The sequence below is a fragment of the Petromyzon marinus genome, unplaced genomic scaffold, assembly GCF_048934315.1.
Source record: "Petromyzon marinus isolate PM22_M1 ecotype Great Lakes invasive population unplaced genomic scaffold, UKy_Petmar_22M1.pri1.0 PM_Scaffold_19, whole genome shotgun sequence".
In the NCBI taxonomy this organism is placed as follows: domain Eukaryota; kingdom Metazoa; phylum Chordata; class Hyperoartia; order Petromyzontiformes; family Petromyzontidae; genus Petromyzon; species Petromyzon marinus.
Window position 1 is genome coordinate 1,261,230 of NW_027423157.1, and position 139,597 is coordinate 1,400,826.

At 45.0% G+C, this 139,597-nt stretch overlaps 1 protein-coding gene and 1 pseudogene across 1 annotated transcript; both read left to right on the plus strand.

Moving 5' to 3' along the window:
- The first annotated feature begins 12,567 nt into the window (after nucleotides 1-12,567).
- Nucleotides 12,568-86,691, plus strand: LOC142922867 (exosome complex exonuclease RRP44-like; annotated as a pseudogene).
- Nucleotides 86,692-90,784: 4,093 nt separating this feature from the next.
- Nucleotides 90,785-95,062, plus strand: LOC142922868 (exosome complex exonuclease RRP44-like). The gene is made up of 6 exons (XM_076063810.1): nucleotides 90,785-90,858; nucleotides 91,528-91,592; nucleotides 92,245-92,329; nucleotides 93,180-93,307; nucleotides 94,373-94,459; nucleotides 94,864-95,062. Exons 2-6 carry the CDS (start codon nucleotides 91,537-91,539, stop codon nucleotides 95,060-95,062), a joined length of 555 nt encoding a protein of 184 aa, XP_075919925.1. The 5' UTR covers nucleotides 90,785-90,858; nucleotides 91,528-91,536.
- The last annotated feature ends 44,535 nt before the right edge of the window (nucleotides 95,063-139,597 follow it).

The window sequence follows — 139,597 nt, forward strand, 5'->3', positions numbered from 1 at the left end:
ATTTTAATTTTATTTTTTACAAAAAGGTTGGCAGGTAATTCTCTCAGTGACAGCCTCAGATTGGTTCTTAGGGTGCTGATCCCCCTTCATTGTCCATATGAAGGGAGAGACAAGAAGACAAATAGGGGATGTGGATATTTCAAGCTTATTACACAAATAAATTATTGGGCTTGTTAACACATCAACTAACGTTTGTTAAAAAAATTGTCATCAACTTTAATTGACTGAATTTATGAAGTAATTGGGCTTATTAACAAATGAAAACGGTGTGTATATTTTTAACTCACCTGTAATGGGAATAATGTTACGCTCAGTGGGAGCAGTGATGCTGCGCTTTGGTCTGAAGGATAGCTGGCAGGTCAGGAGTAAGTTTGGTGGTTGAGATGCGAAGGACGTCACGTAGATGGCTGTCGGTCGTTCTGGTTCTCAGCCTGCTTTTGTTCAGCGTTAACAGAGAGAATGTCTGCTCACATATGTATGTTGAGCCGAACAGACTCATCATTCGTTTTGCATGGCGTCTCGTCAGAGGAAACTTGGCCTTTTCCAAACTCCGGTAGAAGTCAGGTAGGGAGAGAAGCTGATGCTGATTCTTCAGAGAATCATCACACTGAATTTCGATCAGTTCTAATTGCAGACTCTCCTCCACTTCTTTTGCATCCATTGAAAACGGAGCCGCAAACAGTGTGATTTCCTTCTCAATGACAGAAAAATCTTGGAAGCGCTGACTGAATTCTGTCATGAGAGATGTGATCACAGACACATATTCTCCCATTTTTGCAGAGAGCTTGGCATTTGGAAATGCGCATTGATTTCGGTCAGCGTGGGGAAGTGCGCTACATTGAAGTTGCGCAGTTGTGACTCGAAGAGACGGAGCTTCGCACGGAATGCTTTCATGTTCACATACAGCTGTGGTACCAGCTGCTCTTTGCCTTGTAGTCTCTTGTTCGGGGTGTTGAGATGATCAGTGAGATCAACTAAAAAATCCAGGCCTGCCAACCATAAAGGGTCACTGATCTCATGGAGAGGTCTGCCCTTTTCTTTCAAAAACTTGTCGATATTTGATCTCAGGGAATAAAACCACTGCAGCACGGAGCCGCGACTGAGCCAGCGCACTTGAGAATGGTAAAGTAGGTCCCCGTATTCAGCATCGACATCAGAGAGGAACGCTTGCAATTCTCTGGTAAAGCCCTCGTGCCCGAATTATGTTGACAGTTTTCACAACTGTGTTCATCACATCGTCAAGCTGGATTATCTTGGCACAGAGGGCTTCTTGGTAGATGATACAGTGCATTTTAACAGTCTCACCTCCGCTCTCCTGCACCTTGGCACTCACCATAGAAGCCATTCCTTTGCGCTCGCCTGTCATTGCTGGAGCCCCATCCGTTGTAATTCCACACAGCTTGTCCCATTTAAGAACAGCCTGGTTAATTGAATCTGACACAGCTTCAAAACATATCCTTCCCAGTTGTTGCCCCCTTTAGACTCCGAAGATCAAGCAGTTCCTCCGTAATGCAAAAATTCTCATCAACTCCCCGCAAAAAAATTAACAGCCGTGCAGTGTCCGTGGCATCTGTGCTCTCATCACATGCAATCGAGTAAAAATCGAAAGCACAAGCTTTATCTGACACTTGCTGTTTTAAGTTAGCCGACAAGTCTTCAATTCGCCGCACAACCTTATTTCTGGACATACTAACATCGTTAAAATCCTGCATTTTCTCCAGGCACATTCCCACGACTTTAGTGAGGCACTGTTTGAAGGAAGTCACCGTCTGAGAAAGGTTTCCCATGTTGGGCAATGAGTTGAGCTACTTCATTGCTGGCTATTGTTGCATTTTCTTGAGCTTTGTTAGCACGGAAAAAAAACCCTGCTGCTGCGTTAGCAGGCTAGCTTGCCATTTGCTTTACCTTCTCTCTCCGCTCGGCGCCCGTGTAGGACGTGAAGGTCTGATGTTTCGTTTCATAATGCCGTCGTACATTGTACTCTTTCATCACGGCAACACTCATTACAAATCAAACAAACACACTTCCCCTTGGTTTCTATGAAAAAAAAATCATTTTTCCACCGAGTCTGAAATTTTCTGCACTCGCTTGCAATCTTGCGTCTCTTCGGTTCCGGCATTTCTGGTGACCCTGAGCAAATGTTTTCTTCGATTGCTTGCTTTGTGGAGACGCTGCCTTGTTCAAGACAATAGCGCCATCTAGTGCTTAAATTAAGAAATGCAATACAGTGGGCCATAGTCCATTATATTTTTAAACTTTGATACGGGCCAATTAAAAATGGATGGCGGGCCGCAGTTGGCCCGCGGGCCGTAGTTTGGACACCCCTGGTTTATAGCATGTTATATAATAATAAATAGTATAACATTGCAATGTTTAACATAATTCATAAGGCAATATATAGTATTGTAATTTTATAGTGAATATACAGCTGTGTGGTATACAGTAGGGTTGGTAGAATAATACATAGTGTAATATTACAAGTCTAATATTTTACAGTCTAAAGTATAGGGTAGTCTAAAGTAACGCATTGTATAATTCAAGGGTGGGTTTGTCTATGGTAGTGTATATTACGGTGTATAGTTGTGTAATGTAGGAAAAAGTTTAGTTGGAGACATATCAATATACTGCATAATGTTCGAGCTTACATTGGGCTGTGTATACGATATTATACAATGTAGTTTAGATTGGAAGGTATAACATTACAATGTATAGTAGTGTAGTTTATGGCATGGTTGTAACGCAACACAGGACAGAGCAGCGCATCGTGGCAGTTTCTCCCCCCTCCTCCGTCCCGAGCATGGATGGACTCGTCCGTCTGAACGAGGCTCGTCGCTCTCCGTGGTGCTAACGTTGGAAAGAAGGAAAAAACCGCCACCCATTTTTTTCACCATATGGCATTGTAATGTATAACGACTTATTGTTAGTAGCTCAGCTGATGGAGAGTATATAGAGTTTATTGATAACATTGATGTAGTTTGTATTTTAGTTTTTTTATTAGTTTACTATATGGTATTCATTAGATAGTGTAGTGTATACCCAGTTACTTTATGTTTATAGCTCAATTTATTGAAGAATATATTGAGTACATTTATTATATTGATGAAGTTTCTACTTAGTTTTTTTTTTCACATCGGTTTATTGTATGATAGTTGGGTAGTTGCAGTCCTTTAGCGTCCATATACTAAATGCCTCTGTTGAGATGGAAACTTTGACTTTAACATAGCTATTTCCGTGACCAGTCACATGCTAATCCCTCACATTAACATCATGCTAATCTCCCAGTTACATGCTAATTTCTGACTTTAACACCCTGCTGATCCAACACTTTAACGCAGCTATTTCAATGCTAAATTATCCTGTTTGATATGTAAACTCCTTTGTCAAGGCGCTTTACCTCTCCCACCTAGTTTAAACGACACTGCGAATCTTAGCAGCAGTCATTGAAGTGCTGTCGTCCCGACAGTTCTGTTCCTTCACCTGAAGAAGGCTACTTGTGTTGTGGCCGAAACGTCGTGAAAATTTTATTTTTTATTACGTTTTTTTTTATTATTTTATATCCATTCTACGTTACTTTACCAAAAGAACCAAGAAGATGAATCCCTGCAGTCACGAAAGCTTTAAATCTGAACTTTACGCAATTAAAAATCATAGTGTAAGATAAGACTACAATCGTTGTCTGCTGTGAGGATCTTCTGTACTCAGGGCCCCGAATGTTTGTGGCAAGTGAAAGTTTGTCTCAGCAAAATATAAGATTTCTCACAGTAGCATACCGTATGACCACACGTCGCTCTGCACCTTGTAGAGCCCATGGAACATGCTTTCTGAAGACATCCACTTTACAGGCAGAGGCACCTAATGGACATGACCGCATGGCCACAAGCACAACAACAATACGTTCAGTAAATTCAGTTCAGGCCGATGCATCGCGATTCGTCATACGTTTTTTGCGTCAGGCCATATTCATCTGGCCAAATTAGCGTCATCTAGCCCTCCACTACCCTGAAGGGTTAAATGTGTAGTGACATCACGGGATGTCACTGTGTAGTACCGGCCCTAGAGAGGCACGGCGTGCGGTGTATTGACATCGCGGATACCACTCTGGTGTGGGTGTAGTACCGGCCCTAGAGGGGCTCGGTCAGCGCTGATTGATCCCGCTGGATGGCATCACGCTTGGCGTGCAGTGCCAACCCAACAGGATAGGGTGTGGGAGTGCCGGCCATAGGAAACGGGTTACTAAATGCTATGGCACTCTGGTTGACCCGAGAGGACACGTGACCGGTTAAGTCTACAAAGGGGCCCCAAGTGGGGTCTAGGGGTGGTCACGTGGTCGGGGTCCAGATCCTGCTGCTCGATGATTCTTGAAGGTGGTCGTGGCCAAGGGCGGAGCCAGCCACGCCACAGAGAATATAAGCTGGGTCCCCCAGAGGGACCGGCGTTGTTGTTCATCTTGAAGAACCTTTGTCTACGTCTACGTTCTACCGAGTCTCCAACACATGGACTGGGACCCGAGCTGTGGTCCCGTTCTGTCGTAGCTAGTCATGTTGTAATTAGTGTAGTTAGCCTGGTGGTCACCACCACAGGTTCTTATTCTGGGCCAGTTACCCCGTGTACCACATGGGGTGGGGAGGAGGAAGGGGATTTGTGAAATTGCCCCATATTTTGAACTGTCGGCAGAGCAGGGAGATTGAATCCAATTGCCGACCTCTGGATTGCAAGTCCAGGGTGGGAGAGCCATTGCACCACCGTGTGTGGCAGCACCCCCGCTCTTTTTTTCTTAGGGGCTGTGCAAAATAAAATAAAAACATTGAGTACAATGAAAGTGATGGGCCTTCCATTCCGATGATGGTGATGACATTGGCAATACTGATAATGATGCTGATGATGCTAAGTAAGGTGAAGGACTCACTTTGCCCTTCACCACGTAGTTGGGGTCAGTCTGGACGTTCCGTGCCAGCCTAAAGTCGCAAATCTTGGCGATGTGTCCATGCGTTACCAGCAAATTCCTCGCAGCCAGGTCGCGGTGGATGCACTAAAAAAAAGAAAAAAATTCCCTGTGTGGCCTTCAACAAACTTGGGGCAACTTCTGTGAAGGTCGGCCACGGTACACGACGGGGTGGGTGCCCAGCACCACGCCCGGCTGCCTTTGTCTCCCCAGTGTAGATGTTTATACACCGCACCAGGTACTCATTTGAGACTGAGTCCATCTGGGGAGGCCCATGACCGGTTCAGATAATTGTCACTGGTGTTGGCCGTGAGCGGGAATCGAACTCTGGCCATTGGGTTCGTAGTGCAGTGAACTAACCACTGAGCGACCACTCGCCACCCAGACAGACATATTAAGGGCAACAAAGACGTGCACCACAGACACAGTCACATACAAAGACACAGTTAAACACGCACAGTCACAGAGATACAGTTAAACATACTCTTTGGTTCTTTCGGTAAAGTAACATAGGTATAAAATAAAACAAATCACGACGTTTCGGGCGCAACACAAGTGTCCCTCATCAGGTGGGAAAGCATGATCTGCTGCTGAGGCAGACTGTTTTAAAAGGTTTGAAATAGGTGTAGCCTAAGGGTCATAAAGAAGTGGGCGGGGCTAGTGATGTTAATGTGAGAAATTAGCATGTAAATGTAAGATCGGAGAGCGGCCTCCTCGACGAGGGCTTCAAATCAAGACAGTTAAACACGCGCAGTCACACATGGTCAAATTGAAACACAGAGGTGAATTTCCGGAGGTTCTTAAAGATGGTCATGGCCCTGTAGGGATAGAGACAGACAGGCACGGAGATACATACAGAGAGACACAGAGACAGGTTAAAATCATCACGTATTTTCATCATTATGTTCCACCACTCTTTTAACCGAGGAGAGAGGCTCACTGCTGATTCACTCCTCTCGCGACTCACGTTCTTGTGAGCGAGGAAGGCCATACCGCTCGCGACCTGCTCCGAGAAGCTCGGGAGGTTGTCCACCCCGGATGGAGTAGAGTCGCTCACGATCGCTTCTCTCTCCGACGACGACGCGTCCCAGCCTGCGGCGCACAAGGAAGCCCGGACGATTCAGAAATGCCCTAACTATAGAGTATCTATAGTAGATCATCGATTATTCGGCGGCTACGGGGGGGAAGGGGACGCCAAATTTTTTAACAACGCCGGATATTCACTACATAATAATTTTAAAAAGCTAATTTTTTGCACATTCTTGCATAGCATTGTTTTTAAATGTTGTGAATGTTTTGTTGTCTTTTAAATTAGTTTACTATATGAAATTGGTGTGAATAAACATACAAATACACAGAAATAAATATCCTACTGTAAAATGTAACCTATTTACTGTACCGTACTTACCAATCCAATCTCGAAGACTCTGAATGGAGTGATGTATATACGTGCAGTATTGTCATTTTTTAAAGTTGTATTTAGTGTATAATGTACCGTCCGTAATATTTAACACTGAAATGAAGTCGGTGGCTGCTCTGGTTAATAAAGCGGTCTACTTCGCAGTAGACACAGTTAGAGCGAACACGTACATGATTAGAAAAAGAGAGTCGGCCAAGTGTTGTGTGGTGTAATTACCCAAATTTGAGAAATTTACTCGCAAATTATTCCATCGGGGAAGCTGCCTAATAACATCACAAACCCACTTGGCAGGGTAAAGCCCGCTTGCAAGGCTGTGGCTGCACAGGGGCAGCTGCCCCCAGTCCATGGAAACTGGTACTGATGTAGTTTACGAATCGCCATGGGCGGCATGGTGGCACATTGGTAAGTAACCCTTGCGCCTTGCAGCAAGAAAGCTGGGTTTGATTCCCGACTCGGGCGCGTTTCGGCGTGGAGTTGTCATCTTCTCTCCCCCTGTTCGTCAGAGTGTGTAAGTGCAATGAAGTGTTTGAGTGAGTGTGTGAGCGAGTGAGTTAGCGTGAATGTGTGAGTGTGTGAAGATTGTATGTTCTCCCCCTCTTCTGGGTCTCCTCCGTGTTCTCGAGTTTCCTCCCATAGTAAAAAAAATACCCAATACAACGAGTCTGGCATTGGGCAAAACATCCCAATACTGAAAAATCACCTGCAAATTACTCAATTGGGACTACACAGTGACAGCAAAAACTTCGCAGGACCCTCATGAAGAAGTCTTGAGTTTTTGCACAGTAAACAAATGTAATAATAAATCTTGACTTAAAGCTTTTGTAACTGCAGGAAGACATTCTTTGGGTCTTTCGGTAACGTCACGTAAATAGGTTCAAATGAAATAACCAAAAATAACAAAAAACTACGACGTTTCGATCACAACACAAGCTTTTGTCATCAGGAAGAAAAAAAGAGAGGGGGACAGCTGCTGAGGCAGACAGTCTGCCTTATCTCAACCGGTGTTGTCCCTATCCTAGGTAAACTCTGTCTTAAATGAGTACCTGGTGCAGTGTGTAGACATGAGCACTGGGGAGACAGAGGTGGCTGCATGCACGTAGTGCTGGCCACCCACCTCCTCGTGGGCCACGCCGCCTAACAGCAGCACAGTCTGTTAAGGCTTATTTGGGTGATCTTCATCTTTGTTGTACGCTTGTGCCATCTTGTGTGTCCGCTGTCACAGATTCCAGGCTACAACCCTCCGGAGTCCACCCCATGGGGCTCCCCTTCTCCCCGGCCCAAAAAACCCAGACAGTACTCGTGCATCATGCATGCGGTGTCAGCAAGAGGTAAGAGGTGCATGAGTGGGCACACACTCTGGGTTTTACATCTGCAGAGTTAGTTAAGTGTACAGTGTGCTCGCAAGCAGAGGTGAACAATAAAAAAAAATCAGTGGCGGTTATGAGAAACGCTACCCTGAAGTAACGGGCGGTTTGCACTCTGAACTTGCAATCCAGAAGTTACTGGTTCGTTTTCCCATCGCAGCGTTTGAAACAGTGGCGCAATTTTCTTAAATTTACAATTTTTACCTTGCCAACCAGTACGAACAGCCAGGTGAGGTGTATAAGCGTCACTATATATGAAAAGTTTAGGACATCTTATGCTCACAAACTCACCCGTTCACGCACTCAACCACCAACTCAATCTCACTCAAATCACCAACTCACTCTCACTCAAACCACCAACTCACTCAAACCACCATCTCACTCAAACCACCAACTCACTCAAACCACCAACTCACTCAAACCACCATCTCACTCAAACCACAAACTCACTCAAACCACCAACTCACTCAAACCACCAACTCACTCAAACCACCACCATCTCACTCAAACCACCATCTCACTCAAACCACCAACTCACTCAAACCACCAAACTCACTCAAACCACCATCTCACTCAAACCACCATCTCACTCAAACCACCATCTCACTCTAAAAGGTTGAAGGTTAAGGTGCAGGCAGCCCTGAAAATATATTGGCTCGCGCCACTGCAAGCTCCCTTCTGGAGGATATGTTGTTGAGCCAGACGTTTGGAAGAGGTGGGAGTAACCCACATGTTACCCACACACGATCTGCCGATGGACTACCCATTGGCAGTGCTGAGTGGACAACGGCAGGGCCAGTGAGGGGGGATTTAAGAAACGGTTCAATCACCTGCCGCGCTTGGAGGACGAACCGGCGGCATTTGGGTTGCCAAGCCTAGTGTGATAACCGTCACATTATGGCAGCATCATAATCTGAATATTTTTCCTGGATCAATCCGATGAGCTATAAAGCTCTTTTTCACAGGTGTCCAGCACCACTTCATCATTTGGATGAGGGGTTCCTGAATCAGGTGAGAGACAGATTTGTCCTCCTCTACCAGGTGAGGTCGGGCAATTTTACTTCTCACTTCACCTTCCTCACCTCAACTGGTAAGGTAGGAAAATCATTGCTCCTGAACTAGGTGAGAGCCCAATCAGGTGTGACCTGTGGTGCATAAGGGGACCACACCAATGATAAAAAAAATACTAAACTCTTTTTTATTTTCTTGGTTCTTTCGGTAAAGTCTCGTCGAAGGGAAATAATAAAAAATATAAAACAATACAATTCTCACGACGTTTCGACTGCAACACAAGCAATCATCATCGCTTCTACGTGACTTTACCGAAAGAACCAAGAATATGAATCCCTGCAGTCACGAAAGATTAAAATCAAAATGTATTTTTTATTTATTTACCAAGGTCACATCTATAACAGCAGCCACTATACCTGACCAGTGTTACTCATTTCTACTTTTACCTATTATTATGATTAGTGTGTGGACCCACCACAATGCGTTATACCCCTGCTACAACTTTATCACCTTAGTTCTCATATGATCTCTGATGCTAAGCAAACTTAAGCCTGGGCTTGCCCTGAGCTACAGACGTGTGACTGTCAGGTGACCAGGGGATGGCAGTGCTGAGTGTTTTCTTCAGCTGCAAGCCGAATGTGGGGAGTTGTGTCGACTGACAGGCAAAGCTGTACCAGCTCAGCGCTCAGACCTCTTGAGACACACACCCACATTACGATCATATGATATAATAATGTTTAGTTTTAGTTGGAGCGCCGTTCATGCAAATTGCATGAACAATGTCACTGCAGCCAAGCGGTGAGCCAGCACCAACAATTGCCCAAGCTCTATATACCAATATATTCCAGCCAATGTATGCGTGTTTATTCACGTAGGGGGGCAACACTTTATCCCATACAGAAGGGACAGATAATATTAGTCCACATTTTGCTCTGCTGCCTTTTGGCATATCCAGGGTATGGCACTTCCTGCATGCTCACGGGAAAGAAGTTTCGCAACATTTGCGTGATCCATGAATCCTCGCCTCAGCGGTGTTGGATTACAGGCGTGCACCACCGCCGCCCGGCTAATGAATGCTCCCCTCGTGTGTACGTTTGCGTGTGTGCTTGCTTCTCAGATTGACCTGCTGGAGGACCCGTGCCTGCTTAACGTGGTGATTCTGCAGACGGTGTTGCAGGAGATCCGCCATCGCTCCGCTCCTGTCTACAAGAGACTTCGTGACATCATCTCCACTCCGCAGAAACACTTCTACGCCTTCACCAATGAGCATCATCGCTAGGCGCAGCTCTCCAACCGGTCCTAGTCATCTCGCCAATCCAGTGTGCACGGCACACGAATTGACGCCTCTTTACTTCTGAACTGTGGCACACGGTGGCGGTTGGTGGCGCAAAGTCTCATTGGGACTGTTTCCCAGTGCCATGAGGGCCAGCAGAGTTGGTGGTGTAGTGGCGTTGTGCATAAGGCTGCCCCTGTCCAGATGGCCAAGGATTGGTAGCTGATTTTTTCGCCAGGGCTGAAATTAATTGCACTCCTTTTATTGGATTTTGGCACTCCGTGGGGTGGGGTTTGAATTGTATGTATGTTGAACTTCCTTCACACAGTACTTAGCCAACTGTGCTACGTACAGTTGAGATAATAAACTGTGCATCTGATTCGGCTCGTGGGACTGAACGCCCCCGTGGCTTGAGTTACCGAGCAGAAAGGCGTTTTATAAATGTAATTCATGATTATTAAATACATTTCTTGTCATTAAAACTGGATTCCTGAAGGCGTTTCCAGCACTCGGAGGGAAACCTCTGACATGCCTAACAACTCACGGAACTACATGATTTACACTTCTCGCAGAGCTGTGCTCATTTTACTGCCCCAGAAGAGGTACACATTTCCTAGTCGACCTCTTAAGCACCATTTCAACTCCACAACTTTGTTACTGTGACTCGCGTGGAAGTGATTACACAGCAACGCCTAGTGTGATTGTCTAACAGCGCCGTAACTTGATTGTCGTGTGTCTCAGAGACACGTACGTGGAGCAGGAGAAGGGAGAGCCTTCCAATGACCGTAACGACCGAGCCATCCGATATTCTGTGTTGACTATTCCACCTGAAGACGGAAGCTTGTGTTGCCTCCGAAACGTCGTGATTCAATTGTTTTCTTTTATTTTGTTTTATTTTATCTACGTGACTTTACAGAATAAAACCAAAGAGTATGAATCCTTGCAGTCACGAAAGCTTCAGATCTTGTCACACTGCTTTTCACATGTAACAGCCCTCTTTTTCAATCCACTGCTGGGTGTGGGCCTCGTTCTGTGCGAGGTTGTGCAAGGTTGTTTGACCGTACGGTAGATCCCCGTTGAATGCGCGTTCACACTACGCGTTTTGGCTTTAACACGGTTTTACCTTTTTATGGAAAGTGTTTAGATTTTAACGCTCAACCGCGCTCGCTACATTGCAAGTATAGCGCGTGGTCACGGACTACTTTTCTGAGCGGCGTCGGTGTTAGCAGTGTTGTTGGATGATGCTAGAAGCTGTAGTACTGATGTATGCTGTGATACCCAGCGTACCTTCCTCTTCCTCGGTCTTTGTTCCAGCAGGATCTTTGTGCGCGGAGCGTCATCTCGCTCCATTATATTTTTCACTCACCATATCTCTCACTTGAGATTTAATTAAAGGAGTGTCATACTTAGCATATTGATAGAGATACTATATAAACACAACACATTTTAAAATAAACATGTAAAACAGTGTACTGTGCTATCAAAAATATATATTGGTAAATAAAGTCATGGTTTGTCAGTAGAGCAGAACACAACAAGATCTATTTATATCTGCCAACCGTACACTCGTTGAGCACACGTTTGGCTGATTTATACACCATGTCTCTTCATTGCAATTTAACTAAATCACCGAGGCGATACAAAATTTAGATAACAGCATATGAGGATTTGTGCACTTGATGTTGGCCATTAAAGTGAATTGTTCTCGTCTTTAAATTATCAATGAGTGTCAGCCTCCGATCAGTAGAACTACAGGTAGGCATCACCTCAACTGAGCACATCAACAAGATTATGGAGGAGTGTGATATCACCTGGCTATGGGGTCAGCCTATAGCTGCGTGCCAGCTCATCTGGCTGGACATCCACGTTTATATGGGGCATTGTTCCCGAGCATGTCCAGTCACATTATAATGGAGCTGAATTTGTTTCACCACAATGCCAAATGACACGTGTGTACGACACCATCTGGCCAGCCACAAATCTCTTACATGCTCTTCGTTGTGGTCATGAGGTCATGGGTGTTTGCAAAGAGATAGCCCTCACCCTAATAGAGAGCGGGGATCACAACACCTTCACGTGGCCTTATCAAATGCACAGTCCTTCATTCTAGGACTGTATATCGTTTCCTTGGCGATTACAAGCAGCGATTTTGCTAAACCCTGTTTGTTTGGTATGCTTCTCTCTCTGTGGCCCCTGTTGTATCTGTGTTAGTTCCCCCCTACTTGAGTGTCTGTATATACATCTGGGGTTATGTTTCTTATCTCTCGTAAATTTAGCTCTTCTGTACCTGATGATGGCTGCTTGTGTTGCAACCGAAACGTCGTACGCTATTATGTTATTTCATTATTTCTTATTTATGCGTGACTTTACCGAAAAAACCAAAGAGTAATTCCTGCAGTCACGAAAGCTTTGAATCAAGTCTGTAGTGCCTCTTGTTAAACAGTGCTTCAGTTAAACAGGAAAATTAATAAATCCAGCAGGCATGACTTGAAAAGTAACAAAATTACATTTTGGGTGCCACTCTAAATCGTCCGGTAAATCGTGTCGCCAATTATAATTTCTGCGTTTATCTGCGCGTGTCTGTGTACCCCCAGTGGAGGAATACGTGCGCAGCTTGCTGGACAACCCTGAGTTGATTGACCGTCTGGCACTGGCCTCGGAGCAGGTGAGACTCCGTATGCGTGCATCAGCTCTGCCCCCCCCCCCTCATATTTATGGTGCGGGCCTGTACCCTTGTCCGACCCCTCACTTCCGCGTTGCATCCAGCTGCCTCACTGAAGAAAGGGACACTTGCCTTGCGCTGAGTACGACGTCTCGCTGGTTGTAATCGCTAGGGAAACGATATACTCGATTTGTAAGTGTTGTGGGTTTACTCTCCAATACACTGGCGTGCTGCAGTAGTAACTAATTGACACGTTTTGTTTTACGTAACAAACCTTACTAATTGGCTGTACCGGGTTAACTACACACATTTACGCGCTCTTACCCAATAAACCTTTATTATGTATAATATTGGTCGCATAAGAATACGTGTTAAACAGCTCCCTTTTAGAACGTCTCATCCTCACGAGCAATGGTCAATCAATCAAATAAATCCTAGATTAATGACGTGGCATATTTAGCAAAAAGCAGAGACGGAAGGGTGAAACTCTAGAGGTAGCTCTATGATATCCGCTTTTGTAGAACGTTCTCTTTACACGGATGGCCGTACTGATCTGAGATAAATCAGACTGGATCCTTCGTCTCGTTACGTGATAGCGGTTGCAAAATTGTTGTTGACGCGTGCATGTGCCGTGCGTGTGCTGTGTACGTGTGCAGGATGTTGTGGAGTCCCGGGTAATCTTCCCCGAACATCTCCCGCTGTCCCAGCTGCAGCAAGGTGTGCGTTCCGGCCGGTTTGTCCAGGGAACCTTCCTTGTGAGTCGTGAGAATTACCTGGAGGGGACTCTGAGGGTGCGAGGGGACGGTGACAGTGATAAAGAGGTACACGTTTCACAAGCCTGCGTCTGGAAGGAACAATGCTGTCCGATCGTATCTGTGTGAGTTTTAAAAACAAATTTATAATGAAGCAGTGGCATAGCGTTCTTGGCATGAGCAGTAGCTCTTAACCTTTACTGCAAGGCTGCAGTAAAGGTTAAGAGCTACTGGGCTAAAATATTTGTATTTTGAACGTCTTTTGCACCCTACGTAGGTGTCATAGCCTGGCTCCTGCCCCCCCGGCCTGTGAGTCTTGGTGCAGTTGCACTGCCTGCACACTCGATAGCTACGCCACCACAACTACAGTATATACGTTAATTGTGACTACTTTAATAATAGGGTTTTTCCCTTTTTTTTCTGGCAACAAAACTGAAACCTTTTACAAGGAATCATGTGTGCATTAACCACAATACTTGTGGTCAAAATGCAAACAAAAAACACACTATGATAATATATGCATTGTCCTTGAGACTGATTGGTTCACACCAGGGACGGCTTTCTTTTGAGCCTCGACCCAATTGGTGCGAGACCAGAGGACGCCAAAAGGCGTACGCATATATTGCAAATATTATCAGTGTGTTTTTGTTTGCATTTTGACCACAAGTATTGTGGTTAATGCACACCTGATTCCTTGTAAGAGGTTTCAGTTTTGTTGCCAGAAAAAAGGGGAAAAACCCTATTATATTTTGGTACTGGCAAAGGAGGTCTAATGATGGTTGTGACTACTTTGTTAACAAAATGAATGGTCTATTTCCACCTCCAAAATGTAACGTTAAATAACAATTAGGTACATTGGCCCTTTGTTGGAAAAAAAAACCCAGTCTAGAAATTGCCCTACTTGAACATATGTTACTGAAAAACATTGGTTTCAGAAGATTCATGGGCTCATAGTCCTACATTTTAAATTGTTTATTCGTGGTATTAAAACTCTTGTACAGTAAAACCTTGGATTGCGAGCATAATTCGTTCCGGAAACGTGTTTGTAATCCAAAGCACTCGTATATCAAAGCACTCGTATATCAGTTGTGATCACGTGACGCTCGGCAGTACAAAGCTGCTCGTATTGCAAGACCCTCGCTCGTTTATCAAATTAATATTTATTAAAAATTTTGCTTGTCTTGTAAAACACTCGCAGACCAAGTTACTCGCAATCCAAGGTTTTACTGTATATGCTGCTCTCTAACAGCACTTGGCCCAGCGGTCTGTTAAGACTATACGGGGGATCTTTTTTGTCTGCGTGCAGGTGTTGATCCAGGGGCTGCAGCATTTAAACCGCGCGATGCACGACGACATCGTGTGCGTGGAGATGTTCCCCGAGGAGCGCTGGGTTGCCCCCTCCTCGCTGGTCCTGCACGATGAGGGCGTCGCAGGGGACGTTGCAGAAGAGAATGAAGAGGATGTGGTGAGTGGAGCGTCAACACTGCCGAACCAAAATCAAACCCAGACACCTGCAGTGTGCGTGTCTCTCTCCCCGTGGTCGCATGGATTTTTCTCCAGGTCCTCCGGCTTTTCCCTCCACAGTTACAATCTGACATGCACTTAGAGTATGTGGCTGCTATCAATTTCAAATGTGATAAGATACTTCACTGAACGATCATTTGTGGCCAGGTCACTTAAAAAGAGCTATAGAGCTCTCAGGGTCCTTACCTGGTAAAGTTATTTAGTTTATAGTTTTTAAATAGTTTTAATATAAATTTTGATTTAAAGCTTTCGTGACTGCAGTAATTCATATTCTTAGTTTTTTTTCGGTAAAGTCACGTTGAAGGGAAACAACAAAATAATAAAATATATAAAACAATAAAAAAATTCTCACGACGTTTCGACGATAACTCAAACGGTCGTCTTCAGGTGTGTTGGTTTGCATAATTTTTTTTAAACGGCGCATTTATTTATTTATAAAAACGTTAGCGCCACGCGCAACGATTTGGCAGTTTATTTAGGACTAGCCCATCTATATTCTGAAAAGAGGAGGGGGGAGACGAATTTTTTTTATAATGTATGATGTCTGAAAGCCACTGTAAGCGTGAACAATCAATTAAGACCTGAAATGGTTTATCAAGTCTTTCCAATGATTGCTAAGATAGAATCCATCTTCTCGGTTGAAATTGTCTCTGTGCTTGTATATGTGGATAGCCTCATGAACGAATCTCTCATGGAATCCAGATGGCTTACAAAGAACCTCTGTCTTGGAAAAGTCAATGGCATGTGAGCCTACTGAATTAGAACAATGATCTGCCACGGCCGAGGTGTTGGTCCTACCGTGTTTAAGGTCTGCTTTGTGTTCACGAATGCGGTCCGAGACATGGCGTTTGGTTTCTCCAATGTAACTACTACCACAGAGGCAACTTAGTTTGTAGACACCAGGGTATTGTATGTCCGGAATCACATCTTTTACAGACGGAACCAGATCACGGATTTTATGTAATGTGTTGAAACGGACCTGGATCTTGTGTTTATTCAGGATTTTGGAGATCTTTTTTGTGACCCCCGCAATGTAGGGTAAAGTGATGGTTTTGAAAGGCTCCTCAAGAGGGTTCTTCATGGTTTGAGTGATAGCTTTGCGGATTGTATAGTCGGAGTAACCATTAGCCCTAAGAGCTTGGTGTACGTGCTTGAGTTCACTGCTTATGTGTTCCTGGTCGGATATGCATTGGGCTCTATGATACAGAGTCTTGATGAGAGAATTCTTCTGTGATGGATGGTGGTGGGAATCCGGTTTCAGATAAGCATCCGTATGGGTAGCTTTCCTGTAGACAGAGTGGCTCATTGAACCATCAGGTCTCTTTTTAATTAGGACATCCAAAAAAGGTATCTTGCCATCTATTTCGACTTCCATGGTAAATCTGATGGCTGGGTGTATGGAATTGATGTGGTCGAAGAATTGGTCTAGAGCAAGCCGGCCATGTGGCCAGATGACAAAAGTGTCATCCACGTACCTCTTCCATAAGGTTGGGCACAGAGTGGCAGTCTGGATGGCGTCAGTCTCAAATTTCTCCATGAAAATGTTAGCTATAACTGGAGAAAGGGGGGAGCCCATTGGGGTGCCCTCAGTTTGTTTGTAGAAAGTTCCATTCCAAGTGAAGTATGTATTGGTTAAACAGTGTCTCACCAGGGGGGGTACCTCAGTGTTTAGTCCTTGATGAACCAAGTCTTCAATGATTGCAATGGTGTCAGGTACAGGAACCTTGGTGAATAAGGAAACTACATCAAAACTGATAAGCAGGTCGTCTGGGGACAGGGAAATACCCTTGATTGTCGATACCAGGTGAGTCGAATTTTGTACCACAGAGGTGGTCTTTCCAGTGAAAGGACGCAGGATTTCAGACAAAAAACGAGCTAGTTTGTAGGTGGGGGAGCCGATAGTAGAGACTATGGGACGAAGGGGTGTATCTACTTTATGTATTTTTGGTAATCCGTATAATCTTGGTGGCCTGGCAGCAGAAAGTTTCAACGAAAACTGTTTAGATTGATCAATTAATGCGGTTGAATCAGAAATTATTTTGTTGGTTTGTGTGACGAGGCTGTTGGTGGGATCTCTTTTTATTTTTGTATAACTACCATCGTCGAGTAATTCTTTAATGTTGTTGTTGTATTCTATTTTATCCATGATGACAGTAGCATTGCCTTTGTCAGCTGAGAGGACTACAATATCATTCCTCTTTTTTAATTTATATAATTCAAAACGCTCATCTTTGCTGAGGTTGCTAGCTGGCATCTTAGCGTTTTTGAGGGTTGCAGCGATTTCAGATCTTGCTACGTCTGCAGCGATGTGACCCAGGCCCCTGAGAGCAACGTCTACTTGGGCAATTATATCATTAACTGGTATGTGTTTAGGTGTGACTGCAAAGTTTAGACCTTTAGCTAAAACGGATTTCAGACTATCGGAAATAGAACTGTTACTGCGATTAATTACGACTTTGTTAACGTCTAACTATAAATGCACCGTTTAAAAATAAATTTATGCAAACCAACACACCTGAAGACGACCGTTTGAGTTATGTTCGAAACGTCGTGAGAATTTTTTATTGTTATATATATTTTATTATTTTGTTGTTTCCCTTCAACGTGACTTTACCGAAAAAAAAACTAAGATTATAGTTTTAATATAGTTTAAACAAAGAATAACAACAAAAACTCAACCACTTCAAGAGAGACCTTAAACATAATGAACACCGTGTGACCAGACAACAATCCACATTAGAGATGCTGTTAGCTTGATTTTGCGTTTATTAAATGACTTTACATTACATTACTTCAAAATCAAGTCAGGAGTGCTAATCATTTGATACTATTTTTGTATGTACGTAGGGGTTATTTGACCATACTTCGATGCGGGTTGGTGAACGGGGGGGGGGCATAGATCAGGAGCATAGAAGGACAGGACAACAGTTCATTTTGCTGTACTGCGCTCTGCTGCCTGCCATTTTGGCGCAGAGCCTATACCACCTGTTATGCATATCCAGGCTCAACACGGTGGCGCTTCCACGGTCTGAGCTCCTTTTTAATGTTTATTTTAATTAACTTAATTAGAACTCAAGAGATCAGGACACGTATCATTTGCGAGAGTGACCTGGGTCACAGGGTGGCCTCTATATTGAAAACTAATTTCTTTAGAACTGCTTTTTGTATTTAGATTGTTGTCCTTTCCGCGCACCTCCGATTAGCATGGTTGGCTGTGGACGGTGCGAAATAAGTTCTACATGCATACATACCACAGTGACAAAATGCAAAACATAATAAAGTACAGCAATGAAGTTAATTGAAATTGGCACGAAAACAACTGTGGTTTATGAAAAGTCGACAATATTGCACAAACATAAACAAGTGTTAGATATTAAATCGCATGTAGTGCAAGTTGGCTTGGGCAGATTATTTATAGGCTGATCATTGCACAGTTATACTTATTAAAACGTTACGTAAACATTAAACACATATAGGGTGACTGATGTGCTAAGCAGGTAAGAGAAAATGTCAATCAGTGAAATCATAAAGAATCGAGAGATTAAGCATCAAATTGTGAATTAGATGGGAGGGTAACCTTTGTTGTAGATAATATTGGTCGCAAAAGCTTACGCGTTTTTTTTTAAACGTGTGGTATCTGATGGGCGTGTTTTAACTTATAAATATTTACGGAGGACTCCTCACTGTGATCTTTTGTCATTTTAACAAAGCGTCAGTCTCATTATTGACATTGATGAGACACAGCATGAAACCACATCCGCAGGTTAAGCGCTATTGTTTTGGATTGCTCCTTCCCCTTCAAGCCAAATTGTATTGTGTTATGCAGTGAGTTTGTTAAAAAAATAGTTATTTCATTATTTCAGTGTGTGAGAGAGACGCTACTGTGGTGAGTGCTCATTTGAGTTTGCGTTGTCATCTCCCGGTGCTATCCCAGCTGCTACTGCTGTCGTCGCTCTTGCTTAGATTACGCAACACGATGTTTGTCCATTGTTTTGGTCTCCAGCTGAAAGCCGAAAGTAGGAAGATGCGTCGGGCCACTGGCAAAGTGGTCGGCATCATCAAGCGGAACTCGAGGCCGCTGTGCGGCATGCTCATGCCCAGCCCAATCAAGGAGGTGGGCTGATCTGCATGTGTGTGTGTACGTGTGGGGAGCGGTAATGTAGCGGTTAGCGCGCTGCGCTACGAATCCTGGGACCCGAGTTGGATTATATTTATCGCTCATAACCAATAAACAGCGCCAAATGTCTGAACCTGTCTTGGGCCCTTCCCTAGGTCGACTCGGCCATAAATGAGTCTCTGATGTGGCATGTAAACATCAGCGCTGTGGAGACAAAGGCGGTCGGGCATGGTGCTGGCCGTACCCACCCCGTCGTTTGCCGTACCAGCTTGAATAGGTGTGTACTGACGGCACTTGCCCAAACAGTTTGTTGAATGCCTTACTGGGGGCTCTTTGGGCGTGTTGCAGGCCACCCGCCACCTGTTCACGCCCGCGGACCGCCGCATGCCACGAGTGCGGGTGGAGACAAGACAAGCAGCGTCCCTGCAGGCCCACCGCATCGTGGTGGCCATCGGTGGCTGGCTGCGACACTCCCGCTACCCGAACGTACGACTGCACCGTGACGCCCCGGACGCCGTGACATCTCACCCGTCTGTCCCGTGGTCGGCATCGTCGGGCTCATCCTTCTGTCACTTGACGCGCGGCCACGCGGCTCTGTATGCAATACAGCCGTCGAACCCAAAACACGAACGGTGACACGGTGAATTGGAAGTCAGGGTGGATGAAGTGGCACCACTGTGATATTTTTTTGTTTGAAAGCATGGCAAACTCACCTGTGATTCAACCTAGGTTATTAAGGTGTTGTAAGTTGATAGTCTCAGCCCAGTCACCAATAACTGCACCAAAAACGATATTAAATTTGGTCCTGCACTTCGATTGTTTGATTTCCATCTCTGAGAAAACTACTGCGTTTGACTGCCATGTGATGAACATTACTTTGATTGGCAGAGTGGTTGGAAAAGCACTGCCCCCCTACAATTTGGACTGCATTTCACTTCAATGGATCTTAGAAGTAGCTCTGTTATGTCTGCTCCTGTGGGTCGTCCTTGACCACGAAGGGTTTGTATAGATTGCATGTCTTTTGCGATACCATTAACACAATGAGAAACAAAATTGGTGAAAAGTTAAATATATTGTTAAGATGTATTCTTTGGGTTGTATCTTTGTTTAAACAGATGTCGGTTAATATTCTACATAATGTACGTTAGGTACAAGGTTGGCATTGTGGTTGTGCTTTTCATACCTATTTGCCACTGCACAACCGAGCGACACCATGGCTGGCACGGTTTAGTAGGCTGCAGGTTGTTTATCCACTGCAAAAGCGGATCCATGCCATGGACGGTCAATGCTTTGAACAAGGCTAGGCACGTGCAGATGACGCTGTGGTGCCACGTCCCCGCGGTGTACTGACTGCCGTCACACAATTAACGTGTCGCTAGCCCCGCCCCTGGCCCTGCTCGGCCCCCGGATATATTTGGATGCCTTGTGGGGCCAGCATACTACGGTTTGGTTCTGGTTCGACACGGCAAAAAGCCAGTGGGTGACCACAGACACTTCGAGAGATCTGCACTGTCTGGGTTCCAATGTACCAGTGGAAAAGGGATACCGGTTACGATTGGCCACGTATGTGCATATGCATGTTGAACTTCTTCCATACCATACGTAAACAACCGTGCTAATCGTCGGTGTGCTTGTGCAGGGCCATTTTGTGCGCTCTCTGGGCGAATGTGGGGATAAGGAGACGAAGACGGAGGTGCTGCTGCTGGAGCACGACGTGCCACACCAGCCCTTCAGCCAGGCCGTACTTGCATGCCTGCCCCCTCCCACGTTCAGCATCACAGCAGAGGTACGCATGAGACGTGTGACGATATGTCAATTCATCGATTGAGTTCAATTCTTACGCCTGCGGTGTGTTGGTGTGTTCGGTCGTGCATGTGAGAATCCTTTACTTCAATGTTCTTTATTACAAGGCCCACGGGCCACTGGTGGCCCCTGGGTGGCCTTTGGTGTGGCCCATGACGTGTGGCCCCCGACGTATAGGCCCCCGACAATAGACAAATGCGAAAACACCCCCCATCATCATCATCGTGCTGTCAAACCGCAATAGTTTCAAGATGTTTGGCCTGCGTAGAATACCTTCTAGAGGACCTCTCTGGAGCTCTCCCTCCAGTCGAGGTCCTTCCGTTGCACTGTCATGAACGAGAAGCCACGGGGCTCTACGCCTTTACCGCAGATTGTATATAGAAAAGCCGTCGACCTGAAAGAAAGTCGATGGCTCGGACACATCATCGTAAGAAGAGAGGAAATTCACATCGGAGGAATGAAGGCGATGGACTTATGGAAGCACCAGGGCGGAGACCCGAGAGGCAGGCCTCGAGAGATGCGGATCAAAGTGGTGAGCCAGGATATGGAGGACTTTGCAGTAGCCGTGGAGATGGTCCAGTACATAAATGAATGGAGCAAGGGGACTACAGACTTTTTTCCTATAACGCTGTACTTGCGTTCCTGAAGAACACCGAATTGTGGAAAAATCGCATAATAAATAATATAGGGTAAAGCACAGTCCGCGATAACACGTGAGATGCGTACGCAGGCTTAACAAAGACTTCCAGTACGTGAGTAGCATCTAGAAGCATCCAGAAACATCCCGCCTTGTGTGATGCTACACCGAGGCAACCGTACAACCGCTTATTCTGCCTCGCACAACGCAGTTCTGTTCACTCGATCACCTTTTATCCAATTCGCATCCATGTTATGAAAAAATGTGTTCCCTAATGCATTCATCGCATTATATCTAATTCACGATATGAAAACACGCAGAGTTATAGGAGAACGGACTGTACTTTCAGAATATTCAGTCGCCTATTGAGAAGATAGAACGCCATTAGAATGAAGTTGGTTTACCCATGTATGGCTCACCCTGTGTTTTGTTTGTTGTAAGGCAGCGTTTTGTTGAACCTGGTGCTGTGTGTGTCCTGTACAAGGACCAGGCTGGCAGGGAGGACCTTCGTGCGTTGTCCATCTGCAGTGTGGATCCTCCAGGCTGCACAGACATCGACGATGCCCTACACTGCAAACCGCTCGACAATGGGAACACCGAGGTATTCATTTGGTGGTAGTAATCGTGGTCACGGTCGCGGTAATTCGTGCCTATTACTTTCATGGTTTTGTCAATGCTAGCGGAGGTTACAAGGGGAGTTTAAGTGGCACAATGATAAGTGCACTGCACATTCATCCTGTCAAGCTGGTTTAGTTCCAGTCATGGCTAACACCGGTACAGAGTGATATCTAAAAAAAACTGCCCAAGTTCTCCCCTTCACCACCTGCATTGACCATCGTAACAAAGCAAGGTCAAATGACAATCGCAACCCATTACGGCATGGAGAAGCCCTCATCCTGCAGTGGATTGACAAAGGGGTGGACAATATTCCTGTTATTAAGTTTCCAAACATTGTTGCCTTAGTGCCCGTATTCTTGGTCTCTGCTCGGCTCAGGACTGACTTCAACATGGCTTGGTTCTGGCTTGATCTGCTCCGTTGCCTCCAAAGAAGTATGAGTGGCTCAGCTGTGCCTTGGCTCAGGCTCAGCTCACGGAAATTCTGAGCGTGGCTGGGAGCATGCAGAGATATACGTGGAGGCACAAGGGCCACGGAGGCTCAGGGCTGGAACCATGCTTAGAGGCAGCTTGGGTTTTAAGCGTTGCTTTGATGTGGCTTATTGAGAATTAGAATCAGAATATTTATACTGGAGGAATCCAATGAGCTATAAAGCTATTTTTCACATGTCCAGTAGAGGCGGGTAAGAACGTTACAACAGCAAACAGTACAAAAACATAATAGTAGTGCAAAGTACAAGAAAGATCAACAAATAACCCAAACACAAACAAATACAACTAAACCATCCCCATCTTGCCAGGAAAAGCCCACTGAGGTATTGATTTATTTTTTATTAGTGACCTGGCCACAACTGAATAGCTCAACAAAGTGGCCCATCATTTGGACATTTATAGCAGCCAAAATAATAGAAATAATCTCAATGCATGTTGCGCGAGAGCCAAGCCTGAGCCAAGCCATGGCTAAGACCCCACTGGCCTAAGTGTCCACGTCACTGGCCGAATGCCTGGTTCACAATGAATGCACCAGGTAGTAATGGGTGTGCATTTCATTTCACATTATTGTGCTTTGGTTGGAGTGGCTATGGTGGAGGTTATGCATGCATGTGGAGTGAGCGACTTCCGCCAGACGTCTAGTAGAAGGCGTCTTATTTATTAAAAGCACACAGGGCGATACACTTCGTAACGCGGCTACACCTAGGCTGTACAAACACGCAGCCCATTTGCGTCCTGCGTAGCTACGCTGGCTGGTTGACGAGCGTAGCGGCGGAGACAGAGCTGTTCTTGCAGAAGAACCAGCCACGTGGTCGGAGACGAAGAGATGACGACCGTAGCGACGCAACCAGGACCCAGACCCCACGCTAACAGCCCCGAAGTTCTGATTCGGTGCTCTTTATATCTGCCTGGAGTGGCCAAGCTCCACCTCTGGCCACGCCCCCTTTCTAGAACCTTCTAGGCCCTTCGGGATGGTTCCCGGAGCTTCTCGACTGACTCCGCCGTTGACCTTTACCCCAGATACACCCCTTCATAATAAGGCATTATGTAATGCAGCTATAACCTTAATTACCCTTACAGGCCGGCAGGTATCACCCTGTCATTACACATCCATGCATGTGAGGGTGGTGACGGTGTGTTAATGTGTGTTCTAGGTTGGGGTACACATCGCCAATGTGAGCTATTTTATCCGGCCGGGGAATGCCTTGGATGAGGAGGCATCTCTGCGTGGTACCACAGTTTACCTGTGTGAGAAGGTGAGATGTGGATTTCTTCTTGCCACAATATCAAGTGTTTTACGACCCGCCGATTTCATCCTTTCATTCTTAACTTTACGACATGATGTAAAATATTACGATGTAACGATCATCGCGGTACCAGTTTCCCCACAACTTTGTAATTGTATTTGACATTTTCACCACATTTTTTTGCGTGCTTTTCAGTACTTCCCGTATGAATAACGATAACTTAAAAATTAATTAGAATTTAAAAAATGTGCAACAACAATGCTAAATATCTCTCATGATGTTTTAAACGAGGTGATTTTTGTGGATTTCTTATCATATGATGTACCGTGACATCATGAGCGGCAGGCTATCGGCGCAGTGGTAACACTCGTGCCTTGCAGCAAGGAGACGCTGGGTTTGATTACTCAACTCTTGTGCCTTTTTGCTTGCAGCTTTGTTTGTTCTCCCCCTGTTAGTGAATGGGTTTCCTCTGGATTCATCAGATTTCCTCTAAATAAAACCCATACAATCTTAACTGGCATTCGCGAAAACATCCCCTTGCTGAACAGTTACCTGCAGGTGACTTAATCATGTGTGGGTTTGCTTGCAAAACACTCGTTGAGTTGGTGCATATGTATTTGCCAGATTGTGTTTATTGACAGAGAAGTTGTTGCATTTATGTGTTTGTGCGCCTGCAGAGGATTGATATGGTGCCAGAGTTATTGAGCTCAAACCTGTGTTCCTTGAGATCCAACGTCGACCGGTGAGATGCACCAACAACTGTGAACTCGCGAGTGTGCACATTGCAACCCATACTCAGCAGCTAACGTGCGTTGTTGCCAGGTGCACATATAATCCCATGATGCGTGGCACTGTTTAAGTGTCATTGTACAGATCCACACAAGCATGTGTACATACATAAGCAGCCAAACCAGGATGGCACAATGGTAACACATGTCTCACAGCAAGAATGGCCTAAGATTGATGCCCGACTTGGTTGCCTTTCCATGTAGATTTTGTATGTTCTCCCCCTATTTAGCATGGGTTGACTCCAGGTTATCAGGTTTCCTCTCATCGCTAACATGAACGTGTTATTACTACTATGATCCTTAACCATGGAAAGCCTCACTGAATCTCATAACTTCGGGAGGGTACTGCAAAGCTTTTGCAGTCGAACAATGGTTGCTACATATATATTCCAGTTGAGTAATTTGTAACAACCCAAACCGGTATTTGGCCAAACATCCCGCTGCTGAAAGAATGACTCGACTACCAAAAACTTGGCAAGGCCCTCCTGAAAAAGAGTCTCGAGACTTTGCGAGGCTTTCCTGAGTGAACACCCTGCAACACTCCAATGTCGACGACTCTGCCACTCGACGGTGAATGGCGACGGTGCATGTGCTGTGTGCGTGCAGGCTGGCGTTCTCGTGCATATGGGAGATGACTCCAAAGGCTGAGATTGTGAGCACACGTTTTACCAAGAGCATCATCAATTCCAAGGTGATTCCCCCCCCCCCCCCCCACAGACGTTCAGTTTTTGTAAAACTCTCGTTTGCTTTCACGTGTATTGTATCGGTGCCTTGCTATGTTAGTGCAGTTGAGGTTTCCGGATGGCTGAGAGGTCAGAGCGTTGAGCTTGCACCTCTGAGTTCACAAGTGTAGCGAGATGAAACGGGTTCACAAGTGGTAGTATGTATGTTGAACTTCTTTTGCACCGTACGTAGCCAACTGTGCTAATCGGAGGTGCGAGGTAGGACATGAAAGTAGTGAGTTGATGGTCTCTGTCCAGTCAACAATCACTGCACAAAACACAGGTTTGTTTTTTTAGGTTAGATCGTGTAAATATGTAAATGTGTCATTAAACCCACCCCCACCCGACACAGCCAACTAATAAGGGTTGTCACGTAAACAGAACATGCCAATTCGTCACGAGTACAGCACACCGGTGTGTTGTACCAGTGACGAATTGGCCACGTTCTGTTTATGTGACAACCCTTACTAGTCGGCTGTGTCGGGTGGTGGCGGGTTTAACGACACATTTATGTATTTACACAATCTAACCCAAACAACCTGTATTATGGATGATATTGGTCACGAAAGCCTACGTGTTAAACTCACTGCACGAAAGACCACCAAATTACATTGCACTAAATTTGGTTAAATTCCAGCTTTGAGAATTAAAAAAATATATCAATTTTACTTTCTTTGGGTGAGCGTAACCCTCAGTGGTCATCGGGAGCCACGTAGACATCTGTTGCGTTCTGGCTTGGGCTTGGATCAGGCGTGGGCATTGTGTAATTGCGAGGACCCCATGGTTCACCCGTGGTGTGTTCATCGTATCCCCGCAGGCGTCTCTGACGTACGCAGAGGCTCAGCTAATGATGGACGACGCTGGGAGGAAGGATCCGGTCACCAGCAGCTTGCGTGGCCTCAACTCCCTGGCCAAGATCCTCAAGCAGAGGCGCATTCAAAACGGGTAACTCATTGTCAAGATCCTCATCCCCTCCACCGCCACTGGAGCGATGAGCCGTATTAATGTGTGCACCGCATTTAGTCGATCGGCAGGTCGCCTGTGGCGCGGTAAAGTGTGGTTACTCCCGTGTCTTCTAAGACATCCGGCCAGCGTGGAAGAGTAGGCTAAAATACATTTAGAGGGACTGTAAAAGGGTGTATCCCTAGAGGGGCCGCCTCTTATGGGAGCCCCCTTCTTCCAGCAGTGGCTTGAGCAAGCAATTGCAAGGCTGCACCTGTTGCTTTTTTGACCCCATGATGCATGAGGCTTGGGTGAATATCATGCACAAACAAGTGTTACAGGATTCATACTCTTTGTTTTTTTTCAGTAAAGTCACGTATGTAAAACTATAAAATAAAATAACAACTAAATTAAATCACGACGTTTCGGGCGCAACACAAGCGTCCTTCTTCAGATGGGACAACCACAGCCAGAAACAATTGCTGAAGTGGGCAAAAAAGGGCTGTTGTAACAAGAGGCTATATAGGTAAGAGAGTGGGGGGGAGCAAGGGGGGAGAGATAGAGATGGGGGGTGTGGGGTAGGGGAAGTGGGGTGCTGCTAGAGGGATTAAAGGGGCGAGCACGGCAAAATGCCGGGGGGGGGGGGGAAGTGAGTGGGGCTGGGAGTGGGAGGCTGAAGAAGCTGGAGATGCGGAAATGAAGGCAACAATAAAGAAGTTAAGGTTTTACCTGGTTAATAACATCCTTCTAGATTGGAGTGTTACAGGCTGCTGCGGGGCTACATTGTGGGCAATAGAGGACAATGCAGTGACATAAATTGTTTTACTCTTCTTAATGCTCCCATGTCTGTGCTCCCCCACCTTTGCCAACGCGTACTGACCACCACGGTTAAGTACGGTAAAACCACCCCACGACCCGTATGACATGGGGCGGCCCTCATCCAGCAGTGGATTGACTTAACGAGCTGTGCATGTTCAACTCAAATATCTGAGTTTGTGAAGTGTCTTATATTAAGATTCTGTGTTGTTTTGGCTGGACATGATAATCGCTCATGTCCCTTCTCCACCCGTAGGGCATTGACTCTGGCATCCCCTGAGGTCCGATTCCACATGGACAGCGAAACCCACGACCCGATCGACCTGCAGACCAAGGAACTCAAGTGAGTCTCGTCAACAAGACACCTCCCATGACTGCGATCCGACTGTTGTGCAGATCTCTCTATCAGAATCAAAATATATATTTCTACTGGAAGAATCCGATGAGCTATAAAGCTCTTTTTTCACAGATGTCCAGTTGGGGCAGGTCACAACGTTACAACAACAAACAATACAAGCACACGTTAGGATTGCAAAGTATTGGAAAGGTAAACAAATAACTTAAACAAATATACAAATAAAACTAAACTATTTTTATCTTACCAAGTAAAACCCTGACCACAAATGATAGCTGAACAAAGTGGCTTATCACGTGGGAAATTTATTATCAGCAAAATAATCTAAGATAAAGAATCTTGACCCTTGTGGTTGATGTGTTGTGGTGGCGGAAACTGGTGCGTGTACACAGGGAGACCAACTCGATGGTGGAGGAGTTCATGTTGCTCGCCAACATCTCCGTGGCGGAGCGCATCGTAGGCGAATTCCCCGAGTGTGCGCTGCTCCGACGCCACCCGGCGCCTCCGCCTTCCAACTACGACATCTTGGTGAAGGCGGCGAAATCAAAGGTAGAGTTAGAACCCCTTTTAACGACCACCCTTGTTAACTAATCGCTTAACAACGGGCCTCCATAGAGCTCAATGTGTAGGCTTAACCGACCATTTCCCTGTTAACGACGGGCTCTTGTAGGTACAGTAAATATGAATTAATGCCACGTAGAAGGAAAACAATAAAATAAATATAAAACAATAAAATTATCACAACGTTTCGACTGCAACACAAGCAATCATCATCAGGTGTGAAAACCACAACAAGAAAATTTGAAAAAAGTGGCAGTTATTTTTAACGTTAGCACCACGGAGAGAGATTTGACAGTTTGTTCAGATGGACGAGTCCATCTATGTTCGGAAAAGAGGAGGGGGGAGACAAAAAATAATGGATGCGTTCTGACAGCCACCTTAAGCGTGATCAATCAATTAAGACCCGAAATGGCTTATCAAATCTCTCTCCGTGGTGCTAACGTTAAAATAACCGCCACTTTTTTCCAATTTTCTTGTTGTGGTTTTCACACCTGATGATGATTGCTTGTGTTGCAGTCGAAACGTCGTGAGAATTTTATTGTTGTATATTTTTATTATTTTATTGTTTCCCTTCTACGTGAATTTACCGAAAGAACCAAGAATATGAATCCCTGCAGTCACGAAAGTTTTAAATCAAAATGAATTCATGCATTTATTAACAGTGTTTATTTTAATATGATGTGTTTATAATGTTAGTATCTTTATGTATTAATATCCATTGTTTAAATATTATAAAGTACGTTTTTTGGGTGAACAAGGGAAACTTTCGATGCTATCGGAACAAATTAAGCTTTTAACACGTATTTCCTATACTCGCTTAATGACCAAATCCTTTAATGCTCGTGTTCGTGGAACCAATTACCGTCTTTAAGAGGGGTTCTACTGTCTCTAGATTGCTGTTAACCTTCCTTCAATATCATCCTCCTCGCAAGGAATTCAGAGGTCGTCGGGTGGCTCAAATTTTTGTTTGAGGTCTTTTGGTTTAACCGGGTGAGAACTCAAGAGAACATAATAGTCTCATTTGCAAGGGTCACCTGGGTCACCCTATGACCCAGAGATTACAGCTGGGACCCTGGCTTCAAAATCCAGCAGCCACATTGAACATACTGTGTTATCAAGTGTAGGGAGTTGAAGGACTCGGCTCGTTTCCCAGCTACTCCACAGAAATAAGCAACAAAAAACCATCACGATAAATGTAGTACTGTATTTAATTTTAGATAAATTCCAGCACTGAAATGTTGAAATATCAGGTCGACTTATTGTGATGAACATTATGCTCAAAATGGGTGGGAATGTGCTACCCCCTACTGTGAAGCAGAGATGTCTTGAAACGATGTCAGTATTGGCCTGAGCGAGCAATTGCAGGGCTGCACCTTTTACCTTTATCTTGAGATGTAGCCGTATAGTTTCCACTCGCCCTTAGAGGCAGAACAACTCAAAAGGTGTGACGAACCACAGACAACGCTGGAAGGCAGCCAGGCACTGTGCCAGATGTAGATTAATCCACTTGCTGTACTGCCTTCTCCTGGCAAGCCAGGTTATGGAAACCTGAATGCCTACAGGAAGTGCGCTGAATAACGTTTTCTTTCCAATACACCACAACCCTTGCTGCCCCAGCACTGAACTACAAGCCACGTGCGGGATAGTCACCTCACAAACGCCGGTGTGCCCGATTTTTTTGCGCAGAACATCGAGATCCAGGTGGACTCTGCAAGGCGTTGGCCGAGTCCCAGGACCGGACGGCGGTGCCGGGAGCGCCACCATACCTCAACACTCTGCTGCGCATCCTGGCCACGCGCTGCATGATGCAGGCCATCTACTTCTGCTCCGGCATGGAGCCCGACACCCACCACTACGGGCTCGCCACCGCCATCTACACCCACTTCACGTCGCCCATTCGACGGTGACGTGCTCTGGCGTCAGGCACACGCATGAAATCGACCTTCGCGATTATTGAGGGGACTATGTTGTTGTCTTGGTGTGGTCTGGGACTGTGCTGCCTTTCCCAAGTTTAGGAATTTATTTATTAATTGATGTACTTATGCAATGTTAACTTGTGATTACGGCACACCTCCAATTAGCACGGTTGGCTACGTACGGTGCGAATTAAGTTTAACATACAACTTGTATATCTTTTTTCTATTATTTACTTTTACTGATTTGTTTACCTTTTCTCTTCTTAGCACTCCTATAATATACCTACTGGACATCTGTCAAAACGAGCTTTTATCGCGAATCGGATTTCTCCAGGATAAAGATTCAGATTTTGAGTTATTTTTCCAAAAGGTCCTATAAACGGGAAGTTTGGCCAATTCCTTAAATGGTTGTTTGGCTTGTGTTGGGGAAAAACTAGAGGATCCGGAGAACACCAACGCCTACAAGGAGGGTGACAGTGTTCCACGTGCAGAATCAGCAGATGGTGCTAGAACGTGGTATGGCCAGAGTACAGTATTCTATCACAGCGTTAAATCCATCTGAGTCATTGTTTGCGTAGCTTTCTGGTGGATCGTCAAACCCGCTGAGATCCACCAGAATGAATCGCGGTGCTTGGTGGATTAATACCGCTGCTCCGTTGGCATCTCGTGGCCATACCGCAGCCTGTATCTACTGTAAATTTAATCTTCATATTAAATAGAGGCTACAACAAATGTGAATATTGTTGTTGTTGTCTCCCTGTACCGTTACAGATACTCGGATGTGATTGTGCACCGGCTGCTGGCCGTGTGCGTGGGCGCCGACCCCACGTACCCGGCGCTCACCGACAAGCAGAAGCAGCAGCAGCTCTGCAACAACCTCAACTACCGCCACAAGATGGCGCAGTACGCCCAACGCTCGTCTGTAGCTTTCCACACGCAGGTGGGAGGCGGAAGTGTGGGCCACGTGGAGCTTGCACGGCGTGTGCTTAGGCACCTGATAATGCGTCCATTCGTCTCTTGAAAACCATTTTTAAGGTCACGAAAGCAGCCATCGTATTGTGCGTGTAGTAAGAATCAATTGTTTTCTATTCGCACGCTTACGTGTGGTGGTGCCGTGGCTGTACTGGTTGGCTACACTTGACATTGCTTTTCAGCATTCTTCTGTGTTTGCTGAAAAACCTGGTTACTTGGCACATTTGCCCATGATGTGACAACTTTATTTGATTGGCTCTGTCAGGTAATGGAGGATTATAGTCAATACAATTGACATTGTACCTTCACGATTGAACTCAAAATAATCCCCATGACATGATGCCAATAGCACAACTGGAATTAATTAGCGGGGGGATGCAGAAAAATACCTTAAATTTTGTTAAATAATTGTGGGCCTGGTAAGTGATGCGCGTGTGTCTGCTCTTGGCAACGTAGCGGTGATTAACGGCTGCTGTTGTTGTGGTCTTAGTTGTTCTTCAAGAGCAAGGGAGTGGTGAGCGAAGAGGGCTTCGTGCTGTTTGTGCGCAAGAACGCCGTGGTGGTGCTCATTCCCAAGTACGGCTTGGAGGGGACGGTTTTCTTTGACTCCAAAGATCTCAAGCTCAACGTTACCTTCGACGAGGAGGTAGGGCATGTGTTCACTTAACCGGGAGGCATTGGCATTTCCCAAACGGCTGAATTCTGCATTTAAACCCAGGACTGGCTTAATGCACTGGGACCCAAGCCCCCTGACCATCTCTCTACGATTAGGTTTCTATCAGACACACAGACACTTGGTTTAAGGTGGAAGAACGCAGTGAGATACGAAGCTCCGTTTTTTTGCCATTTGGCAGTGTGGACTATTACAGAGGAAGTTACACCGGTGGATACATTAGAGCCGGATGGCTCACAGGGCTATACCAAAATAAACTGAAACTGAATTTAATGATGTAAATGCGTTTCAATTATAAAACGGTCACAATTAAATATGCTTTGGAAATAACTGCCATGACGGAGCCCGTATTGTCACGGAGAGGACATCAGATTAAAAATACAGTAAAATCCCTCAGATCCGGAAGAATTATAGACAAAATCTAATGCTTTCTGTAAACAATGAGAAACTCAAAGGGCAGAAAAGTACTTGTAGAATAAAAACAAATGAGGGAAATAGTAGTTGATGCAAAAAGTGATCTCTAGATGGCAAAAAGCACATGTGTGACCAGTGGATCCGGTCCTTTCCAGCATGCCTTGCATGCCGCATTACATTGTCACTCTGCGTGGATAATGCACACAGCCTAATTTGGACCAGAAGCTCAAAAGGGCTTCTCATGCCTGGTTTTCAGCTCGCGCTGAGGTGGCCCAAGCGGCATTGCATTCGCTGTGTGTTGTGGAGGTTTGCGTTTCAAACTCGGTGGCCACTCCGGTTAATACTGTGGTGTGTATTAAGCGTAAAATATTTACAGGCTATCCGCTTTAACAGTGTACGTTAAAAGATCCTGTAACGTTATTCGTGTGCCAGCATCATGGTCCAAGGTTGGCAAATTACATGCAAATTACTTATTTGGGGAGCACATATCAATCGTTCGCCTCCTTTTACAAAGACGTAGCAGTGACCTTGAATGCAAACGTTTTGAGAATCAGTGAGGCTTTTCTGAGTGACCCATGTAATAGTATGAATAATAACGTTGGGTTTACGTCAATCCGTGCTTGTGTGCAGGGCACTTGGCAGAGAGCAGTCAGCGGTAGTGTAGTGGTTAGCGCTCTGCGCTACGATCCCGGCGACTTGGGTTCAATTCCTTCGCACGGTCAACACCAGTGATGATTATCTAAACCGGTCCTGGGCCTCCCCTAGGTTGACTCGGAACTCAATTGAATGCCTGGTGCGGTGTGTAAACATCGCCACTGGGAAGACAAAGGCGGCCGGGCATGGCGCTGGCGACCCACCTGTTGTATATGAGCCTTTTCCAAAATTGATATTAACAATAATATTTGCCGTTATATATCATATTTTTTTTCAACAAACGAAAATAATAATTAATAAAACCCGTAAGCCAGGCACACGAAAAACCAGGTGTCGGTCATAAACAGGCCATTAATAAATAAAGAAATAATAAAACTCTCGAAGGGAGGATGTTAGCAGCTATCTGCGAAGATCTCCAGATGAACGAGAGTTTGATGTGCCCTAAGGGAGGTCACGCAGAGGGAAGCCCTCCGCAAGCCAGAAATGAGGACGCCCACGGGTTAAACTATTTTTTTTAAACAACGGTTCAAATTTAAAATGCAATAACAAGAATAAGCTAAAGTTAGCGGTCCTCGTGCTCACTCCAATCAAGACCAGGCCACCAGATACATCAGTGAATTATTATCCAATAATTAATTCGCTATCAAATGATTTTCACCTTTAATACTTTTACTGTTAAAACAAAGCTTGGAGACAAAATACCGAGTCACATCAAAGGTTATCGAGAAGGAATGAGGCGAACGGGCAAACTTACGAAAGAGTTTAAACAATATCCCAAGCAACCCCGACCACCTTTGTCTCTCTCACAGCGCGGAGAGGCAGGAATTACACCTTATCACAAGGGGCCATCTGGAAAAGCCAGCCGGGTTTGATGAGGAGACACACCCACCCCACACACGGCAACCAGGCAAACAAGTTTTAAAGAAATTGCAATACAACATTAATAATAACAACGTGTTCACCTTACACGACATTCCATTATAGAACCTTACAGAATCAAGGGATATGGATTCCAACAATCTGGAAACGGACCTCTTAAACTCAGGATGAAAATTATTTTTCTTTTTAATAATTCCATCATAACAATTCGAACCTCGGTAAACCGAGAGGTGTCGGGAGGACGTAGTTACAAACACGAGTCTTGGCGAGCATGGGACCAAATGGTATTTGAGAAATATAAGTCAAAGTATAAAGAGATAGGTGCTCCCGACCACCTTTGTCTCTCCCAAAGAGCGCGAGAGAGGAATTTCACGCCAGGGCAAACAGATCGTTATCGCAGGAGCCATCTGTACACACACACACATGAACTCACACACACAGACCCCGCCCCCCCCTTTTCCACTGCGCAGAGAGAATTGTCTTTGAATATAACGGTCAGCCGCATTTTTCAAAAGTCAGTGAAGTTAAGTCAAGAGTCAAGACAGATCAGCGAGTCAAGACGTCCACAGGACGAGCAGTCGCATGGAGCGGCTGGCTCCGAGCCTCGCTGAGTAGCGAGGATCGCTGAGTCGCGATGTATCAACGAAAGTGAGTCATACAGCAGTGGAGAGAAACTGCTATCAGCGAATCAGCGCTGAGAGCGCTCGAGGATCTCCACAAAGAAAGCACGTGCAACGTGGCTCAACCAGCAGCGGAAAAGCTTGGGCAGCCACCAACAACTTCAGCAAGCCAGTGACCAAGCGCGTGCGACTTGAGTCATACAGCAGTGGAGGAAACCTGCTGTCAGAGAGCCGCCAACAACCTCAACAAAGAGAGCGCGTGCGACTCGGCTCACTCAGCAGAAGAAAAACTTGACCTGTCGCTCGCGAGCGCAGCGTCAGATACTACAGCAGCGGAAAGAGCGCGCGCCGGCATAGCTCATCCAGCAGTGGAGGAAACTGCTGTCAGCGAACCAGCACGGGCGCTTTCGCGCATCTTCAAGGAGAAAGAGCGCGGCCAGCAACGCCAAGCAAGAGCGTGCAGCAGCTCAGCCAGCAGTGGAGAGAAACTGCTATCAGCGAACCAGCACGGGCGCGTTCGCGCATCTTCAAGGAGAGGGAGCGCGCGCCACCAGCGTGCCATCAGCACCAGCATCAGCACCAGCGCGTGCCAACAGCGCGCCACCAGCGTGCCACCAGCACCAGCGCGTGCCAACAGCGTGCCACCAGCGTGCTACAGCGCGCAACTTCGCGTCACCAAGGCTGAGAGGGAAGCGGCCCCGCACTCAACGCCCATCGGCGCGACGACGGCGAGCGTCGTGCTGACTCATCCAACCAGCAGTGGACAGAAACTGGCAGCCGTTCGTATGCCCCAACCCCTCCCCCACACTCTTCCCCTCACTCCCCCACCGCGCCGCAACACACAGGAAACACATTTTGGACACACGAGATGCTAACCTCGGCGTCTGCTTTACGCAAAGAATTGAACCAGTGATAACGAAGACACGATACGCAGATCGGGATAATCAAGAAGGGTTGCCACTCCAAGGTGCGGCATTAAAAATCAATTCATAACGAAAAATACTGCTGTCATTGAGTTGCATAATAACCAATCGTCCTACTGTTAAAAACGTGATAAGAATTGACTTGAAGGTCTATGAATGGATGTGGTACTGTGTGGGCAATGTTTAAATACGAATTTACATTATAAGGTTAAGGTTTTGATAGAATAGTTTGCTTGTTTTTAATCTCTCTCTCAACAACCGATCGATTGCGTTACGCGTCGGGAATTAACCACAGGTGCCGCTATCGAGGTGAAACAACGCAATCGTGATGGTATCATGTTAACGCTGTGTTGGAATTCCAAAATCCTGAGATTGAGTTTTTATATTATCCAAAAATTAAAGTTAGCTAGAAATAACATTGATTAAAGCAGAAGGTTTGTGTGTGATTCTTCCTGAAATTCTGCATAATATTGTTCTGCGTATGAGATCTGAATCCTGGGGACCTATCATAAGCACACTATCACCACACATAATCCATCACACACATAATCCATAATGTTCAATCGAGAGTAATCGTATCCTTATCGATAATACGGAATTAAAGAGCAGAGTCGAATCGTCTCTCTCTCATTCACGCTCACAACGCCTGCGTCACTGCATACGATTAATTGCGTCATTCCAATTCATAACACAATCCTCGTCACCGAGGCTCGACCTGATAATCCATAACGACCTGCATTATCATAACCACGCCCACTCGCATAAATTAAAACAATTATCTCTCGAATCAGCATAATTTATGCACATGATTACACTGATTAACATAATTTCGGATAAATTATGCAAATCTCAAATTTCATTTAATTTTCATTATTTTCATCAATTTTCATAACACCTATATATACAACATATTGGGCGCGTCGTCCGGGATCTCTCGCAGACCGTTTATGCTTGAATTAAGGAACAAATCACTGTTGTATTAACCAAGGTTTTATGATCTAACGTTGCCCTGTGACTGTAACGGGTGTAAAGCAAACAAAAAAAACGCACTCTGAAGGGAAATTCCAGAGTAGCAGGGTATAACAAAGACAATTGAAGTAAGATTATTTGCTCGAGTCAAACTGACCACATCCTGTGATACAAGTGTTTTTATACGTGCTCTGAAGGGAATACCAGAGTCACATGAGTCGAACTGATGCATTCTGGATACAACTGTTTTGATATGCACTCTGAAGTGAAATTCCAGAGATGCTCGTATTAAGAGTAATTTTTGAGTGGATTGCGGGATATTGGGAACTTGTACCAAAACGGTCAGGCCGATCTACTACAGAGCAAACAAATCAGGGAGACACATGGAAAGGCAGCTGTATTGATGACATTGGGACACTGCTTAAGAACTGGATAAAATGGGACAAAAGCGAACACGATGTAAAAACTTCAGAAATAGCTACGCTGAACTCAGACCCTCTCGCACAGACAGACAAACAGAGATTATGGAATGAGGAAAAATTCGGAAAAGAAACGGGTGGGGCTGATTACCCCGAAGTCAGAGTCAGACAGAATATTAAAACTAAATCACCAGGAGATTCTGTACTGATAACGCGAGAAAGGACGGAGCCGAATCTCCGAGGCGAACACAACAGAGGCAACTCCCCAGGAAAACGCACACCACGCACAGACGGCCGACACAAATATCGCGACAGGCACGACGCACCAGACAAATATAAATCAAACACCCCACAAAAACCACATAAGTATGAGCCATGGGACAAACATGAGTCACCGAGCAAAGTTGACCCACGTTACAGGCGCAAAATACACTACAAAAATCATGTTAAGCAACGCCACCGTGATGTTAATGACTCATCCGAATCTGACTCGGATGACGATGATCAACTTTCCGAATACTCGTTCAGTAGTAACACTCTGAAATTGATGGACAAAGCTCTCGTCAGAATTCCCTATTTTGATCCACACAATAAGAACAGGGACATTCACACTCACATCGCAACGGTAGAAGCAGAAGCAATGATCAGGGGTCTGAGGAAAACTGATGAAAAAGCGAGTTTGCTGAAACGCAGCTTGCATGGACAGTCCATATCATGGGTAAAGTCGCTACCATACGAGGTTCGGAACGATTTTAAAAAGCTGAGCCTGGCAGTGATTTGGAAGTTTGGAGAATATCTAACACTGTCGGAGGGATTTAACGCTGCAAAATCTATGACCCAGTGTGCAGACGAGGATCCTCGGGATTATCTCATGCGATTTAAAAGAGCGTACTATGCGGGCGATGTGGATCAGTATCACGAAGGTGACAAAAGGTTCAAAATTATGTTTTTTGGATCTTTGAGTCCAGAGATTACAGAAATTGTGGGAATGGTCTTGAATCCAGAGACAGCCTCCTTAGACCACATAGTGGATCGGGCACACATGGCTTGGCTGTACCGGGCTAAAAACAATGATTTCAGAGCACACAGTGAACGGGACAAGGCAACCAGCCTATCAGAGGAAAATAAAAAACATGTGAGGCATTTGATGCACGCAGGCCCACAGTGCAGAAAACAAAAAGCACCCACGGATTACCAACATAATTACATGCACGGGTGGTCAGATAACAATTACACGAGACAATGGCACACAGACCGGGAGCGATCGCAGCATGCAGGGACGCGTATTTGCGAGAATCGCAACGCGTGGAGACCACGAGCAAAGTCAGACCAGTTCCCAATTCCACGGCACACAGGCCAGGAGCGTTCGCAGCGTGCAGAGACGCGTATTTGCGACAATCGCCACGGGTGGAAGCAAAGAGCAGGACCATATCTTCACCCAATGCAGCGGCACACAGCCGGCCAAAATTACCCACACAGATGGCGAGATAACAATTACGGTCGACAGTGGCACATAGAGAATGGGCGGCCACGACACACAAAGACACATAATCGCGAGAATCACGGCGTGTATAGGCCAAGAGCAGAATCACGCCGATTCCCCATTCCACGATACACAAGGGGCACACATGGCTTGGCTGTAACAAAGAGGGTGACATGGGCACGTGATAAATCGCTCACACCAGTTGAGAGGAAAATGACAGGGAAAGAGGTGTCCGCTGATCTGAAAAAAAAATCACAGCCCTTGGAAAAAATCAAGCAGGCTGGAGGTTACAAACAGAACCAGGAGGGGAACCATGATTGTGGAAAACTAAATGCGCCATGCACACGCTTTGATGTGGTAGGGAACGCGAGAGTCGCTCCCGTGGTGAACCCACCTATTGAACAAGGAAAATTAACCATGAAGCGTGATCTAACAGGAAATGATAACCAACAGGATCGGGAGGAGAAACATGCTTGTTTGGTAAATGGAAACGTGATCAATTGTGTCGCAAAATTGCGTGAGAGTACAGTAAAAGTGCCAGGGAAACGCGTTACGGAGACAAAAATCCATGATGGATTGGGGAATGTGTGGAAATCCAGCACACGCAAAAAACATGGAATCGAATCGAGGCACGGAATCGGATCGTGGTACGGAGTCAGCAAATCTGCACATGGCTGCGGAGAAGGCAAATTACCCCAACAGTCGAGCACGGAAACTCGTGTTGTGTACTAATCCTGGTGGCGTACGACATGGCTTCACGCCACATAAACCCACAGGGAAGGCGAGGGATAAAAAAAATTACCGATACGAACCAAGGAATCGTGCTCATTTGGCTAAAGCCATACCGACGATGAACCAAAACGACGATGTGATGATGTTGCATGGAAAGGTCACAGGTTACTCTAAAATACCTGGTCATGAGAAAAATTATTCTGCACTCTTGACCAAAGGTGGCAGTAAGGTTGCCAATAACTTGGTAAACATTAAACAAAGAGATGCCAGGAGGGAAACGGTGTACCACCGGGCTCGAAACCGCTATCCAGTGTTTCCCAGGAACTGAAACAAAAATCAAAGTAGCAATAATTGATAACAACCGATGTAACATGTTGCCTTTATTTTTTTCTTTTTCCTGTTCTTTTATTTTCTTATTTCAAATGTAATCATGCTGTGACACGTACGCGCACGTTGTAAGGAAAAATCAGTCAACTCGAGGAATGTCGATGGTTCGAGATGGAAAAGGCATTTTTCTTTTATTTTTAAAAATAATCCGTGGCAGACCACCGATCATTTTTAAAAGGGTGGTGTGTTGTATATGAGCCTTTTCCAAAATTGATATTAACAATAATATTTGCCGTTATATATCTTATTTTTTTTCAACAAACGAAAAAAAATAATTAATAAAACCCGTAAGCCAGGCACACGAAAAACCAGGTGTCGGTCATAAACAGGCCATTAATAAATAAAGAAATAATAAAACTCTCGAGGCGAGGATGTTAGCAGCTATCTGCGAAGATCTCCAGATGAACAAGAGTTTGATGTGCCCTAAGGGAGGTCACGCAGAGGGAAGCCCTCCGCAAGCCAGAAATGAGGACGCCCACGGGTTAAACTATTTTTTTTAAACAACGGTTCAAATTTAAAATGCAATAACAAGAATAAGCTAAAGTTAGCGGTCCTCGCGCTCACTCCAATCAAGACCAGGCCACCAGATACATCAGTGAATTATTATCCAATAATTAATTCGCTATCAAATGATTTTCACCTTTAATACTTTTACTGTTAAAACAAAGCTTGGAGACAAAATACCGAGTCACATCAAAGGTTATCGAGAAGGAATGAGGCGAACGGGCAAACTTACGAAAGAGTTTAAACAATATCCCAAGCAACCCCGACCACCTTTGTCTCTCTCACAGCGCGGAGAAGCAGGAATTACACCTTATCACAAGGGGCCATCTGGAAAAGCCAGCCGGGTTTGATGAGGAGACACACCCACCCCACACACGGCAACCAGGCAAACAAGTTTTAAAGAAATTGCAATACAACATTAATAATAACAACGTGTTCACCTTACACGACATTCCATTATAGAACCTTACAGAACCAAGGGATATGGATTCCAACAATCTGGAAACGGACCTCTTAAACTCAGGATGAAAATTATTTTTCTTTTTAATAATTCCATCATAACAATTCGAACCTCGGTAAACCGAGAGGTGTCGGGAGGACGTAGTTACAAACACGAGTCTTGGCGAGCATGGGACCAAATGGTATTTGAGAAATATAAGTCAAAGTATAAAGAGATAGGTGCTCCCGACCACCTTTGTCTCTCCCAAAGAGCGCGAGAGAGGAATTTCACGCCAGGGCAAACAGATCGTTATCGCAGGAGCCATCTGTACACACACACACATGAACTCACACACACAGACCCCGCCCCCCCCTTTTCCACTGCGCAGAGAGAATTGTCTTTGAATATAACGGTCAGCCGCATTTTTCAAAAGTCAGTGAAGTTAAGTCAAGAGTCAAGACAGATCAGCGAGTCAAGACGTCCACAGGACGAGCAGTCGCATGGAGCGGCTGGCTCCGAGCTTCGCTGAGTAGCGAGGATCGCTGAGTCGCGATGTATCAACGAAAGTGAGTCATACAGCAGTGGAGAGAAACTGCTATCAGCGAATCAGCGCTGAGAGCGCTCGAGGATCTCCACAAAGAAAGCACGTGCAACGTGGCTCAACCAGCAGCGGAAAAGCTTGGGCAGCCACCAACAACTTCAGCAAGCCAGTGACCAAGCGCGTGCGACTTGAGTCATACAGCAGTGGAGGAAACCTGCTGTCAGAGAGCCGCCAACAACCTCAACAAAGAGAGCGCGTGCGACTCGGCTCACTCAGCAGAAGAAAAACTTGACCTGTCGCTCGCGAGCGCAGCGTCAGATACTACAGCAGCGGAAAGAGCGCGCGCCGGCGTAGCTCATCCAGCAGTGGAGGAAACTGCTGTCAGCGAACCAGCACGGGCGCTTTCGCGCATCTTCAAGGAGAAAGAGCGCGGCCAGCAACGCCAAGCAAGAGCGTGCAGCAGCTCAGCCAGCAGTGGAGAGAAACTGCTATCAGCGAACCAGCACGGGCGCGTTCGCGCATCTTCAAGGAGAGGGAGCGCGCGCCACCAGCGTGCCATCAGCACCAGCATCAGCACCAGCGCGTGCCAACAGCGCGCCACCAGCGTGCCACCAACACCAGCGCGTGCCAACAGCGTGCCACCAGCGTGCTACAGCGCGCAACTTCGCGTCACCAGGGCTGAGAGGGAAGCGGCCCCGCACTCAACGCCCATCGGCGCGACGACGGCGAGCGTCGTGCTGACTCATCCAACCAGCAGTGGACAGAAACTGGCAGCCGTTCGTATGCCTCAACCCCTCCCCCACACTCTTCCCCTCACTCCCCCACCGCGCTGCAACACACAGGAAACACATTTTGGACACACGAGATGCTAACCTCGGCGTCTGCTTTATGCAAAGAATTGAACCAGTGATAACGAAGACACGATACGCAGATCGGGATAATCAAGAAGGGTTGCCACTCCAAGGTGCGGCATTAAAAATCAATTCATAACGAAAAATACTGCTGTCATTGAGTTGCATAATAACCAATCGTCCTACTGTTAAAAACGTGATAAGAATTGACTTGAAGGTCTATGAATGGATGTGGTACTGTGTGGGCAATGTTTAAATACGAATTTACATTATAAGGTTAAGGTTTTGATAGAATAGTTTGCTTGTTTTTAATCTCTCTCTCAACAACCGATCGATTGCGTTACGCGTCGGGAATTAACCACAGGTGCCGCTATCGAGGTGAAACAACGCAATCGTGATGGTATCATGTTAACGCTGTGTTGGAATTCCAAAATCCTGAGATTGAGTTTTTATATTATCCAAAAATTAAAGTTAGCTAGAAATAACATTGATTAAAGCAGAAGGTTTGTGTGTGATTCTTCCTGAAATTCTGCATAATATTGTTCTGCGTATGAGATCTGAATCCTGGGGACCTATCATAAGCACACTATCACCACACATAATCCATCACACACATAATCCATAATGTTCAATCGAGAGTAATCGTATCCTTATCGATAATACGGAATTAAAGAGCAGAGTCGAATCGTCTCTCTCTCATTCACGCTCACAACGCCTGCGTCACTGCATACGATTAATTGCGTCATTCCAATTCATAACACAATCCTCGTCACCGAGGCTCGACCTGATAATCCATAACGACCTGCATTATCATAACCACGCCCACTCGCATAAATTAATACAATTATCTCTCGAATCAGCATAATTTATGCGCATGATTACACTGATTAACATAATTTCGGATAAATTATGCAAATCTCAAATTTCATTTAATTTTCATTATTTTCATCAATTTTCATAACACCTATATATACAACACACCCCCTTGTGTGCCGTGCCGGCCTTCATCTGTCCTCCTCGCCAACAGCACTTGCCCCAACAGTCTGTTAAGGCTACATTGGAGATATGTCTTTGTGTTTTGTGTAGGGCCCCACGCTGTGCGTGGAGGGCATCGCGCTGAACATGTTCGACCGCGTGTGCGTGCGCGTGTCGCTGGATTCGTCCAACCTGCAGCACCAGCGGATCCGCATGCACCTCGTCCGCCCGGAGGTACTCACCGTGCGGCGCGACGCGCAACCTCGGAATACCACCGATTTGTATTGTGACCATGCTGCTGTTGCTGCTTGCTGCGCCAGCAGTAGTGCACAAAAAACAAACGCTCGCCGCATCGGAACGTCAGCGGGCCGAAAATTAATGGCACAAGCCACAGCATAGCGCTTGTTGCCATGCAACCCAAACTGTGGGACCGTATCGTAAACCCATAGAGACACAGAGATACATAGGAGATACAGAGAGACCCATTATGATTCCTCGAGATTCATAGAGACTCATACAGATACATATCAGTGCATTAAAAACAAGCTACTGTACGATTGTGGCCATGCAACCCAAACTATGGACCACATTTTACACCACTGTAGTCTGCGCTCCTTCAATGGAGGGGGTGGCAAGATGACACAAACTCTCTCCTGAGGCTCTCCCGTGGCTATCAGACCCATACATTGGCATTTAGCCCCTGAACGTAATATATGTTTGAGCTGCAGTCTGTTGTCCTATACCTCCTGTAACTGGCAAATTGGATATAACGCGATGATGAATGTATGAAGGAACGCATTTTTTGTATAACGCGGATCCTAACTGGATTTAACTCGGTTGAATGAATGGAACTACGTCGCGCGAGTAGGAATAAGCGGTCGTAACGGCTGCCTCGGCGTAGCATCACACAAAGCGGGATGCTGCTGGATGCTTCTAGATGCTACCCACGTTCCTTAGTCTTTGTTCAGCCTGTGTTACGCATCTCACGCGTTATTGCGGACTGCGCTTTACCCCATATAATATATATTATTTATTATAACACGATTTTTCCAAAACGTGGTGTTCTTGAGGTACGCAACTACCGTATTATAGAACAGACTGTATATCCAAAGACTATGGGATACTATCCCTACCTATATCAGTTGTGACTGTCCGTGTGTTTAAATCCAGCTTGAAAACGTCGTTATTAATTGGCTTTTCCTGGATTCTGATTGGTTATTACTGTGAGGGGAATCATTATAATTAGCTTTTATTGCATTTTGCATGCTGTGTAAAGTGTCAGTATCACTATCATTGTTATTATCGGCTTTTACTTTATTTGTATTGGCTTGTATCTATACTTGAGTAGTTTTTTAATGTCCAGTGCTTTTTTGAGATGTTTCCATATGCAAGGTGCTGTATAAAATAGATTTTTATTATGGCCCTAGTTCATTGCACAAGAAGGGCCATTATCTGAAACGTGACCTATTTAAATGATCGTTTGGGGCTGCTGTTGATGAATGCGAGTTCTCAAGATACCAAGCTAAGTCAGGGTGTGGGAGCCTTGGTAGATATCAGATTTCTTAACAAAACTCCATGAGTCTGTTCTGCATGGGTTTCCTCCGGGTTCTCTGGTTTCCTCCCATATCTAAAAATAAGCATGCGTTGAAACTGGTATTAAGGTAGTTTACGTATCGCCATGGGCGGCAGGGTGGCACATTGGTAAACCCTTGCGTCTTGCAGCAAGAAAACTGGGTTTGATTCCCAACTAGAGTGTTACTGTGTGGAGTTGTTAAGTTTTTCAGTGTTAATAAGTGTAATAATAACGTATCACTTGTGTTGGAAATACCCGCATGTGTGTGTGTGAGAGCATTGGTGTAGTGGTTAGCACGCTGCGCTATGAACCCGGCAACCCAATTCCCACTCACCGCCAACACCAGTGAGGATTATCTGAACTGCTGTTTTGCCTACCCAAGGTCAACTCTTTCTTAAATGAGTACCTGGTGCAGTGTGTAAACATCAGCACTGGGGAGAGGTGTTGGCCACTTACCCCCTCGTGGGCCATGCCGTCTAACAGCAGCACAGTCTGTTAAAGGCTTATTTGGGTGACTATCTTCGTTGTACGTTTGTGCCATTTGTGTGTCCGCTGTCACAGGTTCCAGGCTACAACCCTGCGGAGTCTACCCCATGGGGCTCGCCTTCTCCCCGGCCTAAGAAACCCAGACAGCACTAGTGTATCGTGGATGCGGTGTCAACAAGATGTCGGAGCAGGTGCATGAGTGGGCACACACTCTGGGTTTTACATCTGCAGAGTTAATTAAGTGTACATTGTGCTCGCAAGCAGAGGTGAACAATTGAAAAAAGCAGTGGCGGTTATGAGAATTGCTACCCTGAAGTAACAGACGGTTTGAACTCTGAACTTGCAATCCAGAGGTCACCGGTTCTTTGTTCTCCTGTCGCAGCGGTTCAAACGGTAGCGCAATTTTTTTTTACTTAGAATTTTTACCTTGCCAACCAGTACAATCAGCCAATTAAGGTGTATACGCATCAAGATGTATGAAAGGTTTAGGATATATTCTTAGCTCTTTCGGTAAAGTCGCGTTGAAGGGAAACAATAAAATAATATATATTTTATTATTATTACGTTGAAGGGAAACAATAACATAATAAAATATATATTTTATTATTATTTTATTGTTTCCCTTCAACGTGACTTTACCGAAAGAACTAAGAATATGAATTACTGCAGTCACGAAAGCTTTAAATCAAAGGTTTAGGATATCTTATGCCCAACTTCTTTGCCAGCCAAGACACTGACCCCCTTGTGATGAAGGTGATTTCACAAAAATATTGGTTACTGAATCGGTGGTGTTTATTGACTAACGCAGCAGCGTCCAACCCACAAAGCACTGTGATCCATTCTGGTATATCTCAACATGTTCCGTGATCTACCAGCAATATATGACCAGCAGTTACCCGGATGGATTTAACCGACTAATAGAACACTGTAGACATGCCAAGTGCTAGTGCAATCTATTGGTTTAAAATATATATTATTAATCCATGAATTCTTAGTCGGGGATTTTGTTTTGCCATCTGCTATAACAAGAAATGCTTTATATTAGAGGTGTTTATTCCTATTTGTCCCGAGATCCACAATCAAAATCTTTTGCGATCATCCACCCATGGATCGCGATTCACATATCGGCTACCACTGATCTAACAGTTGAAAACCAGTTTAACATGTAGGCTTTCGCGACCAATATCCATAACACGGGTTTTTTGGGTTAGATCGCGTAATAAATATTTAAATGTGTCGGTAAACCCGCCACCACCCGACACAGCCAATTCGAAAGGTTTGTCACATTAACAGAACGTGCCAATTCGGTACTAGTAACATCACACCGGTGTCTTGGAGAGCAAAGCCACAACATTTACAATCTGAGTACAATGTTTCACCAGTATTTACAACCAGCTTCATCAGGCGACAGCCAGATTCGTGGAGAATCCTCGTCCCTTAATGCGCATGCATAATGTGTGTTGATTAACATATAAATAACCCAATCGGCAATGGATACCCATAGTCAATGCATTCATTGATTCCCCTCCCAATTCGCGAAAGAAGTGCTCACAAGTGATGGCTGTCGCCTGATGAAGCTAGTTAGTGCTGGCGAAATGTTGTACTTAGATTGTAAATGGTGTGGCTTTGCTCTCCAACACACTGGTGGACTGTACTAGTAACGAATTGACATGTTCTGTTTACGTGACAAACCTTACTAATTGGCTGTCGGGTGGTGGTGGGTGTAACAACACATTTATATATTTAAACGATCTAACCCATAAAATGTGTATTATAGTTGAAAACCTACAATTGTGCCAGGTTTGGCCTGTCGGAGTGGGCCATTAGGGTGGCCACTCGGAGGGCAAAGCTCTGGGGAATCCGAGCAAGAGCTTCGAAGTATGATTGTGCACGGTGATACCCGCAGGGGTCTCGTGATGGATGGCAAATTGAAGATTTTTTATCGCGAGAGGATTCCCTGCAAGGGATGTTAGGTTACTTATTCTTGTGAGGATGCCATTTACTGTATGAAGGGGCAGCGGTCAGCTGCATAGAACATAGTATAAAATTCCCCGAGCTGTTGCTGTTTAAATCGTCGGTTTAACGGAGAATTTCACCTCAGGTTTTTTTACACAGCTGCCCCACCCCTCATCGGACTCTGTGCAATCACACAAGGAATGTTTTTTGGAAAAAATGTCGGTGTCAGAAAATTTTAAGGTTTAATCGTTTACAAATGTGCATTTCGTTACAGCTTCTCTTGTCCTTTAGACGTGCAAAGATAATTTCTGACAAAATATTGACACGTTTTCAAATTGTTTCGTAAATGGTCATAACTTTGCTCACGTATATACAGTACTTGGGCAATAATTCTGAGCTCCTGGAGTACTGGTAAAGATTTAAGCGAGTTGATGTCTTTGCGACTTTGTGTAAATGTGTTTAACATTTTTTAGCTGAATCGTATATTTACAAGCATGTACACACGAGTTATACGCGTTTATATACAAAATTAAACCGATTTATTTTCCATGCATCTTGTTATTTTGGTTACTTTAAGTTACGTTTTCCACTGCTGGATGAACATCTCGCCACGTGATGTTGGTTGCCAGCTTTAGTTTGACCATACTTCACCATGCTGGTCACTGTTGGATGATAATAATGTCCACTTGCAATGCACCACCGCGCAGTATTCACTCGCCTTCGAATCGAGTCCTGCACCGCCGTTTCACATGCAAATTTGATTCTCAATCCCTGGGCCAACTTGCTCCTGATTAGCATGCGATTTGCCACATTTCGATCTCGGAGGTGATTAAATGCGCCGGCTTCCAGGCTTGTTGAGCCGCTCGGAGCCCAATTAACGAAAATTGTTGCCAAAGCAAAAGCGTGAGCTCGAATGTTTGTCCGTGTTCTTTTCAAACCACCAGTCGAACGCCGGCCTCTGCCCACTCCGACCGTGTGCAGGCCCTGGCCGTCGGGGAGGCCCTCATGGTGCCTCACGGCAAACGTGGGGCCCGGGTGGGCGCGTCGACGGTTGATCGCGTACAGGCGGTGCAACTCCCACAAATGAAACATCACACCTTGCTGATCTCGTGTCCAGGAGCATAAACGATCATCACGCAAACTCCGGTCATCCTCGCAGCAGCAGCAGCTCTTGGCCATCGAACAAAGACGATCACCGCTTCCTTCCGATATTAGAAGCCACGAGCTATGAACGACTCGGAGGTTCGAGCAACCACAGCCGAGTGGGAAGGCAGCAGCAGCCCAGGCGGTGAGCCAGCTCCAAAATCCCCCAAGCACTGAAGTTCTCGATTTAGTACATTGAAAAACACGACAGTAAGTGAAACAACGTAAATCGAAACCAATTTTGCCATTCACTTGACGAGCCGTCCATAAATGACGTCACGCAATTTTTGACCTCGTCACTCGGCGTCACAAAAAGTCAGACCCCCCCCCCTCAAATATGGCGTCACAAAGCTCTGCCCCCCCCCAAAACCATATTTCCATTTTGAAAATAAAACATGCTTCAACTATTGCCATTGTAGTGCGTGGCGCTGCACTGATGTAGGAGTGTTATAACAATTAGTGTTATAACAATTCTATACTTAAAGTTGCGCATTTTGATGTGACGTCACATTTCCCAAACCCCCCCCCCCTCCCCCACGTCACACATCGTCACAAATGTCTGACCCCTGACCCCCCCCCCCCCCCCCGAGGTGCATGACCGCGTTACCGTGTTCATTCTGTGGTGAAGGGATGAAGAAAAGGAAGAGGGAAAAGCATCCAGCGTCGCCGCACGCAGGCAACGTGTATATCACAGTGGTAAAAATATAAAAATACACATATGTAGTGGGTTCCACGGAGACTGGAGACGTCTTTAGAGGCAACACGGTTTATTTGTAACTATGAACAGAACTCCCCTTAACTCCCACTATCTAGGGAGGTACAGCCTCCGGGCTAGCGTGCCCTCGCACTGATCAAACCTGGCTCTCAGCCCTCTGGCTATCTGTGCCCTAGGGGAGGCTAACTGACCCGACCCAGCCAAGGTACGGGTCCTGACCACTGGTCCGAGCTCGGCGCGGCCCTTACAAGGACGTTGGGCTCGAGGTCCCAGGGTCCTAGCTAGGGAGGCTACTCTGACCCGACCCAGCCAAGGTGCGGGTCCTGACCACTGGTTCGCGCTCGGCCCCGACCCTTATAAGGATGTCGGGTCCCAGGGTCCTAGCTAGGATGGTCTTCTGTTCTTCGTCTTCGGAGCACTGCCCCGAGCTGTCCCAGAGGTGCCCCTTTAATACACCTCTCGGGGGCTCTCCGCCCCCGGTGCCGCCCCCTCTCTAGAACCTTCCAGGGGGCTCTGGAAGAACCCCCCAACCCCTCACCTGGGGCCTGGCTCTCTCTGTCCTTCCCCAGCTCAGGGTGGCACCCCCTATGGGCTTGTGCCCGCAACTGCAGGTAAGTATACCGACGGTATAGGATGTGCATTTATTACGCTACATCTATGCGAGAGAGGTTGTGGACAAGAGTCTGCTCTGCGGGAAGCAAGCATTGCCATACGAATGAGATGAGCTCGCGTTCGATGCGGGCAGTCTTGAGGACGACCGTCGACAGGCACGCGTGGAGGCACGCCGTGGTCACAGCGCAGCGCCGACTAGTGTAGGTGGTGATGGCCCAGTTGTAGAGAGGAATGCCGGAGCTTCGAGCAGATGTAGCCGAATGTAGGATAGAGCATCTTGAGGAGCGTTGCCCTCGACCCCCTCCGGGAGGCCGTATGGTTTACTTGGCACTCCCGTCCCTTAGAGTCCAGTCTGATGTAAGCCTCCTCAGGTTCCAGCAGCCTGGCTTCGTAGGTCTTCATTGCACCGCTCTGCTCGTCTAGCATAGTCTGAAGGGTCATATGTGGCTGCCTCCTGAATCTTCACCCTCCTGCAAACCTTACTCGACATCTCGTTGAGGACCCGAAGAAGGGCAGTATTCTCTTTGTTTTTTTTTTTACAAAAGGGCTTGTAAGAGCTCTCGTTCCTCCCACCGGGATCTCTGGTGTCAACTTGAACGGGGTGGGTGGGGGGGAGACAAAGCTATGGCTTTTTTCCCAGGGGATCTGTCTTCCATGGAGCACAAAGATACAGGCGGAAGGTCCCCTTGGCCTAGCCATGAGGTCAGGCTCGAGTTGCTTACTGAGGACCCTACACCTAAGGAGGCTGTGGATCGCCCTAGGAAGCTCCAAAGTAAAAAAAAACAGCTTTCCAAGGCCCCCTATAAAGTGCCTGAGGCCAGGTAGAAAAATAAGAAAACTATCAAACAGGAAAGCGAGTGGTTATGTTGGGTCGAAAAAGGTAATGTTCTAATGTAGGGGTTGGAGCGGTCATTGCTGCTTACTCGACCATGACGTCACTGCAACTCGTTTGATTAACACTTTTAAAAGAAAAAATCACAACGCGCACTGAACATATTATTCCGAATCGGTTTTACCACCACTACCACCATGACACAGTGGCAAGGCTGGCACATCGCAGTGCAGCTGCTAGGCTGAATCATATGAATACATATAATCAAATCTAGAAATATCCTGTATGTACCCAGGAGAGCCACATTGAGTCTCGAGACTCATTATTAGCTCCGTGCTGCATTAAGATGTTTGGACAATTTCAAGCATCAGGGTTCGGCACGTAGGAGGAAACCGGAGAAACGCGCAGATGTTGTGAAGCTGGCTTGGTGGTAGAAGTCAGTCCAGAACATTTGGCCCCACACCTATCACTGTAACGAATCAGTGTTCTACGGGAGCATTCTAAGCGAGGACTGATTGTATTAAAATCTACTTTGATCTACGAATCGTAATGTATCAATAATGTTAACGTGTAACATGCCCCATGGTTTTTCTTAATTTGGAAGGAGGGAACAACGGATGATCTGTGTGCTGATGATGTTGGTGATGATCTCGTAATGGCTGTTCACTTCAAGGAGTGGGAGAGTCTGATGGTGAACCTGGATCGTGCCAATAAGAGGTAGGGCCTTACCATTCGCCCTACCAAACAAATCAAAGCAGTACCTGCCTTGATATTTTGTATGTCTTCAAGGACTCCACCCCCTCAACTCCGCATGATAGGTAGTTGTGGAAAGAGTGGAGGTATTCCCATATCTGGGCAGTTGTTTATGACCAGCTCCGATTTCAGAGCGGAGGTCTTACTCTGAATTAGTTCAGTGGCATATCCTTTTTTTCAGCTGCTTAGTGCTGTATAAAAGTTACATGGCCTATCACTTCATACAAAGCTCTGGTTCTTTTCTGCCACACTTGTCCTCTCCCTCCCAGCTATAACCTCCCGAAAGCAACATTTGACCTTTGTTTTGGCGTGACAAACACCAGTGAAAGCAAAACACCGAAAGTGTAATGACTACACGTAATGCAAGAATCTCAGTTGTATTTCTCAACGGGTATTGAATATGAAGTCCCAGGAGTGGTGAAGGTGCATCAACCTGCAGACCCACAGGTGGCAGCGGTGGATTGGCCTGCAGACGTTGGGGTGGTGGTGGATTGGCCTGCAGACCTTGGAGTGGTGGTGGATTGGCCTGCAGACGCTGGGGTGGCGGCGGTAGATCGGCCTGCAGATGTAGGGGTAGCGGCGGTGGATCTTCCAGCAGTAGCCGACCAGTGAAGTTCTCGAATAAATTTACGCAATTTGCCGAACCTGGTGGCTTTGGCACAGGCGGTGGTGGATCTCCCAGCAAAAGCTGGGGAGGCAGTGGTGCATCTGCCAGCATGAGCTGGGTTGGGATGACAACGTTGGATCTCCCGGCAGCAGCCGGGGCGGTGGTGGCGGTGTTGGAGATGCCAGCAGCAGCCGGGGTGGCAGCGCTGAATCTGCCAACATCAAGCGCCATGGCGGTGGGGGTGAATAATATGCCAGAAGCAGTCGGGGTGGGGGTGTCGATGCATCTCCCAACAGCATCCCTGGTGGTGGCGGCGGAACTGCATGTGGCTGCCAGGATGGCGTTGGAGGCAGTGGTGGTGTTGGTGGAGACCGTGGCCGTGGCTTTCTCCAGCTCCTTGAGCTATCAACGCATCATTTCCAACTGCAGATGGCGCTCCACATTTTCCCGTTTGTATACTTGAGTGCAGGGAAACATTCGACAGTTTGATCAACATTAGCCCCTACACGAGCCTTCTAATCATTGCAACTCTTCAAACTATATCGCTTATATAATGTACATCATTTCAGTCACAACAAAAATTACATAAACACATCGGGGCTGTGAAAATTACGGCTTCGTATTACCAATATCTTGCCTGTCCAGAGAAGCCCATGAACTAACGTTGTACATACAAACTCATAGACTCAGAGGCCCATAGACTGAGTCACAAATAGCAGTGGATAGGGCCCGGAATGGTGTGGTGTTAGTGAAAATATGAACCCAACTGCGTCCTTTTCAATGGAACCAGGGACCCAAGTGTCATCATAGGCTTTCCCTCGCAATCGAGGATTGCCTTCCAGAGAAAATTTGGATTTTCTGTGGGTCCAAAGATGGCTGAAGAGACCAATCTGGGATCGACAGATTCTGCCGCAACTCTGGCACATGTGTCCAGAAATAGTGGTGGGTGGAACTGCATTAGTCGGGCTGCAGGCTGTTGTTTCCGCCATTCCCACTTTTTCTGTTTCTGCTATTAAGTTTTAAAATGTTTGGCTTCTTGAAATAGACTGTCTCCATCTGAGGTGATCCTGGGAAAGATACTCCCTTGAGTTAGTGTCGATGGAGCACTTCTTCATGTTGGACTTGAGGACATCCTTGAAGCACTTTCTCTGACGAACTACATTCTCCCACTTTTGGTTAATCAAGTTTGACAGTTTTTCATTGAGGCATTGGTGGAAGAGGTCTTGCTTAATGGAGTCCTATAAAGCTTCAATGTTAATCTTCTGTAGACATCTCTTCTGATGAAGCCGTCACTTGCGAGCCAGTTTTATGAGCATGGTTGAGCAGATGAGTCAATGATCAGTCCAGCCACCAGCAGCTACTAGAACAGCCTGGATGATGCAGACATCTTTGGGATCCTGTTCATGGACAATGACGTAATCGATCAAGTGGCGGTGCTTAGATCACGGATGATGCTATGATGTTTTGTATTTGTTTTTCTGGCGTAACAGGGTGTTGATGATGATGACTCCATTTTCCGAGCATTTAGTCAAGGGAAGGATGCCGTTGGAATTGACTTTACCCACTCCTTCTTTCCCGATGGTTCCATTACAGAGGTTTATGTTTCTTCCAACTCTGGCATGCATATCACCGAGCAGAATAAGTTTGTCTCCCACAGGAACAGTAGAAAGGACCTGATCAAGGTTGACGTAACATTCATAATCGGAGTGAAGAATCAGGGCATATACGCTGATGACAGTAGAATATTGGCTCCCCACCAGTTTGAGACATAGAGTCATGAGGCGCTCACTCATCAAGTAAATTCTTGATGGAGAAACCAACTCTGTGCAGCCGCCGCTGTTCTTCCTGTCTGCCTTTCCAGAAGAGGGTACAGCCAGCTCCTTGTTCCTTGAGCTGCCCCTTCTCTTCTCGTCGAGTATCATTGAGGGCAGCTACGTCAGTGTTGTGTCGTCTGAGTTTCCGGGCCACGATTAAGGTGCAGCATTCTGGGCGTTCACTTTTAGTCTTGTCCATAAGGGTCCTGACATTCCAGTTCCCAAAGGTAATTATCTGACTTTTAGTTTTGTTTCCACCACAGTAATGGGGATCCTTCTGAACGTGGTTATCCAGTCCGGAAGAAGTGAGACAGACTATGTTTAGGGCCACTTTCCTAGCTCCTTCCCCACGTGGGGTGAGCAGAGTGGATCATTTGAAAGGACTTCTTAGTCGCAGGTACAGCTGCAGAAACACACTCTTGTTTCTGCTGAGTGTTAGACGACCTTCTTGTAGCTGCCACTAGAAGCTTCCAGACTTCACAATCAAGCTCCCGTCGTCACTAGCTGGTCACCAAAAACACTGTATTGAATGGGCCAGAAGATGTTGTTCCTTTAATGAAACACGCCTGTGCATGATTTATTTTATTGTGGAGAAGCTAATAATTGTTTTTTTACCCTGTTATCTGGCAACAAAACTGACACCTGTTTTTTACAAGGAGTCATGTTTGCATTGACCACAATACCCGCGGTCGGAATGCAAACAAAAAACATAACTCTGATAATGTATGCACTGTCCTTGAAATTGATTGGTCCACACCCGAGACAGCTTTCCTTAGAGCCTAGTCTCACATGGTGTTGGACCAGATGACGCCAAAAAGCTGTTGTACAGTAGCTTCCACACAGTTCTTGAGAGAATGGGACCATGAATCCAATGGCAAGGAGACCAGTACGATTGGAGATATCGTTCTGCTGCAGTCTTGGTCCGCCTTCACAGCTGTTGAGATGTTAACATCTTCTTCCTCCTGCTCTGCTGTTGAGGACTTGTTAACCCATGGCTGGTGGCAGACATGCTTATTATAATGGCGGCCTATACTCGCCATGTGGAAGCATCGTTAAAGGGTATATGTCGCTTTTCAAGAGGAAAACCATTGGCATTTTCAGTCCTAACCACACCCTGGTGGTGCTGTCACTGCTTGGTCCACAACTGCTTATCCGCCAGGGTTGCCGCTGCTTATTTTGCAGCTAAAGTTCACAGAAGGTCGTTCCACTATCCACCACCTGCGGATACGCTGGGTCCCTGATATACAATACCCTGGCGTCTACAAACTAAGCCGTGTCTGTGGCAGTAGTTACATTGGGGAAACTAACCGACATGTCTCGGACTGTGTTCATGAGCATAAGGAAGATTTGAAACACGGTAGGACCAACACGGTAGCCTTGGCTGATCATTGTTTTAATGCGGTTGGCTCACACGCCAATTGATTTCTCTAAGACGAAGGTACTTTGTAAGCCCACTGGCTATCAAAAAAATTCGTTCATGAAGCCATCCACATATACAGACACAGTCACATTTTCGACCGAGACGATGGGTACAAACTCAGCAATCATTGGAAGAACGTCATCAACCAGTTTAAGTCATAACTGGTGTTGTTCTCATCCTGCCACCTTCCGATGTTAGTTTTTATTTTCCCCGTAGGTTCGGCTCTCCGATCTTACATTAACAGGTGAAACAAATTTCACACCAACATAGCCCCTTCCGCATGCTGACCTAGACGTGGCGGCAGCTCTGCGATCTTACATTAACATGCCAATCTCTCACATTAACCTAACCACCTCCGCGCCCTCGTCATGAAGGCCGCTCTCCGATCTTACATTAATGTGCTAATTTCTCACATTAACATCACTAGCCACATCGTTTATGACCCTTGGGCTACACCCATTTTCAACCTTTAAAACAGTCTGCCTCAGCAGCTTTCCCCCTCTTTTTTCTTCCTGATGACGATCACTTGTGTTGTGATTAAAACGTCAGAGCTTTTTTGTTTATTTTATTTTTATTAATTTGAACCTATCTACGTGACTTTACCGAAAGACCCAAATAATATGAATTCCTGCAGTCACGAAAGCTTTAAGTCAAGATTTATAGTAATAACTCTTCCTCAGATCTAATTAGATGAAATCATTACCAGATGTATTTGCACCATTCCTACAATGCAAGGCTCTCACGAAGGTGATATGTTTTACAGACGGGTAGAGTGTGCCATGGTTTCACATTAAGGGCAATGCTGCTCTGTGGTTTTAACCAATTGGATAATTGGAAAGTATTATTTAAAGTCTGGTAAATTTGGACTGTGGCACTGACGCAAATGGCCGGCTCTTTTTTGAATAACAACCACCATTAGTTTAACAAGCCTAACTGCTGAAACCCAAATGGGAGCCGGTATAATTATATTGCTTAAAACAAATGCTGCTGGGGAATGTTGGTGGGAAAAGCCATTAGGCTGATGTATTTAAACATCGTATTCTGATTTATGTGGAGACACAAAAAGCGAGTTATGCTTCTACAGTATTTGCTTGTGCAAAGCATGGACAATCATTGCCACAGAGACTGAATCAGCTCGGTGGCTAGGAGATGTTAACTACCTCACCTGGTATGGAGGAGGCCGAGGGTTTGATCCCGACCCTGATGCCTTTATAAGGAGTACCTTGGATATCGAGGTGGTTACATTTTTGGAAAGTGTAGCAAAAGCCAAAAGCGTGATATTCAATACTTAAGCTTGACCTAAATAATGAGCTTACATACACGCAACCAAAAATAGACACATCACAATGGAAATGTGCTGTACTGAATGCCAAATTTACTACTATAATGAGCCAATAATGTCTGTGTCCCGCACGTGACGTCACTCCACGTCCAGCAGGCCCCCTCATTAATACTCATGAATAGACTAATCTCTCACAATACAAAGGCCACTGCCACAGCCATTGACATGCTAATCTCACAATACAAAGGCCACTGCCCCAGCCTCTGTGGTTGGACCATCTCTAGCTCCACCCACCTACCTTGATGCACTCATCTCAGGCCTATATAAGACCTTGTCTCAGCAACTTTCGGGTGACGTCACTCCACATGGGGGGGGGGGGGGCGAGGTGCCTCCTCCCCTCTCCTCAGCGTCAACTTAGAAACTCACTACAAAGGCAGAACCCTCACGTCACGCGATCTCCCTAACGCTATTGAGACATCAAAGTAAAAAGGACGTCATGATGAACAAGGGATTATAACCTTTAAATGAAATAGGTCTGTCACCGCGGCCTTACAAATTGCACACAAATGGATGCAATGAATATCATTTCGCGGTCTGATTTACTGCAATAGATTTACTGCAATACACCCATCCTTGGACGGGCAAAAGGCTAGTAAACAAATAATCCCCTCGCCTGCTCCCCACCACAATATCACACAATGATATAGTACTTCCTTGTACAGTATACCCGCTAAAGACCAAAACTAATCCCCATGATAGGTAAATTGATATACATAGAGCTTGCCGGCGATAGGTCTAAACCACGAACTATGAACTCGTGATATTCAAGGGTCTCCCGTATTTGGAGTGTGCATGTTCTCCCCATGGTCACGTATCCTTTTCTCCAGGTCCTCCGGTTTTTTTCTCCACATCTAAAAACATGCGTTAAGATAATTACTGCTATAAATATTCACATAAGCCACTACGTTGAGCAATCATATGTGGCCAGGCTGCTTCTGGAAAAGAGCTATATATCTCGGTGGGCCTTACCTGGTCAAATAAAAATAGGTCGCTTACAGGAGCTGAATGGATTGCCACATCACAGGGACGCAAGGAATCGCAGCATGGAGAGGGCTTCATCCAGCAGTGGATTGATCCTGGTTTATGTTTTGCAAATAGTAAACGTAAGCGTGCACTTCCAAATGAAGGTGTTTAAAGTATCTGTTTATCTTCTTTGGTTCTTTCGGTAAAGTCACGTAGAATGAGAATAAAATAATAAAATAAAAATAAGACAATAAAATTCTCACGACGTTTCGGCCGCAACACAAGCGGCCTTCTTCAGGTGAAAGAACATAACTGTCGGGACGACAGTGCTTCAATGAGTGCTGCTGAGATTCGTGGCGTCTTTTAAGCTCGGTGATAGGTGTGAATGACCTAGAAAGCAGGAGAATTTAGCATTGAAATAGCTAGGGATTAGCTTGTGACAAAAAATAGCTGTGTTAAAGTCAAAGTTTACATATCAACAGAGGCATTTAGTATATGGACGCTAAAGGGCCTCCAACTACCCAACTATCATACAGTAAACCAATGTGGGAAAAAACTAAGTCTATATTACATCAATATAATAATTGGACTTGATATATTCTTCAATAAGCTGAGCTATTAATCACAAAGCAACTGGGTATACACTACACTATATAAACAGGTCCCTGCAGGGTGGGCTGGTAGGAACATTGGAATTTTGTCTATTGCAGGTTGGTACACTCAGTTTACAACTTCGTTCCTTCCAGTATTAATACCATATAGTAAAACCAATGAAAACCAAAATATAAACTACCTCAATGTTTTGATTTAAAGCTTTCGTGACTGCAGTAATTCATATTCTTAGTTTTTTCGATAAAGTCACGTTGAAGGGAAACAACAAAATAATAATACATATATAAAACAAAAAATTCTCACTACGTTTCGACCATAACTCAAACGGTCGTCTTCAGGGGGACCTTGCGTGCGCTGCAGGATTTCAGTCCTTCACGGCGTAGTGTGTTACCAATTGTTTTCTTGGTGACTATGGTCCCAGCTGCCTTGAGATCATTGACAAGATCCTCCCGTGTAGTTCTGGGCTGATTCCTCACCGTTCTCATGATCATTGCAACTCCACGAGGTGAGATCTTGCATGGAGCCCCAGGCCGAGGGAGATTGACAGTTCTTTTGTGTTTCTTCCATGATGCGCACCAACTGTTGTCACCTTCTCTCCAAGCTGCTTGGCAATGGTCTTGTAGCCCATTCCAGCCTTGTGTAGGTCTACAATCTTGTCCCTGACATCCTTGGAGAGCTCTTTGGTCTTGGCCATGGTGAAGAGTTTGGAATCTGATTGATTGCTTCTATGGACAGGTGTCTTTTATACAGGTAGCAAGCTGAGATTAGGAGCACTCACTTTAAGAGTGTGCTCCTAATCTCAGCTCGTTACCTGTACAAAAGACACCTGGGAGCCAGAATTCTTTCTGATTGAGAGGGGGTCAAATACTTATTTCCCTCATTAAAATGCAAATCAATTTATAACATTTTTGACATGCGTTTTTCTGGATTTTTTTTGTTGTTATTCTGTCTCTCACTGTTCAAATAAACCTATCATTAAAATCATAGACTGATCATTTCTTTGTCAGTGGGCAAACGTACAAAATCAGCAGGGGATAGAATACTTTTTTCCCTCATTGTATGTGAGGAGTCTGTGGGTCGCAACAGCACGTACGGCTGGAAGTAGGACATTCCAGACTAAGAGGGTTCATAATGGCCATGTCAACGAGACTGAACCAGCCAGCACAACTCACTGCCAATAACACATCACGTAATTCACCCTTAAGCAATTGTTCAATCAATTAATTGAATCACTACAATTAAAATCAAAGAATATACCATAACAAACACTTCGCACTCTCCTCGTCAGCTACCTGCATCCACAATAGAAACGCATCAGTCCAGCAGTGGATAAAACCTGGTGTGGGAGGTATGGGGGGGCGGCTTACACTTGCGGTGGACAGCAGGGGGGTGGCTGCATGCAGTAGCCATCGCAGATCAAGCGGTAGAACTTGTCATCGACTGCCATGCGCCAGGGTAATGGGCCTCTCCTACACCCACACACATCACACATCCAGCGGCACGCACGTCACACCGAGGAGCACGCACGTCTCACACCGAGCAGGTTGCACAGGGCTCCTTTATCAAGACAAACGTGGAGCAGATTACACCTACTACAATACGCCTGTCACAATGCCCCCCTCTCCCCCCCCCCCCAGTTTATGTGGGGGCGCGGGCCTCACTCCCCCCTTCGCGTCAGCCCCCCCTAATAAATGGTCCGGTTGCATTGTGAATGCACCACTCGAATGACGTGCAGTCCCGTGGCGCACTGTAACGGGCTCGTGATTTACTCACTAAAATTTAATGTAAAAAAACGATCCCAAGACATTATTTAAAATAAAGTATGGCCATCGTGTGTAAGCATCACAGGCGAAAATTGGCATGTAAAAAAAAACTTCACTGCGACTCACTCAATTGGGATTGCTCGCAGCAAACAGCACTTGACCTGCTTACAGGTTAGGTGCTGAATAACCGTGTGTCACACATAGAACAGTTGCCACTGAGGGTGCCCTTTTCAAATGCTTGAGATGAGATGTGATTATCGCGTGTAAATGTACACACTAAAATAACGAAAAAATTATAAGCGAACTATTATCGTTTCAGGTGGCAGGGTGGTGCAGCGGTGATCTTTGACCCTCGCAACAAGAAGGGCCTTGGTTAATTTTCCGACTGGCACTTTGCGGAGTTTTCTACGTTCTCACCTTTGTTCTGTATGGGTTATCCAGTTTGCTCACATAGCTAGAAAACACACAATCACAATGTAACTGGGTATTGGCCAAGCATCCCAATGCTAAAGTTACCTGCAAATTACTTCATTGGGATGACACTCGGCAGCAGAGCCGGATGATGGCATTGCTGGGGCCCTATGCCATTGTCAAGCTTAAGAGGCCCCTTCTATGAATGCCTGTATATTTTTGTCAGCAGAATGAAAATAACTGCTTTGGAGAGTCTTTTTTTCTCACCGATCTTTATTTATTAAACAATTATGTTAAAACTCTAAACCTCGTGTCAATTTCTTGTTTCGTATTTAGAGACCCCCCCTCTCTTAATGCGAGGCCCTAAGCTGTAAGTGTAGCCGGTGTGAGCTCGCCTGTGATGAATCACACGTATAATTGTGCACTCTTATTTTCTATGGGTGGCCAGGAGAATTTATTATTATTTAAGTGAATGCAATGGTGATCAGGGGATTGGATCCAGAGCCCCACGTAGACAGTAGAGTACAAGGGAACGCCCACAGTACAGATTTGAGCTGACCTCCGGATTGAGAAATTGAACTGTTTTGTGACGTGGAGGGTGTTTCTGAACGCTATTGTGACCGACCCGTCCCGATGGGAGGAGAGAGGACAGGGTGGACCGGCTGCATGAGCTTACTCTCCGGCACTGCACAGCACAACATCGCCTCCCTACTGCAATAATACTCGGCAGGACCCTCCTGAAAATAAAAGTCTTCGGAATCAGTGAGGCCTGTCCTTGGGAGGACAGGCGTAGTCTTGGTCGTCACAAGCGAACATTTGTTTCTCCACATTAATTTGTATCCCCGGGTTACCATCAGGGCTGGGCGCTGCAAGCTTAGCTTCTGAGATCTGATGAGACTGGTAGCCGTTTTTTAAAAGGTAATTTCGGCATCTGGAGCCCAAGCATGCAACAACTCTATGCAACTTCTTGGTTCTTTTGGTAAAGTCACGTAGAATGGAAATAAAATAAAAATAAAACATAATAAAAAATTTAATTCTCAAGACGTTTCGGCCACAACACAAGTAGCCTTCTTCAGGTGAAGGAACAGAACTGTAGGACGACAGCGCTTCAATAACTGCTGCTAAGATTCGAAGCGTCTTTTAAGCTAGGTGGGAGAGGTAAAGCGCCTTGACAAAGGAGTTTACATATCAAACAGGATAATTTAGCATTGAAATAGCTGTGTTAAAGTGTTGGATCAGCAGGGTGTTAAAGTCAGAAATTAGCATGTAACTGGGAGATTAGCATGATGTTAATGTGAGGGATTAGCATGCGACTGGTCACGGAAATAGCTATGTTAAAGTCAAGTTTCCATCTCAACAGAGGCATTTAGTATATGGACGCTAAAGGACTGCAACTACCCAACTATTATACAATTAACCGATGTGAAAAAAAACTAAGTATAAACTACATCAATATAATAAATGTACTCAATATGTTCTTCAATATGTTGAGCTATAAACATAAAGTAACTGTGTATACACTACACTATATAATGAATACCATATAGTAAACGAATTAATACAACTAAAATATAAACTACATCAATGTTATTAATAAACTCTATATACTCTCCAATCAGCTGAGCTACTAACAATAAGTCATTATACATTACAATGCCATATGGCGAAAAAATGGGTGGCGGTTTTTTCCTTCTTTCCAACGTTAGCACCACGGAGAGCGACGAGCCTCGTTCAGACGGACGAGTCCATCCATGCTCGGAACGGAGGAGGGGGGAGAAACAGCCACGATGTGCTGCTCTGTCCTGTGTTGCATTACAACCATGCCATAAACTAGACTACTATACATTGTAATGTTATACCTTCCAATCTAAACTACATTGTATAATATCGTATACACAGCCCAATGTAAGCTCGAACATTATGCAGTATATTGATATGTCTCCAACTAAACTTTTTCCTACATTACACAACTATACACCGTAATATACACTACCATAGACAAACCCACCCTTGAATTATACAATGCGTTACTTTACACTACCCTATACTTTAGACTGTAAAATGTTAGACTTGTAATATTACACTATGTATTATTCTACCAACCCTACTGTATACCACGCTGCTGTATATTCACTATACAATTACGATACTATATATTGCCTTATGAATTATGTTAAACATTACAATGTTATACTATTTATTATTATATAACATGCTATAAACCATACCATTGACCGTCGTGTGAAGAGGCAGTGCCAGCGAATGGACTGCAGTCTGAATGTCACCATAAAATACAATCAATTAAGAAGTGAAATTGTTTATAACGTCTTTACAATGAAATTTTGATTTAAAGCTTTCGTGACTGCAGTAATTCATATTCTTAGTTCTTTCGGTAAAGTCACGTTGAAGGGAAACAACAAAATAATAAAATATATATAAAACAATAAAAATTCTCACGACGTTTCGACCATAACACAAACCAATTCCTCGACCACATCAATTCCATACACCCAGCCATCAGATTCACCATGGAGGTCGAAAAAGATGGCAAGCTACCCTTTTTGGATGTCCTAATTAAAAGGAGACCTGATGGTTCAATGAGCCACTCTGTCGACAGGAAAGCTACGCATATGAATGCTTACTTAAAACCGGATTCCCACCACCATCCATGCCAGAAGAACTCCCTCATCAAGACTCTATACCATAGAGCCCAATGCATTTCCGACCAGGAACACATTGCCAGTGAACTTAAGCACGTACACCAAGCTCTCAAGGCTAATGGTTACTCCGACTACACAATCCGCAAAGCCATCACTCCAGCCATGAAGAAGGATCCTCTTGAGGAGCCATTCAAAACCATCACCTTACCCTACATTGCGGGGGTCACAAAAAAGATCTCCAAAATCCTGAATAAACACAAGATCCAGGTCCGATTCAACACAGTACATAAAATCCGTGATCTGGTTCCGTCTGTAAAAGATGTGGTTCCAGACATACAGTACCCGGGCGTCTACAAACTAAGTTGCCTCTGTGGTAGCAGTTACATTGGAGAAACCAAACGACATATCTGGGACCGCATCCGTGAACATAAAGCAGACTTGAAACACGGTAGGACGAGCACCTCAGCCGTGGCAGATCACTGTTATAATTCAGTGGGCTCACATGACATTGACTTCTCCAAGACGGACGTTCTCTGCAAGCCATCCTGCTACCATGAGAAATTCGTTCATGAGGCCATACACATATACAAATACAGACACAATTTCAACCGAGAAGATGTATTCTGGCATTGTGATTTCCTTCTCAATGACAGAAAAATCTTGGAAGCGCTGACTGAATTCTGTCATGAGAGATGTGATCACAGACACATATTCTCCCATTTTTGCAGAGAGCTTGGCACTTGGAAATGCGCATTGATTTCGGTCAGCGTGGGGAAGTGCGCTACATTGAAGTTGCGCAGTTGTGACTCGAAGAGACGGAGCTTCGCACGGAATGCTTTCATGTGCACATACAGCTGTGGTACCAGCTGCTCTTTGCCTTGTAGTCTCTTATTCTTAGTTTTTTCGGTAAAGTAACGTTGAAGAGAAACAACAAAATAACAAAATATATATAAAACAATAAAAAATTCTCACGACGTTTCGACCATAACTCAAACGGTCATCATCAGGTGTGTCGGTTTGCATAAATTTATTTAGAAAATGTCATATTTATTTATTTATATATATAAAAATAATAACGTATGCGTCACGCGCAGCGATTGCCAGTTTGCCCAGGACTAGTCCATCTATTTTTTTAAAAGAGGAGGGGGGAGACGAAATTTGTTTGTATGTATGCTGTCTGAAAGCCACTGTAAGCGTGAACAATCAATCAAGAACTGAAATGATTTATCAAATCTTTCCAATGATTGCTAAGATAGAATCCATCTTCTCGGTTGAAATTGTCTCTGTGCTTGTATATGTGGATAGCCTCATGAACGAATCTCTCATGGAAGCCAGATGGCTTACAAAGAACCTCCGTCTTGGAAAAGTCAATGGCATGTGAGCCTACTGAATTAGAACAATGATCTGCTACGGCCGAGGTGTTGGTCCTACCGTGTTTAAGGTCTGCTTTATGTTCACGAATGCGGTCCGAGATATGGCGTTTGGTTTCTCCAATGTAACTACTACCACAGAGGCAACTTAGTTTGTAGACACCAGGGTATTGTATGTCCGGAATCACATCTTTTACAGACGGAACCAGATCACGGATTTTATGTAATGTGTTGAAACGGACCTGGATCTTGTGTTTATTTAAGATTTTGGAGATCTTTTTTGTGATCCCAGCAATGTAGGGTAAAGTGATGGTTTTGAAAGGCTCCTCAAGAGGGTTCTTCTTCATGGTTTGAGTGATAGCTTTGCGGATTGTATAGTCGGAGTAACCATTAGCCCTAAGAGCTTGGTGTACGTGCTTGAGTTCACTGCTTATGTGTTCCTGGTCGGATATGCATTGGGCTCTATGATACAGAGTCTTGATGAGAGAATTCTTCTGTGATGGATGGTGGTGGGAATCCGGTTTCAGATAAGCATCCGTATGGGTAGCTTTCCTGTAGACAGAGTGGCTCATTGAACCATCAGGTCTCTTTTTAATTAGGACATCCAAAAAAGGTATCTTGCCATCTATTTCGACTTCCATGGTAAATCTGATGGCTGGGTGTATGGAATTGATGTGGTCGAAGAATTGGTCTAGAGCAGGCCGGCCATGTGGCCAGATGACAAAAGTGTCATCCACGTACCTCTTCCATAAGGTTGGGCGCAGAGTGGCAGTCTGGATGGCGTCAGTCTCAAATTTCTCCATGAAAATGTTAGCTATAACTGGAGAAAGGGGGGAGCCCATTGGGGTGCCCTCAGTTTGTTTGTAGAAAGTTCCATTCCAAGTGAAGTATGTATTGGTTAAACAGTGTCTCACCAGGGGGGGTACCTCAGTGTTTAGTCCTTGATGAACCAAGTCTTCAATGATTGCAATGGTGTCAGGTACAGGAACCTTGGTGAATAAGGAAACTACATCAAAACTGACAAGCAGGTCGTCTGGGGACAGGGAAATACCCTTGATTGTTGATACCAGGTGAGTAGAATTTTGTACCGCAGAGGTGGTCTTTCCAGTGAAAGGACGCAGGATTTCAGACAAAAAACGAGCTAGTTTGTAGGTGGGGGAGCTGATAGTAGAGACTATGGGACGAAGAGGTGTATCAACTTTATGTATTTTTGGTAAGCCGTATAATCTTGGTGGCCTGGCAGCAGAAGGTTTCAACGAAAACTGTTTAGATTGATCAATTAATGCGGTTGAATCAGAAATTATTTTGTTGGTTTGTGTGACGAGGCTGTTGGTGGGATCTCTTTTTATTTTTGTATAACTACCATCGTCGAGTAATTCTTTAATTTTGTTGTTGTATTCTATTTTATCCATGATGACAGTAGCATTGCCTTTGTCAGCTGAGAGAACTACAATATCATTCCTCTTTTTTAATTTATATAATTCAAAACGCTCATCTTTGCTGAGGTTGCTAGCTGGCATCTTAGCGTTTTTGAGGGTTGCAGCGATTTCAGATCTTGCTACGTCTGCAGCGATGTGACCCAGGCCCCTGAGAGCAACGTCTACTTGGGCAATTATATCATTAACTGGTATGTGTTTAGGTGTGACTGCAAAGTTTAGACCTTTAGCTAAAACGGATTTCAGACCATCGGAAATAGAACTGTTACTGCGATTAATTACGACTTTATTAACGTCTAACTTTTTGGTGTGTGGGTCCGGTCTTTTGTTGAAGAGGAGGTTAAATTTGGAAATCAGGTTTTCCTTACATTTGGTCGACATAGTAGCAGCTGAAGAGGCAGTCATATTGTCTACATGTTCCCAATCCGATGTGGACATTATTGCCGTCAATGATAAGTGTGATTTGTAGAGTGTCTTGTCTAACTGATCTAGTTCTGTGCGTATAAGTCTGATTTTTTCTGAGATAAGAGCTAAGCTAGTTTTGAAAAGAATTCGTTTCGCATTAGAAGAAGTTACAGTAGCAGAGGTGAGTGTAAATGCGATTGGTATTACCCCAGAGTCGCGGCATCTCTTCAGGAAGGTGAGAGACTCGATCAGCTGAGCTTTCTTATCCCGGAGTTTGTTGAAGGATCTTAAAGTTATGTGAAAACCCTCCCCGTAGAGGCGATTAAATTTTGATTTAAAGCTTTCGTGACTGCAGTAATTCATATTCTTAGTTTTTTCAGTAAAGTCACGTTGAAGAGAAACAACAAAATAACAAAATATATATAAAACAATAAAAAATTCTCACGACGTTTCGACCATAACTCAAACGGTCATCATCAGGTGTGTCGGTTTGCATAAATTTATTTTGAAAACGGCATATTTATTTATATATAAAAAAAATAATAACGTTTGCGTCACGCGCAGCGATTGGCAGTTTGCCCAGGACTAGTCCATCTATTTTTTGAAAAGAGGAGGGGGGAGACGAAATTTGTTTTTATGTATGCTGTCTGAAAGCCACTGTAAGCGTGAACAATCAATCAAGAACTGAAATGATTTATCAAATCTTTCCAATGATTGCTAAGATAGAATCCATCTTCTCGGTTGAAATTGTCTCTGTGCTTGTATATGTGGATAGCCTCATGAACGAATCTCTCATGGAAGCCAGATGGCTTACAAAGAACCTCCGTCTTGGAAAAGTCAATGGCATGTGAGCCTACTGAATTAGAACAATGATCTGCTACGGCCGAGGTGTTGGTCCTACCGTGTTTAAGGTCTGCTTTATGTTCACGAATGCGGTCCGAGATATGGCGTTTGGTTTCTCCAATGTAACTACTACCACAGAGGCAACTTAGTTTGTAGACACCAGGGTATTGTATGTCCGGAATCACATCTTTTACAGACGGAACCAGATCACGGATTTTATGTAATGTGTTGAAACGGACCTGGATCTTGTGTTTATTCAAGATTTTGGAGATCTTTTTTGTGATCCCAGCAATGTAGGGTAAAGTGATGGTTTTGAAAGGCTCCTCAAGAGGGTTCTTCTTCATGGTTTGAGTGATAGCTTTGCGGATTGTATAGTCGGAGTAACCATTAGCCCTAAGAGCTTGGTGTACGTGCTTGAGTTCACTGCTTATGTGTTCCTGGTCGGATATGCATTGGGCTCTATGATACAGAGTCTTGATGAGAGAATTCTTCTGTGATGGATGGTGGTGGGAATCCGGTTTCAGATAAGCATCCGTATGGGTAGCTTTCCTGTAGACAGAGTGGCTCATTGAATCATCAGGTCTCTTTTTAATTAGGACATCCAAAAAAGGTATCTTGCCATCTATTTCGACTTCCATGGTAAATCTGATGGCTGGGTGTATGGAATTGATGTGGTCGAAGAATTGGTCTAGAGCAGGCCGGCCATGTGGCCAGATGACAAAAGTGTCATCCACGTACCTCTTCCATAAGGTTGGGCGCAGAGTGGCAGTCTGGATGGCGTCAGTCTCAAATTTCTCCATGAAAATGTTAGCTATAACTGGAGAAAGGGGGGAGCCCATTGGGGTGCCCTCAGTTTGTTTGTAGAAAGTTCCATTCCAAGTGAAGTATGTATTGGTTAAACAGTGTCTCACCAGGGGGGGTACCTCAGTGTTTAGTCCTTGATGAACCAAGTCTTCAATGATTGCAATGGTGTCAGGTACAGGAACCTTGGTGAATAAGGAAACTACATCAAAACTGACAAGCAGGTCGTCTGGGGACAGGGAAATACCCTTGATTGTTGATACCAGGTGAGTAGAATTTTGTACCGCAGAGGTGGTCTTTCCAGTGAAAGGACGCAGGATTTCAGACAAAAAACGAGCTAGTTTGTAGGTGGGGGAGCTGATAGTAGAGACTATGGGACGAAGAGGTGTATCAACTTTATGTATTTTTGGTAAGCCGTATAATCTTGGTGGCCTGGCAGCAGAAGGTTTCAACGAAAACTGTTTAGATTGATCAATTAATGCGGTTGAATCAGAAATTATTTTGTTGGTTTGTGTGACGAGGCTGTTGGTGGGATCTCTTTTTATTTTTGTATAACTACCATCGTCGAGTAATTCTTTAATTTTGTTGTTGTATTCTATTTTATCCATGATGACAGTAGCATTGCCTTTGTCAGCTGAGAGAACTACAATATCATTCCTCTTTTTTAATTTATATAATTCAAAACGCTCATCTTTGCTGAGGTTGCTAGCTGGCATCTTAGCGTTTTTGAGGGTTGCAGCGATTTCAGATCTTGCTACGTCTGCAGCGATGTGACCCAGGCCCCTGAGAGCAACGTCTACTTGGGCAATTATATCATTAACTGGTATGTGTTTAGGTGTGACTGCAAAGTTTAGACCTTTAGCTAAAACGGATTTCAGACCATCGGAAATAGAACTGTTACTGCGATTAATTACGACTTTATTAACGTCTAACTTTTTGGTGTGTGGGTCCGGTCTTTTGTTGAAGAGGAGGTTAAATTTGGAAATCAGGTTTTCCTTACATTTGGTCGACATAGTAGCAGCTGAAGAGGCAGTCATATTGTCTACATGTTCCCAATCCGATGTGGACATTATTGCCGTCAATGATAAGTGTGATTTGTAGAGTGTCTTGTCTAACTGATCTAGTTCTGTGCGTATAAGTCTGATTTTTTCTGAGATAAGAGCTAAGCTAGTTTTGAAAAGAATTCGTTTCGCATTAGAAGAAGTTACAGTAGCAGAGGTGAGTGTAAATGCGATTGGTATTACCCCAGAGTCGCGGCATCTCTTCAGGAAGGTGAGAGACTCGATCAGCTGAGCTTTCTTATCCCGGAGTTTGTTGAAGGATCTTAAAGTTATGTGAAAACCCTCCCCGTAGAGGCGATTAAATTTTGATTTAAAGCTTTCGTGACTGCAGTAATTCATATTCTTAGTTTTTTCAGTAAAGTCACGTTGAAGAGAAACAACAAAATAACAAAATATATATAAAACAATAAAAAATTCTCACGACGTTTCGACCATAACTCAAACGGTCATCATCAGGTGTGTCGGTTTGCATAAATTTATTTTGAAAACGGCATATTTATTTATATATAAAAAAAATAATAACGTTTGCGTCACGCGCAGCGATTGGCAGTTTGCCCAGGACTAGTCCATCTATTTTTTGAAAAGAGGAGGGGGGAGACGAAATTTGTTTTTATGTATGCTGTCTGAAAGCCACTGTAAGCGTGAACAATCAATCAAGAACTGAAATGATTTATCAAATCTTTCCAATGATTGCTAAGATAGAATCCATCTTCTCGGTTGAAATTGTCTCTGTGCTTGTATATGTGGATAGCCTCATGAACGAATCTCTCATGGAAGCCAGATGGCTTACAAAGAACCTCCGTCTTGGAAAAGTCAATGGCATGTGAGCCTACTGAATTAGAACAATGATCTGCTACGGCCGAGGTGTTGGTCCTACCGTGTTTAAGGTCTGCTTTATGTTCACGAATGCGGTCCGAGATATGGCGTTTGGTTTCTCCAATGTAACTACTACCACAGAGGCAACTTAGTTTGTAGACACCAGGGTATTGTATGTCCGGAATCACATCTTTTACAGACGGAACCAGATCACGGATTTTATGTAATGTGTTGAAACGGACCTGGATCTTGTGTTTATTCAAGATTTTGGAGATCTTTTTTGTGATCCCAGCAATGTAGGGTAAAGTGATGGTTTTGAAAGGCTCCTCAAGAGGGTTCTTCTTCATGGTTTGAGTGATAGCTTTGCGGATTGTATAGTCGGAGTAACCATTAGCCCTAAGAGCTTGGTGTACGTGCTTGAGTTCACTGCTTATGTGTTCCTGGTCGGATATGCATTGGGCTCTATGATACAGAGTCTTGATGAGAGAATTCTTCTGTGATGGATGGTGGTGGGAATCCGGTTTCAGATAAGCATCCGTATGGGTAGCTTTCCTGTAGACAGAGTGGCTCATTGAATCATCAGGTCTCTTTTTAATTAGGACATCCAAAAAAGGTATCTTGCCATCTATTTCGACTTCCATGGTAAATCTGATGGCTGGGTGTATGGAATTGATGTGGTCGAAGAATTGGTCTAGAGCAGGCCGGCCATGTGGCCAGATGACAAAAGTGTCATCCACGTACCTCTTCCATAAGGTTGGGCGCAGAGTGGCAGTCTGGATGGCGTCAGTCTCAAATTTCTCCATGAAAATGTTAGCTATAACTGGAGAAAGGGGGGAGCCCATTGGGGTGCCCTCAGTTTGTTTGTAGAAAGTTCCATTCCAAGTGAAGTATGTATTGGTTAAACAGTGTCTCACCAGGGGGGGTACCTCAGTGTTTAGTCCTTGATGAACCAAGTCTTCAATGATTGCAATGGTGTCAGGTACAGGAACCTTGGTGAATAAGGAAACTACATCAAAACTGACAAGCAGGTCGTCTGGGGACAGGGAAATACCCTTGAATAAACACAAGATCCAGGTCCGTTTCAACACATTACATAAAATCCGTGATCTGGTTCCGTCTGTAAAAGATGTGATTCCGGACATACAATACCCTGGTGTCTACAAACTAAGTTGCCTCTGTGGTAGTAGTTACATTGGAGAAACCAAACGCCATATCTCGGACCGCATTCGTGAACATAAAGCAGACCTTAAACACGGTAGGACCAACACCTCGGCCGTAGCAGATCATTGTTCTAATTCAGTAGGCTCACATGCCATTGACTTTTCCAAGACGGAGGTTCTTTGTAAGCCATCTGGCTTCCATGAGAGATTCGTTCATGAGGCTATCCACATATACAAGCACAGAGACAATTTCAACCGAGAAGATGGATTCTATCTTAGCAATCATTGGAAAGATTTGATAAATCATTTCAGTTCTTGATTGATTGTTCACGCTTACAGTGGCTTTCAGACAGCATACATACAAACAAATTTCGTCTCCCCCCTCCTCTTTTCAAAAAATAGATGGACTAGTCCTGGGCAAACTGCCAATCGCTGCGCGTGACGCAAACGTTATTATTTTTATATATATATAAATAAATATGCCGTTTTCAAAATAAATTTATGCAAACCGACACACCTGATGATGACCGTTTGAGTTATGGTCGAAACGTCGTGAGAATTTTTTATTGTTTTATATATATTTTGTTATTTTGTTGTTTCTCTTCAACGTGACTTTACCGAAAAAACTAAGAATATGAATTACTGCAGTCACGAAAGCTTTAAATCAAAATTTGTAGTCTCTTGTTCGGGGTGTTGAGATGATCAGTGAGATCAACTAAAAAAGCCAGGCCTGCCAACCATAAAGGGTCACTGATCTCATGGAGAGGTCTGCCCTTTTCTTTCAACAACTTGTCGATATTTGATCTCAGGGAATAAAACCGCTGCAGCATGGAGCCGCGACTGAGCCAGCGCACTTGAGAATGGTAGAGTAGGTCCCCGTATTCAGCATCGACATCAGAGAGGAACGCTTGCAATTCTCTGTGGTAAAGCCCTCGGGCCATAATTTTTTTTGACATTTTTCACAATTGTGTTCATCACATCGCCAAGCTGGATTATCTTGGCACAGAGGGCTTCTTGGTAGATGATACAGTGCATTTTAACAGTCTCACCTCCGCTCTCCTGCACCTTGGCACTCACCATAGAAGCCATTCCTTTGCGCTCGCCTGTCATTGCTGGATCCCCATCCGTTGTAATTCCACACAGCTTGTCCCATTTAAGTCCAGCCTGGTTAATTGAATCTGACACAGCTTCAAACATGTCCTTCCTAGTTGTTGTCCCCTTTAGACTCCGAAGATCAAGCAGTTCCTCCGTAATGCAAAAATTCTCATCAACTCCCCGCAAAAAAATTAACAGCCGTGCAGTGTCCGTGGCATCTGTGCTCTCATCACATGCAATCGAGTAAAAATCGAAAGCACAAGCTTTATCTGACACTTGCTGTTTTAAGTTAGCCGACAAGTCTTCAATTCGCCGCACAACCTTATTTCTGGACATACTAACATCGTTAAAATCCTGCATTTTCTCCAGGCACATTCCCACGACTTTAGTGAGGCACTGTTTAATGAAGTCACCGTCTGAGAAAGGTTTCCCGTGTAGGGCAATGAGTTGAGCTACTTCATTGCTGGCTATTGTTGCATTTTCTTGAGCTTTGTTAGCACGGAAAAAAAACCCTGCTGCTGCGTTAGCAGGCTAGCTTGCCATTTGCTTTACCTTCTCTCTCCGCTCGGCGCCAGTGTAGGACGTGAAGGTCTGATGTTTCGTTTCATAATGCCGTCGTACATTGTACTCTTTCATCACGGCAACACTCTCATTACAAATCAAACAAACACACTTCCCCTTGGTTTCTATGAAAAAAAATTCATTTTTCACCGAGTCTGAAATTTTCTGCACTCGCTTGAAACCTTGCGTCTCTTCGGTTCCGGCATTTCTGGTGACCCTGAGCAAATGTTTTCTTCGATTGCTTGCTTTGTGGAGACGCTGCCTTGTTCAAGACAATAGCGCCATCTAGTGTTTAAATTAAGAAATGCAATACAGTGGGCCATAGTCCATTATATTTTTAAACTTTGATACGGGCCAATTAAAAATGGATGGCGGGCCGCAGTTGGCCCGCGGGCCGTAGTTTGGACACCCCTGGTTTATAGCATGTTATATAATAATAAATAGTATAACATTGTAATGTTTAACATAATTCATAAGGCAATATATAGTATTGTAATTTTATAGTGAATATACAGCTGTGTGGTATACAGTAGGGTTGGTAGAATAATACATAGTGTAATATTACAAGTCTAATATTTTACAGTCTAAAGTATAGGATAGTCTAAAGTAACGCATTGTATAATTCAAGGGTGGGTTTGTCTATGGTAGTGTATATTACGGTGTATAGTTGTGTAATGTAGGAAAAAGTTTATTTGGAGACATATCAATATAATGCATAATGTTCGAGCTTACATTGGGCTGTGTATACGATATTATACAATGTAGTTTAGATTGCAAGGTATAACATTAGAATGTATAGTAGTCTAGTTTATGGCATGGTTGTAATGCAACACAGGACAGAGCAGCACATCGTGGCTGTTTCTCCCCCCTCCTCCGTTCCGAGCATGGATGGACTCGTCCGTCTGAACGAGGCTCGTCGCTCTCCGTGGTGCTAACGTTGGAAAGAAGGAAAAAACCGCCACCCTTTTTTTTCGCCATATGGCATTGTAATGTATAACGACTTATTGTTAGTAGCTCAGCTGATGGAGAGTATATAGAGTTTATTGATAACATTGATGTAGTTTGTATTTTAGTTTTTGTATTAGTTTACTATATGGTATTCATTAGATAGTGTAGTGTATACCCAGTTACTTTATGTTTATAGCTCAATTTATTGAAGAATATATTGAGTACATTTATTATATTGATGAAGTTTCTACTTAGTTTTTTTTCACATCGGTTTATTGTATGATAGTTGGGTAGTTGCAGTCCTTTAGCATCCATATACTAAATGCCTCTGTTGAGATGGAAACTTTGACTTTAACATAGCTATTTCCGTGACCAGTCACATGCTAATCCCTCACATTAACATCATGCTAATCTCCCAGTTACATGCTAATTTCTGACTTTAACACCCTGCTGATCCAACACTTTAACGCAGCTATTTCAATGCTAAATTATCCTGTTTGATATGTAAACTCCTTTGTCAAGGCGCTTTACCTCTCCCACCAAGTTTAAACGACACTGCGAATCTTAGCAGCAGTCATTGAAGTGCTGTCGTCCCGACAGTTCTGTTCCTTCACTTGAAAGGCTACTTGTGTTGTGGCCGAAACGTCGTGAAAATTTTATTTTTTATTACGTTTTTTTTTTCCATTCTACGTTACTTTACCGAAAGAACCAAGAAGATGAATCCCTGCAGTCACGAAAGCTTTAAATCTGAACTTTACGCAATTAAAAATCATAGTGTAAGATAAGACTACAATCGTTGTCTGCTGTGAGGATCTTCTCTACTCAGGGCCCCGAATGTTTGTGGCAAGTGAAAGTTTGTCTCAGCAAAATATAAGATTTCTCACAGTAGCATACCGTATGACCACACGTCGCTCTGCACCTTGTAGAGCCCATGGAACATGCTTTCTGAAGACATCCACTTTACAGGCAGAGGCACCTAATGGACATGACCGCATGGCCACAAGCACAACAACAATACGTTCAGTAAATTCAGCTCAGGCCGATGCATCGCGATCCGTCATACGTTTTTTGCGTCAGGTCACATTCATCTTGCCAAATTAGCGTCATTTAGCCCTCCACTACCCTGAAGGGTTAAATGTGTAGTGACATCACGGGATGTCACTGTGTAGTGCCGGCCCTAGAGAGGCACGGCGTGCGGTGTATTGACATCGCAGATACCACTCTCGTGTGGGTGTAGTACCGGCCCTAGAGGGGCTCGGTCAGCGCTGATTGATCCCGCTGGATGGCATCACGCTTGGCGTGCAGTGCCAATCCAACAGGATAGGGTGTGGGAGTGCCGGCCGTAGGAAACGGGTTACTAAATGCCATGGCACTCTGGTTGACCCGAGAGGACACGTGACCGGTTAAGTGTATAAAGGGGCCCCAAGTGGGGTCTAGGGGTGGTCACGTGGTCGGGGTCCAGATCCTGCTGCTCGATGATTCTAGAAGGTGGTCGTGGCCAAGGGCGGAGCCAGCCACGCCACAGAGAATATAAGCCGGGTCCCCCAGAGGGACCGGCATTGTTGTTCATCCTGAAGAACCTTTGTCTACGTCTACGTTCTACCGAGTCTCCAACACGTGGACTGAGACCCGAGCTGTGGTGCCGTTCTGTCGTAGCTAGTCATGTTGTAATTAGTGTAGTTAGCCTGGTGGTCACCACCACAGGTTGTTATTCTGGGCCAGTTACCCCGTGTACCACATGGGGGGGGGGGAGGAGGAAGGGGATTTGTGAAATTGCCCCATATTTTGAACTGTCGGCAGAGCAGGGAGATTGAATCCAATTGCCGACCTCTGGATTGCAAGTCCAGGGTGGGAGAGCCATTGCACCACCGTGTGTGGCAGCACCCCCCACTATTTTTTTCTTAGGGGCTGTGCAAAATAAAATAAAAACATTGAGTACAATTAAAGTGATGGGCCTTCTATCCCGATGATGGTGATGACATTGGCGATACTGATAATGATGCTGATGATGCTAAGTAAGGTGAAGGACTCACATTGACCTTCACCACGTAGTTGGGGTCAGTCTGGAAGTCCCGTGCCAGCCCAAAGTCGCAAATCTTGGCGATGTGTCCATGCGTTACCAGCAAATTCCTCGCAGCCAGGTCGCGGTGGATGCACTAAAAAAAAGAAAAAAATTCCTTGTGTGGCCTTCAACAAACTTGGGGCAACTTCTGTGAAGGTCGACCACGGTCCACGATGGGGTGGGTGCCCAGCACCACGCCTGGCCGCCTTTGTCTCCCCAGTGTAGATGTTTACACACCGCACCAGGTACTCATTTGAGTCCACCTGGGGAGGCCCAAGACCGGTTCAGATAATTGGCACTGGTGTTGGCCGTGAGCGGGAAGCGAACTCTGGCCATTGGGTTCGTACCGCAGTGAACTAACCTCTCAGCAACCACTCGCCACCCAGACAGACACATTAAGGGCAACAATGACGTGCACCACAGACACAGTCACTTTCTGAGACACAGGTAAACACGCACAGTCACAGAGACACAGTTAAACATACTCTTTGGTTCTTCGGTAAAGTAACGTAGGTATAAAATAAAATAAATCACGACGTTTCGGGCGCAACACAAGCGTCCTTCATCAGGTGGGAAAGCATGATCTGCTGCTGAGGCAGACTGTTTTAAAAGGTTTGAAATGGGTGTAGCCCTAGGGTCATAAAGAAGTGGGCGGGGCTAGTGATGTTAATGTGAGAAATTAGCATGTAAATGTAAGATCGGAGAGCGGCCTCCTCGACGAGGGCTTCAAATCAAGACAGTTAAACACGCGCAGTCACACATGGTCAAATTGAAACACAGAGGTGAATTTCCGGAGGTTCTTAAAGATGGTCATGGCCCTGTAGGGATAGAGACAGACAGGCACGGAGACACATACAGAGAGACACAGAGACAGGTTAAAATCATCACGTATTTTCATCATTATGTTCCACCACTCTTTTAACCGAGGAGAGAGGCTCACTGCTGATTCACTCCTCTCGCGACTCACGTTCTTGTGAGCGAGGAAGGCCATACCGCTCGCGACCTGCTCCAAGAAGCTCGGGAGGTTGTCCACCCCGGATGGAGTAGAGTCGCTCACGATCGCTTCTCTCTCAGACGACGACGCGTCCCAGCCTGCGGCGCACAAGGAAGCCCGGACGATTCAGAAATGCCCTAACTATAGAGTATCTATAGTAGATCATCGATTATTCGGCGGCTACGGGGGGGAAGGGGATGCCACATTTTTTAACAACGCCAGATATTCACTACATAATAATTTGAAATAGCAATTTTTTTGCACATTCTTGCATAACATTATGTTTTTAAATGTTGTGAATGTTTTTGTCTTTTAAATTAGTTTACTATATGAAATTGGTATGAATAAACATACAAATACAAAAAAATTAATATCTTACTGTAAAATGTAACCTATTTACTGTGCCTTACTTACCAATCCAATCTCGAAGACTCTGAATGGAGTGATGTATATACGTGCAGTATTGTCATTTTTTAAGTTGTATTTAGTGTATAATGTACCGTCTATAATATTTAACACTGAAATCAAGTCGGTGGTCGCTCTGGTTAATACCGCGGTCTACTTCGCAGTAGACACTGTTAGAGCGAACACGTACATGATTCGAAAAAGAGAGTCGGCCAAGTGTTGTGTGGTGTAATTATCCAAATTTGAGAAATTTACTCGCAAATTATTCCATTGGGGAAGCTGCCTAATATTCATCACAAACCCACTTGGCAGGGTAAAGCCCGCTTGCAAGGCTGTGGCTGCACAGGGGCAGCTACCCCCAGTCCATGGAAACTGGTATTGATGTAGTTTACGAATCGCCATGGGCGGCATGGTGGCACATAGGTAAGTAACCCTTGCGCCTTGCAGCAAGAAAGCTGGGTTTGATTCCCGACTCGGGCACGTTTCGACGTGGAGTTGTCATCTTCTCTCCCCCTGTTCGTCAGAGTGTGTAAGTGCAATGGAGTGTTTGAGTGAGTGTGTGAGCGAGTGAGTTAGCGTGAATGTGTGAGTGTGTGAAGATTGTATGTTCTCCCCCTCTTCTGGGTCTCCTCCGCGTTCTCGAATTTCCTCCCATAGTAAAAAAAAAATACCCAATACAACGAGTCTGGCATTGGGCAAAACATCCCAATACTGAAAAATCACCTGCAAATTACTCAATTGGGACTACACAGTGACAGCAAAAACTTCGCAGGACCCTCATGAAGAAGTCTTGAGTTTTTGCACAGTAAACAAATGTAATAATAAATCTTGACTTAAAGCTTTTGTAACTGCAGGAAGACATTCTTTGGGTCTTTCGGTAACGTCATGTAAATAGGTTCAAATGAAATAACCAAAAATAACAAAAAACTACGACGTTTCGATCACAACACAAGCTTTTGTCATCAGGAAGAAAAAAAGAGAGGGGGACAGCTGCTGAGGCAGACAGTCTGCCTTATCTCAACCGGTGTTGTCCCTATCCTAGGTAAACTCTGTCTTAAATGAGTACCTGGTGCAGTGTGTAGACATGAGCACTGGGGAGACAGAGGTGGCTGCATGCGCGTAGTGCTGGCCACCCACCTCCTCGTGGGCCACGCCGCCTAACAGCAGCACAGTCTGTTAAGGCTTATTTGGGTGATCTTCATCTTTGTTGTACGCTTGTGCCATCTTGTGTGTCCGCTGTCACAGATTCCAGGCTACAACCCCCCGGAGTCCACCCCATGGGGCTCCCCTTCTCCCCGGCCCAAAAAACCCAGACAGTACTCGTGCATCATGCATGCGGTGTCAGCAAGAGGTAAGAGGTGCATGAGTGGGCACACACTCTGGGTTTTACATCTGCAGAGTTAGTTAAGTGTACAGTGTGCTCGCAAGCAGAGGTGAACAATAAAAAAAATCAGTGGCGGTTATGAGAAATGCTACCCTGAAGTAACGGGCGGTTTGCACTCTGAACTTGCAATCCAGAAGTTACTGGTTCGTTTTCCCATCGCAGCGTTTGAAACAGTGGCGCAATTTTCTTAAATTTACAATTTTTACCTTGCCAACCAGTACAAACAGCCAGGTGAGGTGTATAAGCGTCACTATATATGAATAGTTTAGGACATCTTATGCTCACAAACTCACCCGTTCACGCACTCAACCACCAACTCAATCTCACTCAAATCACCAACTCACTCTCACTCAAACCACCAACTCACTCAACCATCAACTCACTCAACCCACCATCTCACTCAAACCACCAACTCACTCAACCATCAACTCACTCAACCCACCATCTCACTCAAACCACCAACTCACTCAAACCATCACCATCTCACTCAAACCACCAACTCACTCAAACCACTATCTCAAACCACCATCTCAAACCACCAACTCACTCAAACCACCATCTCACTCAAACCACCATCTCACTCAAACCACCATCTCACTGAAACCACCAACTCACTCAAACCACCAACTCACTCAAACCACCACCATCTCACTCAAACCACCATCTCACTCAAACCACCACCATCTCACACAAACCACCAACTCACTCAAACCACCATCTCACTCAAACCACCATCTCACTCAAACCACCATCTCACTCTAAAAGGTTGAAGGTTAAGGTGCAGGCAGCCCTGAAAATATATTGGCTCGTGCCACTGCAAGCTCCCTTCTGGAGGATATGTTGTTGAGCCAGACGTTTGGAAGAGGTGGGAGTAACCCACATTTTATCCCACCACACACGACCTGCCGATGGACTACCCATTGACAGTGCTGAGTGGACAACGGCAGGGCCAGTGAGGGGGGATTTAAGAAACGGTTCAATCACCTGCCGCGCTTGGAGGATGAACCGGCGGCATTTGGGTTGCCAAGCCCAGTGTGATAACCGTCACATTATGGCAGCATCATAATCTGAATATTTTTCCTGGATCAATCCGATGAGCTATAAAGCTCTTTTTCACAGGTGTCCAGCACCACTTCATCATATGGATGAGGGGTTCCTGAATCAGGTGAGAGACAGATTTGTCCTCCTCTACCAGGTGAGGTCAGGCAATTTTACTTCTCACTTCACCTTCCTCACCTCAACTGGTAAGGTAGGAAAATCATTGCTCCTGAACTAGGTGAGAGCCCAATCAGGTGTGACCCGTGGTGCATAAGGGGACCACACCAATGATAAAAAAAAATACTAAACTATTTTTTATTTTCTTGGTTCTTTCGGTAAAGTCTCGTAGAAGATAAATAATAAAAATATAAAACAATACAATTCTCACGACGTTTCGACTGCAACACAAGCAATCAATCATTCCTTCTACGTGACTTTACCGAAAGAACCAAGAATATGAATGCCTGCAGTCACGAAAGCTTTAAATCAAAATGTATTTTTTATTTATTTACCAAGGTCACATCTATAACAGCAGCCACTATACCTGACCAGTGTTACTCATTTCTACTGTTACCTATTATTATGATTAGTGTGTGGACCCACCACAAAATTTCATACTTAACTTGCAGTTCATCAATCTTTGTAATAGCGTAATCAACCAGACTATGCGTTAATTGTGTTTTGACCGACCGTCTGTGTTGCTTTATATGGTTTCCAAATTTTGCTAAATACTGTTTGTTTGGTATGCTTCTCTCTCTGTGTCCCCTGTTGTATCTGTGTTAGTTTCCCCCTACTTGTGTGTCTGTATATACATATGGGGTTATGTGTTTCCTCTCTCTCGTAAATTTAGCTCTTCTGTACCTGATGATGGCTGCTTGTGTTGCAACCGAAACGTCGTACGCTATTATGTTATTTTATTATTTCTTATTTATACGTGACTTTACCGAAAAAAAACATAGAGTAATTCCTGCAGTCACGAAAGCTTTGAATCAAGTCTGTAGTGCCTCTTGTTAAACAGTGCTTCAGTTAAACAGGAAAATTAATAAATCCAGCAGGCATGACTTGAAAAGTAACACATTTACATTTTGGGTGGCACTCTAAATCGTCCGGTAAATCGTGTCGCCAATTATAATTTCTGCGTTTATCTGCGCGTGTCTGTGTACCCCCAGTGGAGGAATACGTGCGCAGCTTGCTGGACAACCCTGAGTTGATTGACCGTCTGGCACTGGCCTCGGAGCAGGTGAGACTCCGTATGCGTGCATCAGCTCTGCCGCCCCCCTCATATTTATGGTGCGGGCCTGTACCCTTGTCCGACCCCTCACTTCCGCGTTGCATCCAGCTGCCTCACTGAAGAAAGGGACACTTGCCTTGCGCTGAGTACGACGTTTCGCTGGTTGTAATCGCCAGGGAAACGATATACTCGATTTGTAAGTGTTGTGGGTTTACTCTCCAATACACTGGCGTGCTGCAGTAGTAACTAATTTACACGTTTTGTTTTACGTAACAAACCTTACTAATTGTCTGTGCCGGGTTAACTACGCACATTTACGCGCTCTTACCCAAAAAACCTTTATTATGGATAATATTGGTCGCAAAAGAACACGTGTTAAACAGCTCCCGTTTAGAACGTCTCATCCTCACCATCAATGGTCAATCAATCAAATAAATCCTAGATTTATAACGTGGCATATTTACCAAAAAGCAGAGACGGAAGGGTGAAACTCTAGAGGTAGCTCTATGATATCCGCTTTTGTGGAACGTTCTCTAACACGGATGGCCGTACTGCTCTGAGATAAATCAGACTGGATCCTTCGTCTCGTTATGTGATGGCGGTTGCTGTGTACGTGTGCAGGATGTGGTGGAGTCCCGGGTAATCTTCCCCGAACATCTCCCGCTGTCCCAGCTGCAGCAAGGTGTGCGCTCCGGCCGGTTTGTCCAGGGAACCTTCCTTGCGAGTCGTGAGAATTACCTGGAGGGGACTCTGAGGGTGCGAGGGGACGGTGACAGTGATAAAGAGGTACACGTTTCACAAGCCTGCGTCTGGAAGGAACAATGCTGTCCGATCGTATCTGTGTGAGTTTTAAAAACAAATTTATAATGAAGCAGTGGCATAGCGTTCTTGGCATGAGCAGTAGCTCTTAACCTTTACTGCAAGGCTGCAGTAAAGGTTAAGAGCTACTGGGCTAAAATATTTGTATTTTGAACGTCTTTTGCACCCTACGTAGGTGTCATAGCCTGGCTCCTGCCCCCCCGGCCTGTGAGTCTTGGTGCAGTTGCACTGCCTGCACACTCGATAGCTACGCCACCACAACTACAGTATATACGTTAATTGTGACTACTTTAATAATAGGGTTTTTCCCTTTTTTTTCTGGCAACAAAACTGAAACCTTTTACAAGGAATCATGTGTGCATTAACCACAATACTTGTGGTCAAAATGCAAACAAAAAACACACTATGATAATATATGCATTGTCCTTGAGACTGATTGGTTCACACCAGGGACGGCTTTCTTTTGAGCCTCGACCCAATTGGTGCGAGACCAGAGGACGCCAAAAGGCGTACGCATATATTGCAAATATTATCAGTGTGTTTTTGTTTGCATTTTGACCACAAGTATTGTGGTTAATGCACACCTGATTCCTTGTAAGAGGTTTCAGTTTTGTTGCCAGAAAAAAGGGGAAAAACCCTATTATATTTTGGTACTGGCAAAGGAGGTCTAATGATGGTTGTGACTACTTTGTTAACAAAATGAATGGTCTATTTCCACCTCCAAAATGTAACGTTAAATAACAATTAGGTACATTGGCCCTTTGTTGGAAAAAAAAAACCCAGTCTAGAAATTGCCCTACTTGAACATATGTTACTGAAAAACATTGGTTTCAGAAGATTCATGGGCTCATAGTCCTACATTTTAAATTGTTTATTCGTGGTATTAAAACTCTTGTACAGTAAAACCTTGGATTGCGAGCATAATTCGTTCCGGAAACGTGTTTGTAATCCAAAGCACTCGTATATCAAAGCACTCGTATATCAGTTGTGATCACGTGACGCTCGGCAGTACAAAGCTGCTCGTATTGCAAGACCCTCGCTCGTTTATCAAATTAATATTTATTAAAAATTTTGCTTGTCTTGTAAAACACTCGCAGACCAAGTTACTCGCAATCCAAGGTTTTACTGTATATGCTGCTCTCTAACAGCACTTGGCCCAGCGGTCTGTTAAGACTATACGGGGGATCTTTTTTGTCTGCGTGCAGGTGTTGATCCAGGGGCTGCAGCATTTAAACCGCGCGATGCACGACGACATCGTGTGCGTGGAGATGTTCCCCGAGGAGCGCTGGGTTGCCCCCTCCTCGCTGGTCCTGCACGATGAGGGCGTCGCAGGGGACGTTGCAGAAGAGAATGAAGAGGATGTGGTGAGTGGAGCGTCAACACTGCCGAACCAAAATCAAACCCAGACACCTGCAGTGTGCGTGTCTCCCCGTGGTCGCATGGATTTTTCTCCAGGTCCTCCGGCTTTTCCCTCCACAGTTACAATCTGACATGCACTTAGAGTATGTGGCTGCTATCAATTTCAAATGTGATAAGATACTTCACTGAACGATCATTTGTGGCCAGGTCACTTAAAAAGAGCTATAGAGCTCTCAGGGTCCTTACCTGGTAAAGTTATTTAGTTTATAGTTTTTAAATAGTTTTAATATAAATTTTGATTTAAAGCTTTCGTGACTGCAGTAATTCATATTCTTAGTTTTTTTCGGTAAAGTCACGTTGAAGGGAAACAACAAAATAATAAAATATATAAAACAATAAAAAAATTCTCACGACGTTTCGACCATAACTCAAACGGTCGTCTTCAGGTGTGTTGGTTTGCATAAATTTATTTTTAAACGGCGCATTTATTTATTTATAAAAACGTTAGCGCCACGCGCAACGATTTGGCAGTTTATTTAGGACTAGCCCATCTATATTCTGAAAAGAGGAGGGGGGAGACGAAATTTTTTATAATGTATGCTGTCTGAAAGCCACTGTAAGCGTGAACAATCAATTAAGACCTGAAATGGTTTATCAAATCTTTCCAATGATTGCTAAGATAGAATCCATCTTCTCGGTTGAAATTGTCTCTGTACTTGTATATGTGGATAGCCTCATGAACGAATCTCTCATGGAAGCCAGATGGCTTACAAAGAACCTCTGTCTTGGAAAAGTCAATGGCATGTGAGCCTACTGAATTAGAACAATGATCTGCCACGGCCGAGGTGTTGGTCCTACCGTGTTTAAGGTCTGCTTTGTGTTCACGAATGCGGTCCGAGACATGGCGTTTGGTTTCTCCAATGTAACTACTACCACAGAGGCAACTTAGTTTGTAGACACCAGGGTATTGTATGTCCGGAATCACATCTTTTACAGACGGAACCAGATCACGGATTTTATGTAATGTGTTGAAACGGACCTGGATCTTGTGTTTATTCAGGATTTTGGAGATCTTTTTTGTGACCCCCGCAATGTAGGGTAAAGTGATGGTTTTGAAAGGCTCCTCAAGAGGGTTCTTCTTCATGGTTTGAGTGATAGCTTTGCGGATTGTATAGTCGGAGTAACCATTAGCCCTAAGAGCTTGGTGTACGTGCTTGAGTTCACTGCTTATGTGTTCCTGGTCGGATATGCATTGGGCTCTATGATACAGAGTCTTGATGAGATAATTCTTCTGTGATGGATGGTGGTGGGAATCCGGTTTCAGATAAGCATCCGTATGGGTAGCTTTCCTGTAGACAGAGTGGCTCATTGAACCATCAGGTCTCTTTTTAATTAGGACATCCAAAAAAGGTATCTTGCCATCTATTTCGACTTCCATGGTAAATCTGATGGCTGGGTGTATGGAATTGATGTGGTCGAAGAATTGGTCTAGAGCAAGCCGGCCATGTGGCCATATGACAAAAGTGTCATCCACGTACCTCTTCCATAAGGTTGGGCGCAGAGTGGCAGTCTGGATGGCGTCAGTCTCAAATTTCTCCATGAAAATGTTAGCTATAACTGGAGAAAGGGGGGAGCCCATTGGGGTGCCCTCAGTTTGTTTGTAGAAAGTTCCATTCCAAGTGAAGTATGTATTGGTTAAACAGTGTCTCACCAGGGGGGGTACCTCAGTGTTTAGTCCTTGATGAACCAAGTCTTCAATGATTGCAATGGTGTCAGGTACAGGAACCTTGGTGAATAAGGAAACTACATCAAAACTGATAAGCAGGTCGTCTGGGGACAGGGAAATACCCTTGATTGTCGATACCAGGTGAGTCGAATTTTGTACCACAGAGGTGGTCTTTCCAGTGAAAGGACGCAGGATTTCAGACAAAAAACGAGCTAGTTTGTAGGTGGGGGAGCCGATAGTAGAGACTATGGGACGAAGGGGTGTATCTACTTTATGTATTTTTGGTAAGCCGTATAATCTTGGTGGCCTGGCAGCAGAAGGTTTCAACGAAAACTGTTTAGATTGATCAATTAATGCGGTTGAATCAGAAATTATTTTGTTGGTTTGTGTGACGAGGCTGTTGGTGGGATCTCTTTTTATTTTTGTATAACTACCATCGTCGAGTAATTCTTTAATTTTGTTGTTGTATTCTATTTTATCCATGATGACAGTAGCATTGCCTTTGTCAGCTGAGAGGACTACAATATCATTCCTCTTTTTTAATTTATATAATTCAAAACGCTCATCTTTGCTGAGGTTGCTAGCTGGCATCTTAGCGTTTTTGAGGGTTGCAGCGATTTCAGATCTTGCTACGTCTGCAGCGATGTGACCCAGGCCCCTGAGAGCAACGTCTACTTGGGCAATTATATCATTAACTGGTATGTGTTTAGGTGTGACTGCAAAGTTTAGACCTTTAGCTAAAACGGATTTCAGACTATCGGAAATAGAACTGTTACTGCGATTAATTACGACTTTGTTAACGTCTAACTATAAATGCACCGTTTAAAAATAAATGTATGCAAACCAACACACCTGAAGACGACCGTTTGAGTTATGTTCGAAACGTCGTGAGAATTTTTTATTGTTTTATATATTTTATTATTTTGTTGTTTCCCTTCAACGTGACTTTACCGAAAAAAAAAACTAAGATTATAGTTTTAATATAGTTTAAACAAAGAATAACAACAAAAACTCAACCACTTCAAGAGAGACCTTAAACATAATGAACACCGTGTGACCAGACAACAATCCACATTAGAGATGCTGTTAGCTTGATTTTGCGTTTATTAAATGACTTTACATTACATTACTTCAAAATCAAGTCAGGAGTGCTAATCATTTCATACTATTTTTGTATGTACGTAGGGGTTATTTGACCATACTTCGATGCGGGTTGGTGAACGGGGGGGGCATAGATCAGGAGCATAGAAGGACAGGACAACAGTTCATTTTGCTGTACTGTGCTCTGCTGCCTGCCATTTTGGCGCAGAGCCTATACCACCTGTTATGCATATCCAGGCTCAACACGGTGGCGCTTCCACGGTCTGAGCTCCTTTTTAATGTTTATTTTAATTAACTTAATTAGAACTCAAGAGATCAGGACACGTATCATTTGCGAGAGTGACCTGGGTCACAGGGGGGCCTCTATATTGAAAACTAATTTCTTTAGAACTGCTTTTTGTATTTAGATTGTTGTCCTTTCCGCGCACCTCCGATTAGCATGGTTGGCTGTGTACGGTGCGAAATAAGTTCTACATGCATACATACCACAGTGACAAAATGCAAAACATAATAAAGTACAGCAATGAAGTTAATTGAAATTGGCACGAAAACAACTGTGGTTTATGAAAAGTCGACAATATTGCACAAACATAAAAAAGTGTTAGATATTAAATCGCATGTAGTGCAAGTTGGCTTGGGCAGATTATTTATAGGCTGATCATTGCACAGTTATACTTATTAAAACGTTACGTAAACATTAAACACATATAGGGTGACTGATGTGCTAAGCAGGTAAGAGAAAATGTCAATCAGTGAAATCATAAAGAATCGAGAGATTAAGCATCAAATTGTGAATTAGATGAGAGGGTAACCTTTGTTGTAGATAATATTGGTCGCAAAAGCTTACGCGTTTTTTTTTTAAACGTGTGGTATCTGATGGGCGTGTTCCGGTTGATTCTATCAATCGCCAGAACTGTTTTAACTTATAAATATTTACGGAGGACTCGTCACTATGATCTTTTGTCATTTTAACAAAGCGTCAATCTCATTATTGACATTGATGAGACACAGCATGAAACCACATCCGCAGGTTAAGCGCTATTGTTTTGGATTGCTCCTTCCCCTTCAAGCCAAATTGTATTGTGTTATGCAGTGAGTTGGTTAAAAAAATAGTTATTTCATTATTTCAGTGTGTGAGAGAGACGCTACTGTGGTGAGTGCTCATTTGAGTTTGCGTTGTCATCTCCCGGTGCTATCCCAGCTGCTGCTGCTGTCGTCGCTCTTGCTTAGATTACGCAACACGATGTTTGTCCTTTGTTTTGGTCTCCAGCTGAAAGCCGAAAGTGGGAAGATGCGTCGGCCCACTGGCAAAGTGGTCGGCATCATCAAGCGGAACTCGAGGCCGCTGTGCGGCATGCTCATGCCCAGCCCAATCAAGGAGGTGGGCTGATCTGCATGTGTGTGTGTACGTGTGGGGAGCGGTGATGTAGCGGTTAGCGCGCTGCGCTACGAATCCTGGGACCCGAGTTGGATTATATTTATCGCTCATAACCAATAAACAGCGCCAAATGTCTGAACCTGTCTTGGGCCCTTCCCTAGGTCGACTCGGCCATAAATGAGTCTCTGATGTGGCATGTAAACATCAGCGCTGTGGAGACAAAGGCGGTCGGGCATGGTGCTGGCCGTACCCACCCCGTCGTTTGCCGTACCAGCTTGAATAGGTGTGTGCTGACGGCACTTGCCCAAACAGTTTGTTGAATGCCTTACTGGGGGCTCTTTGTGCGTGTTGCAGGCCACCCGCCACCTGTTCACGCCCGCGGACCGCCGCATGCCACGAGTGCGGGTGGAGACAAGACAAGCAGCGTCCCTGCAGGCCCACCGCATCGTGGTGGCCATCGGTGGCTGGCTGCGACACTCCCGCTACCCGAACGTACGACTGCACCGTGACGCCCCGGATGCCGTGACACCTCACCCGTCTGTCCCGTGGTCGGCATCGTCGGGCTCATCCTTCTGTCACTTGACGCGCGGCCACGCGGCTCTGTATGCAATACAGCCGTCGAACCCAAAACACGAACGGTGACACGGTGAATTGGAAGTCAGGGTGGATGAAGTGGCACCACTGTGATATTTTTTTGTTTGAAAGCATGGCAAACTCACCTGTGATTCAACCTAGGTTATTAAGGTGTTGTAAGTTGATAGTCTCAGCCCAGTCACCAATAACTGCACCAAAAACGATATTAAATTTGGTCGTGCACTTCGATTGTTTGATTTCCATCTCTGAGAAAACTACTGCGTTTGACTGCCATGTGATGAACATTACTTTGATTGGCAGAGTGGTTGGAAAAGCACTGCCCCCCTACAATTTGGACTGCATTTCACTTCAATGGATCTTAGAAGTAGCTCTGTTATGTCTGCTCCTGTGGGTCGTCCTTGACCACGAAGGGTTTGTATAGATTGCTTGTCTTGTGCGATACCATTAACACAATGAGAAACAAAATTGGTGAAAAGTTAAATATATTGTTAAGATGTATTCTTTGGGTTGTATCTTTGTTTAAACAGATGTCGGTTAATATTCTACATAATGTACGTTAGGTACAAGGTTGGCATTGTGGTTGTGCTTTTCATACCTATTTGCCACTGCACAACCGAGCGACACCATGGCTGGCACGGTTTAGTAGGCTGCAGGTTGTTTATCCACTGCAAAAGCGGATCCACGCCATGGACGGTCAATGCTTTGAACAAGGCTAGGCACGTGCAGATGACGCTGTGGTGCCACGTCCCCGCGGTGTACTGACTGCCGTCACACAATTAACGTGTCGCTAGCCCCGCCCCTGGCCCTGCTCGGCCCCCGGATATATTTGGATGCCTTGTGGGGCCAGCATACTACGGTTTGGTTCTGGTTCGACACGGCAAAAAGCCAGTGGGTGACCACAGACACTTCGAGAGATCTGCACTGTCTGGGTTCCAATGTACCAGTGGAAAAGGGATACCGGTGACGATTGGCCACGTATGTGCATATGCATGTTGAACTTCTTCCGTACCATACGTAGACAACCGTGCTAATCGTCGGTGTGCTTGTGCAGGGCCATTTTGTGCGCTCTCTGGGCGAATGTGGGGATAAGGAGACGGAGACGGAGGTGCTGCTGCTGGAGCACGACGTGCCACACCAGCCCTTCAGCCAGGCCGTACTTGCATGCCTGCCCCCTCCCACGTTCAGCATCACAGCAGAGGTACGCATGAGACGTGTGACGATATGTCAATTCATCGATTGAGTTCAATTCTTACGCCTGCGGTGTGTTGGTGTGTTCGGTCGTGCATGTGAGAATCCTTTACTTCAATGTTCTTTATTACAAGGCCCACGGGCCACTGGTGGCCCCTGGGTGGCCTTTGGTGTGGCCCATGACGTGTGGCCCCCGAAGTATAGGCCCCCGACAATAGACAAATGCGAAAACACCCCCCATCATCATAATCGTGCTGTCAAACCGCAATAGTTTCAAGATGTTTGGCCTGCGTAGAATACCTTCTAGAGGACCTCTCTGGAGCTCTCCCTCCAGTCGAGGTCCTTCCGCTGCACTGGCATGAACGAGAAGCCACGGGGCTCTACGCCTTTACCGCAGACCGTATATAGAAAAGCCGTCGACCTGAAAGAAAGTCGATGGCTCGGACACATCATCGTAAGAAGAGAGGAAATTCACATCGGAGGAATGAAGGCGATGGACTTATGGAAGCACCAGGGCGGAGACCCGAGAGGCAGGCCTCGAGAGATGCGGATCAAAGTGGTGAGCCAGGATATGGAGGACTTTGCAGTAGCCGTGGAGATGGTCCAGTACATAAATGAATGGAGCAAGGGGACTACAGACTTTTTTCCTATAACGCTGTACTTGCGTTCCTGAAGAACACCGAATTGTGGAAAAATTGCATAATAAATAATATAGGGTAAAGCACAGTCCGCGATAACACGTGAGATGCGTACGCAGGCTTAACAAAGACTTCGGGTACGTGAGTAGCATCTAGAAGCATCCAGAAACATCCCGCCTTGTGTGATGCTACACCGAGGCAACCGTACAACCGCTTATTCTGCCTCGCACAACGCAGTTCTGTTCACTCGATCGCCTTTTATCCAATTCGCATCCATGTTATGAAAAAATGTGTTCCCTAATGCATTCATCGCATTATATCTAATTCACGATATGAAAACACGCAGAGTTATAGGAGAACGGACTGTACTTTCAGAATATTCAGTCGCCTATTGAGAAGATAGAACGCCATTAGAATGAAGTTGGTTTACCCATGTATGGCTCACCCTGTGTTTTGTTTGTTGTAAGGCAGCGTTTTGGTGAACCTGGTGCTGTGTGTGTCCCGTACAAGGACCAGGCTGGCAGGGAGGACCTTCGTGCGTTGTCCATCTGCAGTGTGGATCCTCCAGGCTGCACAGACATCGACGATGCCCTACACTGCAAATCGCTCGACAATGGGAACACCGAGGTATTCATTTGGTGGTGGTAATCGTGGTCACGGTCGCGGTAATTCGTGCCTATTCCTTTCATGGTTTTGTCAATGCTAGCGGAGGTTACAAGGGGAGTTTAAGTGGCACAATGATAAGTGCACTGCACATTCATCCTGTCAAGCTGGTTTAGTTCCAGTCATGGCTAACACCGGTACAGAGTGATATCTAAAAAAAACTGCCCAAGTTCTCCCCTTCACCTCCTGCATTGACCATCGTAACAAAGCAAGGTCAAATGACAATCGCAACCCATTACGGCATGGAGAAGCCCTCATCCTGCAGTGGATTGACAAAGGGGTGGACAATATTCCTGTTATTAAGTTTCCAAACATTGTTGCCTTAGTGCCCGTATTCTTGGTCTCTGCTCGGCTCAGGACTGACTTCAACATGGCTTGGTTCTGGCTTGATCTGCTCCGTTGCCTCCAAAGAAGTATGAGTGGCTCAGCTGTGCCTTGGCTCAGGCTCAGCTCACGGAAATTCTGAGCGTGGCTGGGAGCATGCAGAGATATACGTGGAGGCACAAGGGACACGGAGGCTCAGGGCTGGAACCATGCTTAGAGGCAGCTTGGGTTTTAAGCGTTGCTCTGATGTGGCTTATTGAGAATTAGAATCAGAATATTTATACTGGAGGAATCCAATGAGCTATAAAGATATTTTTCACATGTCCAGTAGAGGCGGGTAAGAACGTTACAACAGCAAACAGTACAAAAACATAATAGTAGTGCAAAGTACAAGAAAGATCAACAAATAACCCAAACACAAACAAATACAACTAAACCATCCCCATCTTACCAGGAAAAGCCCACTGAGGTATTGATTTATTTTTGATTAGTGACCTGGCCACAACTGAATAGCTCAACAAAGTGGCCCATCATTTGGACATTTATAGCAGCCAAAATAATAGAAATAATCTCAATGCATGTTGCGCGAGAGCCAAGCCTGAGCCAAGCCATGGCTAAGACCCCACTGGCCTAAGTGTCCACGTCACTGGCCGAATGCCTGGTTCACAATGAATGCACCAGGTAGTAATGGGTGTGCATTTCATTTCACATTATTGTGCTTTGGTTGGAGTGGCTATGGTGGAGGTTATGCATGCATGTGGAGTGAGCGACTTCCGCCAGACGTCTAGTAGAAGGCGTCTTATTTATTAAAAGCACACAGGGCGATACACTTCGTAACGCGGCAACACCTAGGCTGTACAAACACGCAGCCCATTTGCGTCCTGCGTAGCTACGCTGGCTGGTTGACGAGCGTAGCGGCGGAGACAGAGCTGCTCTTGCAGAAGAACCAGCCACGTGGTCGGAGACGAAGAGGTGACGACCGTAGCGACGCAACCAGGACCCAGACCCCATGCTAACAGCCCCGAAGTTCTGATTCGGTGCTCTTTATATCTGCCTGGAGTGGCCAAGCTCCACCTCTGGCCACGCCCCCTTTCTAGAACCTTCTAGGCCCTTCGGGATGGTTCCCGGAGCTTCTCGACTGACTCCGCCGTTGACCTTTACCCCAGATACGCCCCTTCATAATAAGGCATTATGTAATGCAGCTATAACCTTAATTACCCTTACAGGCCGGCAGGTATCACCCTGTCATTACACATCCGTGCATGTGAGGGTGGTGACGGTGTGTTAATGTGTGTTCTAGGTTGGGGTACACATCGCCGATGTGAGCTATTTTATCCGGCCGGGGAATGCCTTGGATGAGGAGGCATCTCTGCGTGGTACCACAGTTTACCTGTGTGAGAAGGTGAGATGTGGATTTCTTCTTGCCACAATATCAAGTGTTTTACGACCCGACGATTTCATCCTTTCATTCTTAACTTTACGACATGATGTAAAATATTACGATGTAACGATCATCGCGGTACCAGTTTCCCCACAACTTTGTAATTGTATTTGACATTTTCACCACATTTTTTTGCGTGCTTTTCAGTACTTCCCGTATGAATAACGATAACTTAAAAATGAATTAGAATTAAAAAAATGTGCAACAACAATGCTAAATATCTCTCATGATGTTTTAAACGAGGTGATTTTTGTGGATTTCTTATAATATGATGTACCGTGACATCATGAGCGGCAGGCTATCGGCGCAGTGGTAACACTCGTGCCTTGCAGCAAGGAGACGCTGGGTTTGATTACTCAACTCTTGTGCCTTTTTGCTTGCAGCTTTGTTTGTTCTCCCCCCTGTTAGTGAATGGGTTTCCTCTGGATTCATCAGATTTCCTCTAAATTAAACCCATACAATCTTAACTGGCATTCGCGAAAACATCCCCTTGCTGAACAGTTACCTGCAGGTGACTTAATCATGTGTGGGTTTGCTTGCAAAACACTCGTTGAGTTGGTGCATATGTATTTGCCAGATTGTGTTTATTGACAGAGAAGTTGTTGCGTTTATGTGTTTGTGCGCCTGCAGAGGATTGATATGGTGCCAGAGTTATTGAGCTCAAACCTGTGTTCCTTGAGATCCAACGTCGACCGGTGAGATGCACCAACAACTGTGAACTCGCGAGTGTGCACATTGCAACCCATACTCAGCAGCTAACGTGCGTTGTTGCCAGGTGCACATGTAATCCCATGATGCGTGGCACTGTTTAAGTGTCATTGTACAGATCCACACAAGCATGTGTACATGCATAAGCAGCCAAACCAGGATGGCACAATGGTAACACATGTCTCACAGCAAGAATGGCCTAAGATTGATGCCCGACTTGGTTGCCTTTCCATGTAGATTTTGTATGTTCTCCCCCTATTTAGCATGGGTTGACTCCAGGTTATCAGGTTTCCTCTCATCGCTAACATAAACGTGTTATTACTACTATGATCCTTAACCATGGAAAGCCTCACTGAATCTCATAACTTCGAGAGGGTACTGCAAAGCTTTTGCAGTCGAACAATAGTTGCTACATATATATTCCAGTTGAGTAATTTGTAACAACCCAAACCGGTATTTGGCCAAACATCCCGATGCTGAAAGAATGACTCGACTACCAAAAACTTGGCAAGACCCTCCTGAAAAAGAGTCTCGAGACTTTGCGAGGCTTTCCTGAGTGAACACCCTGCACCACTCCAATGTCGACGACTCTGCCACTCGACGGTGAATGGCGACGGTGCATGTGCTGTGCGCGTGCAGGCTGGCGTTCTCGTGCATATGGGAGATGACTCCAAAGGCTGAGATTGTGAGCACACGTTTTACCAAGAGCATCATCAATTCCAAGGTGATTCCCCCCCCCCCCCCCCACAGACGTTCAGTTTTTGTAAAACTCTCGTTTGCTTTCACGTGTATTGTATCGGTGCCTTGCTATGTTAGTGCAGTTGAGGTTTCCGGATGGCTGAGAGGTCAGAGCGTTGAGCTTGCACCTCTGAGTTCACAAGTGTAGCGAGATGAAACGGGTTCACAAGTGGTAGTATGTATGTTGAACTTCTTTTGCACCGTACGTAGCCAACTGTGCTAATCGGAGGTGCGAGGTAGGACATGAAAGTAGTGAGTTGATGGTCTCTGTCCAGTCAACAATCACTGCACAAAACACAGGTTTGTTTTTTTAGGTTAGATCGTGTAAATATGTAAATGTGTCATTAAACCCACCCCCACCCGACACAGCCAACTAATAAGGGTTGTCACGTAAACAGAACATGCCAATTCGTCACGAGTACAGCACACCGGTGTGTTGTACCAGTGACGAATTGGCCACGTTCTGTTTATGTGACAACCCTTACTAGTCGGCTGTGTCGGGTGGTGGCGGGTTTAACGACACATTTATGTATTTACACAATCTAACCCAAACAACCTGTATTATGGATGATATTGGTCACGAAAGCCTACGTGTTAAACTCACTGCACGAAAGATCACCAAATTACATTGCACTAAATTTGGTTAAATTCCAGCTTTGAGAATTAAAAAAATATATATCAATTTTACTTTCTTTGGGTGAGCGTAACCCTCAGTGGTCATCGGGAGCCACGTAGACATCTGTTGAGTTCTGGCTTGGGCTTGGATCAGGCGTGGGCATTGTGTAATTGCGAGGACCCCATGGTTCACCCGTGGTGTGTTCATCGTATCCCCGCAGGCGTCTCTGACGTACGCAGAGGCTCAGCTAATGATGGACGACGCTGGGCGTAAGGATCCGGTCACCAGCAGCTTGCGTGGCCTCAACTCCCTGGCCAAGATCCTCAAGCAGAGGCGCATTCAAAACGGGTAACTCATTGTCAAGATCCTCATCCCCTCCACCGCCACTGGAGCGATGAGCCGTATTAATGTGTGCACCGCATTTAGTCGATCGGCAGGTCGCCTGTGGCGCGGTAAAGTGTGGTTACTCCCGTGTCTTCTAAGACATCCGGCCAGCGTGGAAGAGTAGGCTAAAATACATTGAGAGGGACTGTAAAAGGGTGTATCCCTAGAGGGGCCGCCTCTTATGGGAGCCCCCTTCTTCCAGCAGTGGCTTGAGCAAGCAATTGCAAGGCTACACCTGTTGCTTTTTTGACCCCATGATGCATGAGGCTTGGGTGAATATCATGCACAAACAAGTGTTACAGGATTCATACTCTGGTTTTTTTTCGGTAAAGTCACGTAGGTAAAACTATAAAATAAAATAACAACTAAATTAAATCACGACGTTTCGGGCGCAACACAAGCGTCCTTCTTCAGGTGGGACAACCACAGCCAGAAACAATTGCTGAAGTGGGCAAAAAAGGGCTGTTGTAACAAGAGGCTATATAGGTAAGAGAGTGGGGGGGAGCAAGGGGGGAGAGATAGAGATGGGGGGTGTGGGGTAGGGGAAGTGGGGTGCTGCTAGAGGGATTAAAGGGGCGAGCACGGCAAAATGCCGGGGGGGGGGAAGTGAGTGGGGCTTGGAGTGGGAGGCTGAAGAAGCTGGAGATGCGGAAATGAAGGCAACAATAAAGAAGTTAAGGTTTTACCTGGTTAATAACATCCTTCTAGATTGGAGTGTTACAGGCTGCTGCGGGGCTACATTGTGGGCAATAGAGGACAATGCAGTGACATAAATTGTTTTACTCTTCTTAATGCTCCCATGTCTGTGCTCCCCCACCTTTGCCAACGCGTACTGACCACCACGGTTAAGTACGGTAAAACCACCCCACGACCCGTATGACATGGGGCGGCCCTCATCCAGCAGTGGATTGACTTAACGAGCTGTGCATGTTCAACTCAAATATCTGAGTTTGTGAAGTGTCTTATATTAAGATTCTGTGTTGTTTTGGCTGGACATGATAATCGCTCATGTCCCTTCTCCACCCGTAGGGCATTGACTCTGGCATCCCCTGAGGTCCGATTCCACATGGACAGCGAAACCCACGACCCGATCGACCTGCAGACCAAGGAACTCAAGTGAGTCTCGTTAACAAGACACCTCCCATGACTGCGATCCGACTGTTGTGCAGATCTCTCTATCAGAATCAAAATATATATTTCTACTGGAAGAATCCGATGAGCTATAAAGCTCTTTTTTCACAGATGTCCAGTTGGGGCAGGTCACAACGTTACAACAACAAACAATACAAGCACACGTTAGGATTGCAAAGTATTGGAAAGGTAAACAAATAACTTAAACAAATATACAAATAAAACTAAACTATTTTTATCTTACCAAGTAAAACCCTGACCACAAATGATAGCTGAACAAAGTGGCTTATCACGTGGGAAATTTATTATCAGCAAAATAATCTAAGATAAAGAATCTTGACCCTTGTGGTTGATGTGTTGTGGTGGCGGAAACTGGTGCGTGTACACAGGGAGACCAACTCGATGGTGGAGGAGTTCATGTTGCTCGCCAACATCTCCGTGGCGGAGCGCATCGTAGGCGAATTCCCCGAGTGTGCGCTGCTCCGACGCCACCCGGCGCCTCCGCCTTCCAACTACGACATCTTGGTGAAGGCGGCGAAATCAAAGGTAGAGTTAGAACCCCTTTTAACGACCACCCTTGTTAACTAATCGCTTAACAACGGGCCTCCATAGAGCTCAATGTGTAGGCTTAACCGACCATTTCCCTGTTAACGACGGGCTCTTGTAGGTACAGTAAATATGAATTAATGCAACGTAGAAGGAAAACAATAAAATAAATATAAAACAATAAAATTATCACGACGTTTCGACTGCAACACAAGCAATCATCATCAGGTGTGAAAACCACAACAAGAAAATTTGAAAAAAGTGGCAGTTATTTTTAACGTTAGCACCACGGAGAGAGATTTGACAGTTTGTTCAGATGGACGAGTCCAACTATGTTCGGAAAAGAGGAGGGGGGAGACAAAAAATAATGGATGCGTTCTGACAGCCACCTTAAGCGTGATCAATCAATTAAGACCCGAAATGGCTTATCAAATCTCTCTCCGTGGTGCTAACGTTAAAATAACCGCCACTTTTTTCCAATTTTCTTGTTGTGGTTTTCACACCTGATGATGATTGCTTGTGTTGCAGTCGAAACGTCGTGAGAATTTTATTGTTGTATATTTTTATTATTTTATTGTTTCCCTTCTACGTGAATTTACCGAAAGAACCAAGAATATGAATCCCTGCAGTCACGAAAGTTTTAAATCAAAATGAATTCATGCATTTATTAACAGTGTTTATTTTAATATGATGTGTTTATAATGTTAGTATCTTTATGTATTAATATCCATTGTTTAAATATTATAAAGTACGTTTTTTGGGTGAACAAGGGAAACTTTCGATGCTATCGGAACGAATTAAGCTTTTAACACGTATTTCCTATACTCGCTTAATGACCAAATCCTTTAATGCTCGTGTTCGTGGAACCAATTACCGTCTTTAAGAGGGGTTCTACTGTCTCTAGATTGCTGTTAACCTTCCTTCAATATCATCCTCCTCGCAAGGAATTCAGAGGTCGTCGGGTGGCTCAAATTTTTGTTTGAGGTCTTTTGGTTTAACCGGGTGAGAACTCAAGAGAACATAATAGTCTCATTTGCAAGGGTCACCTGGGTCACCCTATGACCCAGAGATTACAGCTGGGACCCTGGCTTCAAAATCCAGCAGCCACATTGAACATACTGTGTTATCAAGTGTAGGGAGTTGAAGGACTCGGCTCGTTTCCCAGCTACTCCACAGAAATAAGCAACAAAAAACCATCACGATAAATGTAGTACTGTATTTAATTTTAGATAAATTCCAGCACTGAAATGTTGAAATATCAGGTCGACTTATTGTGATGAACATTATGCTCAAAATGGGTGGGAATGTGCTACCCCCTACTGTGAAGCAGAGGTGTCTTGAAACGATGTCAGTATTGGCCTGAGCGAGCAATTGCAGGGCTGCACCTTTTACCCTCATCTTGAGATGTAGCCGTATAGTTTCCACTCGCCCTTAGAGGCAGAACAACTCAAAAGGTGTGACGAACCACAGACAACGCTGGAAGGCAGCCAGGCACTGTGCCAGATGTAGATTAATCCACTTGCTGTACTGCCTTCTCCTGGCAAGCCAGGTTATGGAAACCTGAATGCCCACAGGAAGTGCGCTGAATAACGTTTTATTTCCAATACACCACAACCCTTGCTGCTTCCCCAGCACTGAACTACAAGCCACGTGTGGGATAGTCACCTCACAAACGCCGGTGTGCCCGATTTTTTTGCGCAGAACATCGAGATCCAGGTGGATTCAGCTAAGGCGTTGGCCGAGTCCCTGGACCGGGCGGCGGTGCCGGGAGCGCCACCATACCTCAACACTCTGCTGCGCATCCTGGCCACGCGCTGCATGATGCAGGCCATCTACTTCTGCTCCGGCATGGAGCCCGACACCCACCACTACGGGCTCGCCACCGCCATCTACACCCACTTCACGTCGCCCATTCGACGGTGACGTGCTCTGGCGTCAGGCACACGCGTGAAATCGACCTTCGCGATTATTGAGGGGACTATGTTGTTGTCTTGGTGTGGTCTGGGACTGTGCTTCCTTTCCCAAGTTTAGGAATTTATTCATTAATTGATGTACTTATGCAATGTTAATTTGTCATTATGGCACACCTCCGATTAGCACGATTGGCTACGTACTTGTATATCTTTTTTCTATTATTTACTTTTAGTGATTTGTTTACCTTTCCTATTCTTAGCACTCCTATCATCTACCAACTGGACATCTGTCAAAAAGAGCTTTTATCACGAATCGGATTTCTCCAGGATAAAGATTCAGATTTTGACTTATTTTTCTAAAAGGTCCTATAAACGGGAAGTTTGGCCAATTCCTTAAATGGTTGTTTGGCTTGTGTTGGAGAAAAACTAGAGGATCGGGAGAACACCAACGCCTACAAGGACGGTGACAGTGTTCCACGTGCAGAATCAAGAATCCATTGCCGTGTTGTAGCGGCGGCCAAAAGTGAATTGCAATTCTGCCATGGATCGCTAACGATTTTGTTGTGGATCTTAAATAAGAACACAGATATGAGCAGGCAGCAATTTGCATTACATCTGATGACAAATTAAAAATCCTCAACAAAGAATTAAATTCATACATTAACAAAGATAATTTCCACCAGCAGATGGTGCTAGAACGTGGTATGTCCAGAGTACAGTATTCTATCACAGCGTTAAATCCATCTGAGTCATTGTTTGCGTAGCTTTCTGGTGGATCGTGAAACCCGCTGAGATCCACCAGAATGAATCGCGGTGCTTGGTGGATTAATACCGCTGCTCCGTTGGCATCTCGTGGCCATACCGCAGCCTGTATCTACTGTAAATTTAATCTTCATATTAAATAGAGGCTACAACAAATGTGAATATTGTTGTTGTCTCCCTGTACAGTTACAGATACTCGGATGTGATTGTGCACCGGCTGCTGACCGTGTGCGTGGGCGCCGACCCCACGTACCCGGCGCTCACCGACAAGCAGAAGCAGCAGCAGCTCTGCAACAATCTCAACTACCGCCACAAGATGGCGCAGTACGCCCAACGCTCGTCTGTAGCTTTCCACACGCAGGTGGGAGGCGGAAGTGTCGGCCACGTGGAGCTTGCACGGCTTGTGCTTAGGCACCTGATAATGTGTCCATTCGTCTCTTGAAAACCATTTTTAAGGTCACGAAAGCAGGCATCGTATTGTGCGTGTAGTAAGAATCAATTGTTTTCTATTCGCACGCTTACGTGTGGTGGTGCCGTGGCTGTACTGGTTGGCTACACTTGACATTGCTTTTCAGCATTCTTCTGTGTTTGCTGAAAAACCTAGTCACTTGGCACATTTGCCCATGATGTGACAACTTTATTTGATTGGCTCTGTCAGGTGATGGAGGATTATAGTCAATACAATTGACATTGTACCTTCACGATTGAACTCAAACTAATCCCCATGACATGATGCCAATAGCACAACTGGAATAAATTAGCGGGGGGATGCAGAAAAATACCTTAAATTTTGTTAAGTAATTATGGGCTTGGTAAGTGATGCGCGTGTGTCTGCTCTTGGCCACGTAGCGGTGATTAACGGCTGCTGTTGTTGTGGTCTCAGTTGTTCTTCAAGAGCAAGGGAGTGGTGAGCGAAGAGGGCTTCGTGCTGTTTGTGCGCAAGAACGCCGTGGTGGTGCTCATTCCCAAGTACGGCTTGGAGGGGACGGTTTTCTTTGACTCCAAAGATCTCAAGCTCAACGTTACCTTCGACGAGGAGGTAGGGCATGTGTTCACTTAACCGGGAGGCATTGGCATTTCCCGAACGGCTGAATTCTGCATTTAAACCCAGGACTGGCTTAATGCACTGGGACCCAAGCCCCCTGACCATCTCTGTACGATTAGGTTTCTATCAGACACACAGACACTTGGTTTAAGGTGGAAGAACGCAGTGAGATACGAAGCTCCGTTTTTTTGCCATTTGGCAGTGTGGACTATTACAGAGGAAGTTACACCGGTGGATACATTAGAGTCGGATGGCTCACAGGGCTATACCAAAATAAACTGAAACTGAATTAAATGATGTAAATGCGTTTCAAATATAAAACGGTCACAATTAAATGTGCTTTGGAAATAACTGCCATGACGGAGCCCGTATTGTCACGGAGAGGACATCACATTAAAAATACTGTAAAATCCCTCAGATCCGGAAGAATTATAGAGAAAATTTAATGCTTTCTGTAAACAATGAGAAACTCGAAGGGCAGAAAAGTACTTGTAGAATAAAAACAAATGAGGGAAATAGTAGTTGATGCAAAAAATGATCTCTAGATGGCAAAAAGCACATTTGTGACCAGTGGATCTGGTCCTTTCCAGCATGCCTTGTATGCCGCATTACATTGTCACTCTGCGTGGATAATGCACACAGCCTAATTTGGACCAGAAGCTCAAAAGGGTCAACATTTGCAGCCATATTTTAGGTATGTTCTTAACTGCAATTGTACACTCCACATAACCTAAGGGGGGTTGCATCTACTCCTTAATGATGGCCAAATAAGGCTTTAAAATTCCTTGGCTGGCCCGCACATCACGATCCCTCGGTTGGTTTGGTCATTGCAGCCATCGGCTTCTCATGCCTGGTTTTCAGCTCGCGGTGTTGTACGTTTGTGCCATTTGTGTGTCCGCTGTCACAGATTCCAGGCTACAACCCTGTGGAGTCCACCCCATGGGGCTCGCCTTCTCCCCGGCCTAAGAAACCCAGACAGCACTAGTGTATCGTGGATGCGGTGTCAACAAGATGTCGGAGGAGGTGCATGAGTGGGCACACACTCTGGGTTTTACATCTGCAGAGTTAATTAAGTGTACATTTTGCTCGCAAGCAGAGGTGAACAATTGAAAAAAAAGCAGTGGCGGTTATGAGAAATGCTACCCTGAAGTAACAGACGGTTTGGACTCTGAATTTGCAATCCAGAGGTCACCGGTTCTTCGTTCTCCTGTCGCAGCGGTTCAAATGGTAGCGCAATTTTTTTTTTTATTTAGAATTTTTACCTTGCCAACCAGTACAATCAGCCAATTAAGGTGTATACGCGTCAAGATGTATGAAAGGTTTAGGATATCTTATGCCTCACTTCTTTGCCAGCCAAGACACTGACCCCCTTGTGATGAAGGTGATTTCACAAAAATATGGGTTACTGAATCGGTGGTGTTTATTGACTAACGCAGCAGTGTCCAACCCACAAAGCACTGTGATCCATTCTGGTATATCTCAACATGTTCCGTGATCTACCAGCAATATATGACCAACAGTTACCCGGATGGATTTAACCGACTAATAGAACACTGTAGACATGCCAAGTGCTAGTGCGATCTATTGGTTTAAAATATATATTATTTATCCATTAATTCTTAATCGGGGATTTTGTTTTGCCATCTGCTATAACAAGAATTGCTTTATATTAGAGGTGTTTATTCCTATTTGTCCCGAGATCCACAATCAAAATCTTTTGCGATCATCCACACATGGATCGCGATTCACATATCGGCTACCACTGATCTAACAGTTGAAAACCAGTTTAAGACGTAGGCTTTCGCGACCAATATCCATAACACTGTTTTTTTGGGTTAGATCGCGTAATAAATATTTAAATGTCGGTAAACCCGCCACCACCCGACACAGCCAATTCGAAAGGTTTGTCACATTAACAGAACGTGCCAATTCGTTACTAGTAACATCACACCGGTGTCTTGGAGAGCAAAGCCACAACATTTACAATCTGAGTACAATGTTTCACCAGTAATTACAACCAGCTTCATCAGGCGACAGCCAGATTCGTGGAGAATCCTCGTTCCTTAATGCGCATGCATAATGTGTGTTGATTAACATATAAATAACCCAATCGGCAATGGATACCCATAGTCATATGCATTCATTGATTCCCCTCCCAATTCGCGAAAGAAGTGCTCACAAGTGATGGCTGTCGCCTGATGAAGCTAGTTAGTGCTGGCGAAATGTTGTACTTAGATTGTAAATGGTGTGGCTTTGCTCTCCAACACACTGGTGGACTGTACTAGTAACGAATTGACATGTTCTGTTTATGTGACAAACCTTACTAATTGGCTGTTGGGTGGTGGTGGGTTTAACAACACATTTATATATTTAAACGATCTAACCCATAAAACGTGTATTATAGTTGAAAACCTACAATTGTTCCAGGTTTGGCCTGTCAGAGTGGGCCATTAGGGTGGCCACTCGGAGGGCAAAGCTCTGGGGAATCCGAGCAAGAGCTTCGAAGTATGATTGTGCACGGTGACACCCGCAGGGGTCTCGTGATGGATGGCAAATGGAAGATTTTTTATCGCGAGAGGATTCCCTGCAAGGGATGTTAGGTTACTTATTCTTGTGAGGATGCCATTTACTGTATGAAGGGGCAGCGGTCAGCTGCATAGAACAGAGTATAAAATTCCCCGAGCTGTTGCTGTTTAAATCGTCGGTTTAACGGAGAATTTCACCGCAGGTTTTTTTACACAGCTGCCCCACCCCTCATCGGACTCTGTGCAATTACACAAGGAATGTTTTTGGAAAAAATGTCGGTGTCAGAAAATTTTAAGGTTTAATCGTTTACAAATGCGCATTTTCGTTACAGCTTCTCTTGTCCTTTAGACGTGCAAAGATAATTTCTGACAAAATATTGACACGTTTTCAAATTTTTTCGTAAATGGTCGTAACTTTGCTCACGTATATACAGTACTTGGGCAATAATTCTGAGCTCCTGGAGTAATGGTAAAGATTTAAGCGAGTTGATGTCTTTGCGACTTTGTGTAAATGTGTTTAACATTTTTTAGCTGAATCGTATATTTACAAGCATGTACACATGAGTTATACGCGTTTATATACAAAATTAAACCGATTTATTTTCCATGCATCTTCTGTTATTTTGGTTACTTTAAGTTACGTTTTCCACTGCTGGATGAACATCTCGCCACGTGATGTTGGATGTCAGGTTTAGTTTGACCATACTTCACCATGCTGGTCACTGTTGGATGATAATAATGTCCACTTGCAATGCACCACTGCGCAGTATTCACTTGCCTTCGAATCGAGTCCTGCACCGCCGTTTCACATGCAAATTTGATTCTCAATCCTTGGGCCAACTTGCTCCTAATTAGCATGCGATTTGCCACATTTCGATCTCGGAGGTGATTAAACGCGCCGGCTTCCAGGCTTGTTGAGCCGCTCGGAGCCCAATTAACGAAAATTGTTGCCAAAGCAAAAGCGTGAGCTTGAATGTTTGTCCGTGTTCTTTTCAAACCACCAGTCGAACGCCGGCCTCTGTCCACACCGACCGTGCGGAGGCCCTGGCCGTCGGGGAGGCCCTCATGGTGCCTCACAGCAAACGTGGGGCCCGGGTGGGCGCGTCGACGGTTGATCGCGTACAGGCGGTGCAACTCCCACAAATGAAACATCACACCTTGCTGATCTCGTGTCCAGGAGCATAAACGATAATCACGCAAGCTCCGGTCATCCTCGCAGCAGCAGCTCTTGGCCATCGAACAAAGACGATCACCGCTTCCTTCCGATATTAGAAGCCACGAGCTATGAACGACTCGGAGGTTCGAGCAACCACAGCCGAGTGGGAAGGCAGCAGCAGCCCAGGCGGTGAGCCAGCTCCAAAATCCCCCAAGCACTGAAGTTCTCGATTTAGTACATTGAAAAACACGACGGTAAGTGAAACGTAAATCGAAACCAATTTTGCCATTCACTTGAGGGGCCGTCCATAAATGACGTCACGCAATTTTTGACCTCTCGTCACTCGGCGTCACAAAAAGTCAGACCCCCCCTCAAATATGACGTCACAAAGCGCTGCCAACCCCCCAAAACCATATTTCCATTTTGAAAATAAAACAATGCTTCAACTATTGTCATTGTAGTGCATGGCGCTGCACTGATGTAGGAGTGTTATAACAATTAGTGTTATAACAATTCTATACTTAAAGTTGCGCATTTTGATGTGACATCACATTTCTCAAACCCCCCCCCCTCCCCCTCGTCACACATCGTCACAAATGTCTGACCCCCCCCCCCGAGGTGCATGACCGCGTTACCGTGTTCATTCTGTGAAGGGATGAGGAAAAGGAAGAGGGAAAAGCATCCAGCGTCGCCGCACGCAGGCAACGTGTTTATCACACAGTGGTCAAAATATAAAAATATATATGTAGTGGGTTCCACGGAACGGAGACTGGAGACGTCTTTAGACGCAACACGGTTTATTTGTAACTATGAACAGAACTCCCCTTAACTCCCACTATCTAGGGAGGTACAGCCTCTGGGCTAGCGTGCCCTCGCACTGATCAAACCTGGCTCTCAGCCCTCTGGCTATCTGTGCCCTAGGGGAGGCTAACTGACCCGACCCAGCCAAGGTGCGGGTCCTGACCACTGGTCCGAGCTCGGCCCGGCCCTTACAAGGACATCGGGCTCGAGGTCCCAGGGTCCTAGCTAGGGAGGCTACTCTGACCCGACCCAGCCAAGGTGCGGGTCCTGACCATTGGTCCGCGCTCGGCCCCGACCCTTATAAGGATGTCGGGTCCCAGGGTCCTAGCTAGGCTGGTCTTCTGTTCTTCGTCTTCGGAGCACTGCCCCGAGCTGTCCCAGAGGTGCCCCTTTAATACACCTCTCGGGGGCTCTCCGCCCCCGGTACCGCCCCCTCTCTAGAACCTTCCAGGGGGCTCTGGAAGAACCCCCCAACCCCTCACCTGGGGCCTGGCTCTCTCTGTCCTTCCCCAGCTCAGGGTGGCACCCCCTATGGGCTTGTGCCCGCAACTGCAGGTAAGTATACCGACGGTATAGGATGTGCATTTATTACGCTACATCTATGCGAGAGAGGCTGTGGACAAGAGTCTGCTCTGCGGGAAGCAAGCATTGCCATACGAATGAGATGAGCTCGCGTTCGATGCGGGCAGTCTTGAGGACGACCGTCGACAGGCACGCGTGGAGGCACGCCGTGGTCACAGCGCAGCGCCGACTCGTGTAGGTGGTGATGGCCCAGTTGTAGAGAGGAATGCCGGAGCTTCGAGCAGATGTAGCCGAATGTAGGATAGAGCATCTTGAGGAGCGTTGCCCTCGACCCCATCCGGGAGGCCGTATGGTTTACTTGGCACTTCCGTCCCTTAGAGTCCAGTCTGATGTAAGCCTCCTCAGGTTCCAGCAGCCTGGCTTCGTAGGTCTTCATTGCACTGCTCTGCTCGTCTAGCATAGTCTGAAGGGTCATATGTGGCTGCCTCCTGAATCTTCACCCTCCTGCAAACCTTACTCGACATCTCGTTGAGGACCCGAAGAAGGGCAGTATTCTCTTAGTTTTTTTACAAAAGGGCTTGTAAGAGCTCTCGTTCCTCCCACCGGGATCTCTGGTGTCAACTTGAACGGGGGGGGGGGGGGGGGGGGGGGGCGGGGAGACAAAGCTATGGCTTTTTTCCCAGGGGATCTGTCTTCCATGGAGCACAAAGATACAGACGGAAGGTCCCCTTGGCCTAGCCATGAGGTCAGGCTCGAGTTGCTTACTGAGGACCCTACACCTAAGGAGGCTGTGGATCGCCCTAGGAAGCTCCAAAGTAGAAAACCAGCTTTCCAAGGCCCCCTATAAAGTGCCTGAGGCCAGGTAGAAAAATAAGAAAACTATCAAACAGGAAAGCGAGTGGTTATGTTGGGTCGAAAAAGGTAATGTTCTAATGTAGGGGTTGGAGCGGTCATTGCTGCTTACTCGGCCATGACGTCACTGCAACTCGTTTGATTAACACTTTTAAAATACAAAAATCACGACGCGTACTGAACATATTATTCCGAATCGGTTTTACCACCACTACCACCATGACACAGTGGCAAGGCTGGCACATCGCAGTGCAGCTGCTAGGCTGAATCATATGAATAAATATAATCAAATCTAGAAATATCCTTTATGTACCCAGGAGAGCCACATTGAGTCTCGAGACTCATTATTAGCTCCGTGCTGCATTAAGATGTTTGGACAATTTCAAGCATCAGGGTTCGGCACGTAGGAGGAAACCGGAGAAACGCGCAAATGTTGTGAAGCTGGCTTGGTGGTAGAAGTCAGTCCAGAACATTTGGCCCCACACCTATCACTGTAACGAATCAGTGTTCTACGGGGGCATTCTAAGCAAGGACTGATTGTATTAAAATCTACTTTGATCTACGAATCGTAATGTATCAATAATGTTAACGTGTAACATGCCCCACGGTTTTTCTTAATCTGGAAGGAGAGAACAACTGATGATCTGTGTGCTGATGATGTTGGTGATGATCTCGTAATGGCTGTTCACTTCGAGGAGTGGGAGAGTCTGATGGTGAACCTGGATCGTGCCAATAAGAGGTAGGGCCTTACCATTTGCCCTAGCAAATAAATCAAAGCAGTACCTGCCTTGATATTTTGTATGTCTTCAAGGACTCCACCCCCTCAACTCCGCATGATAGGTAGTTGTGGAAAGAGTGGAGGTATTCCCATATCTGGGCAGTTGTTTATGACCAGCTCCGATTTCAGAGCGGAGGTCTTACTCTGAATTAGTTCAGTGGCATATCCTTTTTTTCAGCTGCTTAGCGCTGTATAAAAGTTACATGGCCTATCACTTCATACAAAGCTCTGGTTCTTTTCTGCCAAACTTGTCCTCTCCCTCCCAGCTATAACCTCCCGAAAGCAACATGTGACCTTTGTTTTGGCGTAACAAACACCAGTGAAAGCAAAACAGCGAAAGTGTAATGACTACACGTAATGCAAGAATCTCAGTTGTATTTCTCAACGGGTATTGAATATGAAGTCCCAGGAGTGGTGAAGGTTCATCAGCCTGCAGACCCACAGGTGGCAGCGGTGGATTGGCCTGCAGACGTTGGGGTGGTGGTGGATTGGCCTGCAGACGTTGGGGTGGTGGTGGATTGGCCTGCAGACGCTGGGGTGGCGGCGGTAGATCGGCCTGCAGACGCAGGGGTGTCGGTGGTGGATCGGCCTGCAGACGCAGGGGTGTCGGTGGTGGATCGGCCTACAGATGTAGGGGTAGCGGCGGTCGATCTTCCAGCAGTAGCCGACCAGTGAAGTTCTCGAATAAATTTACGCAATTTGCCGAACCTGGTGGCTTTGGCACAGGCGGTGGTGGTGGTGGATCTCCCAGCAAAAGCTGGGGAGGCAGTGGTGCATCTGCCAGCATGAGCTGGGTTGGGATGACAGCGTTGGATCTCCCGGCAGCAGCCGGGGTGGTGGTGGCGGTGTTGGAGATGCCAGCAGCAGCCGGGGTGGCAGCGCTGAATCTGCCAACATCAAGCGCCATGGCGGTGGGGGTGAATAATATGCCAGAAGCAGTTGGGGTGGGGGTGTCGATGCATCTCCCAACAGCATCCCTGGTGGTGGCGGCGGAACTGCATGTGGCTGCCAGGATGGCGTTTAAGGCAGTGGTGGTGTTGGTGGAGACCGTGGCCGTGGCTTTCTCCAGCTCCTTGAGTTATCGACGCATTATTTCCAACTGCAGATGGCGCTCCACATTCTCCCGTTTGTATACTTGAGTGCAGGGAAATCATCGACAGTTTGGTCAACATTAGCCCCTACACGAGCCTTCTAATCATCGCAACTCTTCAAACTATATCGCTTATATAATGTACATCATTTCAGTCACAACAAAAATTACATATAACACATCGGGGCTGTGAAAATTACGGCTTCGTATTACCAATATCTTGCCTGTCCAGAGAAGCCCATGAACTAACGTTGTACATACAAACTCATAGACTCAGAGGGCCATAGACTGAGTCACAAAGAGCAGTGGATAGGGCCCGGAACGGTGTGGTGGTAGTGAAAATATGAACCCAACTGCGTCCTTTTCAATGGAACCAGGGACCCAAGTGTCATCATAGGCTTTCCCTCGCAATCGAGGATTGCTTTCCAGAGAAAATTTGGATTTTCTGTGGGTCCAAAGATGGCTGAAGAGACCAATCTGGGATCGACAGATTCTGCCGCAACTCTGGCACATGTGTCCAGAAATAGTGGTGGGTGGAACTGCATTAGTAAGTCGGGCTGCAGGCTGTTGTTTCCGCCATTCCCACTTTTTCTGTTTCTGCTGTTAAGTTTTAAAATGTTTGGCTTCTTGAAATAGACTCTGTCTCCATCTGAGGTGATCCTGGGAAAGATACTCCCTTGAGTTAGTGTCGATGGAGCACTTCTTCATGTTGGACTTGAGGACATCCTTGAAGCACTTTCTCTGACGAACTACATTCTCCCACTTTTGGTTAATCAAGTTTGACAGTTTTTCATTGAGGCATTGGCGGAAGAGGTCTTGCTTAATGGAGTGCTATAAAGCTTCAATGTTAATCTTCTGTAGACATCTCTTCCGATGAAGCCGTCATTTGGGAGCCAGTTTTATGAGCATGGTTGAGCAGATGAGTCGATGATCAGTCCAGCCACCAGCAGCTACTAGAACAGCCTGGATGATGCAGACATCTTTGGGATCCTGGGCATGGACAATGATGTAATCGATCAAGTGGCGGTGCTTAGATCACGGATGATGCTATGATGTTTTGTATTTGTTTTTCTGGCGTAACAGGGTGTTAGAATTGACTTTACCCACTCCTTCTTTCCCGATGGTTCCATTACAGAGGTTTATGTTTCTTCCAACTCTGGCATGCATATCACCGAGCAGAATACGTTTGTCTCCCACAGGAACAGTAGAAAGGATCTGATCAAGGTTGACGTAACATTCATAATCGGAGTGAAGAATCAGGGCATATACGCTGATAACAGTAAAATATTGGCTCCCCACCAGTTTGAGACATAGAGTCATGAGGCGCTCACTCATCAAGTTAATTCTTGATGGAGAAACCAACTCTGTGCAGCCGCCGCTGTTCTTCCTGTCTGTCTTTCCAGAAGAGGGTACAGCCAGCTCCTTGTTCCTTGAGCTGCCCCTCCTCTTATCGTAGAGTATCATTGAGGGCAGGTACGTCAGTGTTGTGTCGTCTGAGTTTCTGGGCCACGATTAAGGTGCAGCATTCTGGGCGTTCACTTTTAGTGTTGTCCATGAGGGTCCTGACATTCCAGTTCCCAAAGGTAATTATCTGACTTTTAGTTTTGTTTCCACCACAGTAATGGGGATCCTTCTGAATGTGGTTATCCAGTCGGGAAGGAGTGAGACAGACTATGTTTAGGGCCACTTTCCTAGCTCCTTCCCCACGTGGGGTGAGCAGAGTGGATCATTTGAAAGGACTTCTTAGTCGCAGGAACAGCTGCAGAAACACACTCTTGTTTCTGCTGAGTGTTAGACGACCTTCTTGTAGCTGCCACTAGAAGCTTCCAGACTTCACAATCATGCTCCCGTCGTCACTAGCTGGTCACCAAAAACATTGTATTGAATGGGCCAGAAGATGTTGTTCCTTTAATGAAACACGCCTGTGCATGATTTATTTTATTGTGGAGAAGCTGATAATTGTTTTTTTACCCTGTTATCTGGCAACAAAACTGACACCTTTTTTTACAAGGAGTCATGTTTGCATTGACCACAATACCTGCGGTCGGAATGCAAACAAAAAACATAACTCTGATAATGTATGCACTGTCCTTGAAATTGATTGGTCCACACCCGAGACAGCTTTCCTTAGAGCCTAGTCTCACATGGTGTTGGACCAGATGACGCCAAAAGCTGTTGTACAGTAGCTTCCACACAGTTCTTGAGAGAATGGGACCATGAATCCAATGGCAAGGAGACCAGTACGATTGGAGATATCGTTCTGCTGCAGTCTTGGTCCGCCTTCACAGCTGTTGAGATGTTAACATCTTCTTCCGCCTGCTCTGCCGTTGAGGACTTGTTAACCCATGGCTGGTGGCAGACATGCTTATTATAATGGCGGCCTATACTCGCAATGTGGCAGCATCGTTAAAGGGTATATGTCGCTTTTCAAGAGGAAAACCATTGGCATGTTCAGTCCTAACCACACCCTGATGGTGCTGTCACTACTTGGTCCACAACTGCTTATCCGCCAGGGTTGCCGCTGCTTATTTTGCAGCTAACGTTCACAGAAGGTCGTTCCACTATCCACCACCTGCGGACGCGCTGGGTCCCTGATATACAATACCCTGGCGTCTACAAACTAAGCCGTGTCTGTGGCAGTAGTTACATTGGGGAAACTAACCGACATGTCTCGGACTGTGTTCATGAGCATAAGGAAGATTTGAAACACGGTAGGACCAACACGGTAGCCTTGGCTGATCATTGTTTTAATGCGGTTGGCTCACACGCCAATTGATTTCTCTAAGACGAAGGTACTTTGTAAGCCCACTGGCTATCAAAAAAATTCGTTCATGAAGCCATCCACATATACAGACACAGTCACAATTTCAACCGAGAGGATGGGTACAAACTCAGCAATCATTGGAAGAACGTCATCAACCAGTTTAAGTCATAACTGGTGTTGTTCTCATCCTGCCACCTTCCGATGTTAGTTTTTATTTTCCCCATAGGTTCGGCTCTCCGATCTTACATTAACAGGTGAAACAAATTTCACACCAACATAGCCCCTTCCGCGTGCTGACCTTGACGTGGCGGCAGCTCTGCGATCTTACATTAACATGCCAATCTCTCACATTAACATAGCCACCTCCGCGCCCTCATCATGGAGGCCGCTCTCTGATCTTACATTAATGTGCTAATTTATCGCATTAACATCACTAGCCACGTCGTTTATGACCCTTGGGCTACATCCATTTTCAACCTTTAAAAGTCTGCCTCAGCAGCTTTCCCCCTCTTTCTTCTTCCTGATGACGATCACTTGTGTTGTGATTAAAACGTCAGAGTTTTTTGTTTATTTTATTTTTATTAATTTGAACCTATCTACGTGACTTTACCGAAAGACCCAAATAATATGAATTCCTGCAGTCACGAAAGCTTTAAGTCAAAATTTATAGTAATGACTCTTCCTCAGATCTAATTAGATGAAATAATTACCAGATGTATTTGCACCATTCCTACAATGCAAGGCTCTCACGAAGGTGATATGTTTTACAGATGGGTAGAGTGTGCCATGGTTTCACATTAAGGGCAATGCTGCTCTGTGGTTTTAACCAATTGGATAATTGGAAAGTATTATTTAAAGTCTGGTAAATTTGGACTGTGGCACTGACGCATATGGCCGGCTCTTTTTTGAATAACAACCACCATTAGTTTAACAAGCCTAACTGATGAAACCCAAATGGAAGCCGGTATAATTATATTGCTTAAAACAAATGCTGCTGGGGAATGTTGGTGGGAAAAGCCATTAGGCTGATGTATTTAAACATCGTATTCTGATTTATGTGGAGACACAAAAAGCGAGTTATGCTTCTACAGTATTTGCTTGTGCAAAGCATGGACAATCATTGCCACAGTGAAAGAATCAGCTCGGTGGCTAGGAGATGTTAACTACCTCACCTGGTATGGAGGAGGCCGAGGGTTTGATCCCGACCCTGATGCCTTTATAAGGAGTACCTTGGATATCGAGGTGGTTAAATTTTTGGAAAGTGCAGCAAAAGCCAAAAGCGTGATATTCAATACTTAAGCTTGACCTAAATAATGAGCTTACATACACGGCAACCAAAAATAGACACATCACAATAGAAATGTGCTGTACTGAATGCCAAATTTACTACTATAATGAGTAAAGAATGTCTGTGTCCTGCACGTGACGTCACTCACGTCGAGCAGGCCCCCTCATTAATACTCATGAATAGACTAATCTCTCACAATACAAAGGCCACTGCCACAGCCATTGACATGCTAATCTCACAATACAAAGGCCACTGCCCCAGCCTCTGTGGTTGGACCATCTCTAGCTCCACCCACCTACCTTGATGCACTCATCTCAGGCCTATATAAGACCTTGTCTCAGCAACTTTCGGGTGACGTCACTCCACATGGGGGGGGCGAGGTGCCTCCTCCCCCCTCCTCAGCGTCAACTTAGAAACTCAGTACAAAGGCAGAACCCTCACGTCATGCGATCTCCCTAACGCTATTGAGACATCGAAGTAAAAAGGACGTCATGATGAACAAGGGATTATAACCTTTAAATGAAAAAGGTCTGTCACTGCGGCTTTACAAATTGCACACAAATGGATGCAATGAATATCACTTCGCGGTCTGATTTACTGCAATAGATTTACTGCAATACACCCATCCTTGGATGGGCAAAAGGCTAGTAAACAAATAATCCCCTCGCCCGCTCCCCACCACGATATCACACAATGATACAGTACTTGTACAGTATACCCGCTAAAGACCAAAACTAATCCCCAAGATAGGTAAATTGATATACATAGAGCTTGCCGGCGATAGGTCTAAACCACGAACTATGAACTCGTGATATTCAAGGGTCTCCCGTATTTGGAGTTTGCATGTTCTCCCCATGGGCACGTATCCTTTTCTCCAGGTCCTCCGGTTTTTTTCTCCACATCTAAAAACATGCGTTAAGATAATTACTGCTATAAATATTCACATAAGCCACTTCATTGAGCAATAATATGTGGCCAGGCTGCTTCTGGAAAAGAGCTATATATCTCAGTGGGCCTTACCTGGTCAAATAAAAATAGGTCGCTTACAGGAGCTGCATGGATTGCCACATCACAGGGACGCAAGGAATCGCAGCATGGAGAGGGCTTCATCCAGCAGTGGATTGATCCTGGTTTATGTTTTGCAAATAGTAAACTGCAGTGTGCACTTCCAAATGAAGGTGTTTAAAGTGTCTGTTTATCTTCTTTGGTTATTTCGGTAAAGTCACGTAGAATGAGAATAAAATTAATAAAATAAAAATAAGACAATAAAATTCTCACGACGTTTCGGCCACAACACAAGCGGCCTTCTTCAGGTGAAAGAACAGAACTGTCGGGACGATAGTGCTTCAATGAGTGCTGCTGAGATTCGTGGCGTCTTTTAAGCTCGGTGATAGGTGTGAATGACCTAGAAAGCAGGAGAATTTAGCATTGAAATAGCAAGGGATTAGCTTGTGACAAAAAATAGCTGTGTTAAAGTCAAAGTTTACATATCAACAGAGGCATTTAGTATATGGACGCTAAAGGGCCTCCAACTACCCAACTATCATACAGTAAACCAATGTGAGAAAAAACTAAGTCTATATTACATCAGTATAATAATTGTACTTGATATATTCTTCAATAAGCTGAGCTATTAATCACAAAGCAACTGGGTATACACTATACTATATAATGAATACCATATAGTAAAACCAATGAAAACCAAAATATAAAGTACCTCAATGTTATCAATAAACTCTATATACTCTCCAATCAGCTGAGCCACCAACAATAAGTCGTTATATATCACAATGCCATATTGCAAAAAATGGCGTTTTTTCTTCCCATCAACGACCAGCACCACGGACAACGAACGAGCTTCGTTCAGACGGACGACTCAATCCATGCTCGGAAACGGAAGAGGGAGAGAGACAGCCATAATGCGTTGTTATACTCCATGTTATAAACCATACCATTAACCGTGGTGTGAGAGGTATTAAGAGGCAATATCAGCGAAAGAGCTGTGGTCTGACAGTAACCGTAAAATACAATTAATTAAGAACCATTGGAAAGATGTTTTAAACCATTTCGGAACTTCATTAAATTTATTGGCTGGTTGGGGAGGCCATATTAAGTTTGCGAGGTCTGAAACTCCAGGCCAAACATAAATAAACTTCCGTTATCTCCGAAAAAGTAAGATGGATTGATGACCAAGCTGTGGAGGTCTGCCTAAATTTATAAGATGTCCATTGTTTCACAAGAGATAGCATGAATCGGATAAGAAATACACTATTAATTCTTATACACTGGTCCATTCATACAATTAGTATATTAGTGGGCTACATTAGAGAAGATAAAGGGAGGAGAGGAGAAGAGGAGGGCCGGGGTGCCCGGAGCCCAGAGAGTGCCCAGAGGGGCCAGAGAGCCAGGGGCAACCCTGATGTTTATGTTGGCTGGATAGCATGTGCTCCTGTGCATGTGAGGTTGCTCTCAACAGAAGTCGTTCCTTGCACGAGAATGGCTGAAACGTTGAGTAACCACTCAGAGGTATAGTGGTTAAGCAGTGAAGACGGTATAGTGGAAAAACAGTGGAGATTTTTGAAGCAGAGTTTACGATTTGCAGTTGTCAAATAATATTGAGCCGATCCATATGGCAAGTGAAATAAAGAAGACTTAAAGTGTGTTGCCAAAACAATCTTGGAGGAAAGAGGATACATGTGTGCCTCTTGGAGAAGGAAAGGCATTGCTCAAAACTGTGCTGCAAGGTCACGTGCCATGAATCACATGAGTTTAAAAAACGTGACTCTAAACCAACAAGCTTGTGAATAATATTCATGGTGAAGACACCTCTATACTTTGGATACTGCACTTTGTCTTTTCATAAATGTCATGTTGGCACTGGGTTTTGGCTTATTAACCTAAATTCTGAATTCAGCTATTCATGTATTTCTATTACAGTATCACATATTCTTTGGACCAAGTGTCAATTGCCTATTTGATGACTGGTACTCTGATTATTTTTTGCAAATAAGGGACTTGTTTTAATTAAAATGTGTCTGTGTGTGTGGTTGAACAGTGTAACAAATCCATGCGTTACATGTGTAGTGTTGCAGCGCCGACCTGGGCAAGGCCTATGATACAATCAGTAGGCCAGGCCTCTGGATTGTTATTCGTGTTTTCAGAGTTCCTTACCCTCTGCTCACAATGATTAAGGACCTTCACGATGGTGGGCAGGCCCGGATAATGTTGCGTGCCCGGGAGTCAGAGCAATTTCCTGTTTACAGTGGGGTGTGACAGGGATCTACAGTGAGGGAAAAAAGTATTTGATCCCCTGCTGATTTGTACGTTTGCCCACTGACAAATAAATCATCAGTCTATCATTTTAATGGTAGGTTTATTTGAACAGTGAGAGACAGAATAACAACAACAAAATCCAGAAAAACGCATGTCAAAAATGTTATAAATTGATTTGCATTTTAATGAGGGAAGTAAGTATTCGACCCCCTCTCAATAAGAAAGATTTCTGGCTCCCAGATGTATTTTATACAGGTAATGAGCTGAGATTTTGAGCCCACTCTTAAAGGGAGTGCTCCTAATCTCAGCTTGTTACCTGTATAAAAAACACCTGTCCACAGAAGCAATCAATCAATCAGATTCCAAACTCTCCACCATGGCCAAGACCAAAGAGCTCTCCAAGGATGTCAGGGACAAGATTGTAGACCTACACAAGGCTGGAATGGGCTACAAGACCATTGCCAAGCAGCTTGGTGCGAAGGTGACAACAGTTGGTGTGAGTATTCGCAAATGGAAGAAACACAAAAGAACTGTCAATCTCCCTCGGCCTGGGGCTCCATGCAAGATCTCACCTCGTGGAGTTGCAATGATCATGAGAACGGTGAGGAATCAGCCCAGAATTACACGGGAGGACCTTGTCAATGATCTCAAGGCAGCTGGGACCATTGTCACCAAGAAAACAATTGGTAACACACTACGCCGTGAAGGAATGAAATCCTGCAGCGCCCGCAAGGTCCCCCTGCTCAAGAAAGCTCAAATACATGCCCGCCTGAAGTTTGCCAATGAACATCTGAATGATTCAGAGGACAACTGGGTGAAAGTGTTGTGGTCAGATGAGACCAAAATGGAGCTCTTTGGCATCAACTCAACTCACCGTGTTTGGAGGAGGAGGAATGCTGCCTATGACCCCAAGAACACCATCCCCACCGTCAAACATGGAGGTGGAAACATTATGCTTTGGGGGTGTTTTTCTGCCAAAGGGACAGGACAACTTCACCGCATCAAAAGGACGATGGACGGGGCCATGTACCATCAAATCTTGGGTGGTTCTCACCCAGGGCATTGAAAATGGGTCGTGGATGGGTATTCCAGCATGACAATGACCCAAAACACACGGCCCAGGCAACAAGGGAGTGGCTCAAGAAGAAGCACATTAAGGTCCTGGAGTGGCCTAGCCAGTCTCCAGACCTTAATCCCATAGAAAATCTGTGGAGGGAGCTGAAGGTTCGAGTTGCCAAACGTCAGCCTCGAAACCTTAATGACTTGGAGAAGATCTGCAAAGAGGAGTGGGACAAAATCCCTCCTGAGATGTGTGCAAACCTGGTGGTCCAACTACAAGAAAATTCTGACCTCTGTGATTGCCAACAAGGCTTTTGCCACCAAGTACTAAGTCATGTTTTGCAGAGGGGTCAAATACTTATTTCCCTGATTAAAATGCAACTCAATTTATAACATTTTTTACATGCGTTTTTCTGGATTTTGTTGTTATTCTGTCTCTCACTGTTCAAATAAACCTACCATTAAAATTATAGACTGATAATTTCTTCGTCAGTGGGCAAACGTACAAAATCAGCAGGGGATCAAATACTTTTTTCCCTCACTGTGTGTGAGGAGTCTGTGGGTCGCAACATCACGTACGGCTGGAAGTAGGACATTCCAGACTAAGAGGGTTCATGATGGCAATGTCAACTGCACTGAACCAGCCAGCAAAACTCACCGCCAATGACACATATCACATAATTCACTCTTAAGCAATTGTTCAATCAATTAATTGAATCACTACAATTAAAACCAAATAATCTCCCAGAACAAACACTTCGCACTCTCCTCCGTCAGCCACCTGCCTCGACAATAGAAACGCATCAGTCCAGCAGTGGATAAAACCTGGCGTGGGAGGTATGGGGGGTGGCGGCTTACACTTGCGGTGGACAGCAGGGGGGTGGCTGGATGCAGTAGCCATCGCAGATCAAGCGGAAGAACTTGTCATCGACTGCCATGCGCCAGGGTAATGGGCCTCTCCTACATCCACACAAATCACACTGAGCAGCACACACGTCACACCGAAGAGCACGCACGTCACACACCGAGGAGCACGCACATCACACACCGAGCAGGTTGCACAGGTCTCCTTTATCAAGACAAACGTGGAGCAGATTACAACTACAACTCTTCTACGCCTGTCACAATGCGTCCCCTCTCCCCACCCCCAGTTTATGGGGGGCCGCGGGCCTCACTCCCCCCTTCGCGTCAGCCCCCCCTAATAAATGGTCCGGTTGCATTGTGAATGCACCACTCGAATGACGTGCAGTCCCGTGGCGCACTGTAACGGGCTCGTGATTTACTCAATAAAATTCAACGTAAAAAATAAAAACGATCCCAAGACATTATTTAAAATAAAGTATGGCCATCGTGTGTCAGCATCACAGGCTAAAATTGTCATGTAAAAAAAAACTTCACTGCGAAACACTCAATTGGGATTGCTCGCAGCAGACAGCACTTGACCTGCTTGCAGGTTAGGTGCTGAATAACCGTGTGTCACACAGAGAACAGTTGCCACTTAGGGTGCCCTTTTCAAATGCTTGAGATGAGATGTGATTATCGCGTGTAAATGTGCACACTAAAATAAAAAAAATCATAATTATAAGCGAACTATTATCGTTTCAGGTGGCAGGGTTGTGCAGCGGTGATCTTTGACCCTCGCAACAAGAAGGGCCTTCTTCTTTGGTTCTGTCGGTAAAGTCACGTAGAATGAGAATAAAACAATAAATTAATAAAATAAAATAACACAATAAAATTCTCACGACGTTTCGGCCACAACACAAGTGGCCTTCATCAGGTGAAGGGACGAGACTGTCTGGAGGACAGCGCTGGAGCGAACACAGCCAAGCTCAGACCGCGACCTTTAAGCTGTGTGATTAGAAACAGAGCGCCTTGACAAAGGAATAAGCATAAAAAGTTAGCATTTAATTGGCGGACTTAGCATGATGAACGGTGTAGAGGGGGTGAACATGTGCGGACAGGCGAGGGGGGGAGGGGTAGTTTACATATTGATGGTGTGAAAAGGGAATTTAAGCTGCTGCGAAAGTTTGGGATACCATCACTTGAAAAATATACTGTACCATTGAAAATTAGTTTAATGTTTGGTTCCGATAATTTAGCATTGAAATAGCTGCGTGATTAGCTTGTGACTGGTCACAGAGATGACTATGTTAAAGTCAAAGCCTACACATCCACAGAGGCACCTAGTACAAATCAAACAGGATAATTTAGCATTGAAATAACTGAGGGATTAGCTTGTGACTGGTCATAGAAATAGCTATGTTAAAGTCAAAGCCTACACATCTACAGAGGCACCTAGTACATGGACGCCAAAGGGGGCTGCATCCAATCGACTATCATATAGTAAACCAATGTGAAAAAACCTGTCTAAATTACGTCAATATAATAAATGTACTCAATATATTCTTCAATTAGCTGAGCTATTAACAGTAACTGGATATACACTACACTATATAATGAATACCATATAGTAAACCAATAAAAAACTAAAATATAAACTACCTCAATGTTATCAATAAACTCTATATATTCTCCAATCAGCTAAGCTACCAACAATAAGTCGTTATATGTCACAATGCTATATGGCGAAAAAATGGGTGGATTCTTACCCTCAACTTTAGCACCACGGATAGCTATGAGCCCCGTTCAGACGGACGAGTTCATCCATGGTCGGAACGGCGGAGGGGGAGAGAGACAGCTGCGACGCGCTGTTATACTCCATGATACAAACCATACCATTAACCGTGGTGTGAGAGGTATTAAGAGTCAATGCCAGCGAAAGAGCTGTGGTCTGAAGCTCATCGTAAAATACAATTAATTAAGAACCTAAATGGTTTAAAACATCTTTCCAATGGTTACTAAGCCAGAATCCATCTTCTCGGTTGAAATTGGCTCTGTGCTTGTATATGTGAATGGCCTCATGAACGAATCTCTCATGGTAGCCGGTTGGTTTGCAAAGAACCTCCGTCTTGGAGAAGTCAATGTCATGTGAGCCCACTGAATAATAACAGTGAGCTACCACGGCAGAGGATTTCGTTCTACCGTGTTTCAAGTCTGCTTTATGTTCGCGGATGAGGTCCGAGCTATGTCGTTTGGTTTCTCAAATGTAGCTACTACCACAGAGGCACTTTAGTTTGTAAACGCCCGTGTACTGTATGTCTGGAACAGCATCAAGAAGGGCCTTGGTTAATCATCTGACTGGCACTTTGCGGAGTTTTCTACGATCTCCCTTATGTTCTGTATGGGTTATCCAGTTTGCTGACATAGCTTGAAAACACACAATCACAATGTAACTGGGTATTGGCCAAGCATCCCAATGCTTAAGTTACCTGCAAATGACTTCATTGGATGACACTTGGCAGCAGAGGCGGATGATGGCATTGCTGGGGCCCTATGCCATTGTCAAGCTTAAGAGGCCCCATCTATGAATGCCTGTATATTTTTGTCATCAGAATGAAAATAACTGCTTTGGAGAGTCTTTTTTTCTCACCGATCTTTATTTTTTAAACAATCATGTTAAAACTCAACCCTCGTGTCCATTTCTTGTTTCGTATTTAGAGCCCCCCCCCCCCCCCAGTGTGAGCTCGACTGTGATGGATCACACGTATAATTGTGCACTCATATTTTCTCTGGGTAGCCAGGATAATTTATTATTTAAGTGAATGCAATGGTGATCAGGGGATTGGACCCAGAGCCCCACGTACACAGTAGAGTACAAGGGAACGCCCACAGAACAGATTTGAACTGACCTCCGGATTGAGAAATTGAACTGTGTTGTGACGTGGAGGGTGTTTCTGAACGCTATTGTGACCGACCCGTCCCGACGGGAGGAGAGAGGACAGGGTGGACCGGCTGCATGAGCTTACTCTCCGGCACTGCACAGCACAACATCGCCTCCCTACTGCAAAAAACTCGGCAGGACCCTCCTGAAAATAAAAGTCTTCGGAATCAGTGAGGCCTGACCTTGGGAGGACAGGCGAAGTCTTGGTCGTCACAAGCGAACATTTGTTTCTCCACATTAATTTGTATCCCCGGGTTACCATCAGGGCTGGGCGCTGCAAGCTTAGCTTCTGAGATCTGATGAGACTGGTAGAAGTTTTTTAAAAGGTAATTTCGGCGTCTGGAGCCCAAGCATGCAACAACTTTATGCAACTTCATGGTTCTTTCGGTAAAGTCACATAGAATGGAAATAAAATAATAAAAATAAAACATAATATAAAATAAAATTCTCACGACGTTTCGGCCACAACACAAGTAGCCTTCTTCAGGTGAAGGAACAGAACTGTCGGGACGACAGCGCTTCAATAACTGCTGCTAAAATTCGCAGCGTCTTTTAAGCTAGGTGGGAGAGGTAAAGCGCCTTGACAAAGGAGTTTACATATTAAACAGGATAATTTAGCATTGAAATTGCTGTGTTAAAGTGTTGGATCAGCAGGGTGTTAAAGTGAGAAATTAGCATGTAACTGGGAGATTAGCATGATGTTAATGTGAGGGATTAGCATGTGACTGGTCACGGAAATAGCTATGTTAAAGTCAAAGTTTACATCTCAACAGAGGCATTTAGTATATGGACGCTAAAGGACTGCAACTACCCAACTATTATACAATAAAACCGATGTGAAAAAAAACTAAGTATAAACTACATCAATATAATAAATGTACTCAATATATTCTTCAATAAGTTGAGCTATAAACATAAAGTAACTGGGTATACACTACACTATAAAATGAATACCATATAGTAAACGAATTAATAAAACTAAAATATAAACTACATCAATGTTCTCAATAAACTCTATATACTCTCCAGTCAGCTGAGCTACTAACAATAAGTCGTTATACATTACAATGCCATATGGCGAAAAAATGGGTGGCGGTTTTTTCCTTCTTTCCAACGTTAGCACCACGGAGAGCGACGAGCCTCGTTCAGACGGACGAGTCCTTCCATGCTCGGAACGGAGGAGGGGGGAGAAACAGCCACGATGCGCTGCTCTGTCCTGTGTTGCGTTACAGCCATGCCATAAACTAGACTACTATACATTGTAATGTTATACCTTCCAATCTAAACTACATTGTATAATATCGTATACACAGCCCAATGTAAGCTCGAACATTATGCAGTATATTAATATGTCTCCAACTAAACTTTTTCCTACATTACACGACTATACACCGTAATATACACTACCATAGACAAACTCAGCCTTGAATTATACAATGCGTTGCTTTACACTACCCTATACTTTAGACTGTAAAATGTTAGACTTGTAATATTACACTATGTATTATTCTACCAACCCTACTGTATACCACACTGCTGTATATTCACTATACAATTACGATACTATATATTGCCTTATGAATTATGTTAAACATTGCAATGTTAAACTATTTATTATTATATAACATGCTTAAACCATACCATTGACCGTCGTGTGAAAGCTATTAAGAGGCAGTGCCAGCGAATGGACTGCGGTCTGAAAGTCACCATAAAATACAATCAATTAAGAACCGAAATGGTTTATAATGTCTTTCCAATGGTTACTAAGCCAGAATCCATCTTCTCGGTTGAAATTGTCTCTGTGTTTGTATATGTGGATGGCCTCATGAACGAATCTCTCATGGTAGCCGGATGGCTTGCAGAGAACCTCCGACTTGGAGAAGTCAATGTAATGTGAGCCCACTGAATTATAACAGTGATCTGCCACGGCTGAGGTGTTCGTCCTACCGTGTTTCAAGTCTGCTTTATGTTCACGGATGCGGTCCGAGATATGTCGTTTGTTTTCTCCAATGTAACTGCTACCACAGAGGCAACTTAGTTTGTAGACGCCCGGGTACTGTATGTCTGGAACCACATCTTTTACAAACGTAACCAGATCACGGATTTTATGTACTGTGTTGAATCGGACCTGGATCTTGTGTTTATTCAGGATTTTGGAGATCTGTTTTGTGACCCCCGCAATGTAGGGTAAGGTGATGGTTTTGAATGGCTCCTCAAGAAGATCCTTCTTCATGGCTGGAGTGATGGCTTTGCGGATTGTGTAGTCGGAGTAACCATTAGCCTTGAGAGCTTGGTGTACGTGCTTGAGTTCACTGGCAATGTGTTCCTGGTCGGAAATGCATTGGGCTCTGTGGTATAGAGTCTTGATGAGGGAGTTCTTCTGGGATGGATGGTGGTGGGAATCCGGTTTTAAGTAAGCATCCGTATGGGTAGCTTTCCTGTAGACAGAGTGGCCCATTGAACCATCAGGTCTCCTTTTAATTAGGACATACAAAAAGGGTAGCTTGCCATCTTTTTCGACTTCCATGGTAAATCTGATGGCTGGGTGTATGGAAGTGATGTGGTCGAGGAATTGGTCTAGAGCAGGCCGGCCATGTGGCCAGATGATAAAAGTGTCATCCACGTACCTCTTCCATAACGTCGGGCGTAGAGTGGCAGTCTGGATGGCGTCCGTTTCAAATTTCTTCATGAAAACGTTGGCCTCCGTGGTGCCTCACCACAAACGTGGGGCCCGGTCAGCCACGTCGACTGTCGTGATCGCGTACAGGTGGTGAAACTGCCACACATGAACCATGATACCTTGCTGATCTCGTGTCAAGGAGAATAAACCAGCAGCCCTTCGTTAACAATGGGAATGATCGGTAAGGGAACACATTGGGCTCTACAGAGGCACTCCACTATTATACACCACTACTCTACAGTACACATTGGGCTCTATGGAGGCCTGTCGTTAAGGAATTACTCGTTAACATGGGGTGGTCGTTAAGAGGGGTTCTATTGTGTATAACAAGTTTAAATATTTAATAAGTTAATAGAGAGTACTCAACTGAGATGGCGGAGGAGTTTGCTAAACTCACAATACAAAGGCCACTGTCCCAGCCTCTGTGGTTGGACCATCTCTAGCTCCACCCACCTACCTTGATGCACCTATCTCAGGCCTATATAAGACCTTGTCTCAGCAACTTTATCTCTCACCTGAAGACGATTGCTTGTGTTGCGATCGAAACGTCGTGATATTTTTATTATTTTTTTATCTACGTGGCTTTACCAAAAGACCTATAGAATATAATCATGAATAGGTTACGTACTCTACATGGACCCCCCCCCCCCCCCATTATTAATCATGAGCAGGTGACGTCCTCCAAATGGACACCCCCCTCCATTGATAATAATTAGTGGGTGACATCACTCCACATGGGGGGGGGCGAGGTGCCTCCTCTCCCCTCCTCAGCATCAACTTATAAACATACTACAAAGGCAGAACCCTCACGTCACGTGATCTCCATAACGCTATTGAGACATCTAAGTAAAAAGGATGCCATGATGAACAAGGGATTATAACCTTTAAATGAAATAGGTATGTCACCGCGGCCTTACAAATTGCACACAAATGGATGCAATGAATATCACTTCGCGGTCTGCTTTGCGCTTGCAAGTTTCAGATTTACTGCAATACACCCACGCTTGGAAGGGCAAAAGGCTAGTAAACAAATAATCCCCTCGCCCGCTCCCCACCACAATATCACACAATGATATAGTACTTCCTTGTACAGTATACCCACTAAAGACCAAATATAATCCCCATGATAGGTAAATTGATATACATAGAGCTTGCCGGCGATAGGTCTAAATCACGAACTATGAACTCGTGATATTCAAGGGTCTCCCGTATTTGGAGTTTGCATGTTCTCCCCATGGTCACGTATCCTTTTCTCCAGGTCATCCGGTTTTTTTCTCCACATCTAAAAACATGCGTTGAGATGACTGCTAAAAAATTTCACATAATCCACCTCGTTGAGCAATCATATGTGGCCAGGCTGCTTCTGGAAATAAAAATAGGTCGCTTACAGGAGCTGAATGGATTGCCACATCACAGGGATGCGAGGAATCGCAGCATGGAGAGGGCTTCATCCAGCAGTGGATTGATCCTGGTTTGCTTTGCAAATAGGTGCACTTCAGCATGCACTTCCAAATGGTGTCTAAAGTGTCTGTTTAGTCAAGTACACTTTTTTTACATACGAGAGAAAATAATGTGTGTACTCGTGTGTCACGAAGCACCTCTCTTACTCCCCAAATGCATTAAAATGTTATAAAAAGCCTACTTGAGCAATTTTCAATCCACAGCTGGACAAAGGCCTCTCCACATCATGTCATCCATAGGTGTTTTATAACCATGTATCACCACGCTGCTCAGTGCAGATTAGTGGAGGGAAGGGAGGACACGATATCACTCTCCACTGATGTTAGCCATTGCTTGGAACAGCCACCCCTGGTAATGGCGAATCGGGGCAACTTCCCTGGGCCTCAGGCTGTGGGTGGACCCTGTGCTTTGACGTTGCGGTATCAGATGTAAAACTTCTGGTTTAAAATTTGACTTAAAGCTTTTGTGACTGCAGGAATTCATATTATTTGGGTCTTTCGGTAAAGTCACGTAGATAGGTTCAAAGAAAACCAAAAAACTGTGACAATTCGATCACAACACAAGCGATCGTCATCAGGAGGAAAGAGGAAAGCTGCTGAATGCAGACTGTTTTATAGGGTGTCGTCCTAGGGTCTTAAACGAAGTGGGCGGGGCTAGTGATGTTAATGTGAGACATTAGCATGTTGATGTAAGCTCGGAGAGCGGCGTCCACGACGAGTGCATGGGTGGCGATGATAATGTCAGAGATTAGCGTGTTAATGTAAGATCGCAGAGCCACCACGACGTAGAGGTCGGCATCCGTAGTTGGCCACGTTGGCGCGATAAATTCAACCTGTTAATGTGAAATCGGAGAGCCGAAGCCACGGGAATTTTTTAAAATTTACATGGAAAGGTGGCATGAAGCATCACAGCCAGTTATGCCTTAAACTGGTTGATAACGTCCTTCCAATGATTTCTAAGTTTGTACCCATCTTCTCGGTTGAAATTGTGTCCATCTGCATATATGGATGGCTTCATGAACGAATATTTGTTGATAGCCAGTGGGTTTGCAAGTACCTTCATCTTAGAGAAATCAATTTTGTGAGCCCACCGCATTAAAACAATGATCAGCCATGACCGAGGTATTGGTCCTTCCGTGTTTCAGATCTGCCTCATGTTCACGAACACGGTTCGAGACATGTCGCTTAGTTTCCCCAATGTAACTACTGCCACAGACACAGATTAGTTTGTAGACGCCGGGGGTATTGCATGTCAGGGATCACATCCTTCACAGATTGGATCAGATCACGAATTTTATGTACTGTGTTAAATCGAACCTGGATCTTTCGTTTGTTCATGATTTTGAAAATCTTTTTGGTGACCCTTGCTATGTATGAACCTAACTACGTGACTTCCAGTTTAGTTTGAAGGCTTCAGGAATCCCACACGGTGAGATTTGCACCAGGCCCCACACTCCCTATGGATGGCTGACTGGTTTATAGCGGAGTGCACCAAATCAATATTCCACCACCGTGGACGACATTGTTTTGTGTGTAGAGCTGCCGTGACGTCACCTGTATAGCTGAACACGAATGGGAACTGAGCTGTGACTTCACGTACGACTTGATGCATGGAAGGAGACTGAGAGAAGCGATCAATGATTTTCTGAATGAGTAAATGGATTAAGTGCCTAATTAATTAATTAACAAATACCTCATTTAATGAACCTATGAATTGAAGAATGAACAGATGAAAGACGAAATGAACGAACCAGTGAGTTACTCAATTAATGCTGGTGACGCGCTCCCTTTTGCGCTGTCACTATCTGCTGGGAGTGCACAGACTGCATGAGTCTCGGGTTCAATATGAGACTGGGGACCATGGTGCATCATCATCAATACATCGATTACAAGCATTTCTTTAGGCGACCCCATACATGAGCTATAAGGGTAACTTGGTTGCATGCAACTGAATAGGGTTAGATCGCGTAAATATGTCATTAAAACCCGGCACCACTTGACACAGCCAACTAGTAAGGGTTGTCACGTAAACAGAACATGCCAATTCGTCACTAGTACACACCGGTGTGTTGGAGAGCCAAGCCACAAGATTTACAATCTGAGTACGACGTTTCGCCAGTAATTACAACCAGCTTCATCAGGCGACGGTCAGATTTGTGGAGAAGTCCACGTGTTTCGTTCCTTATATAGAGGCATAGATGTGGTGACCACACTTCTGCGAGCCCTTTGATCTTGTCCTTCCTGTCCATTGTGTGTGTTAAAATAGCCATACCAACAGTAATCCCTCTTGTAGTATGGTACTCTGTATAGGCATGCATTAAAAACAATGTATTATTTGATGATTTGCTTCCACTCAGCACTAAGTTCGTAGCTATCGAAACGGTTAAAATTATTTTTATTTATTTCAATTTCGATAGATTCTCTAATTAGTCTTGGGCAGTCATAGCTAGTTTTGCAAATAACTTCAACATTATCAAAATCAATTGAGTGTTCTTGTTGACACGTGTGTATTTAATATTTCTCTGATGTTCTTTTAGTCTCGTGCTGATAATTCGTCCTGTTTGCCCAACATAACATTTGCCACAAGTGCAGTTAATCCTGTACAAACCTTCTGTTGATAGCTTCAGTAATACATATTTTGTACCAGAAGTAGAGTTCAAGAAACATAAGTACGTTTTTATTACAATTGAAATATATATAAATATCCATGTCCATCCAACCACGTCTCAATGTCTGTGTCTGGGAGAACACGCTAGTTTCTCCCTCTGCGGAGTCTCCACCACTTTTCTTTCTTCTTGTTTCCCGGCTCCTGGTCTTGGTGCTCCTTCCCTCTGTCTCCTCCTCGTTCATTCTCCTCTTCCTCATCTTTCTCCAGCTGCCGTGTGCAGCCCATGAAGCTCCAAATTGCCCAACGCCAGAAACTGTTCTTTCTCTCTCCCTTAGAAGATGGGATGTGCTTAATCTCTTTCTTCTCTTCCTGAACACTCTCTGCCCTCCAAGGTTGCTCACATCTTCCTTCCTCATTCACCACTTGCTGCTTTGCATCGTCTTCAATCGTGTCGACCTCCTTCAGCTCTACTTCATTTGCCTTTAACTCAATAGCTCCTACTTCTTTTGCCTCTACATCATTCTCCTCTACCAAAATCCCCTCACTCTCCTCCACCTCAATAGCCCCTACCTCCACTTCTACCTCAATCACCTCTACATCATTCGCCTCTAACTCATTCGGCTCTACCTCCATAACCACTTCCTGCTTGGCCTCTCCCTCAATCTCCTCTACCTCTTTTGCCACTTCCTGGATGGCATCTACTTCATATGCCTCAACCTCATTTGCCCCTTCCTGCTTTATCTCCTCCACCACGTTCTCAACTTTTTTTGCCATTTCCTGTTTGGCCTTTACCTCATTTGTATCTACCTCATTGATCAAGACCTGCATGGCCTTTTCTTCGATCGTGTCGACCTGAATTGCCTCGACCTGTTTCACCAATTCCTGCTTTGTATCTCTCTCAATCCCTTCTACGACATTGGCCACTACCTCTTTCACCACTTCCTGCTTGGCCACTGCATCAACCTCAATCACCACTACCTCTACCTCACTCGCCACTTCCTTCTTGGGCTCTCCATCATTCCTCTCTCCCTCAATCTCGTTTTCCTTCATCTCTTCTACTTCCCGAACTTTCATCTCAGTCCTTCGTAGCTTCCTATTCCTACGTTTCCTCTGAACACCATCCTCTCCCTCTTTCTTTGTCTCCACAACATTATCAACTTTCTTAGCCACTTCCTGTTTGGCTATTCCCTCATTCCCATCTACCTCACTTGCCTCTACCTCTTTCCCTAAGTTCTCCTTGGCATCTCTCTCAATCCCTTCTACGACATTGGCCACTACCTCTTTCACAAATTCCTGTGTGGCCACTGCATCTACCTCAATCACCGCTACCTCTACCTCACTCGCCACTGCCTTCTTGGGCTCTCCATCATTCCCCTCTCCCTCAATCTCGTTTTCCTTCATCTCTTCTACTTCCCGAACTTTCATCTCAGTCCTTCGTAGCTTCCTATTCCTACGTTTCCTCTGAACACCATCCTCTCCCTCTTTCTTTGTCTCCACAACATTATCAACTTTCTTAGCCACTTCCTGTTTGGCTATTCCCTCATTCCCATCTACCTCACTTGCCTCTACCTCTTTCCCTAAGTCCTCCTTGGCATCTCTCTCAACCCCTTCTATGACATTGGCCACTACCTCTTTCACAAATTCCTGTGTGGCTACTGCATCTACCTCAATCACCGCTACCTCTACCTCATTCGCCTCTACCTCACTCGCCACTTCCTTCTTGGGCTCTCCAGCATTCCCCTCTCTCTCAATCTCGTTTACCTTCATCTCTTCTACTTCCCGAACTTTCATCTCAATCCTTCGTAGCTTCCTATTCCTACGTTTCCTCTGAACACCATCCTCTCCCTCTTTCTTTGTCTCCACAATATTCTCAACTTTCTCCACCACTTCCTGTTTGGCCATTCCCTCATTCCAATCGACCTCATTTGGCTCTATCTCTTCTGCTAATACCTGTTTTGCATCTCTCTCAATCCCCTCTATGACATTGGCCGCTATATCTGTCACCACTTCCTGCTTGGCCACTGTTTCTACCTTAATCACCGCTACCTCTGCCTCATTTGCTAATTCCCGCTTGCCATCTCCTTCTAACACCTCTACCTTATTCAACTCTACCTCATTCATCACATCCTCCAAAGCCACTGCCTCAATCATCTCTACCTCAATCGTCCCAACCTCCACCACTTCCTGCATGGGCTCTCCCTCACTCCCCTCTCTCTCAGCCACCTCTTCTTTCACTGTCTCCTCCAGAACTTTCTTCTTGTTCTTATGTTTCTTCCTACTCCCACGTTTTCTCTTCATACCATTTCTCTCCCCCACTTTCTCCATCTCTTCCATCTCGCTCTCAACCTTGTTGCTATTCTGACATGTCTGTTGCACATCCTCATTATTAGTGTTGACGTTTGCCTCCTGCTGCTCTTCTGCCTTTTGCTGCTGCTGCTGCTGGTGGTGGATGATGAAGTTCTTCAGCTCGGTGCTGTTCTGGAATTCCAGCAGCTCCCGCTGATACTTGGCCTGCTGCTGTGCACAATGATCCATCAGGATCATCTCAAGCTCCCGAATGTGGTGCTCAGCTTCTAGTTTTGCAGCACAGAGCATCCTCTTGTGCTGCCTCTTCGAGCGACGGTCTGGGGAGTCACATGGGGAGGAGAGAGCAGCACCACAATTGATTCGTTAATGGGTGTTTGAGTATTTCCAGTATGATAATAGGTTTTTCCCATTTTTTCTGGCAACAAAACAGGTATTAAGATGTTAAAACACCAAACTGAAACCTTTCACAAGGAATCATGTCTGCATTAACCACGATGCTTGTGGTCAGAATGCAAACAAAAAACATACTCTGATAATATATGCATTGTCCTTGAAACTGATTGTTCCACACCAGGGACAGCTTTCTTTTGAGCCTCGTCTCAAACGGTGTTAGACCAGAGGACGCCAAAAGGCGTATTTCCTGTATGTTATTTTGGTAAAGAAACTTGGCACCATTGACAGGAATCTAACTTAACTTGAGACCGATGTAACAATGATAACACTGTAGGGAGGTCTGGAGGTTGACTCATATGCCGGAGACACCTCCTCCTCCAAAGAACTTTATTAGATTAATAAGCTGGCTGGGGAGGCCATATTAAGCTTGCGAGGTCTGGAAACTCCAGGCCAAAACATAGATAAACTTCCGTTATCTCCGAAAAAGTAATATGGATTGATGACCAAGCTGTGGAGGTCTGGCTAAATTTATAAGATGTCCATTGTTTCACAAGAGAGAGCATGAATCGGATAAGAAATCCACTTTTAATTCTTATACACTGGTCCATTCATACAATTAGTATATTAGTGGGCTAAGTTAGAGAATATGAAGGGAGGAGAGGAGAAGAGGAGGGCCGGGGTGCCCGGAGCACAGAGAGTGCCCAGAGGGGCCAGAGAGCCAGGGGCAACCCTGATGTTTATGTTGGTTGGATAGCATGTGCTCCCGTGCATGTGAGGTTGCTCTCAACAGAAGTCATTCCTTGCACGAGAATGGCTGAAATGCTGAGTAACCACTCAGAGGTATAGTGGTTAAGTAGTGGAGACGGTATAGTGGTAAAAGAGTGGAAATTTTAAAAGCAAAGTTTAAGATTTGCAGTTGTCAATTTATATTGAGCCGATACATATGGCAAGTGAAATTAAGAAGAGTTAAAGTGAGTTTTGCAGAAGAAATCTTGAAGGAAAGAGAGGATACATGTGTGCCTCTTGGAGAAGGAAAGGCATTGCTCAAAACTGCTGCAAGGTCACGTGCCATGAATCGGATGAGTTTAGAAAAACGTGACTGTAAACCAACAAGCCTGTGAATAATTATCATGGTAAAGACACCTCTGTACGTTGGATACTGAAGGAAATCCATCGTGCTACACATCGTCAAAGCCCGACAACAACTGACATTCGAGAAAGAAGTACAATTTCATCGTTCTGCACATCCTCAATACCCCACCACATCTGGAAAGTCACCAGCTGCATCAAGCACCTGACTGTTGTATTGTTCGAAAGACACTGTGTGTAACGACTTTACATCCACTGGCACAGCGGGTTTCTAAACGCTTGCCATGTCACCTTCTCAACACTAGCGTCAGAGACCGTCTGATACAGACTGAAAGCTGATTTCCTTTGTTGCACTATTTGCCTTTTCATGAATGTCATATTGTGCACTGGGTTATGCCTTATTAACCAAAATTCTGAATTTAGCTATTCATGTATTTCTATTACAGTATCACATATTCTTTGGACCAAGTGTCAATTGCCTATTTGATGACTAGTACTCTGATTCTTTTTTTACAAATCAGGGACATGTTTTAATTAAAATGTGTCTGTGTGTGTGGTTGAAAAGTGTAACAATTCCATGCGTTACATGTGTAGTGTTGAAGCGCCGACCTGGTGAAGGCCTATGATACAATCAGTAGGCCAGGGCTCTGGATTGTTATTCGTATTTTCGGAGTCCCTAACCTTCTGCTCACAATCATTAAGGACCTTCACGATGGTGGGCAGGCCCGGATAAAGTTGCATGCCTGGGAGTCAGAGCAATTTCCTGTTTACAGTGGGGTGCGACAGGGATCTACTCTGGCTGACACATTATTTAGCATCATCTTCGACCACATAGTTGTAGAAGCTTTTCATGGCTGTACCGGTGGATTTTTTTCTATTTGCTACAGATACAATGGGAGGCTGATTGATGCCTGGGTGAGGTCAAGGGATTGCTCCCTACTGGTCAACTATGTTATGTATACTGATAATTTGGAAGTTGATGCTCACACTGAAAAATAGTTGGAGGTTCTGCTGCTAAGCCTGGAGCGTGCGACAAAGAGGTGGGGCCTTACCATCAGCACCACCAAAAGTAAGCACCCGGCTGAGTATGTTGTGTAATTTAATACTCCGCCCCCTCAACTACTCTTTAGTGATGGGGTAGTTGTAGAGAGAAGAAGTTTACGTACCTGGATAGTGTGCTTATGCAAAAATTCCAGTTTGGCAGCAGAGGTGTCACTCCGAATCGGCATATTTTCATCAGCTTCGTAACACTTTGGGGTATCTACCTGGTCTGTCACTCGACACAAAGCGCTGGGTCTTCTTGGCCAATGATGGAATAAATAAAAAATCTGAACCAGCTTTAAACTTTCAGACTGGCCTGCCTACGATCCACCCTGGGTTTAACTAGGCTGGAATGTGTGAAGAGCTCACAGTGAGCTCCACTGGTGGGCAGGGCTGCATTGCCTGGGTCATGTAGCCTGCTTGCTCAGCCACCGCATGCCCAAACAGCCTCTGTTTTCTAGATAGAGGGGGCTAAATGGGCGTGGCACGGCCTGGAGAAGAGATGGACTGATGCAGTGCAGGAGGATACGGAACTAAGTGGACTTGCCAAAGACTGGTACCACTGGTGTCAAGATCTGCCTCTATGGAGGAAGCTCGTGAAGGATGCTTATGGGAAGTTGGTGGCAGTTGCCCTCAAGCAAAAAAGGAGGGTGAGAGGAGCGACGCTCACAACAACAGACGGTGCACTGGATGACTAAAACGCAGCAAGTTGGCACAGTAGGATGCAAAGGTGGTGCGTCTGCCAGTCATCTCAGTCAGTCAACCCATCGCACTGGGGTCTGTCCCCTGATCTCCTGTCGGCAAGCCTTCGACACTTCAAGTGGCCTCACAGTGTACCAGGCCTGGCACAAGCGCCATGGTGACGTCTCCGTCACTTAGTGGCGAATGAGGGCTGTTGTTATTATCTGAGTCGGTTAGGGGCCTCCCCTAGGTCCACTCAGCCTCAAAAAAGTATCTGATGCGGTGTGTAAATATCGCAACTTGGGAGACAAAGACGGACAAGTGTGGTGCTGGCAAACCACCCCTCGTGTGCGGTGCCGGCCGTCATAGGTGTTCACTAACAGCACTTGCTCCTACAGTGTTTCAAGGCTATACACAAGATTTCTGTCTTTGTTTGTGTCTATGTGCAGTGTCTGTATGAGTGGTTGGGAGCAGTTGTGTCTGTGGGGATCGACCTGAGTTCGATTCCCATTCACAACCATCAGTGACTAATAAATAAAACCGGTCGTGTGCCTCCCCTACATCTACTCAAACTTAAAATAGTACCTCGTGCAACGTATAAACATCAACACTGGGGAGACAAAGGCATCCGGATGCGGTGCTGACCACCCACCCCATCATAGGTGCTAACTCGCTAACAGCACTTGACTCAATAGTCTGTTAAGGCTATACGGGGATCTGTCTTTGTATACATGTGTCTGTGTGTATGTCTGTGTGTGGAATTACAGTACTCACTTCCCGTCGGCTTGCTCTTCTCTCCACCCTGCAACAAAATCACAGCAGCGCACGTGAGACTCTAATCACATCACAGCTTACAACCACCACCACCATCATCATTACCGTCCTCATCATAACCACCATAACGATCACCATGGTAACCATCATCTTATTTCTCACTCCCCGTGCCCCTCCCCACGTGTGTCACTCCCCATACCTAACTTCACGTGTGTGGATACCGCTTCGACCAATTACTGCAAAGTATTGCAAGTCTACGGAAAATAGAACAACGGGACGCCCCCCCACTTGCCCTCTGCCCCCCCCCCCCGTGGATCCCACATCAACTCCCGTGCCCCCACCCCTATCCCGCCCAGGCAGGGGGGGGGGCGGCTGTAGGGGGCCACGCGGGGGTGAGGGAATAGAGAAAGGTCGACTAAGCTTTCACTGATGACCCAGTGCGGTGTATAAACATCAACACTGGGGAGGGAAAGGCAGCATGGTGCGGACCAAAAGGATCACTCGTTAGCTGCCTCAGTCTAAATAGAAGCACACTAATGATGCTTTCCCCAGCGGTCCATATGAATCTAGGGTGACATTCATCTGTGTGTTTGTTTGTGTGAAGGTGACACGGGGGTGTGTGTAACATATGTGCATGTGTGTCGACGAATGCGAGGGGCAAATGTACTCACGGGAGACATGGTCTTGACGGTACAAGAGATGTCGTGGATCTTCACCTTGTCAACGACTTTGTTAACGATGTTACGGACGTGTTCAACCTCGTTAATGTTAGTCAACGAAATTTACCAAGTCAGTTAACTGTCAACGATGTTTTTTGGCAATGTTGTCAAAGTGTGGTCCCGTATGCGATGTTGAAGTGCACAGCGAGTACGTCGGATCCTCAAGGTGAACTGAAGTCACTACTTGTCAAGACCGCGTACCCACAGCACCTAGACGCCACAGATAATGAAGCAGAGTGAGCTCGGGTCCAATGTTGCCAACTAACTCCATGACTCACATCTTATGGCACCTATACGTATACGTACAGTGTCCACCATGTACGGGTCAGTACCGAAAGAACCAAGAATATAGTGATCAAGCTATGACATTTTAATATGTATGTCGAAATTATTGATCATTGATTCAGCAGTGATCCAGATATGACATTTTTAATACAGGTGTCTATGTGTTCGAGCTATGACATTTCGAATACACGTGTCTATATGATTGAGCATTGATTGAGCAGTGATCGAGCATGTGTCTATTTGTTCGAGCAGTGATCAAGCCATGACATTTTTAACATGTGGCTATCTGATCGAGTAGTGATCGAGCTTTGACATTTTGAATAAGTATGTTTATGTTTTCGAGCAGTAATTGAGCTGATATTTTGACAATGAACTAAAAACTATAAATATTTTTTTTTATTTTACCAGGTAAGGCCAACTGAGCTATATTGTGCTTCTTGGGAAGCAACCTGATCCAAAAAATATAGCCTGGCCATAAATGATAGCGCAACTAATTGTTTTATCGTGTGGAACTGTAGAGCAGACAATTAATCAAAATGCATGTTTCAAAATTTGAAAAAATAATGGAGGACCTGAGAAAAACCCACACGACCAGGGTGAGAACATGCAAAGTCTGAATATGCAGGGGTCAGGGTTAGGATCAAAACCACAACCTCCTGTATACCAGCCGAAGTCGTGAACATCTCGCCTCTGTGGCACCCCCATTTCTTGTGTCTGTGTGATGAAGCATTGATCGAGCAGTGATCGAGCTATGATATTTAATACTTGTGTATACGTGATCAATCAGTGATTAAGCAAAGGTGATTTTTTTGATCGGTAAAGTGATTTCTGTAAGACGATTTACGTATCGTAAAAAAGACAATTTGTAGATCAAAAAAGCCCAATGGTGGATTTTTTTGGCTGTCAGTCCTCCCATTGTACCTGATTGGCTTTCCTAAGCATGAACATAATGTATAATTAATTTTGTCGTAGATTAATTTAATTCTGTTACAGCGCCTGTGTGCATGAATGCGAGGGGAGAATGTACTCACTGAAGATGTCGCCGTGACGGTACAAGAGATGTCGTGGATCTTCACCTTGTCAACGACTTTGTTAACGATGTTACGGACGTGGTAAACCTCGTTAATGTTAGTCAACGAAGTTTACCAAGTCAGTTAACTGTGTCAACGATGTTTCTTAGCGATGTTGACAAAGTGGGTCCCGTATGCGATGCTGAAGTGCACAGCGAGCACGTCGGACCCCCACGGAGAACTCAAGTCACTACTTGTCGAGCCGCTTGTGGAGATCACGTACCCACAGCACCTAGACGCCACAGATAATGAAGCTGAGTGATCTCGGGTCAAATGTTGCCAACTAACTCCATGACTCACAACTTGTGGCACCTACCGTATACTTAGTGTCCACCATGTATGGGTCAGTCGAGAACGAGCTATGACATTTTGAATACATCTGTCTATGTGTTAAAGCAGTGATCGAGCTATGACATTTTGAATACATCTGTCTATGTGATCGAGCAGTGATCGACCTAAGACATTTTGAATACGTGTCTATGTGATCGAGCATTGATTGAGCAGTGATCACGGTGTGACATTTTGAATACATGCGTCTATATGATCGAGCAGTGATCGAGCAATTAAATTTTGAATATTTGTTTCTATGTGATCGAGCATTGGTCGAGCGTTGACAAATTAGATAATAAAAAACGATTAATTCCTAATTTACCAGGTTAGGCCCACTGAACGACATAGCTCTTTTTCAGACGTGTCCTGGCCACAAATGATAGCTCATTGAAGTGGCTTATCACGTGGAAATTTATCTCAGCCAGGGCTCAAACCCACAACCTTCTGTACACCAGACGAGGTCGTTAACATCTCGCCACCATGGCACCACATTACATGTGTCTATGTGATCGAGCATTGATCGAGCAGTGATCGAACTATGATTCTTAATACTTGTGTTTACGTGACCAAGCAGTGATCAAGCAGAGGCATTTTATTTCAATCGGCAGTGATTCCTGTCACACGATTTGTGGATCAAAAAAGCACACTGGTGAAATTCCTTGGCTGTTAGCCCTCCCATTGATGCTGATTGGCTTCCCTGAGGATTAACATAATTGATCAGAGATTAGCTTTACTACCCGGCTTCGCCTGGGACTTGGATTATTGTCTTGGATTAATACACGGCCTACGCGGAGGGTGGGGGGGGGGGGATGCGTGACGTCAGCAGGCACACTGCGTAACGCTGCCGCATGCCGGTGACATCACAGATGTGACGCCACTTGTGCAATATATTATATCCATTATTCCCCCCCCCCAAATTAAAAAAAGTATATTTTTTATACTTTTTACATTGCGTACAGTATGAAAGCTAGCCACATGCCAAATTTAAAGTTTGTAGCCTAGTATATTATATCCATTATTTCCCGTCGCCCCAGCCGCGCATTTGTGCGGGATACACGGCATACAAGGAGGGTTGGGGGCGGGGGATGCGTGACGTCAGTAGGCACACTGCGTGACACTACTGGATGCGGGTGACGTGAACAGTGACGTCACTAATGTGACTAATGTGACATCACTGCTCACTTGGCGTGCAATATATTATATCCATCTTCTTTGGTTCTTTCGGTAAAGTCACGTAGAATGAGAATAAAATAATAAATTGATAAGATAAAATAACAATAATATTCTCACGACATTTCGGCCACAACACAAGCGGCCTTCATCAGGTGAAGGGGACGAGACTGTCTGGAGGACAGCGCTGGAGTGAGAAAGCCACGCTGAGATCACGACCTTTAAGCTGTGTGAGAAGAAACAAAGCGCCTTGACAAAGGAATTAGCATATTATTTAGCATTGAAATGGCTGAGTGATTAGCTTGTGACTGGTCGCAGAAAAGGCTATGTTAAAGTTAAAGCATACACATCTGCAAAGGCACCCCTTGACAAAGGAATTAGCATAGAATTTAGCATTGAAATAGCTAAGTTAAAGTATACACATCCGCAGAGGCATTCCTTGACAAAGGAATTAGCATAGAATTTAGCATTGAAATAGCTGAGTGATTAGCTTGTAACTGGTCACAGAAATAGCTATGTTAAAGTCAGAGCATATACATTCACCGAAGCAACTAGTACAAATCAAACAGGAGAATTTAGCATTGAAATAACTAGGCGAATTTAGCATTGAAATAACTGAGTGATTAGCTTCTGACTGGTCACAGAAACGGCTTTGTTGAAGTTAAGGCCTACACATCTGAGCTATTCACAGTAACTGGGTATGCAATACAATATAAAATGAATACTATATAGTGAACCAATAAAAAATACTAAAATATAAATTACCTCAATGTTATCAATAAACTCTATATTCTCCAATCAGCTAAGCTACCAACAATAAGTCGTTATATATCACAATGCTATATGGCGAAAAATGGGTGGATTCTTACCCTCAACTTTAGCAACACGGATAGCTACGGGTCCCATTCAGACGGACGAGTTCATCCATGGTCGGAACAGAGGAGGGGGAGAGAGACAGCTGCGAGGCGCTGTTATACTCCATGTTGTAAACCATACCATTAACCGTGGTGTGAGAGGTATTAAGAGTCAATGCCAGCGAAAGAGCTGCGGTCTGAAGGTCATCGTAAAATACAATTAATTAAGAACGGAAATGGTTTAAAACATCTTTCCAATGGTTACTAAGCCAGAATCCATCTTCTCGATTGAAATTGTCTCTGTGCTTGTATATGTGAATGGCTTCATGAACGAATCTCTCATGGTAGCCGGTTGGTTTGCAAAGAACCTCCGTCTTGGAGAAGTCAATGTCATGTGAGCCCACTGAATTATAACAGTGATCTGCCACGGCAGAGGAGTTCGTCCTACCGTGTTTCAAGTCTGCTTTATGTTCGCGGATGCGGTCCGAGATATGTCGTTTGGTTTCTCCAATGTAGCTACTACCACAGAGGCACTTTAGTTTGTAAACGCCCGGGTACTGTATGTCTGAAACAGCATCTTTTACAGATGGAACTAGATCACGGATTTTATGTACTGTGTTGAATCGGACCTGGATCTTGTGTTTATTCAGGATTTTGGAGATCTTTTTAGTGACCCCTGCAATGTAGGGTAAGGTGATGGTTTTGAGTGGCTCCACAAGAGGATCCTTCTTCATGACTGGAGTGATGGCTTTGCGGATTGTGTAGTCGGAGTAACCATTAGCCCTGAGAGCCTGGTGTACGTACTTGAGTTCACTGGTAATGTGTTCCTGGTCGGAAATGCATTGGGCTGTATGGTATAGAGTCTTGATGAGGGAGTTCTTCTGGGATGGATGGTGGTGGGAATCCGGTTTCAAGTAAGCATCTGTATGGGTAGCTTTCCTGTAGACAGAGTGGCTCATTGAACCATCATGTCTCCTTTTAATTAAGACATCCATAAAGGGTAGTTTGCCATCTTTTTCGACCTCCATGGTAAATCTGATGGCTGGGTGTATGGAATAGATGTGGTCGCGGAATTGGTCTAGAGCAGGCTGGCCATGTGGCCAGATGACAAAGGTGTCATCCACGTACCTGTTCCATAAGGTCGGGCGTAGAGTGGCAGTCTGGATGGCGTCAGTTTCAAATTTTTCCATGAATACGTTGGCTACAACCGGAGATAGGGGGGAGCCCATTGGGGTGCCCTCAGTTTGTTTGTAGAAAATTTGAAACTGACGCCATCCAGACTGCCACTCTACGCCCGACCTTATGGAAGAGGTATGTGGATGACACCTTTGTCATCTGGCCACATGGCCAGCCTGCTCTAGACCAATTCCGCGACCACATCAATTCCATACACCCAGCCATCAGATTTACCATGGAGGTCGAAAAAGATGGCAAACTACCCTTTTTGGATGTCTTAATTAAAAGGAGACATGATGGTTCAATGAGCCACTCTGTCTACAGGAAAGCTACCCATACAGATGCTTACTTGAAACCGGATTCCCACCACCATCCATCCCAGAAGAACTCCCTCATCAAGACTCTATACCATAGAGCCCAATGCATTTCCGACCAGGAACACATTACCAGTTAACTCAAGCATGTACACCAAGCTCTCAAGGCTAATGGTTACTCCGACTACACAATCCGCAAAGCCATCACTCCAGCCATGAAGAAGGATCCTCTTGAGGAGCCATTCAAAACCATCACCTTACCCTACATTGCAGGGGTCACTAAAAAGATCTCCAAAATCCTGAATAAACACAAGATCCAGGTCCGATTCAACACAGTACATAAAATCCGTGATCTAGTTCCATCTGTAAAAATGCTGTTCCAGACATACGGTACCCGGGCATTTACCAACTAAAGTGCCTCTGTGGTAGTAGCTACATTGGAGAAACCAAACGACATATCTCGGACCGCATCCGCGAACATAAAGCAGACTTGAAACACGGTAGGATGAACTCCTCTGCCGTGGCAGATCACTGTTATAATTCAGTGGGCTCACATGACATTGACTTCTCCAAGACGGAGGTTCTTTGCAAACCAACCGGCTACCATGAGAGATTCGTTCATGAGGCCATTCACATATACAAGCACAGAGACAATTTCAATCGAGAAGATGGATTCTGGCTTAGTAACCATTGGAAAGATGTTTTAAACCATTTCCGTTCTTAATTAATTGTATTTTACGATGACCTTCAGACCGCAGCTCTTTCGCTGGCATTGACTCTTAATACCTCTCACACCACGGTTAATGGTATGGTTTACAACATGGAGTATAACAGCGCCTCGCAGCTGTCTCTCTCCCCCTCCTCTGTTCCGACCATGGATGAACTCGTCCGTCTGAACGGGACCCGTAGCTATCCGTGTTGCTAAAGTTGAGGGTAAGAATTCACCCATTTTTCGCCATATAGCATTGTGATATATAACGACTTATTGTTGGTAGCTTAGCTGATTGGAGAATATAGAGTTTATTGATAACATTGAGGTAATTTATATTTTAGTATTTTTTATTGGTTCACTATATAGTATTCATTATATATTGTATTGTATACCCAGTTACTGTGAATAGCTCAGATGTGTAGGCCTTAACTTCAACAAAGCCATTTCTGTGACCAGTCACAGGCTAATCACTCAGTTATTTCAATGCTAAATTCGCCTAGTTATTTCAATGCTAAATTCTCCTGTTTGATTTGTACTAGTTGCCTCGGTGAATGTATATGCTCTGACTTTAACATAGTTATTTCTGTGACCAGTTACAAGCTAATCACTCAGCTATTTCAATGCTAAATTCTATGCTAATTCCTTTGTCAAGGAGTGCCTCTGCCAATGTGTATACTTTAACTTAGCTATTTCAATGCTAAATTCTATGCTAATTCCTTTGTCAAGGGGTGCCTTTGCGGATGTGCATGCTTTAACTTTAACATAGCCTTTTCTGTGACCAGTCACAAGCTAATCACTCAGCCATTTCAATGCTAAATTATATGCTAATTCCTTTGTCAAGGCGCTTTGTTTCTTCTCACACAGCTTAAAGGTCGTGATCTCAGCGTGGCTTTCTCACTCCAGCACTGTCCTCCAGACAGTCTCGTCCCCTTCACCTGATGAAGGCCGCTTGTGTTGTGGCCGAAACGTCGTGAGAATATTATTGTTATATTATTTTATCAATTTATTATTTTATTCTCATTCTACGTGACTTTACCGAAAGAACCAAAGATGAATCCTCGCAGTCACGAAAGCTTTACATCGAAATATTATATCCATTTTTGCGCCCCCCCCCCCCCCCAAATAGAAAAGTCTATTTTTATACTTTTTGAATTGTATACAGTCAGGAAACTACCCACATGCCAAATTTCAAGTTTGTTGCATGTCGGCAAGTATATTAAACATATCGAACACACATTCACATATAGATGTTCTCTCAGATTAATGTTATCCTGATACAGCGCGCGTGTGGATGTACTCACGGAA

What these genes read in the sequence shown, in the direction of transcription:
- LOC142922868 (XM_076063810.1), top strand. Translation starts at nt 91,537, where the DNA reads ATGGTGCCAGAGTTATTGAGCTCAAACCTGTGTTCCTTGAGATCCAAC. An exon ending in TTGAGATCCAACGTCGACCG is followed by an intron (nt 91,593 to 92,244) that starts GTGAGATGCACC and finishes GTGCGCGTGCAG; the next exon opens with GCTGGCGTTCTCGTGCATAT. An exon ending in CTGCAGACCAAGGAACTCAA is followed by an intron (nt 94,460 to 94,863) that starts GTGAGTCTCGTT and finishes GCGTGTACACAG; the next exon opens with GGAGACCAACTCGATGGTGG.